General features: G+C 44.0%; 1 protein-coding gene across 1 annotated transcript; it reads right to left on the bottom strand.

Annotated features, from left to right (window-relative positions):
- Positions 1 to 14,211: 14,211 nt before the first annotated feature.
- LOC137425013 (ADP-ribosylation factor-like protein 8A) lies at positions 14,212 to 91,093 on the bottom strand. The gene is made up of 7 exons (XM_068113004.2): positions 90,713 to 91,093; positions 82,159 to 82,239; positions 77,929 to 78,002; positions 69,692 to 69,785; positions 66,908 to 66,975; positions 44,196 to 44,266; positions 14,212 to 15,868 (listed from the first exon to the last, which is right to left on the bottom strand). The coding sequence occupies exons 1-7, from the start codon at positions 90,833 to 90,835 to the stop codon at positions 15,819 to 15,821; spliced, it is 561 nt and encodes a 186-aa protein (XP_067969105.1). The 5' UTR covers positions 90,836 to 91,093; the 3' UTR covers positions 14,212 to 15,818.
- Positions 91,094 to 115,469: the final 24,376 nt, after the last annotated feature.

Genomic DNA, 115,469 nt, shown 5'->3' with positions numbered 1-115,469 from the left:
GTATGTGTGTGCGTCAGTTTGTGTATGTATGTGTGTGTCAGTTTGTGTATGTATGTGTGCGTGTCAGTTTGTGTGTGTGCGTGTCAGTTTCTGTATGTATGTGTGTGTGTCAGTTTGTGTGTGTGTGTATGTGTGCGTGTCAGTTTGTGTATGTATGTGTGATTGTGTGTGCGTGTCAGTTTGTGTGTGTATGTGTTTGTGTGTGTGCCTGTCAGTTTGTGTGTGTGCGTGTCAGTTTGAGTATGTATGTGTGTGCATGTCCGTTTGTGTATGTATGTGTGTGCGTGTCAGTTTGTGTGTGTGCGTGTCAGTTTGTGTATGTATGTGTGTGCGTGTCAGTTTGTGTGTGTGCGTGTCAGTTTGTGTATGTATGTGTGTGCGTGTCAGTTTGTGTGTGTGCGTCAGTTTGTGTGTGCGCGTGTCAGTTTGTGTGTGTGCGTGTCAGTTTCTGTATGTATGTGTGTGTGTATGTGTGCGTGTCAGTTTGTGTATGTATGTGTGTGCGTGTCAGTTTGTGTGTGTGCGTGTCAGTTTGTGTGTGTGCGTGTCAGTTTGAGTATGTATGTGTGTGCCTGTCCGTTTGTGTATGTATGTGTGTGCGTGTCAGTTTGTGTGTGTGCGTGTCAGTTTGTGTATGTATGTGTGTGCGTGTCAGTTTGTGTGTGTGCGTGTCAGTTTGTGTATGTGTGTGCGTGTCAGTTTGTGTGTGTGCGTGTCAGTTTGTGTGTGTATGTGTGTGCGTGTCAGTTTGTGTATGTATGTGTGTGCGTGTCAGTTTGTGTGTGTGCGTGTGTTTGTGTGTGTGCGTGTCAGTTTGTGTATGTATGTGTGTGCGTGTCGGTTTGTGTGTGTATGTCAGTTTGTGTGTATCTGTGTGTGTCAGTTTGTGTGTACATGTGTGTATGTGTGTGTCAGTTTGTGTGTGTGTCTTCACGAAGCCGAGACGAAGGTAAATGTAAATACAGGAGGAAACAGATTGGCACAAGAAGGATCTGAGGAATCCATTCTTTAAGACAAGACCCATTGTAACCCCATTGGAAAAATAAACGAGCAGCTACTTGTACGTTTCCCCTGCCAGGATAAAACGAGCACCCTCACCCCTGATTGCAAACAAACTTTCTTTAAACATTCCGTGATACAAACACAATCAAATGGTATGAGTATTTGGTAGCAGGCCCTTTGGTGCTTGAATCTGTGAAGGCATCGCATCCATGAAATGTTGCCAAATGTGAAGTAGATTTTGTTGCAGATTTTGATTGTTATTTCATTAAAAAATTAACACGCGTTCCCTAATTGGGAATTTCAACGCAGGAGGCCATTTGGCCCATCAAGCCTGCGCAATGATTGCCAACACAGGGGTGTTGGGCTGTGGATTCGCCTTTTCAATGTGAGTATCAATCAAGGAGGCAACACGGACCATTTTTTAAATCTTCCGTGTGCCTTCTTCTTCCTCTTCTTCTTAGTTGTGTTGTAGTTACAAGATGGCGAGGAATGGCGATTTGAGATTTGAAAATGGAACCGTTTAATCGTCACATGGTTCACGGAAGTGCAGCTTGTGCATTGGTTGTGGTTGTCTGACCAAAGGATCCCACTCACCTACCAGGAGCATCACTAACCTCTCCAGCACGCTCAATCTGGGTCTGAACTTCTAATTGTCTCTGTTCATCCCAAACAACCTCAACTTTTTCCTTTTTTATTCTGAATTTACTGGAAATACTTCCAGGGCAGTATTAGAATGATAAATCCCTCTCCCTCCCCGCCTCCCATCCCCTCCCTGGTCACGACACACATCATGGACCTCCTAGATCCCACCAGAGACCAGAACCCCTCCCATCGTATCTCCACCACTGCCCACACATCTCCCCATCCTCCAGCGCCACCAATCCGGAGGTCACACCCAGCCCCTTCGCATCCCCACCCTTCCCATCAAGGCACCGCTTGAGGCCATGCCCCTCCTGTGCCCCTCCGGTAGAGGTTTATTCTCTTGAACTTCTAGGTCTCACCATCGACCATGACCTTTCTTGGGCCGACCACAGCAAATCTGGCCTCCAAAATCAGCCGCATATTGGGTATCCTCCGTCGTTCCAAGTCTTTCCCTGAAAGATCAGAGCTACTCAGTTTACAAGGCCTTTACCCATAGAGGCCCTTGCACCTGATTGAATCAGAGCTACTCAGTCTACAAGGCCTTTACCCATAGAGGCCCTTGCACCTGATTGAATCAGAGCTACTCAGTCTACAAGGCCTTTACCCATAGAGGCCCTCGCACCTGATTGAATCAGAGCTACTCGGTCTACAAGGCCTTTACCCATAGAGGCCCTCCCACCTGATTGAATCAGAGCTACTCGGTCTACAAGGCCTTTACCCATAGAGGCCCTCCCACCTGATTGAAAGAATGAAAGTGTGTAATGAAATGAAAGTCTGCAAAAAGGTCAGTTTTTATGCAGACGACTTCACATTGTGTTGTACAGTAAGTACCCCCATCCTTCTGCTACGTAGACAGTAGCTGCGTCTCTCTCTCTCTCTAGATCAGCAAAGACCAAGATAAACGATTACCGTATTTTCTGGTGTATTAACTGCACTTTTGTATTGGCAAAAAAGTTAAAAGTTAGGGGTGCGGTTAATACACAGATATAGCAAAAATAAATAAATTATATACTAAGTGGAAGAGCTAACACATACAACATATAATAAAGGGAGCAGAAGACAAGAGGAGGGGGGAGAGGGAAGCACAACAGTAGGGAAAAGGGACATCAGGAGATCTGTGGAAAGGAGAGGGCTGGGGTGGGATAAATAAGATGGACACTCCAGGGGATTTCAGGAAAGAAAACGGAATTTGAAGTAGATGGATTTGGGGTGTATAACGGGGGTAGAAAAGATCAAGGTTTTGGATGGGGGAAGATAAGAGATGATGGTGAACAACTAATGGCGCCTCAGCACCAAACCCACAATCAGGAGGGTCCCATAATGACCAAGATATATATATTTTTAAACTATACACATTGCGATACGTTTAAATGAAGAATATGTATAGAATTTAATGCTACTTTAAAAAAAACATACGATTTTAATTGGAAAAAACACGACCATTAATGGCGAACATTCCAGTTCCAGTACAGTAAGCTTGCGTTTAATGCGTGCTGTGTTTGCGCGTTTTCGGAGTAGTGCGCACCTGCCATTTATACCATTTAAATTTTTTTTACGTGACTCGAGTGAGTGAGTAATGCCGTGATTACATTTTCACACTGAACAACATAAAAACGTATTCGCGATAACACCTGGATTTCGGCTAGTTTGCCTTCCCTCCCTCAGTTCGCAGAAACCCTCCATGTTGTGATTGCTACATTCAAGGTATATTACCTCCAAAGAACATTTGCAAACCTGAAAATGATTTAATGATTTCGCAGGTGAAATCAACTGATAATGATCATAATATGACTGTAAAGGAATTCTTGAATGTCTTCACAATAAGGGATGTTCCATGTAATGTTGAGGAGTGTTGGCAGGAAGTCACCTGTTCCTGTATGAATGGTGTATGGAGGAAACTTTGCCCTCAATTTGATCATGGCTTCAAGGGTTTCAACGAGAATAATGATGTGTTGAAAGCAAGATGTAACATCGTCAAAATGGCCAAGACAGACTCAGCTTTGATGAGGTGGAGGAGGGTGATGTGGAGGAGTTGATGGACTTGTATCAGGAGGAGCTCTCAAATGAGGACTTTCTACTGCTGGAGAAGGAATTCCAGGCGGATTTTAAAACATAATTTACAGATACATTCAAAGTACACCGCCCCAATGCCAAACACATAAATATCCTCCAGCGTGGTATTGCCGGGGCAATACCGCCATGCAGCACAAAGAGACACTATTGGGAGGGAGAGGTGTACAATAATTCATTGATTAATTGCATAATTAAACTCAATAAACAATAATCGGAAAATAATTTCTTAACCAAATGGCTAATAGTGTTTCATGAACCACCAGTGTTTCATCCGAAGCTATAACGTTTTCAAAAATTAATTAAATCAATTAATCAGGAATAAAATAATTAATTGATTAATCAACAAATAAGAAATCAATTAATCAATAAATAAATAATCGATGAAATGATTAATCAATAAATCAAAAATATCCTTGATAGCCACATCACTTGGTCACTGTCATGTCCATATATTAGCTTCCTTGCTCAAAAGGTGCCTGAGATATTGCCCAGATGAGAAAGAAAACAAATAAATGATAAATAAGGAAAATAAATAAATAATAATCATAAAAAAATTAAATAATTAATCAATTGGCGAATAGAACACATAAACCACCACCATTTCATCCAAATCTGCAACTAACAAAATTTTTAAAAATCGTCATGAATCGAATAATTAAATATTTAATCGGTTAATTGATTAATCAATAAATCAAACATAGCCTTTGCAGCCAAATCACTTGGTCATTGGCATGTCCAAATATCAGCTTCCGAACTCAAAAGGTGCCTGAGATAATGGCCAGAAGAGAAAGGAAATGTATAAGTACTGAATTAATCGCTAATAATGAAATAACTAATCAATTAATTGATTAATCAATAAATCAAAAATATGCTTTACAGCCAAATCACTTGGTCATTGTCATGTCCAAATATCAGCTTCCTACCGCAAAAGATGCCTGAGATAATGGCCAGAAGAGAAAGAAAAAAAATAAATGATTAATAATTAAAATAAACAAATAATAATCGTAAAAAATTAAATAATTAATCAATTGCCGAATACAACACAGAAACCACCACCACTTCATCCGAATCCGTAACTTTAAAAAAAAAAAATGTCATTAATCGAATAATAAAATAATTAATCGATTAATTGATTAATCAAATAATAAAATAATTAATCGATTAATTGATTAATCAATAAATCAACAAGTACAGATACGTTCAAAGTACACCGCCCCCATGCCAAATAATGAAATATCCGACAGCGCGGCATTGCCGGGGCGCCTCCGGCGCCCGGCAATACCGCAGTGCAGCTCATAGAAGCTGCATTGGGAGGGAGAGGTGTACACTAATTGATTGATTAATTGTATAATTAAAATCAATCAAAGATTATCACAAAATATTGTGCACCGCTCCTTTCCTATGCCATCTCAAGGCATTGCGAAACGTCATTGCCGGGCACCAAAGGGGGCTCGGCAGTGACGCACCCTGAAAAGGAGTACTCAGTTTTCACTCTGGTTGTTTGTTTGTTTGTTGTACACCGCTCCTTTCCTATGCCATCTCCAAGCATTGCAAAACATCATTGCCAGGCACCGAAGGGGGCTCGGCAGTGACGCACGCTGAAAGGGAGGACTCAGTTTTCAATCTGGTTGTTTGTTTTCTTGTTTGTTTGTTTTCTTGTTTGTTTGTCCGGGCGATATCTCAGCCATACTTTGAGCTAGGAGGCTGAAATTTCGGCACAATAGTGAGCAAGTCCTTTGTCAAAAATGGTATTTTTTGTTTTTTGATTAATCAATTAATTGAGGAGTTATTTAATTATTAGCGATTAATTAAGTACTTATTTAATTAATCAAATTTCCTTTCTCTTCTGACCATTAACTCAGGCACCTTTTGAGCTCGGAAGCTAATATTTGGACATGAGTGACCAAGTGATGTGGCTATCAAGGATATTTTTGATTTATTGATTAATCAATGAATCGATTAATTATTCGATTAATTACGAAAAAAAAAAAAAAATCAGTTACACATTCTGATGAAATGGTGGTGGTTTATGTGTTCTGTGACCGAATTGATTAATAATTTAATTTTTTAATGATTATTATTTATTTATTTTCATTATTAATCATTTATTTATTTTCTTTCTCATTTGGCCAATGTCTAAGGCACCTTTTGAGCTGGGAAGCTAATATATGGACATGACAGTGACCAAGTGATGTGGCTATCAAGGATATTTTTGATTTATTGATTAATCATTTAATCGATTAATTATTTATTGATTAATTGATTAATTATTTATTGATTAATCAATTAATTATTTAATTTTTTATTAATGACTTATTTAATTAAATTTCTAAAAGATACATCTTCGGATGAAACACGTGTGGTTTAGTTATGCCATTAGCCAATTGATTAAGAAAATATTTTGTGATAATCTTTTATTGATTTTAATTATACAATTAATCAATCAATTAGTGTACACCTCTCCCTCCCAATGCAGCCTCAATGAGGTGCACTGCAGTATTGCCGGGTGCCGGAGGCGCCCCGCCAATGCCGCGCTTTCGGATATTTAATTATTTGGCATGGGGGCGGTGTACTTTGAATGTATCTGTACTTGTTTTCTTGTTTGTTTGTTTGTCCGTTTGTTAATAAATCAAAAATACCCTTTGGAGCCAAATCACCTGGTCATTGGCATGTCCAAATTTCAGCTTCCTAACTCAAAAAGTGCCTGAGTTAATGGTCAGAAGAGAAAGGAAATTTGATTAATCAAATAAGTACTTAATTAATCGCAAATAATTAAATAACTCCTCAATTTATTGATTAATCAAAAAACAAAAAATAACGTTTTTGACAAAGGACTTGCTCACTACTGTGCCAATATTTCAGCTTCCTAGCTCAAAGGATGGCTGAGATATCGCCCGGACAAACAAACAAACAAGAAAGCAAGAAAGAAAACAAACAAGAAAGAAAACAAACAACCAGAGTGAAAACTGAGTACACCCTTTCAGCGTGCGTCACTGCCGAGCCCCCTTCGGTGCCCAGCAATGACGATTTGCAATGCCTGGAGATGGCACAGGAAAGGTGCGGTGTACAACAAGTAAAGATACATTCAGAGTACACCGCCCCCATGCCAAATAATTAAATATCCCACAGCACGGCATTGCCGGGGCGCTTCCGGCACCCGGCAATACTGCAGTGCAGCTCATAGAGAGTGCATTGGGAGAGAGAGGTGTACAATAATTGATTGATTAATTGCATAATTAAAATCAATAACAGATTATCATAAAATATTTTCTTAATCAATTGGCTAATAGCATAACTAAACCACTAGTGCTTCATCCGAAGATGTATCTTTTAGAAATTTAATTAAATAAGTCATTAATAAAAAATTAAATAATTAATTGATTAATCAATAAATAATTATTAATCAATGAAGTGATTAATCAATAAATCAAAAATATCCTTTATGGCCACATCACCTGGTCACTGTCATGTCCAAATATTAGCTTCCCAGCTCAAAAGGTGCCTGAGATATTGCCCAGATGAGAAAGAAAATAAATAAATGATTAATAATGAAAATAAATAAATAATAATCGTAAAAAAATGAAATTATTAATCAATTCGGTTATAGAACACATAAACCACCACCATTTCATCAGAATCTGTAACTTAAAAAAAAAAGGAGGCATTAATCGAATAATTAAATAATTAATAGATGAATTAATTAATTGATTAATCAATAAATCAAAAATAGCCTTTGCAGCCAAATCACTTGGTCATTGGCATGTCCAAATATCAGCTTTCCAGCTCAAAAGGTGCCAGAGATAATGCCCAGCAGAGAAAGGAAATATATAAGTACTTAATTAATCACTAATAATTAAACAACTCATCAATGAAATGATTAATCAAAAAACAAAAAATACTGTTTTTGACAAAGTACTTGCTCACTATTGTGCCAAAATTTCAGCTTCCTAGCTCAAAGGATGGCTGAGATATCGCCTGGACAAACAAACAAACAAACAGAGTGAAAACTGAGTACTCCCTTTCAGCGTGCGTCACTGCCGAGCCCCCTTCAGTGCCCGCCAATGACGATTTGCAATGCCTGGAGATGGCATAGGAAAGGTGCGGTGTACAACAAGAAAGAAAACAAGTACAGATACATTCAAAGTACACCGCCCCCATGCCAAATAATTAAATATCCCACAGCGCAGCATTGCCGGGGCGCCTCCGGCACCCGGCAATACTGCAGTGCAGCTCATAGAGGCTGCATTGGGAGCGAGAGGTGTACGCTAATTGATTGATTAATTGTATAATTAAAATCAATAAAAGATTATCACAAAATATTTTCTTTATCAATTCGCTAATAGCATAACTAAACCACTAGTGCTTCATCCAAAGATGTATCTTTTAGAAATGTAATTAAATAAGTCATCAAAAAAAACATTAAATAATTAATTGATTAATCAATAATTAATTAATCAATTAATCAATAAATAATTAATCGATTGAATGATTAATCAATGAATCAAAAATATCCTTGATAGCCACATCACTTGGTCACTCATGTCCAAATATTAGCTTCCAAGCTCCAAAGGTGCCTGAGATATTGGCCAAATGAGAAAGAAAATAAATAAATGCTTAATAATGAAAAAAAATTAATAATCATCATTAAAAAATTAAATTATTAATCAATTCGGTCACAGAACACATAAACCACCACCAGTATCTGTAACTCCATCAGTATCTGTAACTTAAAAAAAAAATTTTTTCGTCATTAATCGAATAATTAATCGATTAATTGATTAATTAATAAATAAAAAATAGCCTTTGCAGCCAAATCACCTGGTCATTGGCATGTCCAAATATCAGCTTCCAAACTCAAAAGGTGCCTGAGTTAATGGTCAGAAGAGAAAGGAAATTTGATTAATTAAATAAGTACTTAATTAATCGTTAATAATTAAATAACTCCTCAATTAATTGATTAATCAAAAAACAAAAAAATACAATTTTTGATAAAGGACTTGCTCACTATTGTGCCGAAATTTCAGCTTCTTAGCTCAAAGGTTGGCTGAGATATCGCCCGGACAAACAAACAAGAAAGAAAACAAACAAGAAAACAAACAAGTACAAATACATTCAAAGTACACCGCCCCATGCCAAATAATTAAATATGCTGCAGCGCGGCATTGCCGGCGCGCCTCCGGCGCCCGGCAATACCGCAATGCAGCTCATTGAGGCTGCATTGGGAGGGAGAGGTGTACACTAATTGATTGATTAATTGTATAATTAAAATCAATAAAAGATTATCACAAAATATTTTCATAATCAATTGGCTAATCGCATAACTAAACCACTAGTGCTTCATCCGAAGATGTATCTTTTAGAAATTTAATTAAATAAGTCATTTATAAAAAATCAAATAATTAATTGATTACTCAATAAATAATTAATCGATTAATCAATAAATAATTAATAGATGAAATGATTAATCAATAAATCAAAAATATCCTTGATAGCCACATCACTTGGTCACTCATGTCCAAATATTAGCTTCCCAGCTCAAAAGGTGCCTGAGATATTGGCCAAATGAGAAAGAAAATAAATAAATGATTAATAATGAAAATAAATAAATAATAATCATAAAAAAATTAAATTATTAATCAATTTGGTCAGAGAACACATAAACTACCACTATTTCATCAGAATCTGCAACTTAAAAAAAAAATTTTTTTTTGTCATTAATCGAATAATTAAATAATTAATCGATTAATTGATTAATTAATAAATCAAAAATATCCTTTGCAGCCAAATCACCTGGTCATTGGCATGTCCAAATATTAGCTTCCTAACTCAAAAGGTGCCTGAGTTAATGGTCAGAAGAGAAAGGAAATTTGATTAATTAAATAAGTACTTAATTAATCGCTAATAATTAAATAACTCCTCAATTTATTGATTAATCAAAAAATATATATACCGTTTTTGAGAAAGGACTTGCTCACTCTTGTGCCGAAATTTCAGCTTCCTAGCTCAAAGGATGGCTGAGATATCGTCTGGACAACCAAGAAAGAAAACAAACAAGAAAACAAGAAAACAAACAAGAAACCAGAGTGAAAACTGAGTACTCTCTTTCAGCGTGCATCACTGCCGAGCCCCCTTTGGTGCCCGGCAATGACGATTTGCAATGCCTGGAAATGGCATAGGAAAGGAGCGGTGTACAACAAGCAAACAAACAACCAGAGTGAAAACTGAGTACTCCCTTTCAGCATGCGTCACTGCCGAGCCCCCTTCGGTGCCCGGCAATGACGTTTTGCAATGTCTGGAGATGGCATGGGAAAGGAGCGGTGTACAACAAGAAAACAAACAAGAAAGAAAGAAAACAACGAGAGTGAAAACTGAGTGCTCCCTTTCAGCGTGCGTCACTGCCGAGCCCCCTTCGGTGCCCGGCAATGACGTTTTGCAATGTCTGGAGATGGCATGGGAAAGGAGCGGTGTACAACAAGAAAACAAACAAGAAAGAAAGAAAACAACGAGAGTGAAAACTGAGTGCTCCCTTTCAGCGTGCGTCACTGCCGAGCCCCCTTCGGTGCCCGGCAATGACGTTTTGCAATGCCTGGAGATGGCATAGGAAAGGAGCGGTGTACAAAAATACCGTTTTTGATAAAGTACTTGCTCACTATTGTGCCGAAATTTCAGCTTCCTAGCTCAAAGGATGGCTGAGATATCGCCCAGACAAACAAGTACAGATACATTCAAAGTACACCACCCCCATGCCAAATAATTAAATATCCTGCAGCAGCTCATAGAGACTGCTTTGGGAGGGAGAGGTGTACAATAAATTGATTGATTAATTGCATAATTAAAAGCAATTAAAGATAATCATAAAATATTTCTTACTCAATTGGCTAATATCATAACTAAACCACTCGTGCTTCATCCGAAGATGTATCTTTTAGAAATTTAATTTTAAAAGTCATTCATAAAAAATTAAATAATTAATTTATTAATCGATGAATAATTAATCGATTAAATGATTAATCAATGAATCAAAAATGTCCTTTAAAGCCACATCACTTGGTTACTGTCATGTCCAAATATTAGCTTCCCAGCTCAAAAGGTGCCTGAGATATTGCCCAGATGAGAAATAAAATAAATAAATAATTAATAATGAAAATAAAGAAATAATCATCATAAAAAAATTAAATCGTTAATCAATTGGCTAATAGAATACATAAACCACCACCATTTCATCCGAATCTGTAACTTAAAAAAAATTAATTAACTAAGTCATTCATCGAATAATTAAATAATTGATCGATTCATTAATTAATCAATAAATCAAAAATAGCCTTTACAGCCAAATCACTTGGTCATTGTCATGTCAAAATATCAGCTTCCTCGGTCAAAAGGTGCCTGAGATATTGGCCAGATGAGAAATAAAATAAATAAATAATGAACATTTAAAAAACCCACCTTTAGAGGCCATTTTTCCCCGCAAGGCGGGGGTTGGCCTTTTTTCGGGGACCGTGGTTGTTGTTGTTTTTCGGTCCCCTTTTTGAAGCAATGTTTTACGGCCGGATGCCCTTCCTGCCGCCAACCCTTTTTGTCGCCTTTTACGACAAACAGGGAATTACCAGTGAACTGGTACTCAATTAGCCGACCTCGGAAGGATGACAGGCTGAGTCAACCCCCCTGGCATTAATTCAGCGATCGACCGGGATTCGAACCCAGGATCCTAGGATCCTAAGCCGGCACCCTAGCCGCTAGCCCAACAACACAACATCAGTAAATAAATAATGAATAATGAAAATATATCAACAATAATCAAAAGAAAAGAAATAATTAATCAATTTGCCAATAGAACACATAAACCATCACCATTTCATCAGAATCTGTAACTTAAAAAAAATAAAAAAAATTGTCATTAATCGAATAATTAAATAATTAATCGATTAATTGATTAATCAATAAATCAAAAATAGCTTTTACAGCCAAATCACTTTGTCATGGCATGTCCAAATATCATCTTCATAACTCAAAAGGTGCCTGAGATCATGGCCAGAAGAGAAAGGAAATAAATAAGCACTTAATTAATCGCTAATAATTAAATAACTCATCAATTAATTGATGAATCAAAAAAACAAAAAATACCGTTTTTGAGAATGTACTTGCTCACTATTGTGCCGAAATTTCAGCTTCCTAGCTCAAAATATGGCTGAGATATCGCCCGGACAAACAAACAAAGAAGAAAGCAAGAAAACAAACAACCATAGTGAAAACTGAGTCCTCCCTTTCAGCGTGCGTCATTGCCGAGCCCCCTTCGGTGCCCGGCAATGACGTTATGCAGCGCCTGGAGATGGCATAGGAAAGGAGCGGTGTACAACAAACAAACAACCAGAGTGAAAACTGAGTACTCCCTTTCAGCGCGCATTATGCCCCCTTCAGTGCCCGGCAATGACGTCATGCAGTGCCTGGAGATGGCATAAGGAGCAGTGTACAATAAAATAAACCACTCTAATGGTAAAAGAGGCAGCACTCACCCTAACCTCTGCCTCTTATAATGGGAAATTAGTTTGAATTTACACATTTTTCCTTCACAACACTTGCACTCAGACTGAAGGTGACGAGCTTAGCTCAGGAGGATGACATTAGGGACTTCACTACCAGCCCGTCGTGGGCCTGCAGGTTCATGGCACGCCATGATCTGTCAGTTCAACACCGCACACACATCTCCCAACATGTACTCGATGACACGGCTAATAAGACTACACACTTCCAGTCCCACATTGTCACGCTTTGCCGGGAGCATGATTTTTTTTTTTTGGAGGGTGACAAAAAAAGGGGTGCGGTTAATGCATGATTGCGGTTAATACACCGGAAAATACGGTACACTCTGGTCTAATAAAAGGAACATGTCCTTCCATCCTGGAAAATCTGAGAGCCTCACCCTATCACTTCAAAATGATCGGCAAACAAACTCACATTTCCATGTTCGTCCACTGGAAGAGGTTCAGTCTCTTGAACTTCTAGGCCTCACCCTATGACCTCAATGACCATTCCTGGGCTGACCACATAGTAAATGCTGGCCTCCAAAACCATCCTCCGTCATTCCTTGGAAAATCAGAGTTACTTACCGTATACAAGGCCATTGTCCGTCGTTCAATGGAGTACTGCTCTTTATGGCTGGCGCTCCAGCATCACATCAGTCCTAGATTCTGTGGAATTTAAAGCTCAAAATTATTGGAATATCCCATGCTGAAGTGAAAGCCAAAGGTCTGTTGCTCTCACATCACAAGCATGTCAGTGGTCTCAGTTTTCCACCATCTCTTCCACAACATTGCTCACTCCATTTTCTGTCCCTTATCCATCCACTTCCAGCAACTCCAGGATGCATGTGTTCTTCCAAAAAAATCCTGCCTGGTTAAATTTCCAAAATTTAGGCTGACTGCACACCTCGACTCTCTTATTCCTCGCCTCTCCTGTCTATGGAACCACTTTCCAGAGGCTCTTCTTTCCCGCTGTTCCATGCAGGTCTTCAAGCAAGCAGTGCACCGCCACCTCATCTCACCCTCCATCTTGACCCATGATCTTTATTACCCCATTCATTTCTCTTAACCCAACCCTCTTCCTTGCTGATTTCAATGTATGTTCGTTCTCTGTCTGTCTCTGTCTGTCTCTGTCTGTCTGTCTCTGTCTGTCTGTCTCTGTCTGTCTGAGTCTGTCTCTGTCTGTCTGTCTCTGTCTCTCTCTCTGTTTCTCTGTCTCTCTCTCTGTTTCTCTGTCTCTCTCTCTGTTTCTCTGTCTCTCTCTCTGTTTCTCTGTCTCTCTCTCTGTTTCTCTCTCTCTCTCTCTGTCTCTGTCTCTGTCTCCGTCTCTCTCTGTCTCTGTCTCTCTCTGTCTCTGTCTCTCTCTGTCTCTGTCTCTCTCTGTCTCTGTCTCTCTCTGTCCCTCTCTCTCTGTCTCTCTCTCTCTCTCTGTCCCTCTCTCTCTGTCTCTCTTTCTCTCTCTGTATCCCCCTTGTCGGTTGTGCCCAATCGTAGCCTTGCAGAAGGTTCATCCTGTAAATTAACCTTGGTGGTGTGGGGTGAGCCTTTGTGGCTATATTCTTAAGACTACATGTCAATCAAGTAGTTAGTGGCCACATGGAGTCCCATTCGCCTGCATTGTACCAATTTACCCCACTCCATTTTATGATTGGGGCACCTCCCACCCCTGATTCAAAATGCAGAATTGGCAATGACTACTTGCGTATGGCGGATGAGTACGTTGAGGTGTGCACAATTCAACCCCACCCACAAGGAGAATGGCTAGAAAAATTAACTTTGAAATTAACTTCTGGTGTTTCCTGCATTACTAAAATTAACTTGTGACTTTTGGAACGTTTTATTTTGTGACGGTGTAGAAATTAAAAGCATGGCATGAGTCATCTTCATTTGGGAAAAGAGAAATTCTTAGGTTATTGTTTTTAAGCCTATATGGCACAAAGGTGTTACAAAAATATTTTCTTGCATTTTAAAAAGGAAAAGTCAAGATTTCTTTAATGCATATTCTTACCGATTTTGAAGCATGGGCATGGATCATTGAACAATACGTGCTTCAAATGGATGGAATGACCAACAATCATCCTTTCATTCACACGTGTCACATGGCATATCGAGACAATCAATCAATATAGTCCTGGAGAGAGTGGGGTACAGGCTTGAGCAGTTGTCAAAAAACAATGGTTGATCATTCACAAAAGACACATCAAGACTTATAGAGGACAAATTCACCCAGCCTTGTGCAATGGTCATTGCATTTCGGATCTATCAACGACACCTGTATGCACAAAAGTGTCACAAAACATCCCTGAATTTTCACTGCATGAAAGGAAAATCAGGTTTCATTCCCATGCCGCCTTTCAGCAATTAAATTTTCAAATGAATTATGTTTTGCCTTTGCCAAATAAATGCACAAACACCCCAATAAGTCAAAACTTTTACTCTGAAAAATACAAAATAAATCGAAATCACAATGACCTTAAAGAGTATAGTTTTGCACCATTGCCAAAAGAGTTTAAGCCACTGCAAAATTGCATCCAAATAATGTTCATTGTTTTGCAGTGAATGGCACCGTAAAGACATGAAAATGAAATGCACAAGTCGATTTTAAATGAATACGATCCTGCAGGAGAAAGGTGGTACGATAGTGCAATCGGGAATAAGCATGAATACTGACTGTCATCTTTTTAAAAGTACCAACACATTGACGTGCGTATTGGAATGAGAAAGGTAATTTTCAAACCGAAGAGACAAAGCACAAAAGCGAATCATAAGTTCCTTATACTTCCCTAAGAACATCTACAAGCGAGTTATTTTTCATCATCCCAAAATTTAAAACCCCGTTTTGAAATCACCTGGGTACAACTTGAGATATTCGTCAATAGCCATTGTAAGCTCGTTTCAAAAAAGAAGCAAATACCTTTAGCGAAGCTACCCAAGCAAATTACTGCATTTATTTCAACCTCAAAAATTTCATCTCACGTCCAAATTGAAATACGAAAGCCCTAACCACAACCTCCACCAGTATATCTTCAAAAAGATTTTATTTTAAGGACACAGTCAAACATTTCTTCCCGAGTTAAGCTTTTGGCAAAGTTCTCATCATGGACAAATGATTATAGGCACTGCAGCCTTTCTTCCTTAAAATTCTCCCCTACATTTAAATAAAGCTTGAGCTTTGGCAATGAAATGTAAATTTGATCTTTAATTTGAAATAAACTATAATATTTCAGTATACCTTCGTCAGCCGAGTGACTGTTTAACGACAAGCAAACGCACACAGCAACCAAGCTGAGATCGCTTATGCTTTAAGAAGCAACAAGTCTAAACTTCTCTTATATGTGGGTGTCCTATGGAATACAACATTTGTGGCTCCTCTCGTCAGAAATGTGTAACAAATTGGATAATGTTTGGGAACAATGAAGAGAAAAATGAAAAAATTAGAAGAGACAAAGCAATAACAGTTAGAGTTGGATGGAAGGTAAGGATAGGGGGTGGGGGATTATGGAGGAGAGAAAAAAGGGAAGAGAAATGAGGAAGGTCTTTCCCACGTTTATCGAATCCATAGCCTCCACATTGCACAGCATATCAGTTCCGGCGGGATTTTGAGTGTTGTATGAGCCACTGTAGCGTAATGTCTGGGGGAGGGAGGGATTAAAAAAAACTGTAGCTTGTTGAAGTTCAAAATAAATATAAACAAAGAATACTCAATGCTCTGCACTCAGAAAAGGCCAGAAAAATATGAGAACAACAATCTGAGTAACCAAATACCCATCACAATAAGAAAACTAAAGTGGATTCATCATTGCAGAGATTATTACGGAGTAAAAGCTCTCACAATACTTAAATTTGTGAATTCATGTTACATTGTTACAGGTTCTTCCATTCAAAATGACAAGAGTTCAATCTTTGAAGATAACAAACATACTTGATCTGTAGTGATAGGCAGGCCAGCCAGTCATGCATTTTATTTAAATAAAACAGGGTAGTTCAAGATTAGCATGGACTTTATATTTCTGAAAAATTGAAGAAAGGTACTGTACTGGGTACTTTCAGTTCTTTCTAAATCTTCCAAATCCTGGTGGAAAACGGTAAAAACTGATTTAAACTGTCTCAGGAAGATGCTCTTCCTCGGTCTCTTTGCTCGTCAAGGAAGATATCATGATGCACAGAACTCTTGCCAAAAAGGAATGATCGAGATGCGTCTTTGCTGAAATGGATGGGGTTTCCAACCCCTCCCTTACTGTTCCACATCTCCTACTTACTTGCAGGCAACTCTCTGGAAAAAGTGAGCTCATTTGTAAATGTGAAGAACTATCTTTCCAACCTTGATGTATCATCAGCAACTGGTCCCCGACGGCACCACCCCTAATCACAGAGGGGCAGGGGGATTTTTTTTTTAACCGTGGGTACCACTAACACATATGCATAATTTGGTGTTCCGACAATTGTAGTCGCCCCCTCCCTCCCTCGCAGGGCAAGGGGTTGGGGTGGGGGGAGGAGAGGATTTTTTGTCTTTTTTGTGCCACCATGGGTACTACAAACACAGATGCAAGTACCAGCCTCTATTGTTTTTCCACGATTTTTTTTCCAGGCACACAAGCACACACATACATAGGTGGATGCTTTGAGACCTAGTAGATCTCCGTTCCATCTCCTGAAACCCACCACGTGTGGAGATAGCAGTCAACATGAAGAGACTTGGGACCCAATTCAGATTTTTTTTTTAATATAAACTTTCTGCCAATGACATTCACAGTCCTCTCCTTGACTGGCTGGTGGGTTTTCTTCCCACTTATATGCAATGTGTAGTTCAGGAGGGTGTTTTATCTCCTGCCCTTTTGATAAAGGCTGATATCCCTCAAGGCAGTGTCTTGAGACATATTCCCTTCAACAAACAACAACAACATGCATTTTAAAGGCCATTTTCCCGACTAGAGCGGGGGTTAGCCTTGCGGTCCCCATGACAATCTTCTCCATTTTGCCCTATTTTCTGCATCTCTCCTTGTTAACCCCCTTGACCGCATTTCTTCTTCCACCATCTTTAGCCAAGTCTTTCTCGGTCTTCCACATCCTCTACTTCCTTCTACATTCATTTCCATCACTCTTCTCAACCAGTCACTTTCATCCTTCCTCAACACATGACCAAACCATCTCAACCTGTTCCTCTTCACAGCATCAATCACAGGCTCTATTCCCATCATCTTTCGCAATTCATCATTCGTCTTCCTCTCACTCAACGATACTCCGCACATCCGTCGAACCATTCGCATTTCCACCCTTTCCAACCTTCGTTGCTGCTCTACGTTCATTACCCATGTCTCGCTCCCATAAATCATAACACTTCTCACACATGCAGCATACACCTTTCCATTCAGCTTCAACGACACTCCCCTCATCATCAGCACGCCACTCAGTTCCCGAAACTTCTTCCATGCACATCTCACTCTTGCAACCATTGCCGAGTCTGATCCACCTTCTCCATTCAGCATGTCTCCGAGGTCTGCATGCATGCATGCATGTCAGCATGTCTCCCTTCCTGGTTTGCATTTAATTAATGGCTTCTTTGGAAAATCCTGTACTGTATATCACTTTGCAGATGATTACTCTTTTGTTTTCCAGAAAATCTCTTACACCAATGACAAGCATGCTGCAGCTGCATCATGCTCTGCATTTTGGAGAAATTATGAAGCTTGTCCTGAAAAATGTCGTTCAATATTTCCAAGTACCACTTCACTTAATCTGTCTCTACAAAAACGTATGGCTAACCATCCTGTTTAATTATGCCTTTCTTCTCTGGTAAAGGTACAGTCTTTGGAGCTCCTTGAACAAATGGCCTTTCCTGTGCCAATCACATTTTGAAGCTGACCTCCAGAGCAGGATGATGCATAGGAATGCTCTCAAGAACTGTCAACTCTCTGCCACTCTTAACTCCTAACAACGTACAAAGCTTTCATCCACAGTGCTTTGGAATATGGAAGTCCTCTGTGCACTGATTCTGCTAGATATCACCTTGCGGCCCTGGAAATGGTGGAATCCAAGGCATCTAGGTGAATTTAATCGTTTAGCAGGAGGCCGAGATGCAAGCCCTGCTCCTTTCATACTGTTTACTGGTCGATTGCCTAATTTGGAGTCTTGCCTCACCTCCCCTCTCACCTATTTGTCGCTCACGAGATGACCAGATTGCACTCGTTCAGCGAGCAACACAGACCCTGTTACCCTACCCAAATCCAAGCTAACTCCTCACCTCCACTCTTTTGTCCTCTCCTCTCGAATGTGGATGTGCCTCCCTGAGTCTATTCAATCATATTCTTCACTCCACTCCTTCAAAATTGCAAGCCATCTCTATCTCCCCTATTCCTATTCCTGATATTTTATGTTCTCACTGGCTTTTCTCTCCTGTCCACTCATAATCTTCCACATTTACCACCTTTGTTTCCATGTACCTTGTCTACCTTTCCCACTTAGTTACCTTCTGTTTGTATATCCTTACTTATTAATGTGTTCATTCCTTCCTAATTTCTGCCACCTCACCCCCCCCCCCCCCCCCTCACTCCACCCCTTCATCATTGTACACCAACTCCTTCTGCTCCATGTATGTGTCAGCTCCTTCTGCTCCCTTTATCATTCAGCTCTTCCATGAGCCTCAATCCCTATAATTAATCAAATCAGTAATTAATGAATGAGTAAATAAGTAAAACAATGATGAAGGGGATCCTAATTATTGCACCCTTGCTCAAGATGAAGGGGGGCCCTTTACAATGTTCTTCTTAGAGAGTTAAACTAAATCAGCAGGCATTGAACAGTTTTTGAAAAGGTGTTTGAAGGAAGATTAAGAAAACTTGTAAACATGTTATAAAGAACCAGTTTTGTTTTATGCCAGGAAGATCAACAAAAACATCAGCAGCAACAACAACAACAACAACAACAAGCGTTTTTTATTGAGGCAATGCCAAGAGAAGTATATGGCAAAGAAAAGGAAACTATATCATGTTTTTGTCGACCGAGAGAAATTATGTGATCGAGTACCAAGAGCAGTTATTGTTAAATGGGCTCTCAGGAGGCATCGCATACCTGAACAAATGGTAAAAGTAGTCATGGGAATGTTTTTAAAAAATCCAAAAAAAAATCAAGAACTATGGCAAAAACCAACATGGGATGCACTGAAATGTCTGAAGTAAGATTACACCAAGAATCAGTTTTTCGTCTACTGTTTGTAATAGAAATGGAAGAATTGACAAGTCATGAAAAGTTGCGATCCCCATGCTGATGTACGCTGATGACTTGGTATTGAATATGCTAAAAGTAAAAAGACCAAAAGAGATGTTTCAAAAACGGAAAGTGCAATAGAGAAGAAAGGTTTGCACGTCAACATAAATAAAACCAAGGTTATGATGAGTGGCGAAGAAGGAGAAAGGACAATGACCTTGTTCAATATGCGGAAAAGGAGTAGAAGGAATTAATTTAGATGTAGGTGGTGTTAAAGACGGTGCCACAAGAGGTGCAGTGGTACCACAGACAATTTGGTAACAAAACATGGGATTTTCATATGCAAAATATGTGAGGATAAATAATTTCAAGAAAAAGATGAAAAACAATAATAAATACTCCTGAGCTCAGAATTTAATTTAGTAAAGGTCAAAAGTTTATATTACCTTGGAATAAAGTATAAAGTCGTTAGATCAACAATAAAATCAGCTTGGAATAAGTGGACACAACTATGTGGTATCATGAAACACACAAACATTCCACTAAATGTGTAAATGCAGGTATTGGAGTTCATAAAGCCAGTATCAGACCGGTATTGATGTATGGAAATGAAACGTGGGCAATGAAGAGATTGATGAATACATAGTCGAAGAAAGAATTCCATGCTCAGACATCAGGAAGATTTTTTTTTTTAAATCAGTGCTGGTACTACTAAGTACTTTAGTTTACTAAGTACTACTAAGTCCACTACTATTTGTAGCTGTGATGGGGTGCTGGCTCAGAACGTAAAGGAGGGTTTACCGTGGGAGTTGTTGTATGCAGATGATCTGGTGTTGATTGCAGAAAGTATGGATGGACTGAAGGAAAAGATGAACAAGTGGAAGGAATGTATGGAGACAAAAGGTCAGAAGGTGAATATCGGAAAAACGAAGGTGATGGCAAGTGGGAAAGCATGTGAGGTGGAAAGAACTGGGAAGTGGCCGTGTGCTGTGTGCAGGAAGGGTGTCGGAGTGAACTCCATTCAATGTACAACGTGCGCTGAGTGGGTTCATCAAAAATGTAGTGGTCTGAGAGGGTCATTAACCAGTGTGGCAGCTACATTCAAGTGTAAGGTGTGCACAGAGGGAGCTGCAGATGGAGGAAATGTTGAGTTGGATCTTGGAGACGGCATGAAGCTGGAAGGTGTGAAAACATTTTGCTACCTCGGAGACATGCTGAATGGAGAAGGTGGATCAGACTCGGCAACGGTTGCGAGAGTGAGATGTGCATGGAAGAAGTTTCGGGAACTGAGTGGCGTGCTGATGAGGAGGGGAGTGTCGTTGAAGCTGAAGGGAAAGGTGTATGCTGCATGTGAGAAGTGTTATGATTTATGGGAGCGAGACATGGGTAATGAATGTAGAGCAGCAACGAAGGCTGGAAAGGCTGGAAATGCGAATGGTTCGGTGGATGTGTGGAGTATCGTTGAGAGAGAGGAAGACAAATGATGAATTGCGAAAGATGATGGGAATAGAGCCTGTGATTGATGCTGTGAAGAGAAACAGGTTGAGATGGTTTGGTCATGTGTTGAGGAAGGATGAAAGTGACTGGTTGAGAAGAGTGATGGAAATGAATGTAGAAGGGAGTAGAGGATGGCGAAGACCGAGAAAGACTTGGCTAAAGATGGTGGAAGAACAAATGCGGGCAAGGGGGTTAAACAAGGGGAGATGCAGAAAATAGGGCAAAATGGAGAAGATTGTCATGGGGACCACAAGGCTAACCCCCGCTCTTGCAGGGAAAATGGCCTTAAAATGCATGTTGTTGTTGTTGTAATCAGTGCTGGTGAAGAAGACATGGTCGGTATGGTCATGTGCAAAGTATTGATGCGAAGATGAAGCTGTTAAAAAAATAGTAACAATGAAGCTCGTGGTAGAATTAAGAAAGCCAAGAGAACATACTAAAAAGATGTGGATTGAAAATGTCAAGAAAGATATGGAATGTTTGGGTTTGTACAAAACTAACACAATGAATAGATCCATAATGGAGCGATGCCACAATTCAACCAGCAACCTGAAAAATGGGAAAATGTCGTAAAACACTTCGTCGTCGTCCTTGTTTAAAACAAAAATAGGTGACATGTCAGGACTGCATGTGGGATTATTTAGACTTCCCCAACCCATCTCTAGAGAAATGGTGGTCACATTTGCTGTGTGAGGGCATGCATTATTGTGCACCATGAGATGAATGTGACACCATGAGACGGCATACTGCTCGTTTCACTTCATTGAAGAATAAAGCGCTTTAGCACTATGCTAAACTTGGCTAAAGATGGTGGAAGAAGAAATGCGGGCAAGGGGGTTAACAAGGGGAGATGCAGAAAATAGGGCAAAATGGAGAAGATTGTCATGGGGACCGCAAGGCTAACCCCCGCTCTCGCAGGGAAAATGGCCTTAAAATGCCTGTTGTTGTAGCACTATGCACTGATGGTTTGCCTACATTCAAGAAATTACGTGCGAGTTAAACAATTAGGTTCCCGAAAATATTATTGCCATGTGCTATCTGGATGATGGCGGAACCTTTAATTTCTTTTTTCTTTTCTTTCGCTCGGGACAAAAAACATCTGCACTCCATGATGGCTCACTTTCACTTAAGAATGAAATTATGGATCAGGTCTCATTACATTGTCGCAATCTTTTTCAAATACACCCTATGGTAGCATGCCAAGTGTTCAACTGCAATTTGATCAAGCGCGAGTTGCTTTGGTACTCACCTTGCACTGATCTTATCAAATTTCATGCAAGAATGAATGATCGATTCCACTCTTCCAACACTGACATACAATCATACCACAATTTCCCATATAGTAATTCGCCGATTCCCCAAAATTATCTGTTCAGCGTGTTTAACGATTGTTTGAGTGACAGCAGTTGGATGCATGTGATAATTCACAAGATCACAGCAACTTATAGTTGTGTTTTAACTCGCGGAACAATTTAAACACAACAATGTGAAATAAATGCACCAAATTGTGCAGCCAGTCTACTATAAATTTCAGCTCAATTTAGTTGATGTTCTCCTTAACAAGGAACCTATTGATAGACCTTCAATTCCAAAGTACATGTAACTATATGTTGGCTAATATTGTTTCACAAAAAATGCTTTGACTATGACCATGGAGATCACTTTCTGTAAGCTTCCACAAGGTAGAAACAAGAAAGAGCAATCAGAGATTGCAGACCCTTGCCAGGACGTGTTTGTGTGGTATATGTTGTATGGTATTTATTAGCTGCTGTGTTTGTGTGGTTTATTGATGACGTAGATTTATGTTCAGTCCAATATGGCTGCCGAACCACGTGACCGATGTAGTCATAAATTTAATTCCTCCATACAATTTTTGTGTAGATCATGCTCAATAATTTTCAAATTGATTGGATGAAGCGTTCTACTTGTCTAATTATGACATCATAATGAATGCACCGATGACATCATCATGAATGTTTGTTGTTCCCCGTGTGGAGTACTTGACAATGAGCCATGTTTTCATTTTTTCCATGGAGCGGTTTCGTAAATATAGAGGTACAAAGTTTTTCGATTTTTCCAAGATGGTACCCATACCACGTGACCTATGCCGTCGTAATTATTTTAAAATTCTACAGGAGGAGGTGCTGGTGCTCCTATGGTAAAAATTTCTTGGCAATCTGACCAACGGTTGTAGAGAAAAGCATACTCACGTTCTGTGAAAAGCTAACAAACAAAGGGACCCAAATGCAATACCCTCTCGACTGGCGAGTGTACACATCATTGCACAACGTAGAAAATATCATCGCACAAAATATCAGCTTTTTTTTTTTTACATGTTCTACAATAAAACAAGACCGAAAGTCTAACAGCAGCGTAGCTGGGCTTGTTGTACACCGCTCCTTTCCTATGCCATCTCCAGGCATTGAAAAACGTCATTGCCGGGCACCGAAGGGGGCTCGGCAATGACGCACGCTGAAGGGGAGAACTCAGTTTTCACTCTGGTTGTTTGTATGTTTGTTTTCTTGTTGTACACCGCACCTTTCCTATGCCATCTCCAGGCATTGCAAATCGTCATTGCTGGGCACCGAAGGGGGCTCGGCAGTGACGCACGCTGAAAGGGAGTACTCAGTTTTCACTCTGGTTGTTTGTTTGTTTGTTTGTTTGTTTTCTTGCTTTCTTGTTTGTTTGTTTGTTTGTCCGGGCGATATCTCAGCCATCCTTTGAGCGAGGAAGCTGAAATTTTGGCACAATAGTGAGCAAGTCCTTTGTCAAAAACACTATTTTTTGTTTTTTGATTAATCAATAAATTGAGGAGTTATTTAATTATTAGCGATTAATTAAGTACTTATTTAATTAATCAAATTTCCTTTCTCTTCTGACCATTAACTCAGGCACCTTTTGAGTTAGGAAGCTGATATTTGGACATGCCAATGACCAGGTGATTTGGCTGCAAAGGCTATTTTTGATTTATTAATTAATCAATTAATCGATTAATTATTTAATTATTCGATTAATGACTAAAATCTTCTTCTTTTTTTTAAGTTACAGATTCTGATGAAATGGTGGTGGTTTATGTGTTCTCTGACTGAATTGATTAATAATTTAATTTTTTAATGATTATTATTTATTTATTTTCATTATTAATCATTTATTTATTTTCTTTCTCATTTGGCCAATATCTCAGGCACCTTTTGAGCTCGGAAGCTAATATTTGGACATGAGTGACCAAGTGATGTGGCTATCAAGAATATTTTTGATTTATTGATTAATCAATGAATCAATTAATCGATTAATTATTTAATTATTCGATTAAGTACTAAAAAAAAATATTTATTTTTTTCAGTTACAGATTCTGATTAAATGGTGGTGGTTTATGTGTTCTGTGACCGAATTGATTAATAATTAAATTTTTTTATGATTATTATTTATTTATTTTCATTATTAATCATTTATTTCTTTTCTTTCTTATTTGGCCAATATCTCAGGCACCTTTTGAGCTGGGAAGCTAATATTTGGACATGGCAGTGACCAAGTGATGTGGCTATCAAGGATATTTTTGATTTATTGATTAATCATTTAATCGATTAATTATTTATTGATTAATTGATTAATTTATTGATTAATCAATTAATTATTTAATTTTTTATTATTGACTTATTTAATTACATTTCTAAAAGATACATCTTCAGATGAAGCACTTGTGGTTTAGTTATGCTATTAGCCAATTGATTAAGAAAATATTTTGTGATAATCTTTTATTGATTTTAATTATACAATTAATCAATCAATTAGCGTACACCTCTCCCTCCCAATGCAGCCTCTATGAGGTGCAATGCGGTATTGCCGGGCACCGGGGGCGCCCCGGCAATGCCGCACTGAAGGATATTTAATTATTTGGCATGGGGGCGGTGTACTTTGAATGTATCTGTACTTGTTTGTTTTTGTACACCGCTCCTTTCCTATGCCATCTCCAGGCATTGCAAATCGTCATTGCTGGGCACCGAAGGGGGCTCGGCAGTGACGCGCGCTGAAAGAGAGTACTCAGTTTTCACTCTGGTTGTTTGTTTGTTTGTTTTCTTGTTTTCTTGTTTGTTTTTCCAGGCGATATCTCAGCCATCCTTTGAGCGAGGAAGCTGAAATTTCGGCACAATAAATAGTGAGCAAGTCCTTTGTCAAAAACGGTATTTTTTGTTTTTTGATTAATCAATAAATTGAGGAGTTATTTAATTATTAGCGATTAATAAAGTACTTATTTAATTAATCAAATTTCCTTTCTCTTCTGACCATTAACTCAGGCACCTTTTGAGTTAGGAAGCTGTTATTTGGACATGCCAATGACCAGGTGACTTGGCTGCAAAGGCTATTTTTGATTTATTAATTAATCAATTAATCGATAAATTATTTAATTATTCGATTAATGCCAAAAAATTTTTTTTTTTTAAAGTTACAGATTCTGATGAAATAGTGGTAGTTTATGTGTTCTCTGACCAAATTGATTAATAATTTAATTTTTTTATGATTATGATTTATTTATTTTCATTATTAATCATTTATTTATTTTCTTTCTCATTTGGCCAATATCTCAGGCACCTTTTGAGCTGGGAAGCTAATATTTGGACATGAGTGACCAAGTGATGTGGCTATCAAGGATATTTTTGATTTATTGATTAATCATTTCATCTATTAATTATTTATTGATTAATCGTTTAATTATTTATTGAGTAAACAATTAATTATTAAATTTTTTATAAATGACTTATTTAATTAAATTTCTAAAAGATACATCTTCGGATGAAGCACTAGTGGTTTAGTTATGCGATTAGCCAATTGATTATGAAAATATTTTGTGATAATCTTTTTTTGATTTTAATTATACAATTAATCAATCAATTAGTGTACACCTCTCCCTCCCAATGCAGCCTCAATGAGCTGCACTGCGGTATTGCCGGGCGCCGGAGGCACCCCGGCAATGCCGCGCTGCAGCATATTTAATTATTTGGCATGGGGCGGTGTACTTTGAATGTATGTGTACTTGTTTGTTTTCTTGCTTTCTTTCTTTCTTGTTTGTTTGTTTGTTTGTCCGGGCGATATCTCAGCCATCCTTTGAGCTAGGAAGCTGAAATTGCGGCACAATAGTGAGCAGGTCCTTTGTCAAAAACGGTATTTTTTGTTTTTTGATTAATCAATTAATTGATGAGTTATTTAATTATTAGCGATTAATTAAGTACTTATTTAATTAATTAAATTTCATTTCTCTTCTGACCATTAACTCAGGCACCTTTTGAGTTAGGAAGCTGATATTTGGACATGCCAATGACCAGGTGATTTGGCTGCAAAGGCTATTTTTGATTTCTTAATTAATCAATTAATCAATTAATCGATTAATTATTTAATTATTTGATTAATGACAAATTTTTTTTTTTTTTTTAAAGTCACAGATTCTGATGAAATAGTGGTGGTTTATGTGTTCTCTGACCGAATTGATTAATAATTTAATTTTTTTATGATTATTATTTATTTATTTTCATTATTAATCATTTATTTGTCTTCTTTCTCATTTGGCCAATATCTCAGGCACCTTTTGAGCTCAGAAGCTAATATTTGAACATGAGTGACCAAGTGATGTGGCTATCAAGGATATTTTTGATTTATTGAGTAATCAATTAATCAATGTATCGATTAATTATTTAATTATTCGATTAATTACTAAAAAAAAAAAAAAAAAATCAGTTACAGATTCTGATGAAATGGTGGTGGTTTTTGTGTTCTGTGATCGAATTGATTCATAATTTAATTTTTTAATGATTATTATTTATTTATTTTCATTATTAATTATTTATTTATTTTCTTTCTTATTTGGCCAATATCTCAGGCACCTTTTGAGCTGGGAAGCTAATATTTGGACATGACAGTGACCAAGTGATGTGGCTATCAAGGATATTTTTGATTTATTGATTAATCATTTAATCGATTAATTATTTATTGATTAATCAATCAATTATTTAATTTTTTATTAATGACTTATTTCATTACATTTCTAAAAGATACATCTTCGGATGAAGCACGAGTGGTTTAGTTATGCTATTAGCCAATTGATTATGAAAATATTTTGTGATAATCTTTTATTGATTTTAATTATACAATTAATCAATCAATTAGTGTGCACCTCTCCCTCCCAATGCAGCCTCAATGAGCTGGACTGCGGTATTGCCGGGCGCCGGAGGCACCCCGGCAATGCCGCGCTGTAGGATATTTAATTATTTCGCATGTGGGCGGTGTACTTTGAATGTATCTTTACTTGTCATTTATTTATTTTCTTTCTCATTTGGCCAATATCTCAGGCACCTTTTTAGCTGGGAAGCTAATATTTGACAGGACAGTGAACAAGTGATGTGGCTATCAAGGATATTTTTGATTTATTGATTAATCGTTTAATCGATTAATTATTTAATTATTCGATGAATGACCTAATTAATTAATTTTTTAAGTAACAGATTCGGATGAAATGGTGGTGGTTTATCAAGGATATTTTTGATTTATTAATAAATCATTTAATAGATTAATTATTTATTCATTAATCGATTAATTATTTATTGATTAATCAATTAATTTTTTTATTTTTTATTAATGACCTATTTAATTAAATTTCTAAAAGATACATCTTCGGATGAAGCACTAGTGGTTTAGTTATGCTATTAGCCAATTGATTAAGAAAATATTTTGTGATAATCTTTTATTGATTTTAATTATACAATTAATCATTCAATTAGTGTACACCTCTCCCTCCCAATGCAGCCTCCATGAGCTGCACTGCGGCATTGCCGCGCTGTAGAATATTTAATTATTTGGCATGGGGGCGGTGTACTCTGAATGTATCTTTACTTGTTGTACACCGCTCCTTTCCTATGCCATCTCCAGGCATTGCAAATCGTCATTGCTGGGCACCGAAGGGGGCTCGGTTGGCAGTGACGCACGCTGAAAGAGAGTACTCAGTTTTCACTCTGGTTGTTGTACACCGCTCCTTTCCTATGCCATCTCCAGGCATTGCAAATCGTCATTGCTGGGCACCGAAGGGGGTTCGGCAGTGACGCACGCTGAAAGAGAGTACTCAGTTTTCACTCTGGTTGTTTGTTTTCTTGCTTTCTTGTTTGTTTGTTTGTCTGGGCGATATCTCAGCCATCCTTTGAGCTAGGAAGCTGAAATTTCGGCACAATAGTGAGCAAGTCCTTTGTCAAAAACGGTATTTTTTGTTTCTTGATTAATCAATTAGTTGATGAGTTATTTAATTATTAGCGATTAATTAAGTACTTATTTAATTAATTAAATTTCATTTCTCTTCTGACCATTAACTCAGGCACCTTTTGAGTTAGGAAGCTGATATTTGGACATACCAATGACCAGGTGATTTGGCTGCAAAGGCTATTTTTGATTTATTAATTAATCAATTAATCAATTAATCGATTAATTATTTAATTATTTGATTGACAAATTTTTTTATTTTTTTTTAAAGTCACAGATTCTGATGAAATGGTGGTGGTTTATGTGTTCTCTGACCGAATTGATTAATAATTTAAATTTTTTTATGATTATTATTTATTTATTTTCATTATTAATCATTTATTTGTCTTCTTTCTCATTTGGCCAATATCTCAGGCACCTTTTGAGCTCAGAAGCTAATATTTGGACATGAGTGACCAAGTGATGTGGCTATCAAGGATATTTTTGATTTTTGATTAATCATTTAATCGATTAATTATTTATTGATTAATCGATTAATTATTTATTTATTAATCAATTAATTTTTTTTTTTTTAATGACTTATTTAATTAAATTTCTAAAAGATACATCTTCGGATGAAGCACTCGTGGTTTAGTTATGCTATAAGCCAATTGATTATGAAAATATTTTGTGATAATCTTTTATTGATTTTAATGATACAATTAATCAATCAATTAGCGTACACCTCTCCCTTCCAATGCAGCCTCAATGAGCCGCGCTGTAGGATATTTAATTATTTGGCATGGGGGCGGTGTACTTTGAATGTATCTGTACTTGTTGTACACCGCTCCTTTCCTATGCCATCTCCAGGCATTGCAAATCGTCATTGCCGGGCACCGAAGGGGGCTCGGCAGTGACGCACGCTGAAAGAGAGTACTCAGTTTTCACTCTGTTTGTTTGTTTGTTTTCTTGGTTTCTTGGTTGCTTTCTTGTTTTCTTGCTTTCTTGTTTGTTTGTCCGGATGATATCTCAGCCATCCTTTGAGCCAGGAAGCTGAAATTTCGGCACAGTAGTGAGCAAGTCCTTTCTCAAAAACGGTATTTTTTGTTTTTTGAATAATCAATAAATTGAGGAGTTATTTAATTATTAGCGATTAATTAAGTACTTATTTAATTAATCAAATTTCCTTTCACTTCTGACCATAATAACTCAGGCACCTTTTGAGTTAGGAAGCTGTTATTTGGACATGCCAATGACCAGGTGATTTGGCTGCAAAGGCTATTTTTGATTTATTAATTAATCAATTAATCGAATAATTATTTAATTATTCGATTAATGCGGAAAAAAAAAAAAATTTTAAGTTACAGATTCTGATGAAATAGTGGTAGATTATGTGTTCTCTGACCAAATTGATTAATAATTTAATTTTTTTATGATTATTATTTATTTATTTTCATTATTAATCATTTATTTATTTTCTTTCTCATTTGGCCAATATCTCAGGCACCTTTTGAGCTGGGAAGCTAATATTTGGACATGAGTGACCAAGTGATGTGGCTATCAAGGATATTTTTGATTTATTGATTAATCATTTCATCTATTAAGTATTTATTGATTAATCGATTAATTATTTATTGAGTAATCAATTAATTATTTAATTTTTTATAAATGACTTATTTAATTAAATTTCTAAAAGATACATCTTCGGATGAAGCACTACTGGTTTAGTTATGCGATTAGCCAATTGATTATGAAAATATTTTGTGATAATCTTTTATTGATTTTAATTATACAATTAATCAATCAATTAGTGTACACCTCTCCCTCCCAATGCAGCCTCAATGAGCTGCACTGCGGTATTGCCGGGCGCCGGAGGCGCCCCGGCAATGCCGCGCTGCAGCATATTTAATTATTTGGCATGGGGCGGTGTACTTTGAATGTATTTGTACTTGTTTTCTTGCTTTCTTGTTGTACACCGCTCCTTTCCTATGCCATCTCCAGGCATTGCAAATCGTCATTGCCGGGCACCAAAGGGGGCTCGGCAGTGACGCACGCTGAAAGAGAGTACTCAGTTTTCACTCTGGTTTCTTGTTTGTTTGTTTTCTTGTTTCCTTGGTTGTCCGGACGATATCTCAGCCATCCTTTGAGCTAGGAAGCTGAAATTTCGGCACAATAGTGAGCAAGTCCTTTGTCAAAAACGGTATTTTTTGTTTTTTGATTAATCAATAAATTGAGGAGTTATTTAATTATTAGCGATTAATTAAGTACTTATTTAATTAATCAAATTTCCTTTCCCTTCTGACCATTAACTCAGGCACCTTTTGAGTTAGGAAGCTGACATTTGGACATGCCAATGACCAGGTGATTTGGCTGCAAAAGGTATTTTTGATTTATTAATTAATCAATTAATCGATTAATTATTTAATTATTCGATTAATGACAAAAAAAAATTTTTTTTTTAAGTTACAGATTCTGATGAAATAGTGATAGTTTATGTGTTCTCTGACCAAATTGATTAATAATTTAATTTTTTTATGATTATTATTTATTTATTTTCATTATTAATCATTTATTTATTTTCTTTCTCATTTGGCCAATATCTCAGGCACCTTTTGAGCTGGGAAGCTAATATTTGGACATGAGTGACCAAGTGATGTGGCTACCAAGGATATTTTTGATTTATTGATTAATCATTTCACCTATTAATTATTTATTGATTAATCGATTAATTATTTGAGTACTCAATTTGAGTACTCAATTAATTATTTAATTTTTTATAAATGACTTATCTATCTATAATTCCAGTAATCTCTGTCTGTCTGTCTGTACGTTTGTTTGTTTGTCTGTGACCGCTGTTTCTCGACAACTACCGGTCCGATATACTTGAAACTTGCCAGGTATATTGCTGGGGACCCGAGGATGTGCCTTTTCAAGGTTTCATATTAATCGGACAATTACTTACCGAGCTATGTCCAAAAAACGATTCAACCAATCAGAGAGCAGCGAACGATCGCGTGTGCCGAACGTGGAGGACACACTCTGCCTCGGATGGCACATTTGAGAGCGTATTCATTTATTTCACGTTTGCAAACTATGTTGGCGTTAAACTATGTTTTAAAACTAATAAAACCGAATTTGCGATTCATTCGCTTTCCTGCGCGTTTGTGCACGCGATGGCGATTTCTTTACCAAACTCCGGAAGCCGTTCGCTTTGGACCAAACCATTGCATGTAAATAGAGGGGGGGGATTGTCACCGTACTCGCAAGCCGTTCGCTTTGGACCAAACCATTTCATGTAAATAGAGGGGGGGGGATATAATTTTAGATATAGATATAGTACGGGCAATGCCCTAGTTTAATTAAATTTCTAAAAGATACATCTTCGGATGAAGCACTAGTGCTTTAGGTATGCTATTAGCCAATTGATTATGAAAATATTTTGTGATAATCTTTTATTGATTTTAATTATACAATTAATCAATCAATTAGTGTACACCTCTCCCTCCCAATGCAGCCTCAATGAGCTGCACTGCGGTATTGCCGGGTGCCGGAGGCACCCCGGCAATGCCGCGCTGCAGCATATTTAATTATTTGGCATTGGGCGGTGTACTTTGAATGTATGTGTACTTGTTTGTTTGTTTGTTTGTCCGGACGATATCTCAGCCGTCCTTTGAGCTAGGAAGCTGAAATTGCGGCACAATAGTGAGCAAGTCCTTTGTCAAAAACGGTATTTTTTGTTTTTTGATTAATCAATACATTGAGGAGTTATTTAATTATTAGCGATTAATTAAGTACTTATTTAATTAATCAAATTTCCTTTCTCTTCTGACCATTAACTCAGGCACCTTTTGAGTTAGGAAGCTCATATTTGGACATACCAATGACCAGGTGATTTGGCTGCAAAGGCTATTTTTGATTTATTAATTAATCAATTAATCGATTAATTCTTTAATTATTCGATTAATGACTAAAAAAAATAAAAAGAATTCAGTTACAGATTCTGATGAAATGGTGGTGGTTTGTGTTCTGTGACCGAATTGATTAATAATTTAATTTGTTAATGATTATTATTTATTTATTTTCATCATTAATCATTTATTTATTTTCTTTCTCATTTGGCCAATATCTCAGGCACCTTTTGAGCTGGGAAGCTAATATTTGGACATGACAGTGACCAAGTGATGTGGCTATCAAGGATATTTTTGATTCATTGATTAATCATTTAATCTATTAATCATTTATTGATTAATCGATTAATTATTTATTGAGTAATCAATTGATTATTAAATTTTTTATAAATGACTTATTTAATTAAATTTCTAAAAGATACATCTTCGGATGAAGCACTAGTGGTTTTGTTATGCTATTAGCCAATTGATTATGAAAATATTTTGTGATAATCTTTTATTGCTTTTAATTATACAATTTATCAATCAATTAGTGTACACCTCTCCCTCCCAACGCAGCCTCAATGAGCTGCACTGCGGTATTGCCGGGCGCCCGAGGCGCCCCGGCAATGCCGCGCTGTAGGATATTTAATTATTTGGCATGGGGGCGGTGTACTTTGAATGTATCTGTACTTGTTGTACACCGCACCTTTCCTATGCCATCTCCAGGCATTGCAAATCGTCATTTCCGGGCACCGAAGGGGGCTCGGCAGTGACGCACGCTGAAAGGGAGTACTCAGTTTTCACTCTGGTTGTTTGTTTGTTTTCTTGCTTTCTTGTTTTCTTTCTTGTTTGTTTGTTTGTCCGGGCGATATCTCAGCCATCCTTTGAGCTGGGAAGCTGAAATTTTGGCACAGTAGTGTGCTAGTCCTTTGTCAAAAACGCTATTTTTTGTTTTTTGTTTAATCAATTAATTAAGGAGTTATTTAATTATTAGCGATTAATTAAGTACTTATTTAATTAATCAAATTTCCTTTCTCTTCTGACCATTAACTCAGGCACCTTTTGAGTTAGGAAGCTGATATTTGGACATGCCAATGAAAGGGGGATTTGGATGCAAAGGCTATTTTTGATTTATTAATTAATCAATTAATCAATTAATCGAGTAATTATTTAATTATTTGATTAATGACAATTTTTTTGTTGTTTGTTTTTTAGTCAGATTCTGATGAAATGGTGGTGGTTTATGTGTTCTCTGACCGAATTGATTAATAATTTGATTTTTTAATGATTATTATTTATTTATTTTCATTATTAATCATTTATTTGTCTTCTTTCTCATTTGGCCAATATCTCAGGCACCTTTTGAGCTCAGAAGCTAATATTTGAACATGAGTGACCAAGTGATGTGGCTATCAAGGATATTTTTGATTTATTGATTAATCAATTAATCAATGTATCGATTAATTATTTAATTATTCGATTAATTACTAAAAAAAAAAAAAAAAAATCAGTTACAGATTCTGATGAAATGGTGGTGGTTTATGTGTTCTGTGACCGAATTGATGAATAATTTACTTTTTTAATGATTATTATTTATTTATTTTCATTATTAATTATTTATTTATTTTCTTTCTTATTTGGCCAATATCTCAGGCACCTTTTGAGCTGGGAAGCTAATATTTGGACATGACAGTGACCAAGTAATGTGGCTATCAAGGATATTTTTGATTTATTGATTAATCATTTAATCGATTAATTATTTATTGATTAATCAATCAATTATTTCATTTTTTATAAATGACTTATTTAATTAAATTTCTAAAAGATACATCTTCGGATGAAGCACTAGTGGTTTAGTTATGCTATTAGCCAATTGATTATGAAAATATTTTGTGATAATCTTTTATTGATTTTAATTATACAATTAATCAATCAATTAGTGTACACCTCTCCCTCCCAATGCAGCCTCAATGAGCTGCACTGCGGTATTGCCGGGCACCAGAGGCGCTCCGGCATTGCCGCGCTGTAGAATATTTAATTATTTGGCATGGGGGCGGTGTACTTTGAATGTATCTGTACTTGTTTGATATTTTAGTTGAAGAGGATAGTGACCTCGGAGGGGATACCATTAACAAATAATGTGAGTATTTTTTTTTTTTATACTGTAAGTCTCCAAGCTGTCGGTCACCAAGGAAATGAAGAGATTGCATTGAGACACTGGTTTATTCTACATGTTTCGAGTCAAAAATGAACCAACCATACACCGCTTCAATCCAGTAACTTTACAGTCACGACAAAAGGATTGCAGTGTTACGATCATATTTACGATATTATTATTATTATTATTATTATTATTATTATTGGTGTTATTATTATAATTCCGAAAATGATACCACTGTATTAAGAAACGTGGGGTACTTTGTCCGAAGCAGCATGAAGGTGAGGCATGAAGGCATGAAGCCCAAGGCCTATACGTAGTGTCGTTGGAAGACCCGTAATGCCTATGCTTTCAATATTTGATGATCATTTTAACAATCGGTTTGTTTGTCTTTTACACTGAATGAAAAACGTAAGGGTAGAGCATGGCGATTGGGATCGATGACAGGTTCTACGATATGTTCGGCCAGAAAGGCATAGGAATCAAAATGGCATAGTGTGGAGTCAGCCTTTGTATGCCGTAATGACATCACAGACGTAATCACATCACCCTGTCATGTGACCAGATCCTCAGCTGTGATTGATGTACTTTTGAGGGAACAGACGTACGTACAGTCGTACATACATACATGCATCCATACATACATACATACATACATACATACATACATACACTGTTCTAGACAGCTTTGCCCTATGCCATAAAACCATAAAACCATAAACCGGCGTATATGCCATATACGCCATAAAAAAAATCCATGTCAACTGTGAGCAATTATCATATATTCGTGGCAAATGGAAGAACTTTTCAAAACGCCACTGTCATGCATTGAGAAGAATGAACATAGCCAAAAGCAGACCAAGCAGATGAAGCTTGGAAAACTGCACAAACTCCACAGAAAAAGAAAACAGAAAACATTACAGCTGGGATAAGCACCAGTAACTCAAGGTTCTCTTCACTCATGTCACAGTGGCAATGTGATGTCAAGGTGGATGCTGACATTTCAATTCACAGATCCAACTTTCTTTGTTTTACATAGCTCAAAGTTTGTGGGACTAATTCGGCATTGGATAAATCTGGGTTGGTAATAGCAAAGCCTCTGTGGTGAAAAATAAATCAGCTTTATCAGCAGGAGGCCCACAATTTCAGCCAAGAACACCCCAGTTGCCTTGTTAAAAAACCCATTAGAATTAGCTCTCGTCATGACAGTCAATGCCAATATTTACTCAATTCAAGACAGGTGCCAACATGAGACAAGGAAAAAGTATGTAAAGACATCACCCACATCCAAATTTTAAAAAATGTTAAAAATCAGAAATATGATTGATACTCTTTTTTTCTGGATTAGTTTGAGCTGCTGTCAATTTTGTTCTCTGTTGGTGTTGATTGTTCTTCGCATTGTGTGCCAACTCCTGCATATTTTTTTCATACTCATACTACAGTATTTATTTTCGATGCAGTGTATCAGGCTCAGATAGTTTTGGTTATACCCATTTCTTTGTTTTTCCAACCGTTTCCCATATCAGGTCGACATCTCATCTGTCCCGTTAATCACCACCCTCACTTTAATTCCTTTCTTATACACTCTGTTTTTAAATAAAAAAATAAAAATAAAAAACAACAAATTAAGTAATGCACATGTGTCGCCAAGATGCCTCCGCGGAGTCCCTGCGTGTGACAATAGGTGATGCCCTCGTTCACTGTCCTAAAAGTAAACAAGTTTGAGTTGAATCCCTTCAGCTGTTTTCAAGTTGTTTTTTTTGTTTTTTTTCAACCAGACAGGACAGGTTTCACATCGATCAGTGAAGCTGTTTCGGAGAAGGGATTTTTTAAATGGCTGCCAAGCCACGTGACGTATGACATTTAAAAAATGTACACTCTGCATATGTATGGGTAGGGGATCACGTTTATGAAGTTTCGTGTTGAACGAATAAGGCTTGTTTTACTATCCAAGATGGCTGCCAAACCACGTGACGTACAAAGTCATAATTTTCAAACTATGTGCAACAATGGTATTAGATGACATTTGTAAAATTTCACATCGATAGGGTGAGCGGTTTCAGAGATATAATTATTTAATATTTTTTTTCAATCCAATATGGCTGCGACACCATGTGACCAACGAAGTTTTCGTGATTAACTTTCAATCGCCTTGCCGAATCAATGACATGTAAAGTTTGGAGTCAATCGATTCGGTGGTTTGGGAGAAGATGCTTTTTTAAAAGGTTTTGTTAAATCCAATATGGCTGCCAAACCATGTGACCTATGATGTCATAAATTTTAAATTTCAATACAAATGGGTCATAGATCATGAATTTCAGATTTTTAGCTCACCTGGAACGAAGTTCAGGGGAGCTTATGCGATGGCGCGTTGTCCGTCCGTCATTCCGTCAGTCCGTAAACACTTGAAACTTCTTATCCAAAACCGCTGATGGGATTGAGACCAAATTTGGCACAAATGATATTTGTTGTGTTGTGACTACAGTTTTTTCACGGCATTAAAAAAAAAAGGGGGTCTAGATTTGAGGTCTAGCCCGTAAAGACGGACAAAGGGGTTAACCAGGGTCAAAAAGGATCCAAGTTTGACCCCCGAAAATATGAATTTGCTTTTTCCTCTAAAACTACACACACTATTTCAATGAAACTTGACCACAACCTTCATCACCCGTGATATACCAAAGTTTGTTCAAGGCACCAAGAAAATCGAAGTCTAAGGGGATGTTTATGGGGGATCAAAGTGGGTCCAGGTTTGATTCCTCCCTCCATTCCCCCCAAAAAATAGGTATCTGCTTTTTCCTCTAAAACTGCACACACAATTTTGATGAAACTTGACCACAACCTTCAACACCTGCTGTACCAAAGTTTGTTAACTGCATTTAAAAGAAATCTGCCCCTTTGGGGGTCTACGGGGAGGGGTTGCCCCCCAAAATAGGTATTTGCTTTCTTCTCAGAAACTACACACGCAATTTCGATGAAACTTCACCACAACCTTAATCACCCATGATGTACCAATGTTTGTTCAAGGCATTAGAAAAATTGGGGTCTTAGAAGGTATATGGGGTTGAGGGAGGAGGGTTGCCCCCAAAGTAGGTATGTTTTTCTTTGTTTAAAGTCTTATGATTATGTTAGTATAATTCTACATGCTGCCCTACCTTCCAGCAACCATTAAAATTGGTTTAAAATACCCTTAGTCAGTGCAGTATACTGTTTATTCTACCAGGTGAGCACCAGGGGTATTGCTCCTATGTTTAGGATAAAGCATTCGATTAAAACATTTATGGCTGGTATACCCACTTCACCGATGATGTCATCATGATCATGCTTTTGTCCCCATTGGGAGTATTTCACAATATGCCAAGTTTTCCATTCAGTGGTTTCCGAGAAATATATTACTAATTATTTGCGTTTAATCCAATATGGCTGCCATACCATGTGACCGATGACATCACAATCATCATAAAACATTCTGCATGGGTGTTGCTCCTTCCCTGAAAGTTTCGTCTCAATTGGACATGTGGTTGCTGAGAAAAACGAGGTTTAGCCCGTACAGACGGACAACCCGAAAACATAATGCCTCCAGCTATCTTTGGGGGCGGGGGCACAAAATATAGGGGCAATACCCCTGGCGCTCACCTGGTAGAATAAACAGTATACTGCACTGACTAAGGGTATTTTAAACCAATTTCAATGGTTGTTAAAAGACAGGGCATCATGGAGAATCATACTAACATAATCATAAGACTTTAAACAAACAAATAAAAAAAATACCTACAGTCACGTGAAAAAGTAAGTACACCCCATGTAAAGTTTTGACTTTTTCAACATATTTCAACATACAGCTATTTGATCTTCATTTCAACAATATTGATAGATAAAGGTGATATAATATAACAAATATCATGAAACATTTACATTTTGTAGTCCATTGTATAATTTAAACAAGCATTCTGAGTATTGCGCTGCAATACATGTCCCTACTGGCAGTCTGTCGTCCGGATAACTGTTGGGGAAATTACCAAAGTTCAAAGTGCTATAACTTTGTCAGAAATGATCGAAACGTCGTGAAGTTCGAACTTGATCTGTATCTTATCATGAGGAAACCATGTACCAAGTTTGAAATCATTAGCATGAAGAGTTTAGAAAAAAAGTCCGGAAAACTGTTCTTTGCGTGACGGACGGACAGACGGAGAGACTGAGAGACGGAGGGACGGAGTGCAAACCTATAGTCCCCTCCGGTGTACACTGGTAGGGGACTAATAAACATAAATGCAAATTTCGCATGTGGAAAAAGTAAGTACACCCCTACATTTATCACTACTTCAAATACCTAAAATTAGATTCAGGTGCACCAGCTCAGGTGCAAATGATTAGAACATCGTTAGAGAGGATCTTGGAGGAACCTGTCTTATTAGTCCCCTACCGGTGTACACCGGAGGGGACTATAGGTTTGCACTCCGTCCCTCCGTCTGTCAGTCTCTCCGTCTGTCAGTCCGTCACGCAAAGAACAGTTTTCCGGACTTTTTTTCTAATCTCTTTATGTTAATGATTGCAAACTTGGTACATGGTTTCCTCATGATAAGTTACAGATCAAGTTTGAACTTCTTGACGTTTCGATCATTTTTTAACAAAGTTATGGCCTTTGAACTTTGGTAATTTCCCCAACAGTTTTCCGGACGACAGACTGCCGGTAGGGGACATGTATTGCAGCGCAATACTCAGAATGATTGTTTAAACCTCAGACATTTAGTTTGGTTTGCTCTTTGTTGTTGAAGTGTGCGGCATCACCATGCCTAGATCAAAAGAGCTCTCTGAGGCCTTCAGAAAGAAGGTTATAGATGCCTACGAGACTGGGAAGGGATTTAAAAAGATCTCCAAACAATTTGAAATCAATCATTCGACTGTCCGGAAGATCATCTACAAGTGGAGAAGATTCCAAACAACTGCCAACTTGTTCAGGCCAGGCCGCCCCAGCAAGTTCAGCCCGAGAGCAGACCGCAAGATGCTGAAAGAAATCTCTCAGAACCCCAGAATGTCATCACGGGACCTACAGGTAGCTCTTGCCACTGTTGATGTCAAAGTGCACGAGTCTACCATTAGAAAGAGGCTGCACAAATTTGATCTACATGGGAGGTGCGCCAGGAGGAAACCTTTGCTGTCCAGAAAGAACATCAGGGCAAGACTAAAGTTTGCCAATGAACACAGAGGCAAAGACCAGCACTTCTGGAACAATGTGTTCTGGACAGATGAGTCAAAGGTAGAGCTATTTGGCCACAGTACCAGAAGACATGTTTGGCGAAAACCAAAGACAGCATTTGACCACAAGAACCTGATACAAACTGTAAAGCATGGTGGTGGAAATATTACGGTTTGGAGCAGCTTTGCTGCATCAGGGCCTGGGCAGCTCACCATCATAGAATCCACTATGAATTCTTCATTGTACCAGAGGGTGCTTGAGGATAATGTGAGGCCATCTGTCGGAAAGTTGAAGCTCAACCGTAGGTGGACCTTGCAACATGACAATTTTTATTTATTTATTTATTTTTCTAGACTGAATCGAGGCTCGTGAGAGCTGACAACCGCGAGGGAAAGACAGCACAGGGGGACCACGAGGGAAAGACAGTACAGGGGGACCACGAGGGAAAGACAGTACAGGGGGACCACGAGGGAAAGACAAAGACAGCACATGGGGACCGCGAGGGAAAGACAGTACAGGGGGACCACGAGGGAAAGACAAAGACAGCACATGGGGACCACGAGGGAAAGACAGCACATGGGGACCACGAGGGAAAGACAAAGACAGCACATGGGGACCGCGAGGGAAAGACAGCACAGGGGGACCGCAAGGGAAAGACAGCACAGGGGGACCGCAAGGGAAAGACAGTACAGGGGGACCACGAGGGAAAGACAAAGACAGCACAGGGGGACCGCGAGGGAAAGACAGCACATGGGGACCGCGACGGAAAGACAGCACATTGGGACCGTGAGGGAAAGACAGCACATGGGGACCACGAGGGAAAGACAGTACATGGGGGCCTGCACATAAAGAACCAATGCACATAAATTAGCAAACCAATGCGCATAAATTAGCAAAGCAATGCACATAAATTAGCAAACCAATGCACATAAATTAGCAAACCAATGCACATAAATTAGCAAACCAATGCACATACATTAGCACAACAATGTGCATGACTTCACATTTTAATAACATAACAATGTATACATACATTACATCATATTTTGCATGCGTCAAACAAAACAATGTGCGCACAAATGAGCATTTAGCATTGTGTGCATGAACACAGGTGACTATATCTACTAGTCAGGTAGTCAGGTTTGGAGGTGTGGTTTGCTGTCCAAAAGCAGAGGATTCCCCGCCCGGCAGCACCTGAGATGTTGCTCTGTGGTCTCCAGTCGCATGGGTTTGTCTGCGTACTTAATAAAGTTACAAACTTATTTAAGAGCCACACATCCATTGGTGTACAAACTGAACAGTAGAGGTGACAATACACAGCCTTGTGGAGCACCAGTATTCAACATTGATAACTTTGATAAGCTACCATTCACCCTCACCTGTTGAGGACGGTCTAGTAAAAAAACTTTCCACCCAGAGTATGATATGGGGGTTCAGGTACAGGTCACTCAACACTTTCAGAAGGGTAAATGGCTGCATCGTGTTAACCACCTGCACCCTAAACATACCAGTAAATCCACCAAGGAATGGCTGAAAAGAAAGAAATGGAGGGTTCTGGAATGGCCAAGTCAAAGCCTGGATATAAATCCCATCGAGATGTTGTGGGGGGATTTGAAACAAGCTGTGCATGCAAGAAACCCCTCAAACATCGCACAGCTGAAATAATTCTGCATGGAGGAGTGGGCAAAAATTTCTCCCAGTCGATGTCAGAGACTGGCAGACAGTTATAAGAAACGCCTACTTGAGGTTGTTTCTGCCAAAGGGGGCAATACCACCTATTAGAGCCAAGGGTGTACTTACTTTTTCCACATGTGAAATTTGCAGTTATGTTTATTTAAATTATACAATGGACTACAAAATGTAAATGTTTCATGATATTTGTTATATTATATCACCTTTATCTATCAATATTGTTGAAATGAAGATCAAATAGCTGTATGTTGAAATATGTTGAAAAAGTCAAAACTTTACATGGGGTGTACTTACTTTTTCACGTGACTGTATTTTAGGGGGCAATCCCCACTCCCACACCCCCATATACCTCCCAAAACCCCAAGTTTCATCGAAATAGCATGTGTAGTTTCTGAGAAGAAAGCAACTACCTATTTTGGGGGAGCAACCCTCCTCCACCCCCCCCCCCCCCCCCCGTAGACCCCCAAAGGGCAGTTTTTTTTTACTGCCGTGAACAAACTTTGGTACATCACGGGCGGTGAGGGTTGTGGTCAAGTTTCATCAAAATTGTGTGTATAGTTTCAGAGAAGAAAACAAATACCTATTTTGGGGGGTCAAACCTGGACCCACTTTGACGCCCCATATACCTCCATAGACTTTGATTTTCTTAGTGCCGTGAACAAACTTCGGTACAACATGAGTGATGAAGGTTGTGGTAAAGTTTCATCGAAATAGTGTGTGTAGTTTCAGAGGAAAAAGCAAATTCCTATTTTGGGGGGTCAAACCTGGATCCACGTCGATCCCTATAAACCCCCTTAAACCCTGACCTTTTTAATGCGGTGAACAAACTTTAGTCACAACACAACAAATATAATTTGTGCCAAATTTGGTCGCAATCCTATCAGCGGTTTCGGAGAAGAAGTTTCAAGTGTTTGTGAACTGACGGACGGACGATGCACCATCACATAAGCTCCCCGGATCTTCGTTCTATGTGAGCTAAAAATTATTTAGCTCACGTTTTGTTTCGTCAATCTCGCTTTCTGATGTGTGTTCGACATGCCCTGCTTCCTTACCCAAGTCTTACAAACTTTTGCACTCATTAAACAAGTCCCTTTCTACCCTGCCTCAAATCCATCCCTTTTTTCCTTTGTGCTCTCTCAAAAGGACCTCAAATTATAATAATAAAATGTCATTCATCATAATTAATTCTCAACTCATTCAGTCTTGAACTTCATTGCCAGTCTTCTTATTCTTCTTCCTCCCGTCTTACTCCATCAATTTAAAACATTTTAAGTAGCAGTTTTAAAATGTCCAATCTTCTCACATACCTCCCAATAAATTTCTCCCATTCTGCATTCCATTCTCCCCTTCCTGTTTTCTCCATCCATGCATCACTCACAAACTTGTGCATCATCCCCCATCGTGTTCAGAGAGTGCTACCTTTCTTTGTACCCTAAATCGTCATCGTCATCCAAATCCTAACGTCTATCTTCGTCTCTCTGCCCTTGGAATCCTTAAATACAATGTTTTTTGTAATGTGTGTAGGTCGACGGTAACAAACTCTCTCATGTCAGTACCCTCCCCCAAATCATCTTCACACCCAGGTTCCCCTAAACCCACTCCAGGCTCCCCCACCCCATCCCCAATTTCCATATCCATCCAAACCATGTCCCTACCTACCCCTCCCTGCTTCCCTAGCATCCCATTACACATACTTCTGCCTCCCCATTTCTGCAAAACCTCAACTCGTATTCTGTGAAAGAACCAGAAGGCATCAGAGCATGTGTCCTAAAAACCTGCTCTGATGCTCTTGCTCATCCTCTTTCTGCTCGGTTGACCCTATCATTCTCTCTGGGTCAGTTTCCATATGCCTGGAAGTTAGCCAACATCACTAATACAAAAACATGGTGCAAAACGGATCTTTTTAACGACAGACCTATGAGCTTGCTCCCAATTATAAGCAAGGTCATGTAATCTACAATAATATTACAGTTAACATCAAATCCTTCCCTTTCTCCAACGGCCTGATCTCAGATAATCAGTTCGTTTTCAGACCGGCCATTCTACCTTGAACATGTTGCTTCTACTCTCAACAATCGATAGAAGCCCTCGATCTCAGACAAAAGATCAGGGCCATCTCTCCAGATATGTCTCGAGCATTTGATACAGTCTGGCACACCACCTCAACCTCAAAACTCTCGGGCCTATGGCATCCAAAGCAACCTCGTCTCACGGCTTACTGACTTCCTCCACTTCCATAGTTGGCATGTATTTCTTCAAGGGATTCCCTCACCTCTCCCTCTCAAGGCTGGAGTGGCCCAAAGCAGTGGTTTGGGCCCGGTCTTGTTCCTCATATTCATCAATGATATTTCTGATTCCCTGGAAAATCATACACTTTTTGCTGCTGATCATTCCACCCTCTGCTTTATCATCTCTCATCCTTCAGACAGGCAGGCAGCAACTTCTTCCATTTCTACAAACCTTGATAGAATCAGGAGCTGATCCAACACTTGGAATACGTCTTTCAACCCTGACAAATAACACACACTCATCCTATCTCTCTAAAAGGAAACGTCTGGCAAACCCACACTTTTATTTTCTAAACAAACCACTTGAAGAGGTTAAGTCACTCAAACTTTTGGGCCTTACCTCAGCCACGATCTTTCTTGGGCAGACCATATTTCCAAGATGACCTTCAAAGCCAGCCACCAACTACGCATCCTCTGTCATGCAAGGTCTTTCCTTGGCCAATCTAAAATTTGACAACTGACAAGGCCTACATTCGCAGCTTGATATACAAACCTTGATGCTTGATATGATTAATAATACAAAGAGCAGCTACTCATGGTTTCGATAAAGCAGCTGCTCTCAATGTTCTGGAATTCAATCTGAGAACTGTGGTCAAGTGAAAAAAGTATTTTGCCACACTAAAACAAAGAATATCACGGTTGTGTATTTTTTGCAAAGAGCCATTAAGGAAACAAAAGTAAAGAGGAAGACATGGAATAATATAAACCAGAGTAAGGTCAAACAGTCAGACGTGCCAATAACAAGAGAATGGGTGGGGAATGATTGGAGAGAGTAAAAACCAAAGAAAATGATTTAAATAGATCAAAGCAGTTCCTCACCAATGTTGTATTTCTCCTTACACGAGATGGAGTAGCAGCAAATTTCCCTGTCTTGAATTGCAGAGAGGTTCCTGAGGCACAACAGATAGTTTAGCACTAAATCCTGATTCAGCAATTCAGAATGAAGGTAAGTAACAATGACTTGGTCTCCTGGGTTCAGCATGTACACAAGGAACTTTGACACAGGAAGCAGCCATTTGAACCATGGCTCTGCTCTATCAACACCATATTAATTCAATCCATGAGTTTATCAACTTCATTTCAATTGGGAGAGGGGTGGAAGAGAAGTGAGGAGAACTGTGGAGCAACAAGAAGGACATCACCAGGGTTTTAAATTTTTCTTTATTTCAAAAGTTTTTAAGGGACCACAGTTCCCGTGCCCTGATGAACGATTGGTCAGGACGGCCATCGAGCGAGGAGATGGACTCGCTGATCGGAGCACGCATGGACATCGTCGGATGACTGACGTAAGAGCCCTGGAAACCAAGACTGTGTTCCAGTGGTTGTAGGATAGGAAATTAACAAAGACCATCAGCACATCCACGTTTTCATGAGAATGTATCTCAGACATCACAATCATTACACACATGTACAATCACTCATCCATATCCATTAGAGTGTTCCTAAAAAAATGAATGTTGGAAAAAGATAACCCCAAACACACCATTTGGATCCATTAGCTTCACAAATGTTACAGTAATATATTTTTAATCAAATCATATTTAGAACTTGCACAACGTGATCCACGTTTTCCTTGTGCATCCTCCATACGAGCTATATGTGTCCTTTCCTTGTATGGCCTTATTGTCATGTCCATTGTCCACATAATTATGACTAAACCATATTATGAGATAACTACTATAATGTTCAAGATGTGTATAGCAAATAAAATATTGTTACGATTATAGGGGGGTGGCAATGCAATCTCATCTCATGTAGCAATCTCTCATGTAGCACTTCTACTTAGTCCAGGTAGAAGTGTATAGATTACCATGCTCCGAATGTCGCTATGAAGAAGAAGAACCCCCGTGTACCATAAGTAGGGATCCGTTAGACCAGATGTCGTGTAAGAGTGTATCTTTGTCCCCATGACGAGGGGTGGGGCTATGTTAATTAGTTTGGGATTAATGGTAAATCCCCTGTATGTAAATCGCCTCTGTGGTTTTTCCTTTGTTCTTTATGACACTGCAGCACACACACATAGAGAAGCCAAGCAATCGGCATGTATAAAAACATTAAATAAAAGTACCAGGAACCAGGACATTGAGAACCACCGATGATACCACCGACCTGGTGATCACAAAGGCCGGCAAGTGGCCGTGAGGCCACGCCCCGAAGAACGATTGGTCAGAACGGCCATCGAGCGAGGAGATGAACTCGCTGATTGGAGCACGTCGTCGGATGACTGACGTAAGAGCCTTGGAAACCAAGACTGTGTTCCGACATTTTCCCTTTCCTGGCCCCTGGAGTTTATGGCGTGCAGTCGCATATACCTGCTTTATCTGCTTCTGGATTTGAAAGCGAACAGTCGCATATACCTCTTACGTTGGGACATTGGTGCCATGCAGTCACAGTTATACTCTTGCGCCAGGGACATTGAAAGCGAACGGTCGCATATATCTGCTCTTGAGCCAGGGACATTTATCGCGTGCAGTCGGCATTTTATATCTCTTGGCTTTGGGGTTCGACAAAAGGCGGTCACAGTTCGTGTCTCTCTTGCTGCTGGATTTCATTGCGAGCGGCCTCATTATCCTTTCCCTGGCTCGTTGGTGCTGACGGTGTGGCGACAGGGTGCCGTGCCGGTGTGAGCTTGGAGAGACCGTATGCTTTGTGGAGCGACGGACTCGGCGACCTGTGCTGCGGCTGGCGGGTGAACGAACGGCGCGCCAAGGCCTGGTTCCCGTGCACGAACTGCGCGCCAAGGCGTGTTTTCCCGCGCAGGGACGCGGGGCCTGTGACGATCCCCAATGAGGTTCAAGAGCCAATCAAAGCTGAGTACACTACATTTTTACTTTCATTTATTTTACTAGGGCATGCCCGTACTATATATATATCTAAAATTATATCCCCCCCCCCCTATTTACATGAAATGGTTTGGTCCAAAGCGAACGGCTTGCGAGTGGTGACAATCCCCCCCCTCTATTTACATGCAATGGTTCGGTCCAAAGCGAACGGCTTCCGGAGTTTGGTAAAGAAATCGCCATCGCGTACACAAACGCGCAGGAAAGCGAATGAATCGCAAATTCGTTTTTATTAGTTGTAAAACATAATGCCCAATTATTCAATTAGCGCCAACGTATTTTGGCTGTTTGCAATTTAATCGCAAGGCAAAGTAGAAAGAGAAGAGGGAAAAAAAGAAAAGCCTTGCCTTGCTGCAAACAGCTGCTGCAAACAACAACAACAGGGAAGGCTTCACTGTCCGGAAGTTGGCATATCGCAGTTACGATTATTTTAGTGTTAATGGCCAATTATTCAATTAGCGCCAACGTATTTTGGCTGTTTGCAATTTAATCGCAAGGAAAAGTAGAAAGAGAAGAGGGAAAAAAAGAAAAGCCTTGCCTTGCTGCAAACAGCTGCTGCAAACAACAACAACATGGAAGGCTGCACTGTCCGGAAGTTGGCATATCGCAGTTACGATTATTTTAGTGTTAATGGCCAATTATTCAATTAGCGCCAACGTATTTTGGCTGTTTGCAATTTAATCGCAAGGAAAAGTAGAAAGAGAAGAGGGAAAAATAAGAAAAGCCTTGCATTAACGCATTAACGCTTGCATTGCATTAACGGTTCGGCACACGTGATAGCTCGCTGCTCTCTGATTGGTTGAAGCGTTTTTTGGACATAGCTCGGTAGGTACTTGTCCGATTAATTACAAACCTTGAAAAGGCACATCCTCGGGTCCCCAGCAATATACCTGGCAAGTTTCAAGTATATCGGACCCGTGGTTGTCGAGAAACAGCGGTCACAGACAAACACACAGACACACAGACACACAGACACACAGACACACAGACACACAGACACACAGAGATTACTGGAATTATAGATAGATTATCCCCTTGTGTTGGTTGTATACGAGTCTGTGCGGTAGCGCTCCATTTAGGAATTTCAGTTTACCCTGCATTATTTTGTTCCCGGCATTTCTTTCATTAAAGCCGGTATTTTTTGCATGATAATTCCTTATCGGTTTGCTTTGATCATCGGGTTCGAAGACGTCCAGTGGGATCTGTGAAGGTAAGAGCTTCGCTGCACTCATCCCCCGCGCTTATTAACATCGCCATAGTTGATTGAACGCCTCGGAGTGTAACGCTCATTCGGCTACCCGTTACCTTGGAGGATCTTCATCTCGAGGAACACGACAATATCTTTAAAACATAAATGTGCTTTCCTTTTACACATGGGCATTTTAATTGTTAGCAAATGCCAGGATGCATGGAACACCACTTTGTACATCTTCTCATTATAATAGAGCAAACGTATATGGTTTTGTATGTTTACATGCGACCAAAACGTCTTCTTCTTCTTCAAATAAAATTAACAACCAAAACACAGTGCCGTGAACTCTTAATTACGTTTAGACTGCTGAGACCCATCAGACCTTTGAAGACCCTTTAAGTCCCCCAAGACCCCTGAAGACCCAAAATACCCCAGAGACCCAAAATACCCCGGAGACCCAAAACACCCCGGAGACCCAAAAACACCCCGGAGACCCCAAAACACCCCAGAGACCCAAAAACACCCCTGAGACCCAAAAACACCCCAGAGACCCAAAAACACCCCGGAGACCCAAAAACACCCCGGAGACCCAAAAACACCCAGGAGACCCAAAAACACCCCGGAGACCCAAAAGCACCCCGGAGACCCAAAAACACCCCGGAGACCCAAAAACCCCCCGGAGACCCAAAAAACACCCCGGAGACCCCAAAAACACCCCGGAGACCCAAAAACACCCCGGAGACCCAAAAACACCCGTGAGACCCAAAAACACCCCGGAGACCCAAAAACACCCCGGAGACCCAAAAACACCCCGGAGACCCAAAAACACCCCGGAGACCCAAAACACCCCGGAGACCCAAAACACCCCAAAGACCCAAAACACCCCAAAGACCCAAAACACTCCGAAGACCCAAAACACCCCGAAGACCCAACTGGGCTTTATGGGCTTCATGGCAGAGTGGCCAGACGGAAGCCTCTCCTCAATGAAAGACACATGAAAGCCCGCTGGGAGTTTGCAAAAAAGCACCTAAAGGAGTCTCAGACTGTGAGAAACAAGATTCTGTGGTCTGATCAAACCAAGATTGAACTGTTTGGCTTCCGTCTGGCCACTCTGCCATAAAGCCCAGATCGGTGGGGTGTTGCAGTGATGGTTGTCCTTCTGAAAGTTTCTCCCATCTCCACACAGGATATCTAGAGCTCAGCCAGAGTGACCATCGGGTTCTTGGTCACCTCTCTTACCAAGGCCCTTCTCCCCCGATTGCTCAGTTTGGCTGGGCGGCCAGCTCTAGGAAGAGTCTTGGTTGTTCCAAACTTTTTCCATTTAAGTATTATGGAGGCCACTGTGCTCTTGGGAACCTTCAATGCAGCAGAGATTTTTTTTGTTGGCTTCACCAGATCTGTGCCTCGACACAATCCTGTCTCTGAGCTTTGCAGGCAGTTCCTTAGACCTCAAGGCTTGGTTTTTGCTCTGATATGCATTGTCAGCTGTGAGACCTGATATAGACAGGTGTGCGCCTTTCCAAATCATGTCCAATCAATTGAATTTACCACAGGTGGACTCCAATCAAGGTGTAGAAACATCTCAAAGATGATCAAAAGAAGCTGTATCTCAAAGATGGGAGGCACCTGAGCTAAATTTCAAGTGTCATAGCAAAGGGTATGAATACTGATGTCAATGTGATATTTCAGTTTTTTCTTTTTAATAAATTTGCAAAACTTTCTAAAATCCTGTTTTCTCTTTGTCATTATGGGGTATTGAGTGTAGATTGATGAGAGATAAAATGAATTTAAACGATTTCAACATGAGGCTGCAACATAACAAAATTTGAAAAAAGTGAAGGGGTCTGAATACTTTGTGAATACAGTGAAAAAGTAAGTACACCCCATGTAAAGTTTTGACTTTTTCAACATATTTCAACATACAGCTATTTGATCTTCATTTCAACAATATTGATAGATAAAGGTGATATAATATAACAAATATCATGAAACATTTACATTTTGTAGTCCATTGTATAATTTAAATAAACATAAATGCAAATTTCGCATGTGGAAAAAGTAAGTACACCCCTACATTTATCACTACTTCAAATACCTAAAATTAGAATCAGGTGCACCAGCTCAGGTGCAAATGATGAGAACATCGTTAGAGAGGATCTTGGAGGAACCTGTCTTATTTAAACCTCAGACATTTACTTTGGTTTGCTCTTTGTTGTAGAAGTGTGCCGCGTCACCATGCCTAGATCAAAAGAGCTCTCTGAGCCTTCAGAAAGAAGGTTATAGATGCCTACGAGTCTGGGAAGGGATTAAAAAAGATCTCCAAACAATTTGAAATCAATCATTTCGACTGTCCGGAAGATCATCTACAAGTGGAGAAGATTCCAAACAACTGCCAACTTGTTCAGGCCAGGCCGCCCCAGCAAGTTCAGCCTGAGAGCAGACTGCAAGATGCTGAAAGAAGTCTCTAAGAACCCCAGAATGTCATCACGGGACCTACAGGTAGCTCTTGCCACTGTTGATGTCAAAGTGCACGAGTCTACCATTAGAAAGAGGCTGCACAAATTTGATCTACATGGGAGGTGCGCCAGGAGGAAACCTTTGCTGTCCAGAAAGAACATCAGGGCAAGACTAAAGTTTGCCAATGAACACAGAGGCAAAGACCAGCACTTCTGGAACAATGTGCTTTGGACAGATGAGTCAAAGGTAGAGCTATTTTGCCACAGTACCAGAAGACATGTTTGGCGAAAACCAACGACAGCATTTGACCACAAGAACCTGATACCAACTGTAAAGCATGGTGGTGGAAATATTATGGTTTGGGGCAGCTTTGCTGCATCAGGGCCTGGGCAGCTCACCATCATAGAATCCACTATAAATTCCTCATTGTACCAGAGGGTGCTTGAGGCTAATGTGAGGCCATCTGTCGGAAAGTTGAAGCCCAACCGAAGGTGGACCTTGCAACATGACAATGACCCTAAACATACCAGTAAATCCACCAAGGAATGGCTGAAAATAAAGAAATGGAGGGTTCTGGAATGGCCAAGTCAAAGCCTGGATCTAAATCCCATCGAGATGTTGTGGGGGGATTTGAAAGGAGCTGTGCATGCAAGAAACCCCTCAAACATCGCACAGCTGAAAGAATTCTGCATGGAGGAGTGGGCAAAAATTTCTCCCTGTCGATGTCAGAGACTACAAAAAAAAAAAACAGGCATTTTAAGGCCATTTCCCCTGCAAGAGTGGGGGTTAGCCTTGCGGTCCCCATGACACCGATGTCAGAGACTGGTAGACAATTATAAGAAACGCCTACTTGAGGTTTTTTCTGCCAAAGGAGGCAATACCACCTATTAGAGCCAAGGGTGTACTTACTTTTTCCACATGCGAAATTTGCATTTATGTTTATTTAAACTATACAATGGACTACAAAATGTAAATGTTTTATGATATTTGTTGTATTATATCACCTTTATCTATCAATATTGTTGAAATGAAGATCAAATAGCTGTATGTTGAAATATGTTGAAAAAGTCAAAAGTTTACATGGGGTGTACTTACTTTTTCACGTGACTGTGTGTATATATATATTGTTGCGGACGCGGTTAAAGATGTTATTTTACCGAGCGGTTGGTATTACCGCGACCGAACAGTTATTCCCCGATTAGAACCCGATTCCACCCAAACGTTGGCCGGATCGCACCGCGGCTGCTCAATGAGGGAAAAGACTAAAACGACGAATGCAAAGAGGAAGACGAAGGCAAAGAAAGGTTTGGAAATACTACTAAATTTATATACTATTTACACACATAAGCAAAAAGAAAGCAGTCACGTTTATTTACAAGCACATAAGATGCAGGTGACACAGTGAAAATACTAGCTTACCTGCAGTCTTAATTAACCCAGGACAGAACAAACAAAAGACAGACTCACGCGGGGAATGATGACAGGAATCGCAGGAGGTGGATGGCTGGAGGTGAACGCTTGGTGGAGCCAACACAGAGCTTGGTGGAGCCTTGGTGGAGGTGAACGCTTGGTGGAGCCAACGCGGAGCTTGGTGGAGCCTTGGTGGAGGTGAACGCTTGGTGGAGCCAACGCGGAGCTTGGTGGAGCCTTGGTGGAGGTGAACGCTTGGTGGAGCCAACGCGGCTGGTGGGGGGTTGGTGTGACGGGTTCTCTCTCCTTCCCTCACAAGCTTCAGGACTCTTTCTCTCTCTCTTTCTTAGTCCCACCCAGTCCAACAACTTCCTCTCTTGCTTAGTCCAACTCAAGGCCTTTTTGTCTTCTGATCTCCTCCCTCCTCGACTCTCTCTGGGGGCCTCTGCCTCGGGTTATATAAGCCCCACCCTTGACCCTTTGCGAACCTCCCCAAAACGTTCTCTCTCCGCCCTCTAAAGCCAACCCCTCGTTCTGGGTTGGTCGGCAAGGGCTGGTTCACTCCTCCCCTCTATGACGAGGTGGGGACCCGCCTTTCTTCCCCAACCCTGCCTCGTGGTCAATGGCGGATGAAGGGAAAACCGCCCAAAATGCAGTTGGCAATTGACGAAAAGGGGGAATGGAGGTTTTGGGAATGGGAATGAAGGGAATCTATCTCTTTCACTTGGTGCAATGGAGTACTTCTATTAATGGGAGACACAGCCTTACCCTAAAACACAAAATAAGATATAACTATCGAACAGGGGTATTCTATGATTGGCTGACATGTATGCTTGTGGACTAATTATGGGACGCCCTTTTGACCTTTACACAGCTCCGGAGGCAGGAGGCGCAGACTCGAGCAATATTCATCACCAATTTACCACAATACAACACAATCAAAAAAAATACAGTCCTCATATCCGCAACACTGCACCCTCCTCCTCTTCGGCACGGCCCGGGCCTACAACTTTTTTATTTAGTGTGACACGTAGGTGTAGTTCCCTCTACTTTTAACCTGACCCTGAGTGCGACAGTTTTTAAAACATAAATAAATGTGTCCCGCTGCTCCATTGCACCCTGCCTAACAGACTTACGCCCACAGTTAACCGAATTGCGGAATGGTCTTCAAACTATACATTGACGGTGGGGAGCATTATTTACACTGACTCTGCTTTTATTTACAAGACTAACCCAGGACCTGTAATTGTTCTTTCTGGGGGGAGACAGTCTGCTCTGCATCGACGCACCATGAAAGCACCCAAAAACGCACCAATACACCCCCAAGCACCAATCGGTGCAGTCATCATTGTTCAAAAAAATAAAACCAACAACCCCTAACCCTGCAGGTGATCTCTTGCTCTTCGGCTCCCTCTGCTGGCTATTATTATGTCTTCCAGTTGTTGTCATTCTCTCTCATTTTCTTACTGGCGGCCTATTTGCAATAAAGTGTGCCCAACGTGTCCATTTTATTTTCTTTATTTATGGCCCACAGGGCCGACTACGTGTGGTTCACCTGCGGGGCATCTGTGCCCTGTGGCCCAGGTCCGCCAGCAAGATTTCGGGCCCTCATGGCCGGTTCCAGCAGAGGGGCCATGCCCCAACCCATGGGGTCCATCAGTGGTGCTCGGCCACAGGCATGTGGTCCATAATGTGGTGCATCGATGCAGACAGCTGGTTCTGAGAGTGCCGGGCGCACAATGGCCGACTCACGCACGCTCCCCTCGGCGCCCAATGGCGCACAGGTCATGTGGGAGACAAAAGAGACAAATGAGCGAGGGGTAAGGTCACAAGGATACACATCAATAAGGCAATGCAAGGTGAAATGCGTACGGAGAGCGAAGTGAAAAAGCTCGTCCCTACCGTACGTCACCCCCCTGTCACCTACACTACCCTTGCCCTTACCCCATATGTACAAAATCTACACATTACCAATCCGTCGCTACTGTCACGTCTCCCCATATTTCCTCTATACCAAATTCGTCACCACAATCCCTCTAACCAAAATTTGCCATCACCCAATTCATCATCAATCCTCATAAGGAGGAAGAGATGGAACATCAAGCACAATGTCACACCCACGTCATGATGCGTCTCACATTCCAAACATTTGCACAGTAAAAAATAATCAAAACATGGCATGGTGTGGAGTACCTGTCACCTCAGGTGAGTGGATGCAGATGGTGCGAGGAGATCCTTCTTCCTAACTATCCTCTAAATGACTTTAACACACTTTACACTACCCGGGGTCTTTCCCTGCCAATCCATTGGCCACTTACACTATGGGTTCTAAAAACCAATTCCCATTGACCAAACTGTGGTGCTTCTCAATTTGGGGTCTCACTCCCCCGATTCATCTCCCGGTGCCCTCGCACAATTTCTGGGCTGTGACGTGTAGCTCTCCCAGCAGGTCTACCCACCTGCACACCTCCACCACTGCAGTTGCCTCCCGAGCTTACCTGCTCCTCACCCTAACCTATCTAACTGGGGAAGGCCCCTCCTGGCTCTGTCACCCCTTGGTGCCCTCTGGCACTGGGCTACCCGGGTCCGTCATCCGGATCCTCGGGCCCCATCCACAACAACTCTACCGGCTCCCAGAGCCCACCTGCGGCCTCACCTGGCCAACATCCTCACAGTGGTGGAGTGCCAAAACCAACTACACACACTAACAGGCTACACGCCCAGCCATTTCCACAACACTAATGCACCCATCCAATCACCATTCTTCCACCCGCACCACAGATGCCAATATCCAACCACAATTTACCTATACCCTCTACCTAACACTTACACTACCCGCCCCGGGCATTCGTGATGGGGGTCCATCCTTCCCCCATTCACACCTTCGCACCATCCACTCCACTCCACCACTTCCACCATACTCACTCCACAACCATCCATTCCAATACTCCAGATCCCATACCATTTATTCCACACAACCACATACACCTGTTGTTGCACACCTGTGCAATCACACCTGGTGCCACCTGCACCCTCCTCCTCTTCCTGGACCGTTTGGTCAACACCACACGCAATCACCACTACTCCCTCATACACTGCTCCACACACCTGTTCAGTTGCACACCTGTGCAATCACACCTGTTCAATCACACCTGTTCCTTATACACTTCCAATCCTCAAACACACGGCATCATCTCATCTAACTACCTGTTGCCCTGCTAACTTAGTGCTCCCTGTCTTCCCTTTAAACTGAGCACATACCACGTCATTATAATCCACACTAATCTACCTGCGTCCCCACTACAGGTATCCTTGTCACTAACTAATCTTAACGTTACCTAATGTCATCTTCTAGGTCCCTACACACAATATCCTAACCCACCCGGGCTAGTTTTCACTGCCATCAACCCCATAAGCTAGTGCTCCTTTGCCCCCCCTCTGTGGGGGGATGGTGGACTGCCCATCCCACCACATCGGGGAGGTCCCACTATCAATTTCGCACACCTAAATCCAACCAATCAAAAATTTTGCCAATCATCTGCTAATCACCGTACCAATCATCAAATTTCGCCTTTTTCTAATTTTGGGGCCAAAACACTAACCTCATCCCACAGTCTACTCACTAATGCCTCTCGGTGCGCCAATTCCTGTCCAAAGCCCGGCTTCGTAAAGCCGCGCAATGAATGCGGGTTGTTTGGTGCCGGCGGCTGGATGCATCCGGCACTTGGTGCAGGGAAGGACGCTTACCCGGGCCGAGATCCCACGCACCACCTCGGCGGGGAGCCATCCAATTGCCCGATCTCGACCTGCCGGAACGCCTTCACAAAAAGGGGTCGCCATGACGACCCTTTCTATCGGTCTGCCCGTTCCGCCTAGCGGAGAACGGACGTGGCCGTTCCAAGCGCGGCCCAGCGTGGATCACGTACGGTGGTCCTTTCGAACCCGCCGTGGCTCGGATCCCCGCTGGTTCTCGCGGCACGCGAAGCCCGGCACGCACCGAGGGCCCGATTCGGCTATAAGTCGCTCTAACCGCTAACCCGGTTACCGTCGATGCCTCACCTGCATGCTTACACGCATACGCTACCCCTTTCTTGCTCATACCTCCAGCTGTTCCCATGCTCCTCGTACCTTTCCTTACACACCTCGGTACACTCATTCCGCTCACAGACTTGGTCACACACCTGACCACCGAACACCTTGGCACACATTCGTCGCTCGCACACCTCACCAACACACCTCTTCGCGCCCCCTCTTCGGTCACCTCCTCTGTGACAATCACAGGTGTGCTCTCACTCGCACACCCAACCACGTGCCTCACGACCAACTCAAGTGTGCATTCCCACACACGCTCTACCACTCCAGGTGTGCATCCTTCCATTCCAGGTGTACATCCTCGCTCACCTGTCACAACCAACTCATGCTCCGTGTCACTCTCACTACTTTCACCACCACTCTTGACAGCGCACTCCCCCTTACTCTCGACAGCGCTCTCTTTTCTCATGCCCCTGTCCGTTACACCCCTTTCTCGCGCACACTCTCCCGTCACACCCTCTGTAACACTCACCACAGGTGTACACTCTCTCGTTACATCCTCTGTAACACTCACCCCAGGTGTACACTCTCTCGTTACATCCTCTGTAACACTCACCACACCGCGCTTCCATGTGCCCCTCGCACACGCGCTACGACCGCCTCACTCTCGACAGCACACTCACTCCTTGGCGCGCACTTTTTCCTCACACACCCCATGGTCGGACATTCTCGCACACCTCTTTTTTCGCACACCAGACCTGTCGCACACTTCACCAACGGCCTCTCACGAACACCCGGATCCACAACAACCCCCAAGCCGACTGAAGCTCCCCTCACATCATGTACATTTCCGATTATATCGCCACTCACCTTGGCACCTCGTCTCCGCACCTCCTCTGCCACCTGCAAACTCTTTATTTGGTTAGTGAGCACGACATCACGATTTGAGCACCGACCTTGTACATATTCCGTCACCTCTTCCTGGATTTCTCTTTTAGTTTCTGTCCGTCTCTTCTTAATTTCACTCACCCCCTCTAACACCTCCTTTAACTTTTGCTTCACCTCTTTTATTTCCCAGTGCGTCTCCTCAATTTCGTCCTCTAAGGCTACCGTGACCGTTTCTATGTGCGTCCTTACCTCCCGGTCCTTCGTCTCCATTACTTCGGTCACCTCTTCCAACCTCTTCGTCAATCCCTCACGTACCATCTGACATTGCCTCTGTGTCGCTATTAAGTCATTTTTAATTTCTTTTTGTGTCGCCTTTAACCCTCCTAGTACCGCAGTGTTCTTTTGAACCTGCTCCACTAACTCCGTCTGTCCCTCTGTCAGCTGTTCTACTCCCTTCGTCAGACCCTCTATTCCCCCTTGTAACCTCGCCGTATTATTCCTCACCTCTTTCTCTATACGCTTTTCGCCTCGCTTTACCTCCTCGCGTACCCCTGAGACCTCCTCACTTACACCTCGTCGTATCTCCTCCTTCATCTCCTCCATCTGGTTCCCCATCTGTTCGATTTCCCGGGCGGATTGCTCCCCTATTTCCCGCAATTTGTCTTCCATCCTATTTTCTAACCCCATTAACCCATTTTTCACCCCCTCTAACTGATTCTCCTGGGCAGCCATTCTATTTTCCACCCCCGTTAACCCATTCTTTACCTCTTTTATCCCGTTGTCTAACCCCTCAAATTTAGCTTCTAGCCGTTCCCCCATTTCTCCCATTTTGCCCCCCATTTCTCCCATTTAGCCCCCCATTTCTCCCCCCCAATCGCTCACTATCAGCCCTCACTTCGTCCCTCATTACCCCCATTTGGCCCTCCAATCGCTCACCCTGAGCATCCATCCGGTTCCCCATTTGTCCCATTCGCTCACCCTGAGCATCCATTTTTGCTTCTAGCCTGTCCATAAGGGCTCCCATTTGTAACATAAAAAGGTCCGAATTCCCCAGCGGCGCTGCTACGGTCACGGGCGCGGCTAGATTTGGTGCCGCTGTAACCGCGTGCGCAAAGGCGCCATTTTGCGCGCCTGATACCTCGTGCGCGAGAGCGCCATTTTGCGCGTCTGATACCCCCTCAACCACATCCTCCATATACATTTCCCCGAGGTCCTGGGTCGATTCCACCCCGTCTATCTCTAGCTCACCCACCCGCATCCGATCGCCTTGACCAGCCATGGCGCGATTTCAAAATTCGGGTTTTTTCTTTACAACACAAAACAAATTTCCAGCTGCTTGTAATTTTGAGCGCGTTAAGCGCGCTTCGGGCCTCGTATCCCACTCCTCGACACCAATTGTTGCGGACGCGGTTAAAGATGTTATTTTACCGAGCGGTTGGTATTACCGCGACCGAACAGTTATTCCCCGATTAGAACCCGATTCCACCCAAACGTTGGCCGGATCGCACCGTGGCTGCTCAATGAGGGAAAAGACTAAAACGACGAATGCAAAGAGGAAGACGAAGGCAAAGAAAGGTTTGGAAATACTACTAAATTTATTTACTATTTACACACATAAGCAAAAAGAAAGCAGTCAAGTTTATTTACAAGCACATAAGACGCGGGTGACACAGTGAAAATACTAGCTTACCTACAGTCTTAATTAACCCAGTACAGAACAAACAAAAGACAGACTCACGCGGGGAATGATGACAGGAATCGCAGGAGGTGGATGGCTGGAGGTGAACGCTTGGTGGAGCCAACGCGGAGCTTGGTGGAGCCTTGGTGGAGGTGAACGCTTGGTGGAGCCAACGCAGAGCTTGGTGGAGCCTTGGTGGAGGTGAACGCTTGGTGGAGCCAACGCGGAGCTTGGTGGAGCCTTGGTGGAGGTGAACGCTTGGTGGAGCCAACGCGGCTGGTGGGGGGTTGGTGTGACGGGTTCTCTCTCCTTCCCTCACAAGCTTCAGGACTCTTTCTCTCTCTTTCTTAGTCCCACCCAGTCCAACAACTTCCTCTCTTGCTTAGTCCAACTAAAGGCCTTTTTGTCTTCTGATCTCCTCCCTCCTCGACTCTCTCTGGGGGCCTCTGCCTCGAGTTATATAAGCCCCACCCTTGACCCTTTGCGAACCTCCCCAAAACGTTCTCTCTCCGCCCTCTAAAGCCAACCCCTCGTTCTGGGTTGGTTGGCAAGGGCTGGTTCACTCCTCCCCTCTATGACGAGGTGGGGACCCGCCTTTCTTCCCCAACCCTGCCTCGTGGTCAATGGCGGATGAAGGGAAAACTGCCCAAAATGCAGTTGGCAATTGACGAAAAGGGGGAATGGAGGTTTTGGGAATGGGAATGTAGGGAATCTATCTCTTTCACTTGGTGCAATGGAGTACTTCTATTAATGGGAGACACAGCCTTACCCTAAAACACAAAATAAGATATAACTATCGAACAGGGGTATTCTATGATTGGCTGACGTGTATGCTTGTGGACTAATTATGGGACGCCCTTTTGACCTTTACACAGCTCCGGAGGCAGGAGGCGCAGACTCAAGCAATATTCATCACCAATTTACCACAATACAACACAATCAAAAAAAATACAGTCCTCATATCCGCAACACTATATATATATTTTATTTACATATATATATATATATATATATATATATATATATATATATATATATGACACAAATTTGTCAAATTTGAACACATTTGTTGTCGAGCTTTCATAATATTGAGCCAACTTATAGGGTTGGAGAACAAAAGTGCTATATTTGAAATCTTTGACTATTTTTGGGCAAAGAGAAATCAAAATACCGATAACAACAATTTACATTCATTTAGAACTATCCTTAATCTATATATATAAAACACAGTTTGTGTGTGTGTGTGTGTGTGTGTAATGTTACCGATAGACTCCTAAACGGAGAGGCTTACGTGCTTGATATTTGGCATAGACATGGCCATTGAGCCTGGGACGAACATGGCCGAACTCAAAATATTTGACGATCCATATTTTTTATTCATATTTACCTCAGCGCATTTCAGCGCACGGAATCAACGGAATCAGAGCAGGTGGGCGCTGATTCGCTCAGAGCGATCACGTGATGACGCTATGACGCTATGAACGCTATGACGCTATGAACGATATGACGCTATGAACGCTATGACAAAAAAAATCGCTATGACGCTATGACGCTATGAACGATATGACGCTATGAACGCTATGAACGCTATGACGCTATGACGCTATGACGCTATGAAAAAAAAAATCCCTATGACGCTATGACGCTATGAAGAAAAAAAATCGCTATGACGCTATGAAACGCTATGAAAAAAAAAATCGCTCGCTTTGCCAAGGGGCTCGCTCCCCCCCCCCCCCCGTTCCCCTCCCCTCCCCTTCCCCTTCCCCCTCCCCCTCCCCCTCCCCTCCCCCGCCCGGCAATGCCGGGAACTTCTGCTAGTGACATATAATATAGATAATTATAGGTGGCTCATCCTTCCCCCCACCTCCCCCCTCCACACCACAAAAGAGACTAGGGTGGGGTATTAGGTTATTATGGAGGGGGGGGGGGGGGTATCATGCATGCCATGCACTTATTGTAGCCTAGTTCGCTTGATGGCTTCAGCCTTTGTTGGTGTCGAGAACGCATTCCGATGATCCTCAACGATCTGCAGAAGGAACTGCTTGTTTTGTTCCTCGTTTCATGTCATGGAAGCGTTGAACTCTGTGCAACGCCACGCATCTATGCAGGATAAGTGCAACGCCACGCTATGAGAGGTCATTGACCACCTTCACCAAATGGGCAAACTCCTGACTCCTCCATTATGCTTCCTGGTTTCCCCATTCACTGGGGTCAGGCTCCAAGAACTCCTCAGGCAGGTCAAGAATCTTGAAAAACCGCAGCGTCGATTTTGTGACAAGTCATGCAACCCCTTCGTCTCTGGCTCAAGGAACGGCTGTATGCGTTTCGGAGGCTCCTCAGAGCCATCCTTCTCCAATGTGTCATAATAGTTATAAATAAAAAGTTATCTTCTTGGAAAACTGACCATAGGTAAATGGCAATATTTTATCTCATAACGTTTGAATGACACTGATGCGCTCTATAAGGCAAAACTTCAAACAGGTTGTGCAAGTCCTAAAGATTGTTCGAACTGAAAAATATTCCGGCTACGGTGTTTCTACACCAAGTGGCACTGATTGGCGGATTGGACAACAAAAAATAAAGAAAAAGAAATTTCTCAGTAGTGGATGGAAACAGCCTAATATCCAAGCTCAGGCCGAAAAAAATATATTGCTGGTCTCTGGTCAGACCAAAGTTCCAGAATTGATGCGGCGATGCGGTTTTTTTTTTTTTTTTTTTTTTTTTTGCACCAAGATTGCAAAAATCTAAGATTCTGTGGTATCTGCAGCATGGATTGCACATATAAAGGTGTTGTTTTTGTGTCCTCATGCCTTGCGGTCCTCCTCATCTGCTGTGGCGCCGTCCAGAGAGAAATTAAAGATAGCCAATGGGACAGGTAGGCCTTTTTGTAAATAATGAACACAAGCTTAAGATATTTTAAAATGTATTTATTCTGAAAATCATTAAGTTCTTCAAGCATATTATAGACTGCCATTTCGTTCTCGAGATCGCTTCGCCGTACCATCAAACATTCCAATGCGTCGATCGCGTCAACACTGCACATGCGCAAGTGGTCTAACAGGCCGATGGTCTCCCACGATCTCTTCTCCAAGTCCACCAGATTATCACAGACACTTACAACTTCATGACAAACGAGATAGGATCCAGGCCTAACTAACGAGACCATCCGCAGCTCTCTCGCCCTTCTGGTTGCTTCACACGAACCCGACAAAGAACGTCTTCGTTTCAATAAATGACAATATCCAGCCGATTGGATTCATGACGTCACGGCACACAAAACTACTCATATCTTTGGAACGGCTGGTTGGATTTGGACAAACTAAACGGAGTTTTGTAGGGGAGAGCCGTGCGCGAACGTCGATACCAATGGCGACTCTCACAGACCCTCATTTCCCGAGATAGCGCGCCGGCCCGGCAACAACAGGCGCGTGCTGTTGTAGGTACCGTTGGAAAAAAAAAAAAAGTTGACGCGCAGGGTCAAAATCGATGCGCGCGCTGACCAGAGACCGGAAATATATTTTTCTCGGCCTAATATATAATAATCAGTCCTGCCAAGTGCCTTCAGAAAGTGCCTTCAGAAAGTATTCACACCCCTTCACTTTTTTCAAAAATTGTTGTGTTGCAGCCTGATTTTAAAATGGATTAAATAGATATTTATTTTGTCACTGATCTACAAACAATACCCCATAATGTCAAAGTGGAATTTATTTTTAACAATTTTTACAAAATAATGAAAAAAAGAAAAGCTGAAATATGTTCAGTTAATAAGTATTCAACCCCTTTGTTATTACACTCCAAATTGAGCTCAGGTGCATCCAATTTCCTTTAGTAATCCTTGAGATGTCTCTACAATTTGATTGGAGTCCACCTGTGGCCAATCTAATTGATTGAACAAAGTGATGTACGATGACGTGAAATGATGGTGGAGGGAACGGTGGGATTGAACAGCCAGGCGAAGGCAGTTCCTCAAATGGGAGAAAGACTGAACTCTCAAACCTGTCTCCTTCCTCCAAATCCTGGTGGCATCTGGTCAAATCTGTTTCTGGTGTTTGTTCCCCGTCCATCCCCTCCCTTACCTCAAATGGCTACACAGTTGACACCGCACGTGACAAAGCTGAATGCCTCAACTCTGTGTTTGCCTCAAAATCTTGTGTCCCAAACCCATCTATCTCTTTGCACCCACCTTTCCCAGTCGAACCCAGCTGCTCCTAGACTCTGTGTCCTTTCCTCCTGACAAGGTGGAAAAGTTTCTGTCAACCCTCGACTCTGATTCTGCAACTGGACATGACGGCATCAGCCCACGGGTCCTAAAATCCTGCTCTGCTGCTCTATCTCACCCTCTCTCTATTCTCTTCACCCTCTCTTTTGCTCAAGGTCATCTGCCATCAGTTTGGAAATCAACCAACATTACGGCTTCACACAAAAAGGTGCAAAAACAAATCCTTGCAACTACAGATCAATCAGCCTGCCCCCAATTATCAGCAAAGTCATGGAATGCATCATTGCTTCGGATATCAAATCCTTCCTCTTCTCCAATGGTTTGATCTCTAATCATCAATTTGGATTCAGACGAGGTCACTCTACTCTGGACATGCTGTTTCTGCTGTCTCAACAATGGATGGAGGTCCTCAATGCCAAAAATCAGAGCTGTTTCCCTTGACATATCACGTGCCTTCGATACGGTCTGGCACCCCGCTCTGCTCACTAAACTCTCCTCCTATGGTATCCATGGAAATCTCCACACATGGCTTTTGGACTTCCTCTCTGGTCATAGTCAATGTGTGGCCCTGAATGGATTACTCTCATCTCCCCTTCCTGTTCAGGCTGGAGTTCCCCAAGGCAGTGTTCTGGGCCCTGTGCTTTTTCTGGTCTTCATCAATGATCTCTCCGACCTCTCTGGAAAATCCTCTCTATCTCTTTGCTGATGACTCCACTCTCTGCCGCTCCATTCGTCATCCATCAGATCAGCAATCTGCAGCCTCCTCACTCTCTGCAGACCTGGACAAAATCACAGACTGGTCAAACAAGTGGAACATGTCTTTCAATCCTGACAAATCACACACTCTCACTATGTCTCTCCGAAAAGACTGACAGGACAACCTTCCCATCTACTTTCTCAACAATCCTCTTCAAGAAGTTATGCCACGCAAGCTTTTGGGTCTCACTATCCTGCCATGATCTTTCCTGGGAAAACCACATTTCCAAGCTGGCCTCCAAAGCCAGTCGCCGACTGGGCATCTTCTAGTGTGTGAAGTCCTTCCTTGGCACACCTGAGCTCCTCACCACATACAAGGCTTTCATCCACAGCTCAATGGAATACTGCTCTCCCCTCTGGGCTGGTGCTCCTGCCTCACACCTAGCTCGGCTTCACGCTGATGAAACCAAAGCTTTCAGAATCATTGGAATCTCCCGCAATGAAGCTGATTGTGAGGGCCTTTCACTCACTCACCGCAAGCAGGTTGGTGGTCTTTCTGTCTTCTACAGACTCCTATCCGGCCTAGCTCCCCCAGCTCTATCTGTGCTGTGTCCACCAAATATTCCCACAGGTCGCATAAGATCTGCCAGCAAACCTCTTCTGGTGAAATTGCAAAAATCAGGACTCTCTGCTCACCTTCACTCTTTCATTCCTCTTTACTCCCGCCTCTGGAACAAACTCCCTCACTCTCTTCAATCCCACTCCTCCCTCCAGGTCTTGAAAACAGCTGTTCACCACCATCTCTTGTCTTCCCCCATCCAAAATCTTTATCGTTTCTACCCCCGTTAATTCACCCCAGATCCACTTTTTTGAAATACCGACTTCTTTCCTGGAAGTCCTAGCAGTGTCCATGTGTTTTGTACCTCTCCCACCTCCCTACCCCCCTTCCCATGCCTCCTCCCCCCAAGCTCTATCCCTCCCACAGACCTCCCGATGTCCCTGTTCTCTGCTGTTGTACTTATGTGCTTCCCTCTGTCTCCCCATCTTGTCTTCCGCTCCCTTTATTGTATGTTGTGTGTGTCGGGTTTTTTTTTTGTGATTAATGTTGGCTCTTACACGAGCCTCGATCTTGTATACAACAAAAAAAAGAAAAAAGAAAAGGAAACAACAACAACAAGGTGAAGGTGGATTCTCAGTTTAACCAATAATTATGATATACTCGTAAGGTACCCGTGCTACGCAGGCCAGAAGCAAACAGACAATGCAGAAACAGCGAATGCTAAAGCATGAAACCAATACATTCCACAATCCCGTAGCACCTTCAGTCGCACGTCAGACATGGATAGCAAGTTTGTGAAGGACTTCCATGAAAAACGTACCCGTACGCAAACAAACGGGTGCGTTCACGTATAGAAATATTGATCGTGGGACCGTGGCGAATCTGCATGTGGCAATCCGCGAATTTCACGTTTAGAAAGTAGAAACCATCACGGCATTTCGTCATTCACTTGAACTTGATATCTCTTTTTTCATGCCAAACAGCATAACTCCAATCGCAAATTAAATAGCATTAGTATAAAAAATAAACTTTTAACAACATTGTTAATGTTTCCTTCATTGTAAAAACTACCAAGTCAACAGTTAAAAGGATTTTGAGCCGATAGGTGTTGCGGCCTTGGCAAGATCGATGGAGACAGCGATCTGTTAGCTTATACACCACCCATATAGCTATGTGGAATTCTCTCATGTCGAGATTAAACCCACGTCGTTTGAACTTTGGCCGAGGTCATTATTTACTTTTAATGATGTTTATATACAAATCAAAAAGAAGATAATTATTGGTCTTGGGTCGTCCTTTCCGCATATCTCATGGGATTGTGAGTTGGAGAGACGACCGTTATGGGGGGGTGGGAGTTGGCATTCTCTCAAGCAGGGATTCAACCCATGTCCTTATGAAAGGTCTTTGTCCGAAGTAATTATTTTTAACTGTGTGTTTTCATTCATCAGGTTGCGATCGGTGCAGCCGTTTGTGCGGTACCCAGGAAAATAACGTTATGCAGGAGACCAAACCTTAAAATGCTGGAGACCAAAGCTGAAATTGGAAAAACAATATAGCCTATTTTACTTCAGGGGGTCCCAGGATTACCCACCCAAAATATCGTTGCGATCGGTTCAGCCGTTTTTGCGGTACCTGCGAACGGACGGACGGACAGACGGACGGACATTTGGTGAATTATAGTAAGATTACGCAAAAATTAGGATCGTCAGGATTATTATAAATTTGATCACAATTTGTCCAACGAAAAATACTGGAAGTCAAGAATCTGGAAGAAAATGTTTATGGACAAGAATCCTTTTTTTTAAAATTTAAAGTTAAAATCACCTGAACCTTGTCGTATCATGATAGGTCAGATTCTGGCATTTGTCGTGAAAGGTATGATTATCTGATCTGCTTGGAGTCAAACTGTTTTATAGTCTAAGTAAGAAGAACAGCAAGTGTGTTGGTGTGAGATACACAATGGGATATCATGGGGAAAATGACAAATGTGCAACACATGAATAGCTTCTGCGAAATCAAGATGAGCCAAAGTGAAATGCAAAAGATTATGAAATTGCACAACTGACAGTCTATGCCGGCCTTTGACGATGCAATTCTGGATATCTGGGATGCAAAATAATAGATGGGTCGATAAAGGTAAATAAAATAAGCTGCACATGTTGCATCTTTACTTTAATTGGCAGCAAAGCTGTTCTTTGATTCCACGGTGCATCATGTGGAAAATCGGAATGAGATTTAAGAATGCTGGGCGTTCATGCCATTCAGTCACTCAACCAAAGCTAACAGCCTTTTAATGCAAGCTATTTGCACAACGACACTTCAGATGCATGAAGAAGCTCGCTGCATACGACACGACACGTAGTCGAATACAGCGGAATTCACTGCACACCTTCAGCAATAGCTCTACATCAACTTAGGAAAACCTGTAATCGGCATTATTAGATGGTTTTTATTTTTCAGATTGGCCCTTCCCTTCCATCCCACTTCTAAGTGTCGGGTGAATTCTGATAATGAATTTGCACGTACGCCAAAAATAAAAATAAACGTGATCCATACAGTGTTCTTTTGGTTCAACTGCATGCATTGAAGTAAATAATTTGGTTCTTGAAATTGCAAATTAAGCTAACAATTGTTATGCTAACAATTATTCTCCTCACCACATATAAGGCTTTCATCCGCAGCTCAATGGAATACTGTTCCCCCCTCTGGGCTGGTGCTCCTACATCACACCTAGCTCGTCTTCACGCTGTTGAAACCAAAGCGTTCAGAATCATTGGAATCTCCCGCGATGAAGCTACCTCCGAGGGCCTTTCACTTACTCACCGCAGGCAGGTTGGTGGTCTTTCTGTCTTCTGCCGACTCCTCTCCGGCCTTGCTCCTCCAGCTCTCTCTGGGCTCTGTCCCCCAAATATTCCTACAGGTCGCACAAGATCTGCCTGCAACCCTCTTATGGTTAAACTGCCAAAATCAAGACTCTCTGCTCACATTCACTCCTTCATTCCTCTTTTCTCCCACCTCTGGAACAAACTCCCTCACTCTCTTCAATCCCACTCCTCCCTCCAGGTCTTTAAAACAGCTGTTCACCACCATCTCTCATCTTCCCCCATCCAAAACCTTGATCTTTTCTACCCCCGCTAATTTCACCCCAAATCCACTTTTTTGAAATACCAACTTCTTTCCGGGAAGTCCTTGGTGTCCTTGTGTTTATACTTCTCCCACCCCCCCCCCCCCCCTTCCCACGCCGCCTTCCCCCAACCCCCAAGCCCTCTCCCTCCCATACATTCCCGATGTCCCTGCTCTCAAATGTTGTGCTTATGTGCTTCCCCTTCTCTCCCCATCTTGTCGACCGCTCCCCTTTTTATATACTTTGTTTGTTTGTCTATTTGATTTGTTTGTGTGATAAATGTTAGCTCTTTCACGAGCCTCGATTCTGTATACAAAAAAAAAATGTGATGGAAGGGGGAAGGGTGTCTTTCATCCTTGGCATCATGACAATCACTTCATTCGGGTTAATATTCGGTGAATTGGAAAGTCAATCCACAGCTAATACAGTCACTTACAGTTTTGCAATGAGGTCCCTCTCATCCAGTGCTCCAGCCAAGTCCTTCTTATTTCCCAACACGAGAACCTGTTGAGAATGCAGGAATAGAGGCATGTACCTTTGAAAAAAACAAAGCAGGAGTGATTTTAAAATGTACAAGTGAAAGAGGAATCTTCTTACTCTCTTCCCTTTATAATGCGTGAAATCGAATTGTACCAAGCTTCTGTCCTGCCTTGAACACGATACTCCTCCACACCCCATGTCCTCAGAAAACTCTCTCCACTCTCCAATCACTCCCACCTTATTGATATCCCTCCTCAAACAATCTTCCCATCTCAACCACAATCTATCACTTTTCCTCCTACCTTGCTCACTCTAACTATCAACTCTATTTGCCATCCTCTCTTCCTCCATCGCACCAAATGTCCAGCCTACCTCAACCGGTTTTTTTACCATGTTTTTTTTTAACCATTCATAGCCAAAGTACGGTAAAACAGTAAACTTGTCTTCCTATTCATGTTCCAATTTGTGTTAAAAATACTACATTCAATTTTAAAAAGTTGTTTCTCGATCATAAACTGAAAAGATGGACAGACAGATGGGCGAACGGACAGACAGACATGAACCAATTGCTTAACTCTGCTAATAAATAGAGCATGTGTGACTGAAGCTCTGTCAGCAACATTCACTCGTCGATTGGTCATGGCACTGACCAATTGGGTGTGCCCGTTTTTCCCTTCACTCATCGATTGGTCACGGCACTGAGGTGATTATAATATTGACGATTATGGTGTGGTGTCTTTATCACATGCTTTCCTCACCCCGTGTTACCTCACCTCTCACAGCGGTAATTGTAATATTAGTGATTACGGTGCAGCGTCTTTATCACAATCTTTCTTCATATTGTGACTCATCCTGGTGATTACTATATTGATCGCAGTGCTATCCTTGACAATTTTATGTTTCGTTAACTCCCAGACACAAAACGGCCATCCATGTTCAGTGGGCCGACATGGGTACTCACGCCCATAGGGCAGGGGTGCCCGCTAGTCTGTCCTAAATGTTGATCTGTTGTAAGGTTATTGAGATCTATGCTTTTGATAGTCAGATTTGGTGTTGCCTGCAACTTTCCATTTCACGATGGCATCCCGCACTGTTAATCCAAGGATGGCAAGGACAAGTTGAAATAATCCTGAAATAACGTGCCCATTCTTACAGCAATTATCATTCCTTCATGGAACTTCGTCAACTCCTTCCTTAGAACATGATGATCTGAAAATGATCAATGATGCAGTTCCCTGACTATTTATACTGCATCTATTGGCAAAATTTATGGAAATGGAGAAGAGGAAGAAGTTGTTTCTTGGGTTTGTTGATCTGGAGAAAGCATTCGATAGGGTTCCACGTGAAGTATTGACATGGGCATTGAGGAAGTTAGAAGTGGAGGAATGGTTGATCGGAGTAGTGATGGCAATGTACAAAAGAGTGCGCACAGCTGTAAGGACGAAGGACGGGAACAGTGGTGAGTTTGAGGTGAAGGTGGGAGTGCATCAGGGGTCGGTACTAAGTCCACTACTATTTGTAGCTGTGATGGAGGTGCTGGCTCAGAACGTAAAGGAGGGTTTACCGTGGGAGTTGTTGCATGCAGATGATCTGGTGTTGATTGCGGAAAGTATGGATGGACTGAAGGAATGTATGGAAGGAATGTATGGAAGGAAGGAAGTGGAAGGAATGTATGGAGACAAAAGGTCTGAAGGTGAATATAGGAAAGACGAAGGTGATGGCAAGTGGTAAAGCATGTGGTGAGGTGGAAAGAACTGGGACGTGGCCATGTGCTGTGTGCAGGAAGGGTGTCGGAGTGAACTCCATTCAATGTACAATGTGCACTGAGTGGGTTCATCAAAAATGTAGTGGTCTGAGAGGGTCATTAACCAGTGTGGCAGCTACATTCAAATGTAAGGTGTGCACAGAGGGAGCTGCAGATGGAGGAAATGTTGAGTTGGATCTTGGAGACGGCGCGAGCTGGAAGGTGTGAAAACATTTTGCTACCTCGGAGACATGCTGAATGGAGAAGGTGGATCAGACTCGGCAACGGTTGCTGGAGTGAGATGTGCATGGAAGAAGTTCCGGGAACTGAGTGGCATGCTGATGAGGAGGGGAGTGTCGTTGAAGCTGAAGGGAAAGGTGTATGCTGCATGTGTGAGAAGTGTTATGATTTATGGGAGCGAGACATGGGTCATGAATGTAGAGCAGCAACGAAGGCTGGAAAGGGTGGAAATGCGAATGGTTCGGTGGATGTGCAGAGTATCGTTGAGAGAGAGGAAGACAAATGATGAATTGCGAAAGATGATGGGAATAGAGCCTGTGATTGATGCTGTGAAGAGGAACAGGTTGAGATGGTTTGGTCATGTGTTGAGGAAGGATGAAAGTGACTGGTTGAGAAGAGTGATGGAAATGAATGTAGAAGGAAGTAGAGGACGGGGAAGACCGAGAAAGACTTGGCTAAGGATGGTGGAAGAAATGCGGGCAAGGGGGTTAACAAGGAGAGATGCAGAAAATAGGGCAAAATGGAGAAGATTGTCATGGGGACCGCAAGGCTAACCCCCGCTCTAGCAGGGAAAATGGCCTTAAAATGCATGTTGTTGTATTGGCAAAATTTGTGGTTACGCAAATTAGACGTGTTGTCTTTTCTCACAAGAGGAAAGTGGTGTCCCATGACTTTTGTTAAGATGATGCACTGTGTTGATTTGTCTTGTGTAGAAGTGCAATTGCCACAAACTGTCCCATAACCCAAGTGCCTTACAGGGATGCCATGTAGTTGTGGTTTGTCCAGGAGGTTGTGAAGTTCATTCCGTGAAGCCTCAATCTTTTCCTGATCTGAAGCATCCACCATGTACCTGTAGTATACAGCACCATTTACATTTGATCAAAATTTCATGATGCAGAACACAATGCAACTACTTCCTTCTGTTTAACACTTAAATTAATTTGACTAACGTGGTAGCAAAAAGGTTTGGCACCTGCATTTTAGTTGTCTATTCTGTGTTTGATTCCTGAAGGAATGTCATCCGACTATAAACTGTCATCTTGCACTTGAGAAAGTGGGCTGTTGCAGAGCATGTCATCCTTTGGCGAGGGTGTTAAGCTGGTTGTACTGTATGACGCAAGTCATTTGTGGACCATAAAGATCCCAGTGCCTTTTAAAACAAACGAAGCCATTATCTTCTGATACCTTAACCAAATTCAGCCAATAATCTTGTATTCACATCTACGGCATAGCTGTAATGAAGCAACAAAAGAAAAGTTCCACACATAAATTAATGGAAGGATGGAGATGCAATCAACGACGAGATCAGTATATATCGGTATGTTGGCAATCGACATACTGTATTTGGTCTTCATTCATCAGTTCCCATTCTCCCTAGCTTGGTTCTAAAATAAATAATGTACAACATTAATGGGTACGATGCTGGAGTGGTGGTGATGTTCGACTATAATTGGCAGGAATTTGGAGTTCGTTCAGGGTGCTAGCAGTCTCACCTTTTATTAAAGTTCAACACCGTGGGATATTTAAGGTCCACAAACATACGGGGCTGGCAAATGACAGGTCCCCAGCTAAACGTCCATCTGAAGGACAGTGCACTGCTGATGAAGCACCAATCTGAGAGTTTATAATAAGATCTGGACTATAACCCAGACTAAGCTCAAAATGCACTACCACTGTACCATCCTGTCAGATTTAAGATGGCTTCTGAAACTGTTGAGTGGCATCGAGAGCGAAGCAGTCAGCTACTCCCAAACCATTAGAACTGATAAAACCCCCCAAAAAAAAATCAAGGCAGATATGCAAAGATGAACTAAACAGTTCAACAATTTTATCGCCAAATAAAAGCTCAGAATAGACAATAAAGAGACCATCACCCATAAATGAAAACATAGGGGCAATACCCCTGGCGCTAACCTGGTGGAATAAACAGTATACTGCACCGACTAAGGGTATTTTTAACTAATTTCAATGGTTGCTAGAAGACAGGGCAGCATGTGGAATAACATAATCATAAGACTTTAAACAAACAAAGAAAAAAATACCTATTTTGGGGGGCAACACCCTCCTCCCCCCAACACTATATACCTCCAGGTGAGCTAAAAATTTCGCTCTTCGTTCCAGGTGAGCTAAAAAAAACAATCATGTTCAAGCTTCTGCTGACCCTTCTTATTCTCAAGCTTTAGTTTTCTGGGAAGTAAATTGAGACATAGTGGTTCATTATTAGGAAAATGAAAGTACCAGAGGGATTTATTATGCAGATTAAATTATGAAGTTGCACAAAGCAATCAGCTGTTCTCAAGTTCTCAAGTTCAAGCTTTAAATCCATACAGCTGTTCTCAAGTTATCACATTTTTACCTGACATGACCTATGACCTCCTGACCCCAAAATTTAATCAGTTCATGTTTACATCATTATACATACCTGTACCAAGTTTGACTAAGATCCCTTCAGCCGTTCTCAAGCTATCGCAGTAACGAAAACCTATCACGGATGGATGGACCGACAGACGGATGGACAGACAGTCTGACAGTCGACCTGACAACATAATGCCTCCAGCGACTTTGTCAACAGAGGCATAAAAATACAAAATGAAAATTGATGATTTTATGCAGCCTTGACCATTGAGCTTAAAATCTAAAAAAAAAAAAAAAAATAATCACCTTCTATCTAGCTTTTGATTGGTGAACCAATTTAGTGACCCGATATGCAAATTCTTTCAATTTCAGGTCAATCGGGTGAAAATTGGTGATTTGACGCAACCTTGACCTTTGATCTAAAAAAAAACAATCAGTTTGGAGCTTTTGATTGGTGAACCAATTCAGTGACCCAATATGCAAATTTTTTAAATTTCAAGTCAATTGGATGAAATTGACACTGACCTTTGATCTTTTGACCAAATGATTAATTTGTCTTCTCCATATTCTCATACTAAAGCTTTGTTGAATATTTGATGACAAAACTCAAATGGTAAATTGAAATATCAGGTTAATTGGATGAAAATTGCTGATTTTGTGACGCTGACCTTTGACCTTTTGACAAAATAATTAATTTGCCTTCTCCATATTATCATAACTAGTGAGGTACCCGTGCTACGCATGGGTGGGAGACCAGAAGCAAACAGACAATGCAGAAACGGCGAATGCTAAAGCATGAAACCAATAAATTTCACATTCCTGTAGCACCTTCATTCGCAAGTCAGACATGGACAGCAAGTTCGTGAAGGACTTCCATGAAAAACGTACCCGTTCGCAAACAAACGGGTACGTGTGTTCTATACCCAGTCAATGGCGAATCTGCATATGGCGATCCGCGAATTCACGTTTAGAAAGTAGAAACCATCACGGCATTCCGTCATTCACTTGAACTCGATATCTCTTGTTTCATTCCAAACAGCATAACTCCAATCTCAAATTAAATAGCATTAATATAAAAAATAAACTTTTAACAACATTTGTGACATAAACAAATATTTAAATCCTGAAGTGAAGTTCTGTACGGTTGGGTGAACACAATTACGAATTCAACATCGTAATTGCATTCACTCAATTTCAATCATCCATTGATACTTTAACAAAACGATTAACACGATTAACGTTTAACGATTAAACATTATGATGAAATGACGGTTGTATTGGGATATTATCAAACCCGTGCATTGCCGTCAACTGTCCACTTCAGGATTCGCTGGACAGGTTCATAATTCTCATCAAAATCTAAACAGTATTTGTAGAATTTCAATAAAAGCCACATCACTGTTCATATCGGTAAATATTATTCCATCGTGTTTGGAAAAACTGGAAAATTGGAAAACTTGGAAAAACAATATAGCCTATTTTACTTCTGGTGTTGGGCTAGCGGCTAGGGTGCCAGCTTAGGATCCTAGGATCCTGGGTTCGAATCCCGGTCGATCGCTGAATTAACGCCAGGGGGGTTGACTCAGCCTGTCATCCTTCCGAGGTCGGCTAATTGAGTACCAGTTCACTGGTAATTCCCTGTTTGTCGTTTAAAGGCGGCAAAAAGGGTTGGCGTCAGGAAGGGCATCCGGCCGTAAAACATTGCTTCAAAAAGGGGACCGAAAAACAACAACAACCACGGTCCCCGAAAAAGGCCAACCCCCGCTTGCGGGGAAAAAATGGCCTCTAAAGGTGGTTTTTTTTTTTTTTTTTTACTCCAGGGGGTCCCAGGATTACCCACCCAAAATATCGTTGCGATCGGTTAAGCCGTTTTTGCGGTACCTTCGAACAGACAGACGGACGGACATTTGGTGAATTATAGTAAGATAAAGCTATGGTGAAAATTTGATGACAACAGTGCAAATGGTAAAAAGGTTACGGCCGACATGCCGACACACACACACACACACACACACACACACACACACACACACACACACACACACACACACACACACACACACACACACACACACACACACACACACACACACACACACACACACACACACACACACACACACACACACACACACACACACACACACACACACACACACACACACACACACACACACACACACACACACACACACACACGACCTGATGATTCCATCGAGCGTGAACATAGAAAACAAAGCAATGCGTCCGGACATTGTACTCAGGAACAAAAAGGAAAAGACAGCATTGCTGATTGAGCCTAGCGATTTTGGCCTAAACAACGCAGAAATAAAGAAAATGACCAAATACCAGGACCACAAAAATGAGGTCAAGCGATCTTGGAAGCTGAAGAGATTCAAAATTGTACCAGTGATAATTGGAGCAACAGGAATGATAAAGGGGAACCACACTGAGATTTTGAAAACCATACCCGGGAATATTACCACAAATGAACAACTGGTGGCAATCTGGGGTTTGGTGATGCTCCTGAAAAGAGCACTTGGAACAAAACTCTGATAAAGTTGAACAGCTTGGTCCACGAACTGTGATCCCTTACCAAAGAGGAGGTGGAAACTTTGGGTCCTGGGAGGACTCCGTTCCACCTCCTGAAACCCACGAATGGAGATAATAACCAATCAAACACACACACACACACACACACACACACACACACACACACGATTACAAAACCCTGTCTTCTGCTCTGCATGAGACGGGCTAATAAGAAGGGTTAAATGTGGTATACACCTTTAACAATACAATACGCCAGTTTCAATTCCCGCGTTGTCACGTCCTCTATTCATTATGCTGGAAACAAACTGGTTGATGCAAGGCCGTTTCACCAGACAAGACAATTCTCAAAAGTGTCACATACTTCTGGTTTCTATTGCATTACTCAATGGAAATAAAAATGCACAATCAGTGCAGACTCCTCTCTCTTTAGAGTCGTCTTCCAGCAGAAAAGGCAGGAAAGATATCTTAGAAGTATGCAAACTCACCTTTGAGTGCCTAGCCTGGGTTTGAATATTGACACTGCTATAAAGGGTCAGATTGGTGCTTCGACAAATAAGGCGTTGCATCACAATGTGTGCTGCCACTCGACGGAACGTCAAGCTCGGTGTTCCGCTGACAGCAGTAGTTGCTGAAAATTAATGATCCCACGGCATCGTTCACAAAGAGTAGGTGAGTTATCACAGGCACCCTGTCCAATTCAAAATTCCTGCCATGTCGCCAGATTATCAGTCTTGGGGCAAAAACATGAACACAAAATAAATTTCCTTGGCCAATCCCACAAGAAGGTGGGACTAATTATTAAATTGGGTAGTACTGTAGTAGTAACATTACTAGTCGTAATAATAGTAGTTCCTGCAGAAAAGGCACAGTTATGGTAAAGCATTAATGAAAAGAGAAATATGAATTAAGGACTTGAATAAAAATATTTTTCTCCTTAATCCCATTACAATAACAATACAAACCATTTTCGACCTTTGAAAACATATTGTTATGTCAGGGGGGTAAAGGAATATATAGAGCCAGATAGATCTGTATAGGTAGGTAACTCGACTGTCGTGATAGGGAATCTATATGTAATAAGTTCTGTGTTTAGCCCGGTTTGTCGGTATAAGCTGTATTGGTGTCCCTGCCGCGAGGGGAGTGGGGGGTGCGGGGGGGGGGGGGGGGGAGGGAGGCATACTAATTAGTACAGGGATTATGAGTAATATTCCTTTGTTTGTCGTTCCCCCTGTCGCCAAACCTGTGTCCCTTATGGCAAAGCATTCACATAGACATCAGATAGATTCCTTAGTGCACACATTAAATAATTCCCTCCCCTTACAATGACTGACCGGAAAGACAAGCAGGCAGCAGCCGCGTACAATGCCACCATGGGCGACGAGCATCGTAGCAAGCAATAACCACGCCCAGGGAATGTGTGATTGGTTGGCGCGGAAGGCGCGAACCGTGAGCCAATCAGCGTGGAGGGCGCCAATCTGGTCCTTAGAAGGAGGTTGTTCATTGCAGGTTGAAGGGCCGGTGGCGGCAGAAGGTTCGAGAGACCACAAAGAATCGAGGCTCTGATTGGTAACGTGCCAGAACTGACGTCACAGGGCAAGTGACAAAACGTCTCGTTCACGGGCATTCTCCGTCTTCGCTCTGGGTATTCAGTCTTCGTTTTGGTCAGCTCGTGCTAGTCCATTCGTTCTTCGTTCTTGGCTCTTCGTATTGAGAGGTCCTGGTGGTCGTTGGCGTCGTCCCTGAATCTTTAGGTGCTCGGAGCTTGGAGCAGTGCTCGGTCCTTCGCGGTGCTTTTTGTGTGGGAGCGAGGTTCAGTGCTGTGAGCGAACGGACCTCGTGTGTGACCGACGAGGAGTTTGGAGCGGACGAGGCTGGGGCGAGTCGGTTGGCTCGGGGCCTACCAGAGCGTGGGCAAAGCGGACGGAGGGTTTCTTCGCGCCGGAGCTCAGAGCCGCGTTGGACGTTGGACACAACTACTGACAGATAAGGCCGCACCCCACAGAACATTACATGACAGGACAGTTATTTTATGTAATTCATTTTCCTTTGTCTCGTATTCTGAAGTGAGTTGTGGGGACGTCCCAACCTAGGATATATTTATCATCGCGTTTCCCTGTCCCGATCTTTATTCTGAATAAACCGTTGTATTATTTTCCATTTCCTTTTAAACCTGGATTCCCGTTTGAGTTAATTTCCTCCAGGTACGCGCTTCCGCTTCTTCCCCTTCATTCTTCCTCCCGTGCTGGTAGTCAAATCCGTATTTGGTCATCGCCTCCATTAAAGCTGTTTGGTCATCCGCGAGCCCTGGTATTAACCGAAGGGATCGCGCGACAATATTGTTATGTCAGGGGGGTAGAGGAATATCTAGATCCAGGTAGATCTGCATAGGTAGGTGCTTGACTGTCGTAATAGGGAATCTACCTGTAATAAGTTCTGTGTGTAGCCGTATGTCGGAATAAGTTGTATCTGAGTCCCTGCCACAAGGGGGCGGGGCATGCTAATTAGTACAGGGATTATGGGTACAATTCCCTCGTGTGTCGTTCCCTCTGTGAGCAACCCAGTGTCCCTTATGGCAATACATCCTATAGACATTAGATAGATCCATTAGTGCACACATTAAATAATTCCCCGCCACCACAATGACTTTGGAAGAGCAACAGGCAGCAGCCACGTAGTACGCCACCATGGGCGACAAACATCGTGCCAGGCAAGCTTTAGCCACGCCAAGAGAACGTGTGGTTGGCTGGGATAAGGAGCTGGCCACTGAATGGTGAAAGGAAGGTGGAAGGAAGCGGCGCACTGATTGGCAACCGACTGTGGACACCTCGGCCAATCAGTGCGGAAGGCGCGAACATTCGGCCAGTCAGTGCGGAAGGCGCTAAACCACTACTTAGAAGCAGGTCGTTGATTTGAGGGGAAGGGCCGGTGACGTCAAAAGGCGGGAAAAGACCACAAAGAAGGGAGGGACTGATTGGTAATGCGAGAGAGCTGACGTCAGACCACGGGGGACAAAACGACTCCCTGGGGGTTTTCTGGGCGGTCGTCTTCCTTGCGTTCTTCCTTGCTTTCTTCCCTGCTTCTTCCCTGCATTCTTCATGGTGCTCTTGGTGCTCTGGGTGCTTGGAGCGAGGCTTGGTGATGCGAGTGAGGCGCGCCGCTGAGCAGACGAGACCGGGGCGAGCGGTGGCTCGGGACCTGGCAGCGAGCGAGTGGGGGCACATCGAGGCCTTTCTTGGCACCAACTGGAGCTGCGTCAGATGACGCGCTCGAACATCGACCCGACACTACTGCCAGACAGATAAGCGCGCACCCACAACGCGCACAACACGACGATTTCTTTATTTAATTCATCCCCCTGTGCTGTTGTTGAAGTGAGGTGTGGGGACGTTCCAATTTAGAATTAGTTCTTCCATCACGTTTCGTTGTATCGGGTTCCGTAATAAATCTTTATTTTTGTACAGTTTACCCCCGTGTCCGTTTTGAGTTCATTCCCTACAGGATCGAGGGCTGCCGTCGGGGCATCAGGTAAGAGCTTGCCGCTTCTTCCTCTTCCTTCTTCCTCCCATGCTAGCATAGTCGAATCCGTCATTGATCGTCGCCTCCATTAAAGCCCGTTTGGCCATCCGCGATCCCACGGTATTACACATCACATCACATCCGCGATCCCGAGGGATTCGCGCGACTGTATATTGGGGTCCCGTTCATTAATCTGACCCTCCTCCCCCACCAAAAATGAATGACAATCTACCTGATGCACCATGTGATTCATTGAATATCAAGAGACTATCCAGACAATGCAGATGTCACTTGTTAATTCCACCCAACAGGAGAACTAAACATCAAAGAGGGGATTTTTGGAGCGATACAACATCTTGGTTCATGAAGTGACAGAGGACAAGAAAGGTAACACCCTGACAGTGGACCAGGGCAATGGGGCCACAGGTGGACACAACAAGCAAGATCAAATCAATAGACCAGTCCTGATCGACTGTAACATTAAAAGGAAAATAAATAAGTTAAAGAAATTCCTGCTCCCCTCACTCCCAAAACTTAACTCTATGCAGGGAGCAGTGGGGAAAACTCACACGATTGCATTCACACCTCGACAGTAGCGCTCCCACATGGTGCGGAACCGTGGCTGGCCACCAATGTCCCACAACTGCAAAACAACCAATGATGGGTCAATTAAGTACATTTTAGAGCAAACACGTATTTGCCCACGTTATCCCCTTAAAGTACTAAAATCCAACAAACCTTCGACCTACAAAGTAAATAACAATGCCCCTTGGGGTAAATATTATAACAGTCCTAAAATCTCAGATTAAAAAGGCAAAAATCACAAACACCACTTCTTAATCTCCTTTTATGTTTGAAGTTTTTGCTTCATTTCAAACGGACAAAAACACAAAGCAATATTACAGCCTTTGCAAGCAAGTTGATGAAACCGAAGCAGTTTTCTTCTCTAGAGCTTATTCATCAAAAAGGCTCAATTGGATTTCCAGGGAATTGGGCAAAAGCTAGAGTTTGATTTAAAGGATGCTCAGATAGGCTAAATTAAAAAATGTCTCCATAAGTTTCCATCATGGAAAGAAAAAAAAAAGATCACACCCGTGTCCGAAGGAAGCTGTTCCATTTCGCATTCTTAATATGAAATAGGCAAAGCCTAAAAATGAATAAAACCCTTTAGAATCACCCTTTGGAACCCTTTAGAGCCATTTGGAATTACCCTTTAGAGCCCCTAGAATTACCCTTTAGAATCTTTTTGAATTACCCTTTAGAAACCTCTGGCATTACACCTTAGAATCCTTTAGAATTAAGCACGGTAGGTTAGAAAGGTTCTTCTTCTTAATTTTTTTATGGACGGAATGACATACCCAAATATTGAAGTGGCTTCACCGCTTTAAAATATTGTCCGATTAATCCAATACAAAATAAAGCTCTGGTTTGAAAAATATTAAGCACACAGGCCTTTAGCAGCCCACCAACACTACACACAGGCCTTTCATGATTACAAGAAAAGGAAGCAGTGGGTGCTGTTTCCTTTATGGCCTCTTATTTTAGTTTAGAAATGGTAATGCTGGATATTTGATGACAACGTGAAAGAGGAAGGTTCAGTTTACGACATGATCAGTGAACAATGTAAAGATTACCGTCATACGGAGCTCGGAACTGCTGCTCCATTCTCTTCAAGTGGAGAGCATCATAAGGATTGATCATTTTGAAATTATGTCATTTAATCGTGCAAGTCCTTTTTTAACCCATCTTTTATCTATGTTCCCACCAACCCATTGAGAGCGCTCAGGGAAAAATTTTATATGATCTGGTAGAGCTGTCACATCCATAGTAAATTTCAAGTTTGTCTTTTCCATAACCGGTTCTACTTGTGATTTCTTGCTTACAGTTTCGTTCCTGCATGACTTTTCACTTTTTGTTCAACACCTCCACAGAATTAGACAGGTACCTGCATTACAGTAAACTATAATAGATATTTGATGCTCCATTGCTCTGTATGATACAATGCCATAAGACAGGCTTCACGATGTGAAGGTGTTATTTTTCTGGCAGTAAGGTGTTGAATATTCAAGCACATATTACTCAGCTATGTAAATGGTGAGCATTGCTTGGTGTATGCTGACATGATTTAAACGAAAGGTCCAAAGGACACTTATCCAGAGCTGAAAACCCCAAGGGACCCTAAAAAACAATGATGAACTGGAAAGCATCTCAAAATGCAAAACCCATCCACGTTCACTTTGCACACAATCTAAACTTGACAAAAACAACACAATTTACTGATTGGTGTTCTCCCTATTCAAATAATAAAGGTTTGTTGAAAGTTTGATGCCAAAAACTCAATTGGAAAAATGTTATGACCTGAACAGACACACAAGCTCAAATGGTAACAAAAGAAAGAAACACAGAAGCTTAAAAAACTAGAACGACACTCTTCGACGTCACGATGTCGACCGATATGCCACTGCCCACATTATTCCATCATTGTGCATACTTGCACCAAGTTTTATTTAAATCCATTCAGCTGTTCTCAAGTATCACATTTTTATCTGACATGAGCTCTGACCTCACCAAAATCACAAAATCACCTCACTCCCCACCTATGATGCCAAAATATAATCAGTTCATCTTTGCATCATAACATATACTTATGCCAAGTTTGAGCAAAATCCCATCACTGGTTCACAAGTTATCACAGCAACTGGATTTTTACCGAAAATTATCTTTGACCTCGTCACCAAAAAAATTTCATCAGTCTATGTTTACATCATTATACATACGTGTACCAAGTTTGATTTAAATCCCATCAGCTGTTCTCAAGTTGTCAATTTTTTTTTACCTGACATGACTGACCTCTGGTATGTTGATGCCATAATCCAATTAATTCATCTTTGCATCATATATATTTATACCAAGTTTGTTCAAAATCCCATCACTTGTTCACAAGTTGGTGCAGCAACATAATTTTTACTTAAAATGACTTGAGACATTTTACCTCTTAACCGCAAAATTTTATCAGCTCATGTTTACATCATTATACATACTTGCACCAAGTTTGATTCAAATCCCTTCAGCTGTTCTCAAGATATCACATTTTTACCTGACATGACCTCTGACCTTTGACTTCTTAATGCCAAAATCTAATCAGTTCATCTTTTTTGTATGTGCCATATATATATATATATATATATATATACTGTTGTGGTTTTGGAATAAAGGATAATCCCCCTCGTAGGTAGATGCACCACGACATGTAGCCTCGCGATAGTTCAGTTATTTCTTAGTGAATGTAAACGTAGTCCTTTCCTGTGTTAATTTTGCGTTGAGCAGGCCCGTGAGTAGGGCGGTCCTTTGGCGCTGGAATGCCACGTGGTAGGCCTTCAACAAGTCTGGCAAGGCCGAAGGGAGGCGCTGCAGGGGGAGTGTCTGGTAAGCAATGAGCCGCCAATCAGGGCTCGAGGGGAGTGGCTTACCATGGCGACGAGAGGTGGGGCTTGGAACATTCGAGTAAGGCCGGGGCGGAGCCATAAAACCCTGCTCCGAGACCTCCACCTCAGTTCGGGTCAAGAGATGAGTTGAGTCGGAGCCCCTGAGAGTTGAGTCGTGTGCACAGTTCGGAGTTCGCCTGAGTTGAAGCTTGAGTGAGTCAGTCAATCGCCCAGCCCCGGAACAATTGCCTGTTATCATCTTTGTACACGAACGTGCCCTGCGCTCTGCGCTGTATTAATCGCGCTCGAGAGAACGACCCGTTCCGGGCCACAGACGCGCGATCTCCTCCTGCCTGCCTTTTCCTGCATACGTGCCGTGACTGCCAGAGGGCCACGCCGGGCAAGCTGTCCCGGAGCGACTGATGGCAAAGTGCGTTTGGCACGCGGACTTCTTCTCTTCTTCTCCCCATGTGCGTGAGTGGGCCCTGTGTCTGGGGATAAGTTAAATTGGTTAAGCTTCTGCTCTGTGTCCCCTTTCCTTCATCCTGATTATTGTACATTGTAAATAAATTGTGTTATTCCTCTTATTTGACCGTTCCCGTCCCTTCCATTGATTGGCCTCGCATGGTACCATGGTACGACTAGAACCGCTCGAGTCGGGTTCCATAAAAGTAACGGCACGAGTCACGTGATATGCATACCGCTCTGGCGTACTCGATTAGGCGTGGCTCGTGCGAAGTCCGGTCCCCGCTTTCATGGCAGCGTGGGTTAAAGGTACGTGCGGTGTCGACCCGATACTCTTTTTCACGCTTGCTGCGGAAGTGGCGATTCAGCCTCGTGGACACGAAGACCCAGGGGGAACAAAGGGGTTTAAACCCCCCCTCTGTAATGTGGAACGGGCTTCGGGAGATCCGCAACAATACATTGTGTATTCTTTCATGAATATCAAAGGCAAATCCAGAGAGAATATTTAATGACATCCAGCCCAGCACCGTTTTAAGGTTATTAAACTTTAATTCAAGTATTGTTCAATTTCCTTTATGATTTCAACATGCTCCATTTCGGGGATATGTCAGACATCTATACATTATGTTGCTGATCTATTTACACATTTTTTGTACATATGGACTTCACCACCTTGTATTTAAAAAAATCTGCATGTTCCTCTAAATATCAAAACAAATACTCCGTTTAAGCAAACTAGGAACAATATACAGGAAGAGATGGTGATCATGAAACCCATGACAGGGTAGAGGGGAACAGACAGACAAAGAACCTGCAGTAAAAGGTACATCATACTTGTGCATGCATCGCTGTAAAACAAAAAATTCTATCACCCAAGGGGAGACCTTTGACACCCATTTCTTGGCTTGCCTTTATTGTAACATTTCCTTTGGAAATCTTGCGCATGTTGAAACCAACTGTTGGAATCATATCCTCATTGAAGTGTCCAGACTGCAACGATAAAGACAAAAGTAAAACAATATTGCTGAAGATATCAATCCAAGTCACTTAACTGTAAGCCTCAGAGCAGTTTCTGCCTTATGGTATACATAGTAATGGGGTAAGAGGTCAGATGGCAGGTGTTTGTCATCCTGGAATTTGTTAGCATTGGTTCTTTCAAGGCACATTTCACACTAGAAAAAATAGTCCCGTGGGGACTGACGGTTATTTTCCCACGGTTTCTGACAAGATTTTAAAATACATTACCTGAATTTGAGGTGAAACCCCACTTTTCAGCCTCTTATAGTGGGTGGATCTGGATGGGGAGCATAACCCCATGAGACCTTAATGTTCTGGTGTATTCTACCAAATTTGGTCCATATCAGTTACATACTTTGTGAATAAAATGTGTTTTAGTGAATGTGAGGGATTAGGGGAGGGAGCCCATAGCCCCCTTTCCAGGGAAGATTTGGGCATGGGGAGCACACCAAACTCTCCTCTTATGGTATCCATGGAAATGGCTTGCGGACTTCATTTCCGGTCGCAGAAAACATGTTATGACCTGAATGGAATTCTCTCATCTACCCTTCCTGTTCAGGCTGGAGTTCCTCAAGGCAGTGTTCTGGGCCCTGTGCTTTCTCTGGTCTTCATCAATGATCTCTACGACTCTCTGCAAAATCCTCTCTATCTCTTTGCTGATGACTCCACTCTCTGCCGCTCCATATCTCAACCCTCAGATCGGCAGTCTGCAGCCTCCGAGCTCTCTGCAGACCTGGACAAAATCACAGACTGGGCAAACAAGTGGAACATGTCTTTCAATCCTGACAATTCTCACACTCTTACTATGTCTCTCCAAAAAAACCATCGAGAAAACCCTTCCACCTACTTTCTCAACAATCCTCTCAAAGAAGTTCTGTCACTTAAGCTTTTGGGTCCCACTATCTGCCATGATCTTTCCTGGGAAAACCACATTTCCAAGCTGGCATCCAAAGCCAGTCGCCGACTGGACATCCTCCATCGTGTGAAGTCCTTCCTTGGCACTTCTGAGCTCCTCACCACATACAAAACTTTCATCCGCAGCTTGATGGAATACTGCTCTCCCCTCTGGGCTGGTGCTCCTGCCTCAAACCTAGCTCGGCTTCACACTGCAGAAACCAAAGCTTTCAGAATCATTGGTATCTCCCGCGATGAAGCTGATTCTGAGGGCCTTTCACTCTCTCAACGCAGGCAGTTTTGGTTGGTGGTCTTGCTGTCTTCTACCAACTCCTCTCCGGCCTAGCTCCCCCAACAGAGCTCCCCCAGCTCTGTCTGTGCTGTGTCCCCCAAATATTCCTTCAGGGCACACAAGATCTGCCAGCAGACGTCTTCTGGTGAAACTGCCAAAATCAAGACTCTCTGCTTAACTTCACTCCTTCATTCCTCTTTTCTCCTGCCTCTGGAACAAACTTCCACACTCTCGTCAATCCCACTCCTCCCTTCAGGTCTTCAAAACAGCTGTTCACCACCATCTCTTATCTTCCCCCTTCCAAAACCTTGATCTTTTCTACCCCCGTTAATACACCCCAAATCCACCTCTTTCAATCTCCGACTTCATTCCTGAAATTCCTAATAGTGTCCATCTGTTTTATACTGTGTACGCCTCCTATCCCTCCCACCCCCACCACTCCCCCCCCCCCCTTTTCACCCCAGCCACCCCCCTTGCACAGATATACCGATGTCCCTGTTCTCTAATGTTGTTGTGTTTGTGTGCTTCCCACTCTCTGCCCTCTTGTCTCCCAGTCCCTTTATTATATGTTTTGTGTGTCCATGCATGTTTTTTGTGTTTAATGTGTTAACTCTTACCCAAGCCTCGACTTTGTATGCCAAAAAAATAATAATAATAAATAAACAAAGGAAGGAATGAAAAGTGAGATCAAACCATCTCTGGAAGAGAGTTAAACAAAGGGGAGTAAGAGGCACCAAATATCGAGTTGGCCTGTAAAGCTGGATTTTGGAAGTAATAGCAATTAGATTTTGAGATAATAGCGGAGTTATAGCCATCAAGTGATGCCTTAGAGCAGGAGTTCACAAACCCATTGTCGCAACCAGAACTTGAAAAAAAACCCTTAACGTCCTGGTTTTGGAGGGGGGTTTTCACGTCAAATGCGATTTTCGTGACAATCTTTATCGTAGGTACCGGTACAATTTGGGTCACAAGGCAAAGGTGCTTTAAAATTTTCGGTTGTGGACAAAAAAATTGTTTGGGAACCACTGTCTTAGGGAGAGAGACAGAGACAGAGACAGAGACTATTATATTTTTCCTGAGTTTGATTGCCGCATTAAATCACTCTACTGTGCAGAGTGTTCATCAACTACTTAAAGTGTATCGAGCCTCCCGGGGGCAACGGGCACCCTCTCGTTGACTGGATTTGCGTTGAGTAGGCATGAAAAACTGAGTCGATTAAGCCTAACTTCGTTTTTTCCTTTGTTTTTGAAATTTCGATGTCTAAGGGCTCACTTTGAGTAGTTAAATAGCCTTCACATCCTTTATCCGAATGGAATACCACGTGCAAGAAATTACTTGAGCTTAGCAATTTAAAAAGGACCCGCAACCCCTTCCAACGTACGAGGAAAAAAAGCTATTTATACACAAGACAATTCGTATATACTTGAGTGTTAGTAACGTTCCACTGAATAGACCAAGAGAAAACGGAAACATTTTTGGGTTTCTAAATAGTACTCTTCTTTGTGTATAAACAAGGCTGGTCTTCATCCAATTTCTCCAAAGTTGTCGCCAATGATCAATTAATTACCTTCGCAAAAGCGGAAGGTTATGTTTTGATCGCTGTGTATTTATTTGTATGTCTGTGTGTGTGTGTGTGTGTATGTTATTCGCATAACTCAAAAAGTATTCAACCGAATTGCATGAAATTTGGTGGGATGATTGGTTATTATACGGGACACATTTGATTAGATTTTGGGAGCAATCGGGTCAAAGGTCAAGGTCAAGGTCACGAAAAGGTCAAAATCGTATTTTTACCATAGCGCGGTCAATTTTTATCCAATTGGCATGCAACTAATGCCAAAATGTTCAGAATTCAATGCCCGATCTTGTTTGTCATAACTCGGTCAATTCTTATCCGATTTGCATGAAATCAGCACCAAACTGTTCACTGTTCTGTTCCCTACACTCCCATGCCAAGTACAGAACAGTAGCTGCGGCGAAGGTATGCGCTCTACCGAGTGCCCGTTCTAGTTGTCTATTTAGCGCTTTCAATTGAATTCCAAAATCTCAGAGTACTTTTAGTCCAGCAGCTAAGCTAAATATAGCATAGCAATTGTGCATTTGTGAGGAACGCACCAAATTTGGCACACTTGTAGACTATCATATTATGAAACTAGAACGGGCACTCGGTAGAGCGCATACCTTCGCCGCAGCTACTGTTCTGTACTTGGCATGGGAGTGTAGGGAACAGAACAGTGAACAGTTTGGTGCTGATTTCATGCAAATCGGATAAGAATTGACCGAGTTATGACAAACAAGATCGGGCATTGAATTCTGAACATTTTGGCATTAGTTGCATGCCAATTGGATAAAAATTGACCGCGCTATGGTAAAAATACGATTTTGACCTTTTCGTGACCTTGACCTTGACCTTTGACCCGATTGCTCCCAAAATCTAATCAAATGTGTCCCGTATAATAACCAATCATCCCACCAAATTTCATGCAATTCGGTTGAATACTTTTTGAGTTATGCGAATAACATATACACACACACACACACACAGACATACAAATAAATACACAGCGATCAAAACATAACCTTCCGCTTTTGCGAAGGTAAAGATCTGGATATTGGGCCATCTCAGATTCAGAGATTTGATTTTTGCAAGATTTGCAGATTTTGCAGATTTGCAAGCTGAGATTGCAACGCCAGGGACGGCCGACTCCTTCCTGCGAGCTGCCCACGTCACCCGCACAAGAAGAGCTCATCAAATCACTGCAGCGGCACTGCACATCCTGCAACACCGTGCGTATGAACGCCACTGTATGACATATGCTGATGATGCAGAAGACCTGCCTGAGTTCGAAGACTGGTGTCACCAGAGAGGAGAAGACATTCCCAACTTTCAGTACTGGGCAACTGTGCTGGAACTAGAGATGTTGGTACTGGTCTACGTGCGTTCTCTGCGGCAGGCTTCATTCACGATGTACCTTGATGCCCTGACGGAACTGGTCCCATGGTTCCATGCCTTAGACCACACACACTATGCCAGGTGGGTCCCTGTTCACCTGAGGGACATGGTTGCACTCCCAATGAAGCACCCAGATGTAGCCAGAGAATTCAGGGCTGGCAACTTCACTGTACAGAAGACGAAGAAGGTGTTCTCTTCGATCCCAATCGAATCGAAATCTTGCAAAAATCAAATCTCTGAATCTGAGATGGCCCAATATCCAGATCTATTCATAATATGATAGTCTACTAGTGTGCCAAATTTGGTGCTTTCCTCACAAAATGCACAATTGTTATGCTAAGTTGCCCCACTATTTACAAAGAAAAAATAGATAAAAGAAGTAAACACCAAGAAAAGCATTGCGATGCTCGTCTTTGTGAAGGTGTGTGTCAGTCTTCATCGGCAAACAAGTTAAACAATGGATTTTATCAACAGAAAATCGACAGAGCTGACAAGAGTGTGTTAACCTCGGAGTGAGGTGCGGATTTCACCCAGCATTAGCCCTTCGTCAAGAGAAAAAGGGCCAATGCTGGAAACCTCAGCCGCAACTCGCTTCCCACAATGGTTACCGTACTCTTATCAGCTTTGATTTGATAATACCCACGAAGAGAAAAAAACAAAACTGCTTGTTTCATGTTTAACCTGTCAATATGTAAACCCGTTGCCCTCTGTCATTTAGCAACTCCAAGTCTAGACTATTGTGAAATTTTAAAATGGCAAAAAGATGAAGTTTTGTGAGATTCAAAAACTGCAATATATGGTGGCGTGAATTGTAAAAGACAGTGAGTTCCACAGTTGAGGAGCCAAATCTTAGGAATACTTGGTCAATCATAAAAATTCTTCATCTTCGATTGAGGCACTACAATGAGCTTCCTGGTGTTAGACCATTACGTCCTTGCAGGGGAGGAAGTGGCGATTCAAACTGAAATGATGCATGTACCAATTTATTTGCAACGTTACGCGTTAAATACCAGGAAATTGGACATAGGAGTTGGCCATTTGGCCCATCATGCCTGTGCTTCACCCACACCCCAATACTTTAATCCATCAGTTTATAATCTCCGTCGGTTGTGTTTTCACCCCTGTCTGTCTGTCTGTCTGTTTCTCCGTCTGTGAGCAATACACAAAAAAAATCTCAATAGTGAAGAATCACCCAATTATTTTTCAAATTATCATATTCGGATCCAGATCTTCACCAGAATCGAATAAATTCATCTTTGTCGCACACCCAACCGGTCCACAAAGTTTCGTCCGAAGCTGTCCATAACTTTGGTGGACAAAAGGAGATGAAAAAACTTTGATGGATGGACGGAGTTAATAATGGTCCTGGTACCCCACTAACATCCTCCCAGCGAGGCATCCTCCCACTCACAGCCACTCTTTGCTTCCCATCATTACCGCCGCCACCAAAGGTAGACATAGGTTTTATTTTCACCCCTGTCTGTCTGTCTGTCTGTAAGCAGGGTATCTCAAAAAGTTAAGGATGGATTCGGACGAAATTTGGTGGAAAGGTTGGGTATGTGATGAGGACAACTTGATTTGATTTTGGTGAAGCTCTGGATCCAGATAAGAGAATTTTTTTTTTTTTTTAGTCTATGAGAGATAGGGCCAAAATATATATGTAGCATGATAACTCAAAACGTTGTGCAAGGGTTATGACAAAACGTGGTGGATGAGTCGGGAAGGTGACAAGAACAACCCAATTTTGGTTCAGGTCCAGGGATCGAGATCCAGCTTATCAGTTGGATACAAAAAGTAAACTGTTCAGTCTGGCGGATATCATGTTATACTGTATAATGTTTTTGGCCACATCTCTCAATGATGATTAATCACTTTTAAATTCTAGTGCCAGATCCAGATCTTCACCAAAATCTAATCAATTCGTCCTTGTCACACACTCAACCTACCTATCCAAGAAGTTTCGTCTGAATCCCTCCATAATGTTTTGAGATATCGTGCTCAGACAAACAGACAGGGGTGAAAAGACAACCTTTGTCCACCTTTGGTGGCAGAGGTAATAACATATGCCATAGACACAATAGAAGTAAGGGAATTGTTTGCGAGTGTTTTGGAATAGATTATTCATTGGTCTAATCTAATGGAAGCCCATGAAGTGTCTTGAGGCTTGTAAATGTTACCACGGAGCATCAGAGACCTTAATGCTGAAAGGTCCGATCTGCAAGTCCCAAGTTCCTTTGGCCTCTCCCCGTGCCACATGTTCACAGTGGTTACCTCCAACGTGGTGTTCCTTTGGCCTCTCTCTGTGCCACATGTTCACCATTGTTACCTCCGAAGTGGTGTTGCTTTGGCCTCTCCCTGTGCCACATGTTCACAGTGGTTATCTCCGACGTGGTGTTCCTTTAGCCTCTCTCTGTGCCACATGTTCACAGTGGTTATCTCCGACGTGGTGTTCCTTTAGCCTCTCCCTGTGCCACATGTTCACAGTGGTTACCTCAGACATGGTGTTCTTTTGGCCTCTCCCTGTTCCACATGTTCACAGTGGTTACCTTAGACGTGGTGTTCTTTTGGCCTCTCTCTGTGCCACATGTTCACAGTGGTTATCTCCGACGTTGTGTACTTTTGGCCTCTCCCTGTGCCACATGTTCACATTGGTTACCTCAGACGTGGTGTTCTTTTGGCCTCTCCCTGTGCCACATGTTCACAGTGGTTACCTCAGACGTGGTGTTCTTTTGGCCTCTCCCTGTGCCACATGTTCACAGTGGTTACCTCAGACATGGTGTTCTTTTGGCCTCTCTCTGTGCCACATGTTCACAGTGGTATCTCCGACGTGGTGTTCTTTTGGCCTCTCCCTGTTCCACATGTTCACAGTGGTTACCTCAGACGTGGTGTTCTTTTGGCCTCTCTCTGTGCCACATGTTCACAGTGGTTATCTCCGACGTTGTGTACTTTTGGCCTCTCCCTGTGCCACATGTTCACATTGGTTACCTCAGACGTGGTGTTCTTTTGGCCTCTCCCTGTGCCACATGTTCACAGTGGTTACCTCAGACGTGGTGTTCTTTTGGCCTCTCCCTGTGCCACATGTTCACAGTGGTTACCTCAGACGTGGTGTTCTTTTGGCCTCTCTCTGTGCCACATGTTCACAGTGGTCATCTCCGACGTGGTGTTCTTTTGGCCTCTCTCTGTGCCACATGTTCACAGTGGTTATCTCCGACGTGGTGTTCCTTTAGCCTCTCCCTGTGCCACATGTTCACAGTGGTTACCTCAGACGTGGTGTTCTTTTGGCCTCTCCCCGTACCACATGTTCACCTTGGTTATCTCTGACATGGTATTCCTTTGGCCTCTCTCTGTGCCACATGTTCACCATTGTTACCTCCGAAGTGGTGTTGCTTTAGCCTCTCCCTGTGCCACATGTTCACAGTGGTTATCTCTGACGTGGTGTTCCTTTAGCCTCTCCCTGTGCCACATGTTCACAGTGGTTACCTCAGACATGGTGTTCCTTTGGCCTCTCCCTGTGCCACATGTTCACAGTGGTTACCTCAGACGTGGTGTTCCTTTCTCCTCTCCCTGTGCCACATGTTCACCTTGGTTATCTCCGACGTTGTGTTCCTTTAGCCTCTCCCTGTGCCACATGTTCACAGTGGTTACCTCAGACATGGTGTTCCTTTGGCCTCTCCCTGTGCCACATGTTCACAGTGGTTATCTCCGACGTGGTGTTCTTTTGGCCTCTCCCTGTGCCACATGTTCACAGTGGTTACCTCAGACGTGGTGTTCTTTTGGCCTCTCCCTGTTCCACATGTTCACAGTGGTTACCTCAGACATGGTGTTCCTTTGGCCTCTCCCTGTGCCACATGTTCACCTTGGTTATCTCCGACGTTGTGTTCCTTTGGGCTCTCTCTGTGCCACATGTTCACCATTACCTCAGACGTGGTTAAACTTAAAGGAACGATAAAACTACCTTTTTAGTGTTTGATGTCCAAAATTGGCTCGACCTACCTTCGTGCAAGGGTCAGTGTAACAAAACTGCTCCAAGGGAAGGAAGGTGGGAGACTACAACACTTTTATTACATCAAAGGAATTCCAAATTACGAACTAAATTGGAAGTTTTTAATAAAAGCTAAAACTTATTTTACGTTTAACAAATATTTCCGTGTATTTACGTCAGATTACTACTATTGCAAACACGTAGGTAGGTTATCCTATCTGTGGTGTCATCGTCACCACAGCAACCTTTGCTATTTTTTAGATGTTAAACACGACTGTCGTGTGTACGGAGCAGCCCAGCTGGACACCGCATCGGTCCACCTTACCGCGATCACATTCACGAACGTGGTCTTTCCTGAAGACTGCAGCCCGACGAGTGTCAGTTCCATTTCCTCCTTCCAGAAGAGTGATCTGATCCAGTCCATCAGGCGGTTAAAGAAGGCAAACATGGTCAACGTCTCTTCACCAACACCTCTGAATCACAATCATATGATTTGAACGGGTGGAGTCTTGTGACTGCCTTCACCAAATGCTATTGTTCCGTTCAGGAAGTACTATTACTTGAAGGTCTAAAATTACGTATTTATAATTAACGGTTAGCTTTGTCTAGTACGATTGCAGCAAACATCTAAAAATAAAGTAACAGCGGAAGAAATAGTTTCGTGATAAAAATATATATGTACTGCCGACCTAATTACGACCGCTACACCGCTACACCGCTACAGCGGTCACTGATCTGAAAGAGGGGAGGAAGATACAAAAAAATGACAACACGAGTATGAATGCTGTTTGATATATATATACAAATAGTATATATATATACATATACATATATATATACATATACATATATATATACATATATATATACATATACATATATATATACATATACATATACATATACATATACATATATATACGTATACATATACATATACATATACATATATATACGTATACATATATATATATATATATATATATATATATATATATATATATATATATATATATATATATATATATATATATATATATATATATTGTTACAGACGCGGTTTTGGATGTTAGTTTAGCGAGCGGTTTGGTATGACCGCGTCTGCACAGTTTACCCGATTATACTCGAACGTTGGCCAAATCGCGCTATGCTAAATCAATTAAGGAAAGGACACAACGGCTGGGTTAGATGACACGACACCAGGGGTACAGTTCTCAAGACCTCCGGAGGAGGTTATAATATTTGTATGCAGAACGTTTAGATTACACTGACAAGAGGTACAACATAGAAAGGTGGGCACTTAAATACGGTCTTATATTAGCCCCGACAGACCACAGATAAACGGGACAAGACTGACTCACACAGGGATTGATGGCAAGGAAGGGCAGGTAGTCGATGGATAGCACAAGGTGCACCTTGGCTCAGGGACAGGATCCACACGGTCCGGTCCAGATATTCGGGGAGGTATCGTCGCGCTGCTGGAGGTGGCGTCTGTTTCTCTTCAAGCTGGGGGCGCATCTGACGTCACCTCCGGTAAGTGGCTGCGTATATCCAGCGGGGAGTGACACGCCCTCGGCTCGTTAGCTCCGCCCCAGATGGAATCGGCCCGCCGCTTCTTATTGGGTGCAGGGGGGTTACCGGGCTCCGCCCTTGACGAGGAGCTGACAGTCAGCCCCTTCGTGGTAACCCCGTCGGAGCACATGGGCAATGGCGGCTAACCAAGCCGGAGTGAGGACGCCCACTCCCCGCACCGCCGCCGCGCCGCCCCCCGCTGTGGTTGTAGTTGTTGTTGTTGTTGTAGTTCCATGAGATGATGGGAGGATGCGGAGATGAGGTTGTGGGGAGGTATTGGGAGGTCCTAAACTCACTACTGGTGCCATACAATCACATTCTGGTGCAACGAAGAGTCAGAATTAATGGAAACGAGTCCTTAACTGACATAGACTAAGAATAACTAGCAAGATGTCCTATAGTTGTCTACGTGAGATGCGGTGAACCTGGGCACGACATTTAATGGGGGAAAAGGGGGAAGGTCGGTTCTACAGAGTGTTATTGACAGACAATGGGACTAGGGAATGGGGGATTGGGGATAGTTGGGGAGTATTGGGGAAATAGGGGAATATTTACAAGCGGATATGGATGGAGGCCAAATCCCATATCCGCAACATTGCACCCTTCTCTACCTCGGGGCGTCCTGACCCGATAAATTTTTACCTACTTTAGTGTGGCACTCAGATGTAGTTCCCTCTACTATTAACTCTACCCTGAGTGCGACAGTTTTACAGATGTTCACAAATGAGTAAATATGTCCCCCTGCGACGTTGCACCCTTCTCCTCACAGAAACACACCCACAGGATAACCGAATCGCGGAAAGAATTCTCAAACTAAACATACAGCCGGTAGGGAGCATTATTTACAGAAGACTACGCTGATATTTACACTACGATCCAGGACCTGTTTTTGGAGGAACACATGCAGATGTTATGCATAGAGAGAGCACGCATGCCAGCATCGATACACCAACCCACGAGTGCTCTGTGGCCTTACGGCCTTTAATAATGTGCAGAGCACCCCTTCCAAGCACCAAAAGCACCACCCCATCATGTACAGTCAGCACCATCCGGTGCACCAATAAAGTGTTCAACAATCACCGGTGGTGTCGCAGCCGGCCGATGTTCTGCCACTGGTCTTGCCTTCCTGTGGTGTACTTGGCCTTCTGGCTTCTTTCAAAAATAAAGAAAGGCGCCAACCACGTCCATTTCTAACTTGTGGCCGTCAGGGGGCCAACTATTAGTGGTTCACCTGTATGGCATAGGTGCCACGTTGACCAATAGGTCCATCCACGGGTGGTGCTTGCCCGCAAGAGAACTGCGGTCCATGGTGGGCGGCCACAAAAATTGCGGTCCAAATGGTGTATCGATCCCGGCAGCAAGCAGCGAAAGTGCAGGCCCACAACTGCGGAGCCAGCACCTCTCTCTCCTCTCTCTCTGCCCCAAAGCCAGATCCTCGGAGGTGGGAGACAAAAGAAGAAGACAAGTGAGTAAGGTGGTAAGGGCGCAAAAGTGCACGCAATACAAGATGATGCACACTGGGGGCACATGAGAACCAGGTGAGACAGGTACGTTCTTACCGTACGCCCCCCCCCCCCCCACCAGGTAACCTACATTGCCCCTCCCTTACCCCTTACTGTATCCACAAAACACAACACTACCCATAAACATCTACTTTACAAATCAACAAACGTCCCTACTGTCTTCCCCGTTCCTCCCATAAACCAAATTCGTCTTCTCTCCCTCCTAACCAATCAAATTTGCCATTTTCAACTCTCATCAAAATTTGCCATCTCCAACTCAACATCATAATTTGCCATCACCAATTCATCATCAGTCCCTCCTAGGGAGGGAGAGATGGAATCACCCCAATGTCTCATCCACGTCGTGATGCGCCTCACCAATCCACACAGCAATTCTCATTTCCTGCACACAGAACAAAGAAACACAGGTGTGGAGTCATCATCACCACCGGTAAGTGGCTGCGTATGGTGCGACAGGTTCATCAATCCTAACTATTTCCTAAATGACTTTAACAACTTTACATTACCCGGGGTCTTTCTCCTGCCAAACCATTGGCCCTCTTACACTATGGGTTCTAAAAACCAATTCCCATTGACCAAACTGTGGTGCTTTTCAATTTGGGGTCTCACTCCCCCGATTCATCTCCCGGTGCCCTCGCACAATTTCTGGGCCGCGACGTGTAGCTCTCCCCGCAGGTCTACCCACCTGCACACCTCCACCACTGCAGTTGCCTCCGAGCTTACCTGCTCCTTACCCTAACCTAACTACCTGGGGAAGGCCCTCTGGCGCTCTCCCCACTCGGTGCCCTCTCTGGCACTGGGCTACCCGGGTCCGTCCTCCGGATCCTCGGGCCCCACTGACACTAACGGCTCCCAGAGCCCACCTGCGGCCTCACCTGGCCGACATCCTCACAGTGGTGGAGTGCCCAACCAACTACACACACTAACAGGCTACACGCCCAGCCATTTCCACAACACTAATGCACCCATCCACAATACCATTCTGCAACCGCACCACAAATGCCAATATCCAACCACAATTTACCTATACCCTCTACCTAACACTTACACTACCCGCCCCGGGTACTCGTGAAAGGGGTCCACTCTTCCCCCATCCACACCTTCGCACCATGCACACCACTCCGTACCACTTACTCCAACTCTCTCCACACCACTCATTCTCTGCTCCATATATTCCACACACCTGTACTTGCACACCTGTGCTCTCACACCTGGTGCCACCTGCACCCTTCTCTCCCCAAGCGCATTCGCGCTGATCCACACATTCACTACTCATACACTGCTCCACACACCTGTCCAGTTCTCACACAGCATCATCTCATCTAACTACTCCCCTCTGAAACTTGCGATTCCCAGTCGTCCCTTTAAACTATTGCGCTCCCTCGTCATTATAATCCACACTAATCTACCTGCGTCCCCACTACAGGTATCAGTCACTATCTAAACCTTAACGTTACCTAATGTCATCTTCGCTAGATCTCTAACAATATCCTAACCCACCCGGGCTAGTTTTCACTGCCATACACCCCATAAGCTATTGCGCATTTGCCCCACCATGGGAAGGGTGGCAGGGATGCCACCCTTACCCACCGGGCCCATCGCTCATCAATCCCCCAGTCCTCTGGCACTAATAAGCCCCCCTTATTCAGAGGTACTGGGTCCCGCCTCGGCATCTAAAGCCGAGGCAATCCACGGGGGCGCCTGCTCGCCGGTGTAAGGTCTTATCCGGTCGGCGTGGACGATCCGAGGGAGGGCTCGTGGCCCCATTTTGATCTTTATGACCACGTCACAGATTTGCGACAGGACGACTCCTGGGCCTTGCCAGGGGGAGGTGAGTTTTGGGCACCGTCCCTTCCGCCTCCGGGGATTAAAGAACCAAACCTTCATCCCCGGAGCGTATTGACTCCCCTGGCTCCGGTCGTCGTACCTGCGCTTCATCTTTTCCCCCGCCAGATGGAGTTGGCGGCGGGCGAAGGCATGGACGAGCTCCATGCCTTCCTCTAGGTGACGTGCGTACCCCTCCCTCGGCGGGTTAACCACTGTGTCTGGCACGGGACCGCATAGCAAGTCGGCGGGAGCCCGTAACTCCCGCCCATACATAAGCAACGCTGGACTGCATGCGGTGGCCCCGTGCTGGCTGGTTCGGTAGGCCATGAGCAAATAAGGGAGATGTTCGTCCCAGTCATCCTGACGGGTGGCGGTGAACAGTGCCAGTTGTTGGATTAGAGTTCGGTTGAATCTTTCCACCATCCCGTCAGATTGAGGCCTTAAAGGCGTTGTTCTGGTTTTCCGAATTGACAGGAGACTGCACACATCTTTTAGCAATTTGCTCTCAAAATTTCGTCCCTGGTCGGTGTGCAACTCCTGTGGAATCCCATGCCGGCACACAAATCCTTCCACGAAGGCCTGCGCTACCACCCCTGCTTCTTGGTTGGGGAGGGCGTAGGCCTCCGGCCACTTGGTGAAGTAGTCCATCACAACGAGGATGTACTTATTACCTAGGCGGGTGCGGGGTAGTGGGCCTAGGATATCCATGGCCATCCGCTCTAGGGGGGCCCCCACCTGGTGTAATTGAAGGGGGGCCCTCATCCTCCGTGCTGGTCCCTTTTTGGCAGTACAGGCGTCGCATCTCCGACACCAGTCCTGTATGTTGCGCCCCATATTCACCCAATAAAACCTCCGGCGTACCTGCGATGTCGTCTTTGTCCTGCCCAAATGGCCGCCGGGGCGGGTACCATGCACCTGTTGCAATATATCGGTCTTAAATTTATTTGGGACTACCACCAGCCAGGAAGTTTTATCAGAGGGAACCTCCACCCACTTGCGATACAAGATGTTATCCTTCAATTCCAGGGTTTTCCACTGAGCCCAATATGCCTTGGTCTGCGCCCCGAGGGGGGTGACCTCTTCCCCCTTTGGTCTTTGCCCCAATTTGACCCAATTGAACACTAGCCCCAGGACAGGATCCTCCTGCTGGGCCGTGCTCCATGCCAAAGTTCCGAATTCCTCATCTGCGGTTAGTGGCAAAATTGGCCCTCTCACCCGGGTTGCCCGGACAACGAGGGTCGGGTCCGAATCGCCCAATTGTTCCCTCTCCTCGTGTCTCGCACAAAATTTGCAGTTTTCCCCCAGACAAGGACGCCGAGAGAGTGCGTCCGCATTACCATGGGCCTTCCCGGCCCTATGGGCCACATCAAAATCGTACTGCTGCAACTTTTCCAACCACCTTGCAATTTGGCCCTCTGGTTCCTTGAACAGAAGGAGCCATTGCAAGGAGGAATGGTCAGTTCTAACCAAAAATTTCCGCCCGTACAAGTACGGGTGGAAATGGTTCATGGCAGCCAGCATAGCCAATAACTCTTTGCGAGTGACGCAATAATTTCGCTCGGGCCTACTTAAGGCCCGACTATAGTAACCAATCACTCTCTCCACGCCCTCCTGTGTCTGAGACAAAACTGCGCCCAATCCTTCCTGGCTCGCATCCGTGTCCAGGGTAAATGTCCCGTCACTAGTGGGGTAAGCTAGAAGGGGTGCGGATGTTAGACACCCCTTCAATTTTTGGAAGGCCTCGTGGCACTCCCGTGTCCAATTAAATCGCGTCCCCTTCTCCGTAAGCCGGTGGAGGGGACGGGCCAACTCCGCAAATTTCGCCACAAAGCGCCGGTAGTAGGAGCAGAGTCCCAAAAATCCCCGCACCTCTTTGATGGTACGTGGTGCGGGCCACTCCTCTTTGATGGTACGTCCGTTTTTACCCCCTCGCGGCCGATCACGTGACCTAGATAGGCCACCTCTCTTGCAAACAAAGTGCACTTACTCGGGTTCAGCTTCAACCCTGCCTGTCTGAGGCACCCGAACACCTGGTCCAAATTAGCTACTGCCTGGGGGAACGTTTTGGCATGTACTAGCACGTCATCCAGGTACACCAGGCATGATTGCCATGGCATGCCGCCTAGTACATGTTCCATCAATCTTTCAAAGGTGGCGGGGGCGTTACACAAACCAAACGGCATCACAGTAAACTGATACAGTCCCTTACCTGTGGAAAATGCCGTTTTCTCCTTCCCTGCCCTATCCATTTCCACCTGCCAATACCCACTCTTGAGGTCCAAAGTTGAAAACCAATTTGAGCCCGCAACGGCATCGAGGGTGTCATCAATCCTTGGCAGGGGATATGAGTCCTTGAGTGTCACGTTGTTTAGCTGGCGATAGTCCACGCAGAACCGCGTGGTCCCATCCTACTTTTTGACCAGCACAACAGGTGACATCCAAGGACTTCCCGAGGGCTCGATCACGCCTGCGTCGAGCATTTTTTCAACCTGCTCGTCAGCTTCCGCCCTCTTGCTCCAAGGGAGCCGTCGGGCGGCCTGACGAATAGGCCGGGCCTCACCGGTGTGGATCTGATGTTTCACCAGGCCCGTACGTCCAATATCCTCGGTGGACAGGGAGAAGAGGTCCAAATGGGACCCAACCAGTTTGTGTAAGGCCTCCCTCTGGGTACCTCCCAACTCTACGCTACTACGATTTACCATCTCGCAAATGGGATCGGGCCAATTCCTACTTCTTATTGAAGGCTCCCCCCGGGTTCGGCTCGGCTGGACGTTCTCGCCCCTCACTGTCGCGACTTCCTCAACTGGGGTGCAGCCAGCTACCCTCGTGCCCCTTACTATAATGCGTGGTTCTGTACTCATATTTATTACTCGGACGGCCACTACCGGTCCGTCCGTTTTTACAAGGGTGCGGCCCACGATTAAACCCGGTATGGACTGCGCTGCCACCGGTTCGACCAGGCCGCAGGACTCCTGCCATGTTGGGCGAGCTGCCCACCGGGCCGGCACTATCGCCTCGGCCCTTGGGGGGATGGTCACGGCCTCGGAAGCCTCCAGCTCCGCTCTCTCGGCCGTGCTCACTCCCCCTAACGGCAGCTCTTCTACTCCCACCTGCAGGATCCCCCGGCACAAGTCGATTTTACAACCGCTGGCAGTCAACAAATCCAACCCTATTAAACATGGGTCGCACACCTCCGCCACCCAAACATCTATCTCCCTCCTTACCGACCCTAACTTGAGGGTCACAGAACCACGCCCTATGATCGGGGCCGTTACCCCGGTAGCAAGTTGCAAACTATAATTTTGCAGGCGCTGGATCTTATCCCAGCCACCTGCACTCGAATCAAGGACCACAGGGCTGATGATCGTGGCGCTAGCTCCTGTGTCCACTACGGCGTCTACCCCCACGCCGGCAATTTTGCATCTAATTGTCAGGCTACCGGTTCCAATTTGGCCACAATAAATGACCTGTCGCGTCAATGAGGGCTCTCCTCCATCCTCTTCTGCCGAACACCGCCCTACGTGCCCGACACCTTCTAATTTCCCGGGGTCTGGCGGGGGGGTGTCTGGGGTCGGCTAACCCGCTCCCCCCTGGGCGGAGTTGAGGACCTCAACCGCCGGGGATCATCCTGGCGCGTGGCTCGACAGTGCCGCGCCAGGTGACCCAGACGGTTGCAAGTATAGCACCTCACCTGATAAGGTGCTTGCCTCCGGAATTCCAAATTTCCCCCCCTGTAGGTCCGAATTGGATTACCCGCTCGTGGTCCACCGCGGGCCACCTCCGGGGCCGCCTGCCATGGTCCAGGTCCCGCCAGGCGCTGGTCCACCAGCCTCCGGACCATGCCCGCCAGGTCAGGACTCACGTCGGGGGCGGGCCCCCTAAGGGGTCCGCCCTCCATCGGGGGTCCCACCTGGCGGACCGCCATTGCGAGACGCTCGCCCCCCCGGGCCAGGGGCCTCGCTGCTTCCCAACGGGCCGCAGCGTCAGCCGCCTGGCTCAGAGTCTGCGGGCGCCACATGGCGAGCTGTTGCCGGAGCTCAATATCCGGGAGGGCCTGGATAAAATGGTCCAGCGCCAGGCTTTCCCGGGAATCCGCTGCCATGCTGTGCGATCCCCACTGCGCGGCGAATGTCGTGGGCAAGTTCCCCGATGGCTTCCTGGGGCTTGCGTTTTCGCAGCGCGAGCTGAGCTTTAACAAGCTCGCTCTGCTGTTCAATGCCGAATCGATTAATTAGGGCGTCGCGGAGGGCTGGCAGGGTGAGAGCACCCGCTGGTAATGCCGTCAGCACCTCCGCCGCCGCGCCGCGCAATGTGGCCACCAGGTGTACTCTACCTTCGTCCTCACCCCAACCGTTGCCCTTACACACACAGTCAAACTGCACCAGGTACGCGCGTAGATCACTCTTGCCGTCATACGGCGCGAGTGGGACCTTGTGGGACCACCTCGTATGCGAGTCGTTGCCCGCCTGCCGGACCCCGTGCGTCGCCCCTTGCGGGGTCAGCACGGGGCCGAACCGGCCGGGCCCCCACAGTACATTACCCCCAAGGGGCTCTCGTGCCTCCCCGGTCCCTCCAACAACTACCCCTGTTGGTGTCGATGCATGGGTCACACCTCCGCAACCCGCTACCCATTCCATACCACCACAACCTTGCTCACCCACACCTCGCACCTCTCGTTCCATACCCTCCGGACCAGCCATACACCTCACTCTTGGCCTCTCACGAACATCCGGGTCTATCTCGACCCCCAAGCTTATTAAATCACCTGGCGCATCATACGCACGACCATATTGGTCACCACTTACACCGGGTCCTCTTTCTCTTCGCTTCTCCTCCATCACCTGCGAATCCCTCATCCGGTTAATGAGCACATCATCACGATCCGAACACAGACTTTGGACCAATTATTTTACCTCCTCCTTTATCTCTTTCTTATCCTCTCTCCGTCGCTTCTTAATTTCGCTCACCCCTTCTTCCACTTCTTCTAATTTCTGCTTCACCTCCTTCATCTCCTCGTGCGCCCCTTTAAGTTCTTCCTCTAACTCCACTTTATTTTTTTCTATGTCCTCCCGCACCTCCCGCTCTTTAACCTCCATCACCTCTACCACCTTGTTCATTTTCCTCGTCAAGTCCTCATGTACCGTCTGACACTCTTTTTTAATTACCCCTACGTCCTTTTTCATCTCCTTCTGTGTCGATTTTAAACCCTCTATTACCGCTGTGTTCTTCTTTACCTGGTCCCCCAACTCCTTTTGTCCCACTGTCAGTTGTTCTACTCCCAGCGTCAACTCCTCTATACCCCCTTGCAATTTTACAGTCCCCTTTCTCACCTCCTTCTCCATGCGCTCCTTGCAGTGCCTCACCTCCTCGCGCACTCCTCCGACCTCCTCACTCACCCCTCTTCTGATCTCCTCTCCCATCACTTGCATCTCCTGCCCAGATGCCACCCTCATCTGCTCCATTTCCTCCCTGTGAGCATCCAGTTTAGTTTCTACCCCCATTCTGACCCCCTCTATCTGCTGCCCCATTTGTTTAACTTCCCTTTCCACTTGGTCCCTCATGTCCCTCAATTTGCCTTCCATCCTGTTTTCTAACCCCTTTTGCATCCCTTCCATTTGATTCTCTTGAGCGGCCATTCTGTTTTCTACCCCCATTAACCCCTCCTGTATTTCCCCTAATCTACTCCCTAACCCTCCGATCTGGGCCCCCATGTCCTCCCTCAATTTCTCGCTATTGGACCCCATTTGGCCCTCCAATCGCTCACCCTGAGCATCCATCCGGTTCCCCATTACCCCCATTTGGCTTCCCATTACCCCCATTTGGTTTCCCATTACCCCCATACTGTTTTTCAAACCTCCAATTTGGTCTCCCATTTGTTCCATAAGGGCCCTCATTTGCAGGAGGAAAAGGTTCGAATCCACCAGCGGCGCTACCACGGTCGCGGGCGCGGTCGCCGTGGCCATGTGCGAGGCGCCATTTTATGCGTCTGCTACCCTCACTGCTTCGCTCTCCTCATGTCCCTCATTTTGGTCCTGGATCGACCCTGCCTCACTCTCCTCTACCGGAACCCAGCCGTCTTGGTCTGCCATAGCGCGACTTTCAAAATTCGGGTTTTTTTTTTTTTTTTTTGTAAAACACAATCAAATTTCGCCGTTATAATTTCGAGCGCGTGAAACGCGCTCCGGATCGAATCCCACTTCCCGACACCAAATGTTACAGACGCGGTTTTGGATGTTAGTTTACCGAGCGGTTTGGTATGACCGCGTCTGCACAGTTTACCCGATTATACTCGAACGTTGGCCAAATCGCGCTATGCTAAATCAATTAAGGAAAGGACACAACGGCTGGGTTAGATGACACGACACCAGGGGTACAGTTCTCAAGACCTCCGGAGGAGGTTATAATATTTGTATGCAGAACGTTTAGATTACACTGACAAGAGGTACAACATAGAAAGGTGGGCACTTAAATACGGTCTTATATTAGCCCCGACAGACCACAGATAAACGGGACAAGAATGACTCACACAGGGATTGATGGCAAGGAAGGGCAGCTAGTCGATGGATAGCACAAGGTGCACCTTGGCTCAGGGACAGGATCCACACGGTCCGGTCCAGATATTCGGGGAGGTATTGTCGCGCTGGAGGTGGCGTCTGTTTCTCTTCAAGCTGGGGGCGCATCTGACGTCACCTCCGGTAAGTGGCTGCGTATATCCAGCGGGGAGTGACACGCCCTCGGCTCGTTAGCTCCGCCCCAGATGGAATCGGCCCGCCGCTTCTTATTGGGTGCAGGGGGGTTACCGGGCTCCGCCCTTGACGAGGAGCTGACAGTCAGCCCCTTCGTGGTAACCCCGTCGGAGCACATGGGCAATGGCGGCTAACCAAGCCGGAGTGAGGACGCCCACTCCCCGCACCGCCGCCGCGCCGCCCCCCACTGTGGTTGTAGTTGTTGTTGTTGTTGTAGTTCCATGAGATGATGGGAGGATGCGGAGATGAGGTTGTGGGGAGGTATTGGGAGGTCCTAAACTCACTACTGGTTCCATACAATCACATTCTGGTGCAACGAAGAGTCAGAATTAATGGAAACGAGTCCTTAACTGACATAGACTAAGAATAACTAGCAAGATGTCCTATAGTTGTCTACGTGAGATGCGGTGAACCTGGGCACGACATTTAATGGGGGAAAAGGGGGAAGGTCGGTTCTACAGAGTGTTATTTACAGACAATGGGACTAGGGAATGGGGGATTGGGGATAGTTGGGGAGTATTGGGGAAATAGGGGAATATTTACAAGCGGATATGGATGGAGGCCAAATCCCATATCCGCAACAATATATATATATATATATATATATATATATATATATATATATATATATATATATATATATATATATATATATATATATATATATATATATATATATATATATATATATATATAAATAAATATCTAATGTCGTTTATTCGATCTTAACTATTTGCCATGGTTAGATGCAATTGAAGCGCGGTGCTACGCGCGCTAATTGTATAGCAAGGAGGAAGCGGACAACGCGGTTAGTTCAAAAAGTCTTTATTACAAGAGCTCCACTGTAGCACTGGAGCGCTCCGGGCTGCGCGCCCGGTGTATATCACGCGGCCACGCCTACCCCTCGGGCGTGGCCGCCGCCCACTTGGTGCGCGGAATGATGTCATCACGCCAGTGAGCTTTCGTGTCCGCCACACGCGCCCCCCCCAGAATTCCCGCGCACCTGGAGGGCCAGATTGCGGGGCAAACGGATGACCCAGCCGAAGCGCCCTCTGGCGACTGGCGGCGTCCGGGGTGCAGGGATGCCACCTGGGATGCCTCCGGCTGCACCCGAGGTGGGTGCAGGACCGGGGGGCGGCGTGCCGGCGGGCCTGGGCGGTGCCGGGGGTCCGCCCGCCGGGGGGCGGCCCCGACGCGGGGCCGAGCCACCGGCGGTGGGTGGTCCACGTCGAGGTGGGCCGGCTTGAGGCGATCCACTGAGACGCGGTCGGGAGTACCGCCGATGTCCAAGGTGAAATGTTTCACCCCGGTCTCCAGCACGCGGAAAGGCCCGTCGTACGGGGGCCGCAGTGGTGTCCGGTGGGCGTCGTGCCGGACGAAGACGTACTCCGCGGTGCGAAGCTCCGGGGCGACGTGCGTAGGCGGGTGCCCGTGGTGCGCCGTCGGCACCGGGGCGAACCTCCGGGCGGTCTCCTGCAGAGCGGAGCCCTCCTGCGCCGCGGACCATGGTGCCGTGGGGTCGGGGAGGAACTCGCCCGGCACCCGCAGCGGTTGTCCGAAGACCAACTCCGCCACGGATGCGCGCAGGTCGTCCGTGGGCGCCGTCTGGAGGCCCAGCAGGACCCAGGGGAGCCTGTCGACCCAGCCGCCGTCGCGGAGGGTGGCCCGGAGCGCGGCCTTCAACGAGCGGTGGAACCACTCGCACAGGCCGTTGGCCTGGGGGTGGTAGGCCGTGGTTCGGTGCAGCTGGACCCCGAGCCCCCACGCGACCGCCCCCCAGAGCTCCGAGGTGAACTGGGGGCCGCGGTCGGACGAGATGTCCGAGGGGTCGCCGAACCGGGCGACCCAGGTGGAGATGAATGCCTGCGCGATGTCCACCGCAGTCGTCGCCGCCAAAGGCACGGCCTCCGGCCAACGGGTGGTGTGGTCCACCATTGTCAGGACATGGGTGAAACCCCGCGAGGGGGGCAGAGCTCCCACCAGGTCCACGTGCACATGGTCGAACCTACGTTCCGGCACCGTAAACGGGGCCAATGGGGCCTGGGTGTGCCGGTGCACCTTCGCGCGCTGGCACGCGAGGCACGTCGTGGTCCAGCCGCGGACGGCCTTCCAGAGGCCATGCCAGACAAACTTGTCGCCGACCAACCTCTGGGAGGCCTTCGTGCCCGGGTGGGACAGGCCGTGGATGGTGTCAAAAACCTGGCGCTGCCAGCCCGCGGGCACGATGGGGCGAGGCCGCCCGAGGGAGACGTCGCACAAGAGGGCCGTGCCCGCGCCATCGAACGGCACCTCGGTGACGCGCAGGCCCGTGACAGCGGTCCGCAAGGCCTGGACGCCGGGGTCGGCGGCCTGGTCCGCTGCCATCCGGGCATAGTCGATGCCAAGGTGGACTGCGTGGGCGACGGACCGGGAAAGGCAATCCGCCACCGGGTTGTCCTTCCCCGCGACGTGCCGGATGTCCGTTGTATATTCGGACACGGCCGAGAGGTGACGCTGCTGCCGGGCCGACCACGGCTCGGCGACCTTTCCCATCGCGAAGACCAGTGGCTTGTGGTCGACGAAGGCCGTGAACGCACGGCCCTCGAGCAGATGGCGGAAGTGCCTGACCGCCGGGTGAAGCCAGAGCAACTCGTGGTCGAAGGTACTATAATGGCATTCGGGCGGGCGAAGCTGCCGGCTGAAGAATGCCAGCGGTTGCCAGGCACCACGCACCCATTGCTCGTGCACCGCGCCCACCGCGTAGTCCGAGGCGTCGGTGGTGAGGGCGATCGGTGCATCGGGCGCCGGGTGCGCGAGCATGGTGGCGTTAGCCAAGGCGAGCTTCGCGCCCGCGAACGCCACGTCCATCTGCTCGGTCCAGGTAACGTCACCTTTGCCCGGCTTCCCTCGGAGGGCCTCGTGCAAGGGGCGCAGGAGCTGGGCGATGCGGGGCAGGAACCGATGGTAAAAGTTTACCATGCCCAGGAACTCCTGGAGCCCCTTGATCGTGCGGGGGCGCGGAAACCCCTTCACCGCCTCCACCTTGGCCGGTAGGGGGACGGCTCCGTGCCTGGTGACGCGGTGCCCCAAAAAGTCGATGTCGGCGACGCCGAACCGGCACTTGGCGGGGTTCACGATGAGGCCATGCTGGCCCAGACGTTCGAAGAGCGTGCGGAGATGGTGTAGGTGCTCTACGCGGGACGCGCTGGCGACGAGGATGTCGTCGAGGTAGACGTAGATGAAATCCAAGTCGCGCAAGATGCTGTCCATTAGTCGCTGGAACGCCTGAGCCGCATTTTTCAATCCGAAGGGCATCCGAAGAAATTCGAAAAGACGGAATGGCGTGATGACCGCCATCTTCGGGATGTCCTCCGGCCTGACGGGGACCTGATGGTAGCCGCGCATGAGGTCCACCTTTGAAAAGAAGGACATGCCCGCCAACCGGGCGGAGAAGTCCTGGATGTGGGGGACGGGGTAGCGGTCAGGGGTGGTGGAGTCGTTGAGGCGCCGGTAGTCCCCGCACGGTCGCCATCCCCCGCCGGGCTTTGGCACGATGTGGAGCGGCGACGCCAAAGCACTCTCTGAGCGCCGCACGATGCCGAGCCGCTCCAGCGTAGCGAACTCCGCTTTAGCTACCGTGAGCTTCGTCGGCTCGAGGCGGCGTGCCCGGGCTTAGACCGGTGGCCCGGCGGTGGGGATGTGTTGTTCCACCCCGTGCTTGACGGCCCCCGCCAAGAAGGTGGGCCGCGTGAGGGCCGGGAAGCCGGCAAGGAGGCGGGTGAATTCGTTCACTGCCGGAAGCGTACAGATGAACCTGGCCGGAACCGAACTGCTCAGCAAGCCGCTCGGCGAGCCGCTCGATGAGCCACTCCGGGAGCTGCTCAACGAGGCGGGCAGCGCGCAAGCGAGCGAGCTGAACGTCTCAGCCTGGACAAGCCTTCTGTGCTTTACGTCCACCAACAGGCCATTGGCACAGAGGAGGTCCGCGCCAAGCAGTGCCATAGGCACGTCGGCAGTGACGAACGACCACCGGAAAACCTGCCCTCCGAACCGCAGAGAAAGGCAGCGTTTTCCGTATGTGCGAATGGACGTACCGTTGGCAGCAAGCAGCGCGGGGCCCCGGCCCACGGTTTGCTTGTCGGACGTACCGGCGGGAACGACACTCACCTGCGCTCCCGTGTCGCACAGGTAACGGCACCCGGATAAGGTGTCCGTGATTAACAGTAGGCTGTTTGAACGGCCGGCGCTCAGTGCCACTACCGAGGGCCGGCCCGGGCGATTCCCGACCTGCCGAATGAGCATGGCGGGCGACATTGCCGAGCCTCGTGGCCGAACTGAGGTTGCGTGTTCAAATCACGTCGGGGTCACCAATGAAGCACGGTGCTACGCGCGCTACTTGTATAGCAAGGAGGAAGCGGACAACGCGGTTAGTTCAAAGAGTCTTTATTACAAGAGCTCCACTGTAGCACTGGAGCACTCCGGGCTGCGCGCCCGGTGTATATCCCGCGGCCACGCCTACCCCTCGGGCGTGGCCGCCGCCCACTTGGTGCGCGGAATGATGTCATCACGCCAGTGAGCTTTCGTGTCCGCCACACAATTCCTTAAAAATACTTTTGAAATCAGGTTGGATGGAGGTCAAAAGGGCTGTTTCATTGACTGCTTTGATGCGGCTTCTTGTGGCCAATAGCCTAGTGGCAATAGGGGTCGCTACCAGTGCAGTTGCCATTATATCTGCCTTTTTACTGTATTTTCCATACAATTAATTATACCGGTACCGACGATTCATAATAGTTCAGCAGTTAAGAGGAAGCATCGTTCATTTTTTCAGGAAAGCACCAAATTTGGCACAGATGTAGTATGGACCTATACCATCGTTTTCCTGAGGGGTGCCCAAAAATTCAGAAAATTCAAAAAATCCCCAAAAATGTCCTGGATGCCGTGAAAAAGGGGAGAAAACGGGTATTGATTCGAACTGTAGATTCTGATATTGTGGTCTTGGCAATAGCACACTACTTTACCTATCAGTCACACGGTGTGGAGGAACTCTGGATTGCCATTGGCACTGGTAAAAGCTACCGCTACCTTGCCATCCATAAAATTGCCACCGGCCTTGGCCGCAGGAAGTCCGAGTCTTTGCCATTATTTCATGCCTTCACTGGCTGCGACACAGTGTCATTTTTTGCCCAAATTGGAAAAAAGACAGCCCGGAGGCTTGGGAGGCATACCCCAGCATCACGCAGACCTTTCATGCTCTCGCTTATAGGTCATCTGTGGACGCTGTTACTATGGAACTACAGAGCATAGAAAGATATGTTACCATCCTCTATGACCGGACTACCGAGATAAAGACAGTGAATGACATGCGCCAACACTTGTTCACGAAGAAGGCAAGAACAATTGATCACATTCCCCCAACAGCAGACGCCTTCGAACAACACCTAAAACGTGCATGTTTTCAGGCTGGACACGTATGGATTCAGGCACTTGTGCCCTACCCAGAACTTCCATCACCAGCTGATTGGGGCTGGATAAAAACAGGGACTTCTTGGACACCAATTTGGACCACAATACCACTGATACAGGAGGCATGTTCAGAGCTTACAAGCTGCCATTGTAAGTCGGCCTGTAAAGGCAACTGTAAATGCTCCAGGGCAAATCTGCCCTGCACATCACTGTGTGACTGCGATGGACAGTGCTTGTCATACTACACGTCTGTGCGAGAGCCTCCACCTTTCAAGTGCCCACAATATTTTAAGTTAAAACTGCAACTGTGTGTAACTTTGATTAATTAATACCATTCCATTGTTATCAGAGACCAAAAAAACAATGTGTATCACTTGGAATTGAAATTTTACCTAAAATACTATGAGATTCAAGGAAAATGGAAACACCATGGCGGCCATCTTGAAATTAAAGATGATGGATGCCAATCATTATGCAATTTATCCCATTGGATTCAGAGACCATGAAAACATGGGGTAAGACACTGGAACTGTGGTGTTATCGCTCATAGTACAGAAGTTATTGAGGGAAATAGGTCACAGAGTGTGGTCATGTTGAAATTCAATATGGCGGCCACCAGGGGTCCTGAATTTTTGGGCGCCCCTCAGGAAAACAATTGTATTGGTCCATACTACATCTGTGCCAAATTTGGTGCTTTCCTGAAAAAATGAACGATACGCCCTATTTTTCAGTCTTAACTGCCTAAGTAAGTATAAGGAATTATGAGCAATTAAAGAAGAGGCGAGATAAAGCAGTCAATCTTTGCCATTTTGAGGGTAAACCTCAAACAAATTGCAATATAAACAAAAAAGAGCAATCAGAAATTGCAGGATGTGTTTGGTTGTGTTTGTGTGGTGGTTATTAGCTGCAGTGTTTGTGTGGTTTATTGAGGGTATCAATTTATATTCAATCCAATATGGCTGCCGCACCACGTGACCGATGACGTCAATTTTTTTTTACGTCATCACAAAACGTAGACTGTTCAGACTGGCGGATGAATGCGCTCTACGGAGTGTTTTCTGTTTTTGCAAGATAGATAAGCAGAAGACATGAGTGCTTGTACTGTATGCAGCAGGTCTGTTTGAGAAAGAAAGCAGCAAGTGACTTCACGCCACAAATGTAGTGATGGCATCAACGCAACAAGTGAACATCGTAGAATCAGCATTTCCGGCCCAATCCAGGGCAGATTGTTCACCAAGACTGCCGGAAAGAGTATTGCAAGCATTGTAGAATTGCCTTGGACAAACAAAAACAGCATGATGCGGAAATTCCTGTGCCTCAACGATGTGTTTTGCGGTCAGAAAAATCTACATTTGACTACAAAATGCACTTCCTCTTCTGTGGACAAGGTGCAAGTTTCAAGGGCAGCAAAATGAGTTTGATATGTTATTCCAGATAGAACCGTAAACTTCCATGAGAAAATTCATGAAGTTTGCAAAATGCGGAACGACAAGTGGGCAGAGAATATTTCTTGCCTCCGGTCCTAAATCTATTGTAGGGCCTATATGGTCTAATGGACCACCAAAATAAAAATGCCGCTTTTGTCAAGCCGTTCCCCATTTTCGATAAATATGCTGCTAAGCTGCCTGACTACATGGGGTATCATGTCATTCGTAGAAGTGATTGATACTGGGCTGGATTATCATTATTAATGAGTGTTAAAACAAGCCGAGGTCTCACTTGATAACGCGGCACGACAGAAGCTCAGAGATCTATATGTTATGCGCCATCGGTAGATTTGCGCTATCGACCGATCGCGCTGCGCTATCAATGGATCCATCGTTCGTGCAGGCATCGGTAGATGGCGCAGGCATCGTTTTGCGCCATCAATGGATGCATATCATCGGTAGATAGCGCAGCGCCGTCGATCAATTTACGTCAGGAGGGGAGGGAGAAATGGAAAGGATTGTTTGTAGGAAATAGTCCGAAATATTTAGAAAAACCTCCTTTTTTCGAATTGTTTCTTCTTTTTTAGTGCCATGTCTTCGTATCAGTGTAATGTGTTACGTAAGAGTGTTACCACACGTAAGAGTGTTACCACTCTAGTCTTTAGTGTGCACCCTCGCTAATCCTTCATGTATGCCTGTCCTTTTTTTCTTGTTCGATAATTATTGTATACTAGTAGTTCACCTATTCTTGTGAACAGGATTTCACACACCTGTTGCGTGATCGATCAATGCCTGCGCCATCTACCGATGCCTGCATGAACGATGGATCCATTGATAGCGCAGCGCGATAGGTCGACAGCGCAAATCTACAGATGGCGCATAACATATATATATATATGGCTTCTGTCTATGACAGATGATGCTAAAGTTAATGATGCAATGCAAACCTTCACTGGTGTAGCATACACTACAAGTGACACAGCACAAGGAAGCAAGCCAAACATGCCAGTAGTGTAACTGCAAGGGCACTGTACAGATATTGAAATACCTGGAAGATCGAAGCCCATTCGCTGATGATCCTAACCTACGCAGCATTGCAAGGGGCATAATTGCTGATAATGTAGTCAATGTTGACAGTGCAAAGGAGGTTGAGGATCAAATCCTTGCCAATGTGGTCAGAAGTAACACATCAGAGTACAAATTCAAGAGGAGCAATCAAGCAGTTTCATTGAAAGATAAATCCTACATCAAGATTAATGATGAGTGAGCTGCAAATTCATCCCCAGATTTTGTTCCAGAGCCTGAGCATTTCTGGTGAGAGATGTGATGACGTGCCATTCCTGTTGACGTGTGAACTTTGCAGTGACCTCTAAAATTTTTGAAGCTCCTGCTGTTATGTGACGACAAAGTCATAAGTGTTTGGAAAAACATGAGAATGTAAAGAGTTCCAGAGTTTGGCAGGGGTGGGAAGAAACAAACATCTTAATGGGCCACCTTTGAGTTGCCAATGGCCACACAATAATCATGAGATGTAGTGTCTTGTTGAGTATTCCATGGTCTCGCGAATGGCGGAGATACGCAAGCAGCAAATTATTGGAAGCAGAAACCGAAGTAATATCTGTAGAAAAGAGAGAGCCAACTTTGCGGTGCAATTTGAGCGGGTGGAGTTTTGAGGTCAGATTGGGAGAGTTGACAAGTCGGATTACTTTGGATTCAATTCTGTCCAGTAATTATGTGGAGCTAGAACCTCCCCAGATGTGAGAGCAGTACTCGATACAAGGAGAAACCAATCCTTTATATCGTTGAAGCAAATGTTGAGAGGAGAAGAACCATTGACTTGCTTCGATTTGAATAGTTCAACGAAGATCTCTTGCTTCGCATCAATGTCTATACTCTAGTAGCTCATGGTGGTTGAGTATGCACTTTATTGTACAGACCTAAACTCTTCAGGAATCCACTAATTGAAGGTCCAGGAACAATATTTGGTTGGTAACACATTTGCCACTGACGGCGAAATAGCTGAAATGGCCATACCCCTTTTTGGGCCACGCCCCCTTTTTTGCCGTGACTGTATCTACAGAACCGTTGGACCTAGGAGGTTGCCCGACCACTCAAAATTTGCGCAATGGCCACATTATGGGGGGTCAGTAATACATTTTCATATCCAAAAGTCAATGGTTTTTAAGATAATTGCCAAAAACCGATTTCAACATGTTACGAACTACAATTGTATGATACCACCAAGGCCACAACATTATATGACACTTATACCTTTTGCATCATCCTATTTTGGAATTTACTTATTTGGATTTCTACACTTTTCGCCTTTACTACAGCCACAAAACGTGACACATTTAATGTTCCTGTCTCTGCAAGTGCACGTTTTGGTACTCATACATGCTCTTGGGCATTTGCATGGAGGAGGCAGGTCATCGGGCCTGCACGATACTGGCAGTATCACTGGTGTTATGCCAACGTCCGTTGCTTCATACCCATACTGGAGTGGATCTGGTTTGGTGACGGCAGGAGTTGGGGCTTGCAACCACATCTTACACTGAAGAAATGCTCGCTTTATGTGTTCTCGTAGCGTTGATGAACAGCACACAAGCTGGTTGAAGTCCAGTTCTTTCTTGGAGTTGTGGTACTGCTCCCATCGATATTCATCGAAAGTGGAACAGTCGGTCTTCTTTAATCCAGACACAAGGAACTTTTCAGCATTGCTTGTTATCTGTGGTGACAGTTCTTCTACACCAAACCCTTCCAGTAGGGAGAGATCGATGGATGCTTTCAGGCCAGACAGCTTTGGACCCACCTTGCTGGTACTGTCGCAACCGCTGAGAGCATGAATGGCTGGGAGACACGACACCAAACCGTTGTCCAGTTGATCAACCAACATGTGGACTGGTACAGTTTTCTTTGTTTTCCGGTTACCAAGCTTCACGTACAGCTTTTGTAGTTGCCAGGTTGTGTTGAAGTGGAAGATGAGGTTGACAAAGACATCTGTGTCAGGCGAGTCGACCAAGACTGATTGAACCCCGTGTTTCACAACACCATCATTAATATGGAACATGATTCTGTCGTCGGCTTCTTCTTGGTTGCTTGAGAGCTCTGCGATCTGTGTTTCAGTGCCAGCTAACAGTTTCCTGCATTCACCCCCATATACTCCTCCAAAGAATATTTCCTTGTCCGACTCGACATTCTGCAGCATCCACTTGAAGACATACTCCTGCAACCGAACTTTGTTCAACATTGAGCTCCAGAACATATCAAGATCGACAGGGAGTTTCTGATTGTCAGACCCAATGGTGATTGTGATTTGTTCTGAGGAACTTCGCTGTGCCCGTTCCATTTGCTTGATTGATGATTTTTGATAAACATCAAAAAATAATGTCTATTCTTGTGGACACGGAGCCTGTAGCAAGAATCCTGTTGGAAAGACTCTCAGCCAATTCCCCGAATGTGTGAAGGCCCATCTTTTTCATCGGTAGTTTACGCACAAGTGCCATGAAGTCCACTATTGTCATCTGAGCGTCACTCTTTACATTCCTTGTCTCCTGTGGAAGGCGACTGACAAGTTCCCTGGCTAAGGAGGCTTTATCGGGCTTCTTCAATTTGATGCCATCTTTACATTCAGTGGTGAGGAACTGGGATGTGCTGGTCAATTCATACTTCAGGAGTTCTAGCATGCTGTACCCTCTTTCTCTAGCATAGTCAATGTACCTAACCGTTTCCGCTGCATCCTTTTTCGCCATCGATTTCTTCGCTGTGAACGGAGTAGAAGTACGTTTCACGAAAACAGTCTTGCGGTTGGTAGGGATTGTATCATGTAGGTGCTTCTCCTTATCCTGAAATCTAGTCTCAACAAACTCTTCATAACTCTTCTCACCAATTTCCAGGCATTCAAGTAATCCGTCGACAACCTCCTGGGGAATGTCAGCTCCAGTAGAGATGTTCTGAAGTCTGATTCCAGCGTCGAACGGATTGTTGATGGATTTTATGTAATCCAGAAGGGCCTTTGCACGAACATGGCCAATCTTCGTAGAACTTGGATTGAACTCATGGTGTAGGCTCAGCTCACTGTCATCTTTGTCTCCCAAGTTGCACCATTCCAGCAGCTGTGCCACATGAAGATCTTTCTCATGCTTTAGGAGATTCCATAAGGCTACTGCTTCTTTCTGTCTGGTCATCCCAATGATACCTCCAGCAACCTTGGCGGGTTTATTGTAACACTTCTCGAGTGCCATGTCAAATCCTACTGCACTGCCTTGTCGGGTAGTGTGGTACATCACCCATCCACCATCTGTAAAGCATCTGTAGATACCCGGGAACTTCCTTTGTAGGTCCAGGCAATCTTCAAGGAACAGCGTACCCCATCTGCTATAGTTTGTCCGGCCAAACTTGCTTCTCGGTGCGACGCCATGTTGTTTTATGGGATACCGCTGCCTGCATGCAGGCTCAACGACAAAACACCCATGACCGGAATTTCTAGCCATGTCTAGACTCTAGTCTAGACTCTAGACTAAATTCTAGTCTAGACTCTAGTCTAGACTCTAGTCTTGACTCTAGTCTAGACTCTAGTCTAGTCTAGACTCTTCAGGAATCAAGTAATTGAACAATAGGAACAGGAACAGGAACAATTACGAATAATATTGTAGTTCGTAACATGTTGAAATCGGTTTTTGGCAATTATCTTAAAAACCATTGACTTTTGGATATGAAAATGTATTACTGACCCCCCATAATGTGGCCATTGCGCAAATTTTGAGTGGTCGGGCAACCTCCTAGGTCCAACGGTTCTGTAGATACAGTCACGGCAAAAAAGGGGGCGTGGCCCAAAAAGGGGTGTGGCCATTTCAGCTATTTCGCCGTCAGTGGCAAATGTGTTACCAACCAAATATTGTTCCTGGACCTTCAATTAGTGGATTCCTGAAGAGTTTAGGTCTGTACAATAAAGTGCATACTCAACCACCATGAGCTACTCTAGTACTAAGGAGGTATTGTATAAATTGTTGTATTACTGTAATTCGTTATTATTATTCCCGTTATTATGTATTAGTATTACTTAGTTATTACTGGTAGATGGTATAAACAAAATATTGTATAAGCAGCTAAAACCATGTCCTGGGACTTATAACTCACCCTGTAGCAAAAGACCAATGTAATGTTATACATGTAGTGGTTTGCTTGGAGAAACTGCCTGCACCTCGGAATGCAAATGACAATTGATTAATAAACTGCGCTGTCTTGTTTTAAATTGATGCAATTGTCGATTTAGTTTCAAAATGTAACGATTTTTTCAATTTAAGTGTTCTTGTTTATTGTTTGTATGACGTTTTTTAGAGAGTAAAATATGAAATGGTCATAGTATTGATAAGAACATATCTTGAGATCGAGACCTGCCCTGAATTCTACTTTATGCATCCTTAACATAGTGTTATACTGTGACTTAGCTCACTGATGTATATTACTACACGGGATGGGAAGGGAAGTAGGATGGCCTAGAGTCCCTGTATAAAGAGAGTTGCGCCATGCGCTGACCCGAGATTTCTGGTCACGTGATTTCGTGGCGCCATTTTGTGTCTAACTTCACCGTGCGTGAACGTCAGCTTGGTACGGGAATGTTGTTTATTGCCAAACAAAATGACTGGTTGTTCTGCTTTTGGTTGTTCAAACCAATCTGGGAAATATAAGATGTATAGATTTCCAAGTGATAAAGTCAGAAGACAAATTTGGGAAGCGAAAGTCAGACGAAAGAGCTGGAAAGCGATCGACTCCTCGAGACTCTGCCAGGTAGGCCCACGCCGCTTTATGATCGATGTTCAAAAGCAATTCTATCTGCTCGGTTTTTTTTTGGTTGTCTGTCCGTTGAAAACCCTTTTAAAGGGAAGTGATTTGTGTTTGTTTATAATCTTCAAGGAGCTGACCAAAAATGCATTTCCGTGGGAAGAACCCTGCTCAATTTTTTTCGGGTAGTCCTAGCAGACCGCATATTGTCATTGATTGATGAAATGTCCCGGTACAGTGACATTGCCTGGTCTGCGGTTGGGTAGTCTGCGGGCAATGTCACTGTACTTTTTCAGAGGGAATTAATTTTGATTTTATAGGGGTGGGAAACCCATGGTCCGTTTTGTTTTCAGTTGTCTGTCCGTCCATTCAAAACTTATTCCGAGGCAAGTTATTTTTTTGGTTTAAAATCTTTAGCCTAATCGGCAATCATAAAAGCAATTTTAGGGGGGGACCTGCTCAATTTTTTTGCGGGTTGTGCAGTCATCCATACGTCCAAAATTTGACGAGTTATTGTTTGCTTTGTACAGTGCTCATGCGTCTTGTGGCATATTTGCTCAAATATTTCCCACCCCGGGATTTATGGCCAAATTGTAGTGATGGAAGATTTTGCACATTGGACAATCCCTATATATTTAACCTGGTGACAGCTATCGTTCCCAAAACATACAATATGAGAGTAGTGAACAGAGTAGTGATGAGTCTCACTTGTGAGGAGTGAACGGAGTAGTGATGAGTCTCACTTGTGAGGAGTGAACGGA

The sequence above is a fragment of the Myxine glutinosa genome, chromosome 4 (genome assembly GCF_964187855.1).
Source record: "Myxine glutinosa chromosome 4, kmMyxGlut1.1, whole genome shotgun sequence".
In the NCBI taxonomy this organism is placed as follows: Eukaryota; Metazoa; Chordata; class Myxini; order Myxiniformes; family Myxinidae; genus Myxine; species Myxine glutinosa.
The sequence above is the reverse complement of the archived record's forward strand: the minus strand, read 5'-3'. Positions and strand labels throughout refer to the sequence as shown.

Coding starts and splice junctions, on each gene's coding strand:
- LOC137425013 (XM_068113004.2), bottom strand. CDS start 90,835: ATGTTTGCCTTCTTTAACCGCCTGATGGACTGGATCAGATCACTCTTC. Junction 82,240..90,712: donor CGTTCGTGAATGTGATCGCG/GTAAGGTGGACC, acceptor TTATCGTTGCAG/TCTGGACACTTCAATGAGGA. Junction 78,003..82,158: donor AAGGAAATGTTACAATAAAG/GCAAGCCAAGAA, acceptor GTTGTTTTGCAG/TTGTGGGACATTGGTGGCCA.